Source organism: Bombina bombina, chromosome 6, assembly GCF_027579735.1.
Source record: "Bombina bombina isolate aBomBom1 chromosome 6, aBomBom1.pri, whole genome shotgun sequence".
Lineage (NCBI taxonomy): Eukaryota > Metazoa > Chordata > Amphibia > Anura > Bombinatoridae > Bombina > Bombina bombina.
In genome coordinates, this window is record NC_069504.1 from 755,301,211 (window position 1) to 755,445,389 (window position 144,179).

The 144,179-nt window shown below is 39.6% G+C and overlaps 1 protein-coding gene across 1 annotated transcript; it reads left to right on the plus strand.

The window, feature by feature from the left end:
- Positions 1-19,210: 19,210 nt before the first annotated feature.
- Positions 19,211-119,765, plus strand: RDH8 (retinol dehydrogenase 8). Its single transcript, XM_053716075.1, has 6 exons — positions 19,211-19,316; positions 31,476-31,637; positions 56,826-57,005; positions 60,229-60,322; positions 104,827-105,010; positions 119,525-119,765. The coding sequence occupies exons 1-6, from the start codon at positions 19,211-19,213 to the stop codon at positions 119,747-119,749; spliced, it is 951 nt and encodes a 316-aa protein (XP_053572050.1). The 3' UTR covers positions 119,750-119,765.
- Positions 119,766-144,179: the final 24,414 nt, after the last annotated feature.

Sequence of the window (144,179 nt, forward strand, 5' to 3'; positions counted from 1 at the left end):
CTTGAAAAAGGTAAAGAGCTCCAGCAACTGTCAAGAAAATTTCTTTGTAATAACCAGTTGATCTGAAACTCCTGCAAACCACTTTAAGGTAAACAGTTTCACTATAGATCAACTACCAGCAACTGAAACTCCAGCAAACCCTGGGAGGGTAAATAGTTTCAGCAACAACAGACGCCTACAAAAAGAATTGTTCAAACGGTTCTAAACAACAATACAGAGAACACCCCACGCAACTAGACAACTAGAAACTCCAGCAAACCAATACAAGGTAAACAGTTTCTATAACCAAGTTATACCAACAACTGAAACTCCTGCAAACCCAGTATAGGTAAACATCTTTACCATCAAGTATTTGTTATCCTCATCTACAATCTTGATCTACAAGTTTTAAAGAATTTTAGTCAAAAGGCTTGTCTGTTCCAACCAATCAGACACCTTGGAAAAATATTCATGCAAACTGTGAGTAATTACTTTTCCACTTAAAGGGACAGTTTACTCAAAGATTTTCTCCCCTTTAATTTGTTCCCAATGATCCACTTTACCTGCTGGAGTGTATTAAATTGTTTACAAGTAGCTCCTTTACCCTTATATTGGCATTTGAAATTGTTAATTTAGCATGTGGTATCCCCACCTATTCTGAAAGTTTGTGGCCGCGCGTACCAGCTATAGATAAGCTTTGTAAACACAGCCAGCAGAAGAAATTACACTCCTAGTGTGATAAAGCAGAGAAGGTAATAAAATGTTGATTCTCCATTGTTCTCTCAAAGTATTGGTGATTGTTTTAAGGACAGATATACGATAAAGAAGCAGTTATATGTGCACAATGTGATACAGTAATGAGATCTGATTATACCTACAAGCTCAACCTATTTTATTAGGCTGTGGCTTCAAAACACAAAATCAGAGCTTTAATATACAGAAATAAACCTTAAAAAGCTAATTTTCATACATTTTTTACTCTGTAGTTGGTAAAAAAGCAATTGTAAACACATTAAGGGAAAAACTATTTTACAGTATACTGTCCCTTTAAAGTCACATCAAAAGCTACAATCTTGATCTACAAGTTTTAAAGAATTTTAGCCAAACTCACAGCGGAATATATTATCTTATTCACATAAAGGCTTGTCTGTTCCAACCAATCAGACACCTTGGAAAAATTGTCATGCAAACTGTGAGTAATTACTTTTCCACTTAAAGTCACATCAAAAGATACATGCAAATCATCAGATGAACATTTATTTCAACCTTCCACGATAATTATTTTTACCTTTATTTTTGTTCTTATCAAATGCTTTGAATACTATAGTATTAATGTAATGTCATTTTAACTTTAAGAAATTTTAACTATACTATTTTCCTCAAGGTAATAGAGCTCTTTACCACTAACTTAATCAAGTCAGAACTTATAATCCAGTCAAATATTGTGTTTTTTATTGCAACAATTAAATATTCTGTTTTTTAACCTCTTGTAGTCATACCTCCATTATTTTTCACCTATTTGTTCACCCATTTCTTAGTGCAATATATATTGCAGAAAAATAAAAAATTAACACGAGAAGCTCATCTATAGGTCACGATTACACACATATATACAGGGAGTGCAGAATTATTAGGCAAGTTGTATTTTTGAGGATTAATTTTATTATTGAACAACAACCATGTTCTCAATGAACCCAAAAAACTCATTAATATCAAAGCTGAATAGTTTTGGAAGTAGTTTTTAGTTTGTTTTTAGTTATAGCTATTTTAGGGGGATATCTGTGTGTGCAGGTGACTATTACTGTGCATAATTATTAGGCAACTTAACAAAAAACAAATATATACCCATTTCAATTATTTATTTTTACCAGTGAAACCAATATAACATCTCAACATTCACAAATATACATTTCTGACATTCAAAAACAAAACAAAAACAAATCAGTGACCAATATAGCCACCTTTCTTTGCAAGGACACTCAAAAGCCTGCCATCCATGGATTCTGTCAGTGTTTTGATCTGTTCACCATCAACATTGCGTGCAGCAGCAACCACAGCCTCCCAGACACTGTTCAGAGAGGTGTACTGTTTTCCCTCCTTGTAAATCTCACATTTGATGATGGACCACAGGTTCTCAATTGGGTTCAGATCAGGTGAACAAGGAGGCCATGTCATTAGATTTTCTTCTTTTTTATGTGATGGAGCATTGTCCTGCATGAAAATCATGTTTTTCTTGAAGGATGCAGACTTCTTCCTGTACCACTGCTTGAAGAAGGTGTCTTCCAGAAACTGGCAGTAGGACTGGGAGTTGAGCTTGACTCCATCCTCAACCCGAAAAGGCCCCACAAGCTCATCTTTGATGATACCAGCCCAAACCAGTACTCCACCTCCACCTTGCTGGCGTCTGAGTTGGACTGGAGCTCTCTGCCCTTTACCAATCCAGCCACGGGCCCATCCATCTGGCCCATCAAGACTCACTCTCATTTAATCAGTCCATAAAACCTTAGAAAAATCAGTCTTGAGATATTTCTTGGCCCAGTCTTGACGTTTCAGCTTGTGTGTCTTGTTCAGTGGTGGTCGTCTTTCAGCCTTTCTTACCTTGGCCATGTCTCTGAGTATTGCACACCTTGTGCTTTTGGGCACTCCAGTGATTTTGCAGCTCTGAAATATGGCCAAACTGGTGGCAAGTGACATCTTGGCAGCTGCACGCTTGACTTTTCTCAGTTCATGGGCAGTTATTTTGCGCCTTGGTTTTTCCACACGCTTCTTACGACCCTGTTGACTATTTTGAATGAAATCCTTGATTGTTCGATGATCACGCTTCAGAAGCTTTGCAATTTTAAGAGTGCTGCATCCCTCTGCAAGATATCTCACTATTTTTGACTTTTCTGAGCCTGTCAAGTCCTTCTTTTGACCCATTTTGCCAAAGGAAAGGAAGTTGCCTAATAATTATGCACACCTGATATAGGGTGTTGATGTCATTAGACCACACCCCTTCTCATTACAGAGATGCACATCACCTAATATGCTTAATTGGTAGTAGGCTTTCGAGCCTATACAGCTTGGAGTAAGACAACATGTATAAAGAGGATGATGTGGTCAAAATACTCATTTGCCTAATAATTCTGCACTCCCTGTATGTATTGAAATACACACAGCTCCCCTCAGGTTTTTTTTCATGGGGTAAAAAAAACAGGTAACACCTGCAAAAAAGCAGCGTTCAGCTCCTAACGCAGCCCCATTGTTTCCTATGGGGAAACACTTTCTAAGTCTACACCTAACACCCTAACATGAACCCCGAGTCTAAACACCCCTAACCTTACACTCATTAACCCCTAATCTGCTGCCCCCGCTATCGCTGACACCTACATTATATTATTAACCCCTAATCTGCCACTCTGGACACCGCCGCAACCTACATTATAGCTAAGAACCCCTAATCTGCTGTCCCTAACATCGCTGACACCTATATTATATTTATTAACCCCTAATCTGTCCCCTCCCAACGTCGCCACCACCTACCTACACTTATTAACCCCTAATCTGCCGACCAGACTTCGCAGCCACTATAATAAATGTATTAACCCCTAAACCGCCGCACTCCCGCCTCGCAAACACTATAATACATTTTATTAACCCCTAATCTGCCCTCCCTAACATCGCCGCCACCTACCTACAATTATTAACCCCTAATCACCCCATCCCCAATATCGCCGCTACTATAATAAAGTTATTAAACCCTAGCCCTAAGTCTAACCCTAACACCCTCTAACTTAAATATAATTTAAATAAAACGAACTAAAATTACTATAAATAAATAAATTATTTGTATTTAAAACTAAATACTTACCTATAAAATAAACCCTAATATAGCTACAATATAACTTATAGTTACATTGTAGCTATTTTAGGATTTAAATTTATTTTAAAGGCAACTTTGTATTTATTTTAACTAGGTACAATAGCTATTAAATAGTTAATAACTATTTAATAGCTACCTAGTTAAAATAATTACAAAATTACCTGTAAAATAAATCCTAACCTAAGTTACAAATACACCTAAAACTACACTATCAATAAATTATTTAAATAAATTAACTACAATTATCTAAACTAAAATACAATTAAATAAACTAAACTATAATACAACCCCCCCCCACTAAATTACAAAAAATCAAAAAATATTACAAGAATTTTAATCTAATTACACTTAATCTAAGACCCCCTAATAAAATAAAAAATCCCCCCAAAATAATAAAATTCCCTACCCTAAACTAAATTACATGTAATCAGCTCTTTTACCAGCCCTTAAAAGGGCTTTTTGTGGGGCATTGCTCCAAAGTAATCAGCTCTTTTACCTGTAAAAAAAATAAAATCCCCCCCCAACATTACAACCCACCACCCACACACCCCTACTTTAAAATCCACCCCATCCCCCCTTAAAAAAACCTAACACTACCCCATTGAAGATCACCCTACCTTGAGCCGTGTTCAGCCAGCCTGCCACCGATCCGGGCAGAAGAGGACATCCGGACCGGCAGACATCTTCATCCAGGCGGCATCTTCTATCTTCATCCTTCCGAAGTGGAGCCATCTTCTATCCAGCCGACGCGGAGCCATCCTCTTCTTCCAATGGACTAATGACGAATGAAGGTTCCTTTAAATGGCGTCATCCAAGATGGCGTCCCTCGAATTCCGATTGGTTGATAGGATTCTATCAGTCAATCGGAATTAAGGTCGGAAAAATCTGATTGGTTGATTTAATCAGCCAATCGGATTGAAGTTCAATCCGATTGGCTGATTGGATCAGCCAATAGAATGCAAGGTCAATTATTTTAGAACCGGACAGATCTATTATTTTAGGGGGGCCTCCGTTTAGGGGTTCATAGGTAGTTTATGGGTGTTAGTGTACTTTGTAGCACTGTAGTTAAGAGCTTTATGTTCCAGCGTTAGCCCATAAAACTCTTAACTACTGACTTTTTTAGGCGGTAGGAGTCTTGGCGTTAGAGGCTGTACCGCTCACTTCTTCCAAGACTCATAATACCGGTGTTAGGCAAATCCCAAAGAAAAGATAGGATACGCAATTGAGGTAAGGGGATTTGCGGTAGCCAAAAGTCGCTGAAGAAAAGTGAGCGGTACACCTGTACCTGCCTGACTCGTAATACCAGCGGGCATTAAAAAGCAGCATTAGGACCCCTTAACGCTGCTTTTTAAGGCTAACGCAGAACTCTAAATCTAGGTGTAAAGAATTAATTTTTCAGCCCAATATTTAATTAATTTTTCAAATTTTTTATTCTATTTTTCTAACATTTTCTATTCCTTTAAGTACAATATATTTTCATTGTATGTAACACGCTACTTGATTTCACATAATAATTTTATCACTACACGATACTAGCAAATTATTCATGGGAGATAGTTTTTTTTATCCCTATAGACCTTTCTCATCAGTAAACTGATATTTTCTTCACATTTGAATATTATACCCTTTTTCACCCATTGTTGTTTTACCCACCCACCTCATTGTATCCTTTTGCTACTCAATATACTATTTGATACACAGTCTTTTAACACTAACTGTATTTTACACTATCTATATGTAACAGATAACCTCTATGTTATACTATTGACAATCTCCACCTTTCCATATGTTATACACTAAACTCCACTTTTCCACAGGTTATATACTATCTAAAGTATTCTAAATATAAACAATGATATATACATTAACCTATCTAAATATTGGCTGTATAGGCTATATTTATCCTTAAAGATACTCCATACAATATCTATCTCTCATTCAACTACACTTAACAACTTTTTTCTTCTTCAGAATTACTCTAATTTTTACCTCTCTTTAGGCTAGGATATTCCATTTTTAATTTCTACCTGTCCTGCTAGTGATAATAACAGCAAGTGTGACATCGTCATCAAGTGTGTCTTTATTCTTTCATTCCTACTTCCTCAGTATACTTAAGCCTCCCCTGGGGCGCTCCTTCATACTCTCACTATTTCTCATATGATTTAAAAAGGGCATGTAAAATCCATGATTTCTTGGAAAGTAATGATAATGGTCTCACTGACGAGTCTATTCTTTGGGCATCACTAAAAGCTTTTTTTAAATTGAAATGATTTTTATTGAATTTCTTTTGATAACATTACAAGTCATACAAAATGAATAAAAAAAATAAATAGGATAAACAGACATGTCGGAAAGGCAGATAATGACAATCATTTGTACCCCTGTCAGCAATGTGACCTTGTCTCAACTCACAAATGCAGATTCGCCCACCTCTTGTTCCCATAAACCTCACAGAAGATGGGATTCTCCAATCCGTATTAATGTTGCAATGCTCCAGCAGGAACAATAGTGAGTAGCAAGGGTCTGACCCTCCCCAGGAACCAACAATACAAAGGTACAACCCAATTCAGTTCTAAATACCCTTCACCCTGATTAAACAAGTAGTAAATAAAACACACATAACTGAGAACCGTACCCCCCCCCCCACCAGGTATTTCCTAAAACTCCAACTAATATCAGGTGTAATTAATGACCATGTGTCAAAAAGTTGCTAAAGAGATTGTCTTTGCCCAGGTAAATAGATATTGAGTGTTTGAGGGCTTCCACAGTACCTGCCCTACCTACCCGACCTTTCCCCCTAAAAGCTTTTTTTTTAAAAAAAGGCTCTTTATTAAAGAAATGTCAAAGAGAAATAGAAACAGAGGAGCTTCTCTTGCAAGTTTACAAAGTAATCTGCGCCAAATTCTCTACATCCACAAACTAATCTAGATGAAGCAATTCTTGCTAAAATCTCTTAAATCAAAGCCCAAATTAAAAATCTTGAAACCCTCAAGATACAAAGAACCTTATTATGCTTCAAACAAGTTCTATCATAAGGTAATAAAGCAAATTGTCTGCTTGCTCAAAGAACAAAATTTTGGTTCCCAGAATAACACATACACAGTAAAGGGGCAAAAAGTTATAGATGCATATGTATCATAGTTAAGCCTTTGCTAATTATTGCCCGGTTTCCAGACACACACCTTGCCAATCATGTAAGCTAACATAAGCAGTGCAACACTGCAAATCCTGTCCAAAAGCTGACTGTTCACAAATACAGCTCCGCTAACCAATCATCCATTTGAATTTGTGATCCGTCCGGTCCTAAGATACTCTGAAGCTCCCCCGAGATCTGTCCCACTTCCTATTCCTCTGCCTCTCTGTTGGATGGAGTTGTCAGGCAGGGTGGGCTCAGCCCTTCCGGAACTCATATCCTCCATCAGACATCACTCGAGCGGAGCTGTAATAGGTTGTGCAAGGTGTCAATCACGATCTGGCAGCCACCCACGAGTGCTTTGCCGGTTCCTTAGAACTTGGATTGGTGTACTCTGCTGTGCTCACTCGGTCAAATGTTTTTACAAAGAAGAGTGGACAAATCTTGCCAAGTCAAAATGTGCCATGCTGATAGACTCATACCCCAAAAGACTGAGTGCTGTAATAAAATCAAAAGGTGCTTCAACAAAGTATTAGTTTAAGGGTGTGCACACATGCAACCATATTATTTTATTTTTATATTGTTTCTTCCCTCTACCTAAAAGATTTCAGTTTGTTTTTCATTTGAGTTGTACAGTTTATAGGTCACATTAAAGGTGCAAAAAAGTTCTGAAATTATTTATCTTTGTCTCATTATTTTACATCACAGAAACCTGACATTTATCATGTATATATATATATATATATATATATATATATATATATATATATATATATATATACACAAAACACGGAAGGGGACTGCACTCTCAAACTATACTGGGTATACATCCTATGACCCTGAAACATGCACAGCCCTGGGTGCTCAATAGCACTCACAGGCAGCTGTGCTGTCCCCAGAGTCCCAGGCAGTTAACCCAAGACAAGTCTGGGTGCAAGGGCCATAAGGAAAATTACAAAACAAGTTAATACAACACACATAGGAAGTCCAGCACTCACTTGCAAGCTCTAAGCTAAGATTAAAAGCAAACCTTGAAGGGTTAGTTACAGCATCTGGTCAAATGGGACAAGCCCAGGTACCATGTCAAGGTCTCTCCCAAAACCTGGGTCCCTAATACAGCTATACAATGCAAGCTCTCAATCAAACAAACTGGCTTGTCCCATTTAGCCAGATGCCTGTGAGTGCTATTGAGCACCTAGGGCTGTGCATGTTGTAGGGTCATAGGATGTGTACCCAGTCCAGTCTGAGAGTACAGTCCCCTTCCTTGTTTTATATATGTCTAGGGTGATTACATAAGTCTGTGAACCCTTGACTTGTTCTAGTTTGTTTGATAGAGAGCTTGCATTGTATGGCTGTATTAGGGACCCAGGTTTTTGGGAGAGACCTTGACGTGGTACCTTGGCTTGTCCCATTTGACCAGATGCGGTAACTAACTCTTCCAGTTTTGCTTTCAATCTTAGCTGAGATCTTGCAAGTAAGTGCTGGACTTCCTTTCTGAGTTATATATAAATAAATGAGTGTAATGGTTTATTTTAACATGTTATACATGTGTTTTGTTATACTTCTATTCTCGCTCTAATACTTTACGTAAGGTTACTTCAGTCCTGCTAACTTATCTAGCGACATTTTCGGTTGTGCTCAAGCACAACACATAACTTTCAACTTGTAATATAAAATGTTTTAGTGTGGCTGTGACATCCATTGAAGATATAGGGTGCGCTTAAGTGATGTTGGCCGCACTAAACATTCTCTAGTTATTCTGTTTTACCATGGACTTGTAATACCATTGTATAGCTGAATTAGGGACCAGGGTTTTGGGAGAGACCTTGACGTGGTACCTGGGATTGCACGCTAATCTTAGCACCTTGTGTTTTCAATAGTGCTTAACTTGTAATCTAGGCCTATATGTTTAAATTCTGCAAAGGAGTAAAACACATAGGTAAAGTGCCACTTGGAAATTGCAAGCTATGCATTTCCTAAGCATTGGTGGTCAGCCAATAAGTAAAACAGTTGCACAACTCTATCCCCTTAACGACACATGTCGTACAGGGTACATCATACACAAACTGGTCTTTAAAGACCAACAACATACCCTGTACGTCATTAGGGATTTAAAGTGTCTGGAAGCGATCCTGATCGCTTCCAGATGCTTTCAAGGTATTGCCGTGATGCCTCAATATTAAAGCATCACTGCAATACCTTATTTGGCACACCAATGCAGCCCTCTCTGCATCGACCAGCGATGGTGCCAATCGTTGGTGGGTGGAAGCAGCTGCAGGGAGGCAGGTGGGCGGCCCATCGCTGGACAAATTCCGGTGACGACACCGGCCACTGTTCCGGGAAGGTGGGAGTTCACGAGGGGGGAGCGCGGAGAGAAGGAGGAGGGAGAGGGGAAATGTTGTTGGGAATGGGATCCGGGAAGGGGAGGGGGTAGGATATTGAGGGGGGCAGCTACACTATGGAAAAATGGCGGAAAATAAATTAAAAAAAGCAAATTTGTTAAGAAATTGGGTACTGACAGGCAGCTGCCAGTACCTAAAATGGCCACAAATAGGAAGCTGGGGGAGGTTAAGAGAGCTATTTGGGGGGGGGGGGGGATTGTGGAAGTTTAGGGCGTAACCTATACTGCAAAAACTATTTATTTATTTTAGAAAAAAAACTTTAAAAAAAGGGCTTTTATTTTAGTACTGGCAGACTTTCTGCCAGTACTTAAGATGGCGGTGACAAATTTGGGATGGGGGAGGGAATAGAGCTGTTTGGGAGGGATCGGGGGTGCGATGCGTTAGGTGGGAGAATGATCTTTACGCTAAATCTAAAATTAACCCTACAAGCTTCCTACAAGCTACCTAATTAACCCCTTCACTGCTGGGCATAATACAAGTGTGATGCACAGCGACATTTAGCTGCCTTCTAATTATCAAAAAGCAACGCCAAAGCCATATATTTCTGCTATTTCTGAACAAAGGGGATCCCAGAGAAGCATTTACAACCATTTGTACCATAATTGCACAAGCTAATTGTAAATAATTTCAGTGAGAAACCTAAAGTTTGTGAAAAAAAATTGTGAAAATGTAGAGATTTTTTTAATTTGATCGTCTTTGGCGGTGAAATGGTTGCATGAAATATACCAAAATGGGTTTAGATCAATACTTTGGGTTGTCTACTAAAAAAATATATACATGTAAAGGGATATTCAGGGATTCCTGACAGCTATCAGTGTTACAACCTAACTATCGCTAATTTTGAAAAAAAAAAAGGTTTGGAAATAGCAAAGTGCTACTTGTATTTATTGCCCTATAACTTGCAAAAAAGGCAAAGAACATGTAATCATTGGGTATTTCTAAACTCAGGACAAAATTTAGAAACAAAAAGTCCATTTAATGGCGAGAAAAACAGTATATAATATGTGTGGGTACAGTAAATGAGTAAGAACATTACAGCTAAACACAAACACCACAGAAATGTAAACATAGCCCTGGTCCTTAAAGTGCCAGTAAACCTAGAAAATAATGTTATATAATTCTGCACATGGGAGGTGGCGAAGTAAGTTTGTGCTATGGTTTTGGCACTTTATGCATTTATATAAAGTTCTAAATATATGTATGTAAATATATGTATTGTACTTATATTTGCCATGAGTCAGGTTCATGTATTTCCTTTTGCAGATTGTCAGTTTCATATTTGGGGAAAGTTAATATTAAGAAATATTTTTTTCTTACATGGGGTTTAGTCTTTTTTCCAATTGACTATTTTGTTTCAAATTGCGGGCTTACTTAGGCTCGCGGGTGCGCCAAATGCTACACTTTATTGCGTCATTCTTGGCGCGAGAAATTTTTGGCGTGAAAGGCATGTCCGTTGACGCAAGTTCGTAATTTCCGGCATCGTAATTGACAAAGAGGTTTCACATAGGGTTGCGTCGTTAGTGACGCAAGTGTGTAATTTCCAGACATGGTTAGCGCCAAAAAAATTTAAATTACGTTGTGCGTCATACTTGGCGCCAAACTTTTCATTATTTATTTGCCCCATTGCTGTTTGCCTCTTGCCTTTTTCTATGTCAGAGGGCTATGCTATTTGCATTTTTTCCCATTCCTGAAACTGTCATATAAGGAAATTGATCATTTTGCTTTATATGTTGTTTTTTCTTTTACATTCTGCAAGATATCTCAATCTGATCCTGCCTCAGAAGTATCTGTTGGAACTTTGCTGCCTGACATCGGTTCTACCAAAGCTAAGTGCATTTGTTTAAAATTGTGGAGATTATATCTCCTAATGTCATTTGTATTAGTTGCCATGATAAACTTTTACATGCAGATAGTGTGTCCATCAATAATAGTACATTGCCGGTTGCAGTTCCTTCAACTTCTTATGTACATGATATACCTATGAATTTTAAAGAATTTGTTACTGATTCTATTCAGAAGGCTCTGTCTGCATTTCCACCTTCTAATAAGTGGAGAGGTCTTTTAAAACTTCTCATAAAGTTGATGAAATTTCAAATGACCGACAACATAATGAATTATCCACCTCTGATGAGGATCTATCTGATTCAGAAGATCCTTCCTCAGATATTGACACTGACAAATCTACTTATTAATTTAAAATGGAGTATATGTGTTCTTTGTTAAAAGAAGTGTTAATTACTTTGGATATTGAGGAAGCTAGTCCTCTTGATATTAAAACCAGTAAATTCTGTTTTAAACCTCCTGTGGTTACTCCAGAGGTTTTTCCTATTCCTGATGCTATTTCTGATATGATTTCTAAGGAATGGAATAAGCCGGGTACTCCTTTTAATCCTTCTGCAAGGTTTAAAAAATTGTATCCTTTACCAGCAATTTCAATAGAGTTTTGGGAAAAGATCCCCAAAGTTGATGGGGCTATTTCCACTCTTGCTAAATGAACCACTATTCCTATGGAAGATAGTACTTCCTTTAAAGATCCTTTAGATAGGAAGCTTGAATCTTATCTAAGGAAAGCCTATTTATATTCAGGTCATCTTCTCAGGTATGCAATTTCTTTGGCTGATGTTGCAGCTACTTCAACTTTTTGGTTGGAGAACTTTGCGCAACAAGAATTGGATTCTGACTTATATTGTTCGTTTACTACAACATGCTAATCATTTTATTTGTGATGCAATTTTTGATATTATCAAAATTGATGTTAGATCCATGTCTTTAGCTATTTTAGCTAGAAGAGCTTTGTGGCTTAAATCTTGGAATGCTGATATGACATCTAAGTCTAGATTACTATCTCTTTCTTTCCAAGGTAATAATTTATTTGGCTCTCAGTTGGATTCTATTATTTCATCTCTTACTGGGGGAAGGGAGTTTTTTTGCCTCAGGATAAAAAACCTAAGGGTAAATCTAAGGCTTCTAATCGTTTTCGTTCCTTTTGTCAAAATAAGGAACAAAAACCTAATCCTTCCCCCAAGGAATCTGTTTCCAATTGAAAGCCTTCCTCAAATTGGAATAAATCCAAGCCTTTTAAGAAACCAAAGTCAGCCCCTAAGTCCACATGAAGGTGCAGCCCTCATTCCAGCTCAGCTGGTAGGGGGCAGATTAAGGTTTTTCAAGGATGTTTGGGCAAATTCTGTCCAAAATCAATGGATGCAGAGCATTGTCTCTCAGGGGTACCGAATAGGATTCAGAGTAAGACCTCCTGTGAGAAGATTATTTCTCTCACGCATCCCAGTAAATCCAGTATAAGCTCAGGCTTTCCTGAAGTGTGTTTCAGACCTGGAGGTTTCAGGGGTAATCATGCCGGTTCCTTTTCAGGAACAAGGTCTGGGGTTTTATTCAAATCTATTCATTGTCCCAAAGAAAGAAAATTAATTCAGACCAGTTCTGGATCTGAAAATTTTGAATTGTTATGTAAGAGTACCAACTTTCAAGATGGTGACTATAAGGACTATTCTGCCTTTTGTTCAGCAAGGACATTATATGTCTACAATAGGCTTGCAGGATGCTTACCTTCATATTCCGATTCATCCAGAACATTATCAGTTCCTGAGATTCTCTTTTCTAGCAAGCATTACCAATTTGTTGCTCTTCCATTTGGCCTAGCAACAGCTCCAAGAATCTTTTCAAAGGTTCTGGATGCCCTACTCTCTGTAATCAGAAAACAGGGTATTGCAGTGTTTCCTTATTTGGATGATATCTTGGTAGTAGCTCAGTCTTTACGTTTTGCATAATCTCACACGAATCAACTAGTGTTGTTTCTTCTAAAACATGGTTGGAGGATCAATTTACCAAAAAGTTTCTTGATTCCTCAGACAAGGGTCACCTTTTTAGGTTTCCAGATAGATTCAGTGTCTATGACTCTGTCTCTAACAGACAAGAGACGTTTGAAATTGGTTGCAGCATGTCGGCACCTTCAGTCTCAATCATTCCCTTCAGTGGCTATACATGGAAGTTTTAGGCCTCATGACTGCAGCATTGGATGCAATTCATTTTGCTTGTTTTCACATGAGGCCTCTCCAGCTTTGTATGCTGAATCAATGGTGCCGGGATTATACAAAGATATCACAATTAATATCCTTAAATCCCAATGTTCGACACTCTCTGACGTGGTGGTTAAATCACCAGCGTTTAGTTCAAGGGGCCTCTTTTGTTCGGCAAACCTGGACTGTGATCACAACAGATGCAAGTCTTTCAGGTTGGGGAGCTGTCTGGGGATCTCTGACAGCACAAGGGGTTTGGAAATCTCAAGATTACCAATCAATATTTTAGAACTTTTCTCAGAGATCTTCAGTTTTGGCCTCTGTTGAAGAGAGAACTATTCATTTGTTTTCAGACAGACAATATTACAATGGTGGCATATGTCAATCATCAGGACTCACAGTCCCCAAGCTATGAAAGAAGTATCTTGGATACTTGTTTGGGTGGAATCCAGCTCCTGTCTAATTTCTGTGGTTCATATCCCAGGTGTAGAAAATTGGGAGGCGGATTATCTCAGTTGTCAGACTTTACATCCAGGGGAGTGGTCTCTCCATCCGGATGTGTTTTCTCAGATTGTTCAGGTGTGGGATCTTCCAGAAATAGATCTGATGGCTTCTCATCTAAACAAGAAACTTCCCAGATACCTGTCCAGGTCTAGGGATTCTCAGTCGGAAGCAGTGGATGCGCTGACACTTCCTTGGTGTTATCAACCTGCTTATATCTTCCCGCCTCTAGTTCTTCTTCCAAGAGTGATCTCCAAAATCATCATGGAACAATCATTTGTGTTGCTGGTGGCTCCAGCATGGTCCCACAGGTTTTGGTATGCGGATCTTGTTCGGATGTCCAGTTGCCAACCTTGGCCACTTCCGTTACGGCCGGACCTACTGTCACAAGGTCCGTTTTTCCATCAGGATCTCAAATCATTAAATTTGAAGGTATGGAAATTGAACGCTTAGTGCTAAGTCATAGAGGTTTCTCTGACTCAGTAATTAATACTATGTTACAAGCTCGTAAATCTGTTTCTAGGAAGATTTATTATCGAGTTTGGAAGACTTACATTTCATGGTGTTCTTCTCATAAATTCTCTTGGCATTCTTTTAGAATTCCTAGAATTTTACAGTTTCTTCAGGATGGTTTGGATAAAGGTTTGTCTGCAAGTACTTTGAAGGGACAAATCTCTGCTCTTTCTGTTTTATTTCACAGAAAGATTGCTACTCTTCCTGATATTCACTGTTTTGTACAGGCTTTAGTTCGTATTAAGCCTGTCATTAAATCAATTTCTCCTCCTTGGAGTCTTAATTTGGTTTTGAGGGCGTTACAGGCTCCACCATTGGAGCCTATGAACTCTTTGGACATTAAACTACTTTCTTGGAAAGTGTTGTTCCTTTTGGCCATCTCTTCTGCTGGAAGAGTTTACGAGTTTTCTGCTATTTCTTGTGAATCTCCTTTTCTGATTTTTCATCAGGATAAGGCGGTTTTGCGGACTTCATTTAAGTTCTTACCTAAGGTTGTGAATTCTAACAACATTAGTAGAGAACTTGTTGTCCCTTCCTTGTGTCCTAATCCTAAGAATTCTTTGGAAAAATCCTTACATTCTTTGGATGTGGTGAGAGCTTTGAAATATTATGTTGAATCTACTAAAGATTTCAGAAAGACTTCAAGTCTATTTGTTATATTCTCTGGTTCTAGAATGGTCAGAAGGCTTCTGCTATTTCCTTGGCTTCTTGGTTAAAGATTTTGATTAATCAAGCTTATTTACAGTCGGGTCAGGCCCCGCCTCAGAGAATTACAGCTCATTCTACTAGATCAGTCTCCACTTCGTGGGCTTTTAAGAATGAAGCTTCAGTTGATCAGATTTGCAAAGCGGCAACTTGGTCCTCTTTGCATACATTTACTAAATTCTACCGTTTTGATGTATTTGCTTCTTCAGAAGCAGTTTTTGGTAGAAAGGTTCTTCAGGCAGCTGTTTCAGTTTGATTCTTCTGCTGATGTTTTAAGTTTTTCTTTTCTTCATGAGAATAACTTATATTTTGGGTTGTGGATTAATTTTTCAGCATATGGCTGTTGTTTATTTGTATCCCTCCCTCTCTAGTGACCTTTCTGTGGAGTTCCACAACTTGGGTATTACTATCCCATACATCACTAGCTCATGGACTCTTGCCAATTACATGAAAGAAAACATAATTTATGTAAGAACTTACCTGATAAATTCATTTCTTTCATATTGGCAAGAGTCCATGAGGCCCACCCTTTTCTTATGGTGGTTATGATTTTTTTGTATAAAGCACAATTATTTCCAGATTCCTTTGTTGATGCTTTTTACTCCTTTCTTTATCACCCCACTACTTGGCTATTCGTTAAACTGAATTGTGGGTGTGTTGAGGGGTGTATTTATAGGCATTTTGAGGTTTGGGAAACTTTGCCCCTCCTGGTAGGATTGTATATCCCATACGTCACTAGCTCATGGACTTTTGCCAATATGAAAGAAATGAATTTATCAGGTAAGTTCTTACATAAATTATGTGTTTCTAGGTTTACTGGCCCTTTAAGGGTAAGAAATTGAAAAATAGCCTTGTCCTTAAGGGACTATTAAACACCAAGATAAATAGTTATCTAGAGTTAGTAATGCAAAAATTATATAAAATATTAACTATAGTATGTATTTTGTGCATTAGAATACTCCTTTAAAGAGACTTTATGACTTTGACATTATACTATAAAATATTTATTTATTTAAGTGAAAAAACTTTTCAATTCACTTTCATTTTTTATTTGTTTACCTTTTTCTGTAGCATAAAATAGTAGACTGTCCACTTCTTGTTAAAATAGAAGTGCAAACTCCAGACTTAAAGGGACATAATACTCATATGCTAAATCACTTGAAACTGATGCAGTATAACTATAAAAAGCTGAAAGGAAGGTATCACCTGAGCATCTCTATGTAAAAAAGAAAGATATTTTACCTCAAAATTTCCTCAGCTAAGCAGAGTAAGATCTGTGTAAAACAATATACTTCAGCTGTTGCCCAGCTGCAGGAAAAAAAAATATGAAGAAATGAACAGCAGCCAATCAGCATCAACAGTGCTGAGGTCAAGAACTCTTTTACTGTGATCTCATGAGATTTGACTTAACTCTCATGAGATTTCATAGTAAAATCCCTTAAACTGAATAGGGAAGTAAGATGAGTGTGCACGAAAGCTCACTCCCTTAGCTGTCCCGGGACAGACATATTGATTTGTTGATTAGAAGTCCTTTACAATGGGATGTGGCTACTGAGGAATTTTTGAGGTAAAATATCTTTCTTTTTTACATAGAGATGTTCAGGTGATATTTTCTAGTGAGCTTTTTACAGCTATGCTGCATCACTTTCAAGTATTTCAACATTTGGGTATCAAGGCCCTTTAATACTTCTACATTAAAGGGACAGTATACAGAAATTTTCATATACTGTAACGGCATGTAATAGATAATACTTATAAAACATAATATGCACAGATACTGATCTAAAATCCAGTATAAAACTTTTTAAAAACTTACTTAGAAGCTCCCAATTTAGCATTGTTGAAAAGTTTTGACTGGGACACCCACTGAAATGAGCTGGAAAACAAAAAGAGCAGGTTAGGAGTCTGAAAATCAGCATAATGTTATTTAAAAATAAGAAAAACTACAGATTTAAAAAAAACACAACAACCTGTATGTATATAGATCATGTACACACCATTTATGCAAAGAAAAATCTAGTGTACAATGTCTAGTAGTGACCCATTAATAACTTGTCAGTATTGCAAGGGCCCTTAAATAATTTTAGAAAGGCAAATCTTAGAGCTTATGGGTGTCCACAGAGGGGTACAAACTGCAGGGGAAAAAAAGACAATTAAATGTGTGGGTTTTTTCTTTTAATTCCCCTGAATGAACTGAGTTTTAGAGGAAGACGCACAGTATTCTGGGAGTTACATAGCACTGTCGAATTTGTAGATCACTATTTCCCTCTCAGAATTGTGCAACGACAGTTCTGTACTCTAATTCCCAGCATGCATGGTACAGTGTTGGGGGATTGAACTTCCTGGAAGGCAGAAAGTTTTGCATGAGGTTACGCCCCTGTTCTGTCGATAACTCCAATTCATTGATAACTCCAATATGACGTCACTTCCGGCTGCAGATTACACTAATTGCCTCCATTGCGCATGCAAGCACGCACCCGAGATTATTCATCTGAAAGAGGCGTACCCTTGGGGAGAACTCATCGAATTCTCCAATAAAAGCCATTGCGCAAAAAAACAGACCCTTGAGAAGAACTTATCGAGTGCTACAAGAACTGCTGTTGTGCATGCGCCCATTACGTGTAAACACCGGACCCGTATGTGTTCAATAGCTTTACCCTCAGGCCAAGATAAGTTTTAAGAAATAAACAATAACTGATAATAAATATTATGTGCGCTCAGCGGTTTCAAAGCTGAATATCGTGACAAGCGAAAACTTATCACAGCCTGAGGGTAAAGCTATTGAGCAACAGATGGGCACAGTGTTTACACGTAATGCGCGCATGCACAACAGCAAGTAGCACTGTTATGAGGCTGGTTTTTTGCCTCATAAAAAAATACACATGCGCAATGGCTTTTATTGGAGAATTTGACGAGTTCTCCCCAAGGGTACGCCTCTTTTCAGATGAATAATCTCTGCGCAATGGAGGCAATTAGTATAATCTGCAGCCGGAAGTGACGTCATATTGGAGTTATCGATGAATTGGAGTTATCAACAGAACACCCCCTTCTCCATGCTGTGTGTATGTACTAGGAGCCATGTAGGATTCCCACTGGCACCACATTTTTAACAGCAGCAATGAAAAAAGTATCTTGTTAATCTGCGGATACCCATGTGAGAGCTGTTTGTCTAGATATAGAGGGTACTAGGTATGAGGGAGAAACACATACACTGCAATATAAAGCTAAAAAAAAAAGCCCTCAAAGATTTTGTGTGATTTCCCTCCATGCCAGCGAGTTTTTGATTATCAACAAAACTTTACACTTATTTTTTAATATTTTAAAGGGATATGAAACCCAAAATGTTTCTTTCAAGATTCATATAGAAAATAAAATTTTAAGCAACATTCCAATTTACTTCTATTATCTAATTTGTCTCATTCTTTAGATATCCTTTGTTGAAGAAATAACAATGCACATGGGTGAGCCAATCATGCAAGGCATCTTTGTGCTGCCATCAATCAGCAGCTACTGGGCCTATTTATATATGCTTTTGAACAAAGGATATCAAGACAATGAAGCAAATTAGATAATAGAAGTAAATTGGAAAGTTGATTCAAATTGCATGCTCTTTCTAAATCATGAAAGAAAAACATTTGGTTTCATGTCCCTTTAAGTAACTAATACATATGCATATTATTCTCAGGCTAAACTTTGAATACAATATTCTTTATGTCATTTATTTAGTGTCTACTGTTATCTCATGGCATTGCAAGGAGATATAAAACTAACATTGGTTCGTGAGAGGTCCTACTAAGTACATCCAGTAAAGTATGTAAAGATGTATTTTAATGGTGTACACTGCCATTAGTTCTGGGAGACATAGGATAATACTGCAGTTAGTGAGATTCAGTTTAATGAAAGATAGCTCAGAAAACTAGCAGAAATAGCTCCACTGTATTCTTCATCAAAGCTGCCCCTTCATCGCAGCAGTGAAAGAGTTAAATTGAATAGCCATTTGTAATGAAGGGTGTCACATGATATTACAGTAATCTGTGATCCTGTACAGCAGAGGGCTGAGGTTCAGTCTGAACAAGAGACTATGGCTAGTGGCAGCAAGAAGACTGTTCTCATAACAGGATGCTCATCAGGAATCGGTCTAAAGATTGCAGCACAACTGGCAAAGGACCCACAGCAGCGGTACCACGGTATGAATATATGTAGTGCAGTTACATGGAAAAAATAAAACAAGTTGTAGTTAAACAATATAAAGAAACATGAGTTAAAGGGGACAACTGCATAGGGTACTGGTATAATTTATAATAAAATGTTATAGGGAGTGACACTTGACATTTTAGGTAGAAATTGGATTTAAAGGAATAAATATAAAGAATATGGGATTTTATAAGATAAATTGTTTATGTTTATAGGGCAAGCACATGCAGTAATACACATTATAGGCATCAAATATTTGACACAAAAAGAATAATTAATGATAAAGTAGTTTGAAGACAGTGGTATGGGAAAATAATAGTGCATTCAAGTGGTTGCATGCGCACAGGTGCTGATTGGTATATATGCTTTGTTCATAGTACTTGCCAGGCATCTCAGCATTAAAAAAAGGAAAGAAAAAGAAAAGGATACAAAAAATAGACAGCTCTCTTATTTTATGTTGCTCATTCACACAAGTATAGTATGCTGGGGCTGTTCCTTTAAAAAAAAAAGAAAGAAAAAAAGAAAATATAATTACTAATTAAAGAGGATTAATGAGAAATTACAAAAAGCCAAGGGGATTTAAGAAAGAATATTTGGGCATATAATAATATAGATGTTGTTATATAAATATAAATAATACTTATACACATCCCTCTTACAAAATAAAACAAATACATTGTCAGTCTCTGACCTTTTGCTCTGAGACAATCTTCTTATCTTTAAGGCGATTAAAATCTTACAAGTGTAAATCTCCGCACTTAACTCTCCTACGTCTGAGAATGGCTTCTGTTGTATGGAGTTTGTTATTAAACAAAAGTTCTACAGTGACAAATGCCTTAGAAAAAGAAAGTTACTGTATTTAAGGGACATAAAAGTGAAAAATATTGGGTTGCTCAAAATCTTTTAGAATTTAAAAAAAAAAAAAACAGAATTTATGTTTACCTGATAAATTACTTTCTCCAACGGTGTGTCCGGTCCACGGCGTCATCCTTACTTGTGGGATATTCTCTTCCCCAACAGGAAATGGCAAAGAGCCCAGCAAAGCTGGTCACATGATCCCTCCTAGGCTCCGCCTACCCCAGTCATTCGACCGACGTTAAGGAGGAATATTTGCATAGGAGAAACCATATGTTACCGTGGTGACTGTAGTTAAAGAAAATAAATTATCAGACCTGATTAAAAAAACCAGGGCGGGCCGTGGACCGGACACACCGTTGGAGAAAGTAATTTATCAGGTAAACATAAATTCTGTTTTCTCCAACATAGGTGTGTCCGGTCCACGGCGTCATCCTTACTTGTGGGAACCAATACCAAAGCTTTAGGACACGGATGAAGGGAGGGAGCAAATCAGGTCACCTAAATGGAAGGCACCACGGCTTGCAAAACCTTTCTCCCAAAAATAGCCTCAGAAGAAGCAAAAGTATCAAATTTGTAAAATTTGGTAAAAGTGTGCAGTGAAGACCAAGTCGCTGCCTTACATATCTGATCAACAGAAGCCTCGTTCTTGAAGGCCCATGTGGAAGCCACAGCCCTAGTGGAGTGAGCTGTGATTCTTTCAGGAGGCTGCCGTCCGGCAGTCTCATAAGCCAATCGGATAATGCTTTTAATCCAGAAGGAGAGAGAGGTAGAAGTTGCTTTTTGACCTCTCCGTTTACCAGAATAAACAACAAACAAAGACAAAGTTTGTCTGAAATCCTTAGTAGCTGCTAAGTAAAATTTGAGAGCACGAACTACATCCAAGTTGTGCAACAAACGTTCCTTCTTTGAAACTGGATTAGGACACAAAGAAGGCACAACTATCTCCTGGTTAATGTTTTTGTTAGAAACAACTTTTGGAAGAAAACCAGGTTTAGTACGCAAAACCACCTTATCTGCATGGAACACCAGATAAGGAGAAGAACACTGCAGAGCAGATAATTCTGAAACTCTTCTAGCAGAAGAAATTGCAACCAAAAACAAAACTTTCCAAGATAATAACTTAATATCAACGGAATGTAAGGGTTCAAACGGAACCCCCTGAAGAACTGAAAGAACTAGGTTGAGACTCCAAGGAGGAGTCAAAATTTTGTAAACAGGCTTGATTCTAACCAGAGCCTGAACAAAGGCTAGAACATCTGGCACAGCTGCCAGCTTTTTGTGAAGTAACACAGACAAGGCAGAAATCTGTCCCATCAAGGAACTTGCAGATAATCCTTTTTCCAATCCTTCTCGAAGGAAGGATAGACTCTTAGGAATCTTAACCTTGTCCCAAGGGAATCCTGCAGATTCACACCAACAGATATACCAATTATGTGGTAATTTTTCTGGTTACAGGCTTTCAGGCCTGAACAAGAGTATTAATAACAGAATCTGAGAACCCTCGCTTTGATAAGATCAAGCGTTCAATCTCCAAGCAGTCAGCTGGAGTGGGTCGAACGGACCTAGAACAAGAAGGTCTCTCAAAGGTAGCTTCCATGGTGGAGCCGATGACATATTCACCAGATCTGCATACCAAGTCCTGCGTGGCCACGCAGGAGCTATCAAAATCACCGACGCCCTCTCCTGATGGATCCTGGCTACCAGCCTGGGGATGAGAGGAAACGGCGGGAACACATAAGCTAGTTTGAAGGTCCAAGGTGCTACTAGTGCATCCACTAGAGCCGCCTTGGGATCCCTGGATCTGTACCCGTAGTAAGGAACTCTGAAGTTCTGACGAGAGGCCATCAGATCCATGTCTGGAATGCCCCACGGTTGAGTGACTTGGGCAAAGATTTCCGGATGGAGTTCCCACTCCCCCGGATGCAATGTCTGACGACTCAGAAAATCCGCTTCCCAATTTTCCACTCCTGGGATGTGGATAGCAGACAGGTGGCAGGAGTGAGACTCCGCCCATAGAATGATTTTGGTCACTTCTTCCATCGCTAGGGAACTCCTTGTTCCCCCCTGATGGTTGATGTATGAACTTGGCCCTCTCTAGCTGAGGCCAAGCTTTGAGAGCATTGAATATCGCTCTCAGTTCCAGAATATTTATCGGTAGAAGAGATTCTACCCGAGACCAAAGACCCTGAGCTTTCAGGGATCCCCAGACCGCGCCCCAGCCCATCAGACTGGCGTCGGTCGTGACAATGACCCACTCTGGTCTGCGGAAGGTCATCCCTTGTGACAGGTTGTCCAGGGACAGCCACCAACGGAATGAGTCTCTGGTCCTCTGATTTACTTGTATCTTCGGAGACAAGTCTGAATAGTCCCCATTCCACTGACTGAGCATGAACAGTTGTAATGGTCTTAGATGAATGCGCACAAAAGGAACTATGTCCATTGCCGCTACCATCAAACCTATCACTTCCATGCACTGCGCTATGGAAGGAAGAGGAACGGAATGAAGTATCCGACAAGAGTCTAGAAGTTTTGTTTTTCTGGCTTCTGTCAGAAAAATCCTCATTTCTAAGGAGTCTATTATAGTTCCCAAGAAGGGAACCCTCGTTGACGGAGATAGAGAACTCTTTTCCACGTTCACTTTCCATCCGTGAGATCTGAGAAAGGCCAGGACAATGTCCGTGTGAGCCTTTACTTGAAGAAGGGACGACGCTCGAATCAGAATGTCGTCCAAGTAAGGTACTACAGCAATGCCCCTTGGTCTTAGCACCGCCAGAAGGGACCCTAGTACCTATGAGAAAATCCTAGGAGCAGTGGCTAATCCGAAAGAAAATGCCACGAACTGGAAATGCTTGTCCAGGAATGCAAACCTTAGGAACCGATGATGTTCCTTGTGGATAGGAATATGTAGATACGCATCCTTGAAATCCACCTTGGTCATGAATTGACCTTCCTGGATGGAAGGAAGAAGTGTTCGAATGGTTTCCATCTTGAACGATGGAACCTTGAGAAACTTGTTCAAGATCTTGAGATCTAAGATTGGTCTGAACGTTCCCTCTTTTTTGGGAACTATGAACAGATTGGAGTAGAACCCCATCCCTTGTTCTCCTAATGGAACAGGATGAATCACTCCCATTTTTAGCAGGTCTTCTACCCAATGTAAGAATGCCTGTCTTCTTATGTGGTCTGAAGACAACTGAGACCTGTGGAACCTCCCCCTTGGAGGAAGCCCCTTGAACTCCAGAGAATAACCTTGGGAGACTATTTCTAGCGCCCAAGGATCCAGAACATCTCTTTCCCAAGCCTGAGCGAAGAGAGAGAGTCTGCCCCCCACCAGATCCGGTCCCGGATCGGGGGCCCGCATTTCATGCTGTCTTGGTAGCAGTGGCAGGTTTCCTGGCCTGCTTTCCTTTGCTCCAGCCTTGCATAGGTCTCCAGGCTGGATTGGCTTGAGAAGTATTACCTTCCTGCTTAGAGGACGTAGCCCTTGGGGCTGATCCGTTTCTGCGAAAGGGACGAAACTTAGGTTTATTTTTGGTCTTGAAAAGACCTATCCTGAGGAAGGGCGTGGCCCTTGCCCCCAGTGATATCAGAGATAATCTCTTTCAAGTCAGGGCCAAAGAGTGTTTTCCCCTTGAAAGGAATGTCAAGCAATTTGTTCTTGGAAGACGCATCCGCTGCCCAAGATTTTAACCAAAGCGCTCTGCGCCACAATAGCAAACCCAGAATTTTTTCGCCGCTAACCTAGCCAATTGCAAGGTGGCGTCTAGGGTGAAAGAATTAGCCAATTTAAGAGCACGAATTCTGTCCATAATCTCCTCATAAGAAGAAGAATTACTAATAATCGCCTTTCCTAGCTCATCAAACTAGAAACACGCGGCTGCAGTGACAGGGACAATGCATGCAATTGGTTGTAGAAGGGAACCTTGCTGAACAAACATCTTTAGCAGACCTTCTAATTTTTTATCCATAGGATCTTGGAAAGCACAACTATCTTCTATGGGTATAGTGGCGCGCTTGTGTAGAGTAGAAACCGCCCCCTCGACCTTGGGGACTGTCTGCCATCAGTCCTTTCTGGGGTCGACTATAGGAAAACAATTTTATAAATATGGGGGGAGGTACTAAAGGTATACCGGGCCTGTCCCATTCTTTACTAACAATGTACGCCACCCGCTTGGATATAGGAAAAGCTTCGGGGGGCCCCGGGGCCTCTAAGAACTTTTCCATTTTACATAGTGGTTCTGGAATGACCAGATAATCACAATCATCCAAATTGGATAACACCTCCTTAAGCAGAGCGCGGAGATGTTCCAACTTAAATTTAAAAGTAATCACATCAGGTTCAGCTTGTTGAGAAATGTTTCCTGAATCTGAAATTTCTCCCTCAGACAAAACCTCCCTGGCCCCCTCAGACTGGTGTAGGGGCCCTTCAGAAACCCTATCATCAGCGTTCTCATGCTCTACAGAATTTTCTAAAACAGAGCAGTCGCGCTTTCGCTGATAAGTGGGCATATTGGCTAAAATGTTTTTGATAGAATTATCCATTACAGCCGTTAAATGTTGCATAGTAAGGAGTATTGGCGCACTAGATGTACTAGGGGCCTCCTGTATGGGCAAGACTGGTGTAGACGAAGGAGGGGATGATGCAGTACCATGCTTACTCCCCTCACTTGAGGAATCATCTTGGGCATCATTTTTACTAAAATTTTTTATGACATAAAATACATATAGTTAAATGAGAAGGAACCTTGGTTTCCCCACAGTCAGAACACAATCTATCTGGTAGTTCAGACATGTTAAACAGGCATAAACTTGATAACAAAGCACAAAAAACGTTTTAAAATAAAACCGTTACTGTCACTTTAAATTTTAAACTAAACACACTTTATTATTGCAATTGCGAAAAAGTATGAAGGAATTGTTCAAAATTCACCAAAATTTCACCACAGTGTCTTAAAGCCTTAAAAGTATTGCACACCAAATTTGGAAGCTTTAACCCTTAAAATAACGGAACCGGAGCCGTTTTTATATTTAACCCCTTTACAGTCCCTGGAATCTGCTTTGCTGAGACCCAACCAAGCCCAAAGGGGAATACGATACCAAATGATGCCTTCAGAAAGACTTTTCTATGTATCAGAGCTCCACACACATGCAGCTGCATGCCATGCTGTCCTCAAAAACAAGTGCGCCATACCGGCGCGAAAATGAGGCTCTGACTATGATTAGGGAAAGCCCCTAAAGAATAAGGTGTCAAAAACAGTGCCTGCCGATATAATCATATCAAAATACCCAGAATAAATGATTCCTCAAGGCTAAATATGTGTTAATAATGAATCGATTTAGCCCAGAAAAAGTCTACAGTCTTAATAAGCCCTTGTGAAGCCCTTATTTACTATCTTAATAAACATGGCTTACCGGATCCCATAGGGAAAATGACAGCTTCCAGCATTACATCGTCTTGTTAGAATGTGTCATACCTCAAGCAGTAAGAGACTGCACACTGTTCCCCCAACTGAAGTTAATTGCTCTCAACAGTCCTGTGTGGAACAGCCATGGATTTTAGTTACGGTGCTAAAATCATTTTCCTCATACAAACAGAAATCTTCATCTCTTTTCTGTTTCTGAGTAAATAGTACATACCAGCACTATTTTAAAATAACAAACTCTTGATTGAATAATAAAAACTACAGTTAAACACTAAAAAACTCTAAGCCATCTCCGTGGAGATGTTGCCTGTACAACGGCAAAGAGAATGACTGGGGTAGGCGGAGCCTAGGAGGGATCATGTGACCAGCTTTGCTGGGCTCTTTGCCATTTCCTGTTGGGGAAGAGAATATCCCACAAGTAAGGATGACGCCGTGGACCGGACACACCTATGTTGGAGAAAATTAATTTGCAACAAAAACAAACAAACAAAAAACACACCATTAAAGTCTATGGGATTTTTTGTATATAAATTGTTTGGTACATTTTTCTAAAGGCTTGTAATAAACCCCTATGTGTTTAGCACCTGTAGTTTAAAGGAACATACAATCCAACATTTTTCTTTGATAATTCAAATAAAGCATTCAATTTTAAATAACTTTCCAATTTTACGTCTGTTACGTCAAATTTCTTTCATTCTCTTGGTATCCTTTGTTGAAGAAGCAGCAATACACTACTGGGAGATAGCTGAAAACAATGGGTAATCCAATGACAGACGGCATACATATATACTGTGTATATATATATATATATATATATATATATATATATATATATGCAGCAACCAATCATCAGCTAGCTCCCATGGGTGCACTTCTCCTTAGCCTACCTAGGTATGCTTTTAAACAAAGGAAACCAAAAGAATTAAGCAAATTATATAAGAGAAGTACATTGGAAGGTTGTTTAAAATTGCATACTCAGCTTGAATGTTTTATTTAGTTTTTACTGTTCCTTTAAAGTCAGCTCCAGAGCAGAAATGCCTAAATAGTAGTTAGCTAAACACACCTGGGGAGCCAAAAACATATGTTTGCAGCCACCAATCCTCATCTAGCTACCAGTAGTGGGTTGATGCTCCTGTGACTACCTAGGTAAGCTTTTCAATAAAGGATACCAAAGGAATATAGTAAAAGCATTAGCAGAAGTCAAATAAAAAGTGTCATAAAATCACATTCTATATCTTAACCATGAAGTTTTAATTTTGACTTTCATGTCCCTTTAAGAATTCTTCAGAAATTAAAGTTTAGATCTATTAAATTTATTTTTACACAAATTCACTTATTTTATTTATTTAGCCCTTCAGTTGGCTCTTCAGAGGAGTATAAAGCTGGCAAACAAATAATAAGCAGTGTATGCTTGAATCACTGGCCGTATCCTCACCTAGAAGACATATTTAAGCCTTTAAGAAGAAATTAGACACAAAGTAAAAATATAAATTTGTTTAGCTAAAAACATAATTTAGGGCCAGATTACAAGTGGAGTGCTATCTATATATATAAAACGCTCCAGCTCAAGCGTTAACTGCGCTAGAAGTAAGCTTTTGAGTGCATCGGGTCGCTCTTATTACAAGTTAAAAGTAAAAAGTTATTGCTCGCACGCTAACCCAACACGCTTAAAATCCGAACTTATAATATTGCGTATTCCCCCATAGAAGTCAATGGAGCAAAAAAAGTGTGGGGGGGAAACACCCTACTTGCGCGCAAACCTGATCCCATATTCTCAAGTGCTCTAACTTGACATGAAAAATATGAATATTTCAGATTACAATGTTCTTCACATAGCAGAACATGTTCTATTTATTCACAAATACATATTTCTGTGTATTTCTGATGGGTTTTTTTTTTTTTTGCATCGGGCCACACAGAAAGCGCATCGGTGGCACAGCCAACCAGCTGCCACACCACCAACCCCACTGGCTACACCAGTATCGGACCTACTCAACAGAGTATACCTGGCCCTGGTGCAACCAGACGTGAACTCCTTGCTCAGTGTGCTTAGAGGAATATGGCTGCACCTCATTGACGAGGCCCAACAAAGGCCGAAACGATTGTCTGGGGTTGCTGTGTTCCTTATTCAGAGAGGAATTGCCTGGTATTTCGGCACTGGAATGAACGTAATAGGTGGGATCAGACTGATATACTACAGGAAAGTTCTTCTCTGTGAAAAGCATTACTGGGCTAAAAGAAGCTGCACCCAGGTGGTAAATCACCATAGAACAGGCTAACAATGGTATTGAGCCAGTTGTTCGTTCCTGTGAGTGCACTTCTTTATATATATATATATATATATATATATATATATATATATATATATATATATATATATATATATATACACACATATTATTATATATAGGTACAGATATATACAGATATCTATAGGAATATCTATTTAAAAATACTAAGAACATATTCCTCTATGTGTAGAACATTGAAATTTGAAATATTTACAGTAAATACATAGCTAAAACCTTTATTAAATATGTTTCTCATATATATGTATATGTCTGTAAATACATATATGCACATATAAATACATATGTACACACATATAAACATATATATATATATATATATATATATATATATATATATATATATATATATATACTTTGAAAAATATTTTTTTATGTGTTTTGTGACACCTCTTTGTTTCACAAAACAGTTAACCAGAGCTGGGAGGTCGCTCTAACCCGACACGCTTTAACTTCAATTGGACTCAAGCGATCGCTTTACTTTCAACTTGTAATAGTGAAAAACCTGACGCTTGCTAAAAGCCGCAATAAATCCCTTTTCACTCGTGCTTAACTGTTAGTGCGCCACTTGTAATCTAGCTCTTTATTTTTAATCTGCGATACCCTTTAATCAACATTTTTTGTTTTTTTCTATTAGTACCAACATTAGAGAGAAAAGTTATTAATCTTTTATTTTTAAATTATAAAAAACAAATATTTTTAAAGGGATATAAAAGTGCACAAAGAAAAAGCTCCCGTAGTCTTTGCTGCTCCTATTCCTTCCTAGGTATACAGGTAGCCCTCCAGAAGGAATGGTTGTAAATCGAAACCATTGTAAATTGAAACCCAGTTTATGTAAGTCAATTGGAAGTGAGGGAGTTAGGTTCCAGGCTCCTCTCAAAATTATTATAAGTAACACCTAATACATTATTTTTAAAGCTTTGAAATGAAGACTTTAAATGCTAAACAGCATAATAAACCTAATAAAATAATCACACAACACAGAATATATAATTAAACTAATTTAAATGAACAAAAACATTTGCTAAACAGCATTATAAACTTAATAAAATAATCACACAACACAGACTTTACTTGCAGTTTTCGGCAAACAGTTCTTTCTATGCATTCCAATCTGGACTGATTTATAGACAGGAAGATCTTGTTCCTTTGCAAACTGCTCGATAGCTCAGGTCTGGTTAAAAAAGAAAATTATTGAGTTACCAAACTCCTATTAAAAGTGTATTCCACACAGTCATGGATTGCCATTTATAACTGTCCCTAATTGGCCTTAGCAGAAAAAAAACTAAGTTACAATATGGTGAAGCTTACTGCTTTATATACATTAAAATGTTACCCTTATTTTTTTCTATACTTAAACAACTAATAGCATTTTAAAAAATATATTCATATATTATTCTCAAGCTAATATTTGCTCTGAATACATAATTCTATTTATAATTTATTTACTGTTTCATTCCCTTTAATTCTTTTGGTATCCTTTGTTGAAGAAGCAGCAATGCACTACTGGGAGCCGATAACATGAGGCATATATGTGCAGCCACCAATCAGCAGCTCCTAAGTAGGGATGGGCGAATGTGTTTATATCCGAATTTGAATGTTAGAACGAATGTTATTGTAGAAATTCGATTTACATAATAGAATGGTGATAAGAACGAATATTCTTAAAAATTCGATTTTGGAATGTTATTTACAGTTTTCGAATGTCACATTCGAATTCAAATATTGGGTTTATAAAACACAATTGTAGACTAGAAACACTACTTCGAATATCACATTTGAATCGAATATCACATTCAAATTCGAATATTACATTTATTAAACACAGTTGTATTTATTTTGTTCCTTGTTCCCTATTTCAAATTTGAATGTCACGTTCGAATTCGAATGTCACATTCGAATTCGAATATTACATTTCGAAATTGAATGAATACATAGCTAAACATTCTTTTATTCGAACGAATATTTTCGAATTTTATTGAAAAATTTGAAAACAAAAATTCGTAAATAGAACGTTAGAATGTTATATAAACATTCGAAATTCGATTCAAACAAACGAATGTATCAAAATTCGTTTTAAATTTCGAATTTTTAGAAACATTTGCCCATCCCTACTCCTAAGCCTACCTAAGTATCCTATTAAACAAAGGATACCAAGAGAACAAAACAAATTAAATAATAAAAGTAATTTGTAAAGTTGTTTAAAATCACATACTCCATTGGAATCATGAAAGAATCAAAATAAGATCTCTAAAGTTTGTGCACAGATTATAATTGCAGTTAACTAACATTTGCAATTATGGCTGTGCTTTCTGCCGTATTTATTTGCAATTTTGTTTGCAATGTTTGTGCATGCTTTTATTTCCTGCAGGTCAGTTTCACTTTTGCTCCTGCATTAATACAGGTACCAGCTATTGACCATATGTGCAAAGAAATTATACACTGCACAATCATGCAGGAGCATGCCATTAATGGTTAAAAGGGCAGGCAAACTTTCATAATTCAGATAGGGCATGCAATTTTAAACAACTTTCCAATTCACTTTAATCATGAAATTTGCTTTTTTCTCTTGGTATTAGTTGAAAGCTACATTTCTAAGCCCTTGAAGGCCGCCTCATATCTGAATGCATTTGACAGTTTTTACAGCTAGAGGGTGTTAGTTCATGTGTGCCATATAAATAACATTGTGCTCACGCTCATAGAGTTACTTATAAGAGGGCACTGATTGGCTAAAATGCATGTGTGTCAAAAGAACTGAAATAAGGGGGCAGTCTGCAGAGGCTTAGATACAAGGTAATCACAGAAGTAAAAAGATATTAATATAACAGTGTTTGGTATGCAAAATAAAGGGATTATCTATCTTTTTGAACAATAAAAAATTCTGGAGCAGACTGTCCCTTTAATATGTCATAAATTTGTTTAAATATCTAATACATTTGACGAATATGTTATGAGGAGGGCAAGTGTTACTGAGAGGGCAGTCATTAGAATGGTGGAAAAGAGAAAGATATTAAAGATTTATTTAATTAAGTGTAATTTGTTTGCTATGGTTTCATGACCCTTTAAGTATAAAAGGGATTGAAAGGGATAGTAAAGTCAAAATTAAACTTTCATGATGCAAAGAGAACTTGCAATTTTAACCAACTTCCCAGTTTACTTCTATTATGAAATTTGCCTTGTTCTTTTTGTATCCTTTGTTGAAAAGCATACTTGGGAAGGCTCAGGAGTAGAAATTCACTATTGGGAGCTAGTTGCTTAATGGTGGCTGCACATGTATTCCTCTTGGCATTGGCTTACCAGATGTTTTTGCCTAGATCCCAGTAGTGAATTGTTGCTCCTTCATCAAAGGATACCAAGAGAATTAAGCCAAATTAACAACAGAAGTAAATTGGAAAGTTCTTTAAAATCATATGCTCTGTCTGAATCATGAATACAAACGTTTTGGTTTTACATCCCTTTAATGAAAAGCATGAGTGTGTAAATAATACAGTGAAAATACAAAATAGCTAAGCCTTATCCACACGTCACTGTGCATTAGGTATGTCATTATTTATACCCACAGTAATTGCCACAATGAGAGACCTGAAAAAGAGTGGGAAGCTGGAAGAAGAGGTTGGACAGTTTTTAAATAAGACCCTGGTGATCAGCCAGCTTGATGTGACCAATGAGGACTCTATTAAGAAATGTCTGGCGTCATTACCCGGTCAAACAGTAGATGTCCTGGGTAAGTATTCTGGCTGAGTCTAGATCAATCACTTAGTAAACTAATATTATTTTTTATTATAATCTAACTATAATCAGGTATTTTAGAAAATAGCAGAAGAAAGGAAATTATAAACTTAATAATTAAAACTTGATTTAAAAAATAGACAGGGAATAGAGCACACCTTGTTTTTTTAATATTTCACAGAATAGTGCACACAGGAGTAAGTCTCACACACATAAAAAACACACACATTTAATAATATTGCAGCAATGGAATCGAATCAGGTAACGTTTGCAAACAACTAGATACTCTCTATAAATGTCCCAGTATTGCAACAGAATGTGGAGGGCCTAACTTCGTTCCAGATACAGTCCAAGTTATGGTAAGTAAAGGTTAGTTCATGCATGAAAAAGTTAGCAAGCTTTGTTATATACACTGCAGTGTTAGCAAGGTTGGGATTTGGAAAGAACAGCCAGTAATACACTATGAATGCATTTGCAGCTGTTGTATATAGAGCAGTCAGTGAAATACGTATGTATACGTGCAGGCAAGTTTAGAATGTATCAAGTCAAGTTGTCACATAGAGGCCGAATTATCAAGCCATCAACTATGCTGCATTCAACTGCGCCAATACGCTCGCCTAACATCGTGGACACGGACCTGAATACGATCTCCTTATTTATAAAAAAAGCCGTCAAAAAGCCGCGCACCAAGTACGGGGCAATGAGCAGCAGACTATTGTTAACTAACAGTCAGCGATCTCGCTGCTATTCGGCTTTTTCCCAACTTTATTTATACCCTGCTACTAAACACTGCCACTATACTAAAATGTTTAACCCCTATCCCGCCGCTCCCGGACCCTGCCACAACTAAATAAAGTTATTAACCCCCATCCCACTGCTCCCGGAGCCCACCGCAACTCTGATATTGTATTAACCCCTAAACCCCTGGTTTCCCACATCACTACCACTTACTAAACCTATTAACCTCTAAACCGCCAGCCCCCCACATTGCCATAAACTAAATTAAGCTATTAACCCCTAAACCTAACAACCCGCTAACTTTACATTAAATATTAACTCATCCCCATCGTATATAATAAATTTAAACATACCTTTAGAATTAAACTATATTAAACTACTAATTAACCTACCCTAACTATTATACTAAAATTACATTAAACTAACAATTAAAATAACTATATTACATATTTAAAAACGTAACCCTACTCAAGGTATTTAAATCTACTATTAAAAATTACTAAGTTACAAAAAAAATAACAACTAAGTTACACAAAAAATAAAACACTAAGTTACACAAAATAAAAAATAAATTATCAAATATTTAAACTAATTACACCTATTCTAATAGCCATATCAAAATAAAAAAGCCTCCCAAAATAAAAATAAAAAACCTAGCCTACACTAAACTACCAACGGCCCTTAAAAGGGCCTTTTGCAGGGCATTGCTCCAAAGAAATCAGCTCTTTTACCTGTTACAAAAAAATACAAACAACCCCCAACAGTAAAATCCACCACCCACACAACCAACACCCCCAAATAAAAATCTATCTAAGTAACCCAAGCTCCCCATTGCCCTGAAAAGGGCATTTGTATGGGCATTGCCCTTAAAAGGGCATTCAGCTCTTTTACTGCTGAAGATCCACTTACAGTTTTCGAAGACCGGACATCCATCCTCATCCAAGTGGCAGAAGTCTTCATCCAAGTGGGCCGAAGTCTTCATCCAAGCGGGCAGAAGTCTTCATCCAGACGGCATCTTCTATCTTCATTCATCCGGCACCGAGCGGCTCCATCTTCAAGACATCCGGCACGGAGCATCCTCTTCTTACGATGTCTCTTAAAGAATGAAGTTTCCTTTAAATGACGTCATCCAAGATGGCGTCCCTTACATTCCAATTGGCTTTGGCCCGCTTGGATGAAGACTTCTGCCGGCTTTGCTGAGGACTTCTGCCGCTTGGATGAGGATGGATGTCCGGTCTTTCAAAAACTGTAAGTGGATCTTCGGGGGTTAGTGTTAGTTTTTTTTAAGGGTTTATTGGGTGGGTTTTAATTTTAGGTTAGGGACTTTGGGCAGTAAAAGAGCTGAATGCCCTTTTAAGGGCAATGCCCATACAAATGCCCTTTTTAAGGGCAATGGGGAGCTTACGTTTTTTAGATAGGTTTTTATTTGGGGGTGTTGGTTGTGTGGGTGGTGGGTTTTACTGTTGGGGGGGTATTTGTATTTTTTTAACAGAAAAAAAGAGCTGATTTCTTTGAGGCAATGCCCCGCAAAAGGCCCTTTTAAGGGCCATTGGTAGTTTAGTGTAGGCTAGGTTTTTTTTTATTTTGGGGGGCTTTTTTATTTTGATAGGGCTATTAGATTAGGTGTAATTAGTTTAAATATTTATTTTTTATTTTGTGTAACTTAGTGTTTTTTATTTTGTGTAACTTAGTTGCTATTTTTTTATAACTTAGTAATTTTAATAGTAGATTTAAATAACTTGAGTAGGGTTAGGTTTTTAAATATGTAATATAGTTATTTTAATTGTTAGTTTAATGTAATTTTAGTATAATAGTTAGGATAGGTTAATTAATAGTTTAATATAGTTTATTTTAATTCTAAAGGTAAGTTTAATTTTATTATAAGATAGGGATGAGTTAATATTTAACATAAGCTTTCGCTGCTTTCAGACTCCCATTGATTCCTAAGGCATCCGCGGCCTCCAGGGTGGCGGATTGAAAACCATGTACGCTGTGCTGGAATAGTGGCGAGTGTACCTGTTAGAAGTTTGATAACTTGCAAAAGTTGGCAGATAGTGCCGAATTTGTATTCACAACATCTGTAATGACGTAAGCATCGATCTGTGTCAGATTGAGACGGGCGGATCGTATGTTACGTAAAAAATTTCAACTTTTGATGGTCTGTAGGCCGAATAAATGGGTCGAATCAAGCTCGCCACAATTACGCTGTGGAATTCCAGCATATTTGCGGTTGACTGCTTGATAAATATCCCTCATTGTATAATTTCCAAACTAATATATAGATCAACAGGAATTCAAGATATAGAGACTTACTTTATTCTCCATCTGATACACAGAAGACTTTTGTTTATCCCATGTACCTCCAAAACAGCACAGCTTCGACCGCGGCTCTCGCCGCACTTTAGGTCAGGTACCTTCTCAGCTGTTGTCTCACGGTTCCTGCCGTATTTCCTGTACTTACGATCTTTTCATCAGGGGTAGAATACTTTCAACTTTTTGATGTATGACGACTTATACTCTGCTACAGCCTTGTCCCGGGTGCCTTTAAACAGGCATAGTGGCCATAGTGCTCACTGCTCACCCGGAAAGATGAAGGAGCTTTTTGTAGCAAGCCTACTTACACGGCTACCAGAGGATCTATTGCTGGTCAACACATTTGCGTGTTTCACCCATAATGCTCTTCGTAGGTTTGGGCTTCGTCAGGGCTGCAAACCTTTTAGATTTGCCATCTTTTATTGCACTTTTTTGAGGCTCCTCCCATCACTTTACGTATTTTATTAGAAAAGATGCCAAGAAGGAGGAGACTGCTGGACCTCTCATCCTCCAGTGGGACATGCAATCAACTTATATATTTGTTTCGCTCTGAGTGGGTCTGCTGTATTGATTATCTGTTAAAGTAAGATTGTCTGTTTAAGTATAGCAGTTAGCAAACCAACTTAATTTTTAAATTGTTTGCTTTGCAAGGGTTGCATTTAAAAAAAAAGAAAAATAATTTTTTATTTCTACCATTCCAATTTTTTTTTCTTTTGTTTCCTGTGTGGGTAATTAGGGGTAAGATTATTTTCACCTGTGTGGGCCTAGCAAGCCTATAAATTTAGCACAGTAACTCTGTGAGCCTGCTCTGAGTGGGTCTGCTGTGTTGATTACCTGTTAAAGTAAGATTGTCTGTTTAAGTATATCAGTTAGCTAACCAAGGTAGTTAGGAAAACAAGGGTTTGGAGTAACCAAGGGGAAATATAATTATTTAATATTTTTAAGTTAAACCTTTTAGTAAGTATGTGTTAGAATCTCATTCAGCGTACAGCCTGCCACGTGTTTGCATCACTGGAGCAGTCTCTTCAGGGATTATATGTTTGTGGCAAGTGTGAGCATATTGTCTCTTTAGAAACTCGTATTGGAGTTCTGGAGGAACGAATTGCAACACTGCACGAAATTCAGACACTTGAAAGGGAAATGGATAGGACTGTGCTAGTTGTTAATGGTTCTAGCAGTGAGAATGGGGAGGATTCAGATGAGGAGACTCCAGGATGTAGCTGGGTCACAGTTAGAGAGTGAAGTAAAGTAAGCGGAAGAGACGGGCCAGCTCTGAGCTGGTACACCCCAACAGATTTGCCAGATTAAGTGAAGATGTTGGGGATATCAGTTTAGGGGTGGCAGTGTCAGAGAGGGCTGTGTTGCCTAGTATAGTGAACAGTCCTTTAGTCGTGGAAGAGGAGCATACTATGGTGGGCAGTCCTTCAGACATGGTAGAGGGGCATACTATAGTTAACATTCCTTCAGTCATGGAAGAGGGGCATACAAGTCAGGGCCTGAAGCAGATGTTGGTGGTAGGAGACTCTATTATTAGGAAGGCTGATTAGGTAGGGTAATTTGTCATCCAGACCCTTTAAATAGAACTGTTTGCTGTCTTCCAGGGGCTCGTGTTAGGCATATTGTGGAGCGCATTGATAGATTGTTAGAGGGATGTGGGTCTGATCCTGCAGTCATGGTACATATTGGTACTAATGAAGGGGGAGATGGAGAGTCTTAAAAAATTACTTCAGGGAATTAGGTAGCAAGATTAAAGCAAGGACCTCGAAAGTAATATTTTCTTAGACATTAATTTACCAGTGCTGTGTGCTAACTTAGTAAGGCAGAACAAGCTAAGGTCTGTTAATTCATGGTTAAAAACCTGGTGTAAAAATGAGGGGTTTGACTTTTTAGAGCACTGGGCTGACTTTTCACTTGGGTACAATTTGTACAGTAAGGATGGATTGCACCTCAATGACATGGGTGCAGGTGTGCTGGGGAAAAGGATGGTAGCACATTTAGAGAATCTTTCAAACTAGGCAAAGGGGGGAGGGTCAGTTAGAACACAATAGAGAGACATATCTGTGAATATATCACTCCCTTAATATCTCAAGGAAGAGATGACTTAAGAAATGTCACATTAGAAAGTATAGGGGAAAGCACACCAAGTAGCAGCAGAAAGCACATGAAAATTAAATGTATGACAACAAATGCAAGAAGCATGAAAGGTAAAATGGGGGAGCTGGAGCTCTAAGTTGCAGAAGAGGACTATGATGTTATTAGTATAACTGAAACTTGGTGGGATGATTCACATGACTGGGCAGTTAACTTAGAGGGGTATACTTTATTTAGGAGGGACAGGAATAATAAAAGTGGTGGAGGAATCTGCATGTATATTAAACCTAACATTAAACCTACAATTAGGGAAGATATTTATGATACAAGTGACCCTGTGGATTTAAATAAAGAGTGGAGGGAAAAATCCTAAAAATATACATGCTACAAGCCCCCCAACATTAGTGACCCGGAGGAAACTCAACTACTAATCCAAATATGTAAGGCTGCTAATAACAGTGCTGTAATTATGGGAGATTTTAACAACCCTGACATAAACTGGGCCAATGAAACTAGTAATTCAGCTGGGGGGGGTATATTTTTAAATGTTCTCAGGGATAACTTCTTGTCACAACTAATAGAGGAGCCAACTAGGAGTAAAGCTATATTGGATTTAGTGCTATCAAACAATACAGATATAATATCAAACCTAGAAGTCAAAGAACATTTGGGTAACAGTGATCATAACATGGTTACATTTGAAATCTCTTTTTATATGCAGTGTCTTAAAGGTTTAATGAAGACTGTTAAATTTAAGAAAGCAAAATTCAATGAAATAATATAAATTGGGACAAGGTATTCTCTAGTAAGAATACAGAGGATATATGGATAATATTTAAAACTTTGTTAAATAAATATACATATCAACAAATACCATATGGTTATAAAAATCAAAAATCAAAGCCAATGTGGCTAAATAAAAATGTGTTAAGAGAAATTAGGAAAAAACTTAGGGCATTTAAATTATTCAAAGAAAATAGTACAGACTCAACATTCCATATTTATAAGGAATGTAACAAAGCATGCAAAAAAGCTATCAAATTAACCAAAATTGAAAATGAAAAATTAATTGCAAAGAATTCTAACGCCTAGATTTAGAGTTCTGCGTTAGTCGTCCAAACCAGCGTTAAGGGGTCCTAACGCTGGTTTTTACCGCCCTCTGGTATTTAGAGTCAGTCAGGAAAGGGTCTAACGCTCACTTTCCAGCCGCGACTTTTCCATACCGCAGATCCCCTTACGTCAATTGCGTATCCTATCTTTTCAATGGGATCTTTCTAACGCTGGTATTTAGAGTCTTGGCTGAAGTGAGCATTAGAACTCTAACGACAAAACTCCAGCCGCAGAAAAAAGTCCGGAGTTAAGAGCTTTCTGGGCTAACGCCGGTTCATAAAGCTCTTAACTACTGTGCTCTAAAGTACACTAACACCCATAAACTACCTATGTACCCCTAAACCGAGGTCCCCCCACATCGCTGCCACTCTAATAAAAAATTTTAACCCCTAATCTGCCGACCGCACACCGCCGCAACCTACATTATCCCTATGTACCCCTAATCTGCTGCCTCTAACATCGCCGACCCCTATATTATATTTATTACCCCCTAATCTGCCCCCCCAACGTTGCCGCTACCTTAACTACACTTATTAACCCCTAATCTGCCGACCGGACCTCGCCGCCACTATAATAAATGTATTAACCCCTAAACCGCCTCACTCCCGCCTCAAAAACCATATAATAAATATTATTAACCCCTAATCTGCCCTCCCTAACATCGCCGACACCTAACTTCAAGTATTAACCCCTAATCTGCCGACCGGACCTCGTCGCTACTATAATAAATTTATTAACCCCTAAAACTAAGTCTAACCGTAACCCTAACACCCCCCTAAGTTAAATATAATTTTTATCTAACGAAATAAATTAACTATTATTAAATAAATTAATCCTATTTAAAGCTAAATACTGAAATAAAGAAAATTCTTAGAAAATACTGGCCGATATTAGAACAGGATAAACTCCTCAAAAATAGTATAGGACCAACCCCTAAGAATACCTTTAGAAAAAACACCTTCTTAAAACAAATCTTGGCACCCACAAGACTCAAGGATACCACCTCTAAATCCGACTGGCTCACGTAAAAAACAAAAGGTTTCTTTAAGTGTAATAGGGCCAATTGTAAAGGGTGTGAGCATGCATATAATAATAAGCCTACCAAACAAATATATTCCAATACATTCCCACAAAAAAGTGTACAATTAATGCCCTTACTAACTGTAAAAGCACCTTTGTAGTTTACCTGTTGGAATGCCCGTGCCACCTTCAATATATAGGCCGCACAAAACGCCCATATAAGATCAGGTTACTAGAACACCTGAAAAACATTGAATTGGGATACAAGGGACATAATTTATCTAAACACTACAGAAAAGTACATAATATGGACCCCAAAACAATCAAAGGTACAATTCTAGAACAGGTCTCAGTCCCCAAGAGAGGGGGCGATAGATTTCAATTATTGAGACAACGAGAGACCTACTGGATCCATTATATGGGTACGATGAGTCCAGAGGGTCTGAATGCAGACATTGACCTGGCAGCCTTCTTATAACCTTGACAAACAATAAAAATATTTTGTTTTTAATGAAACAAAAAGTACAGACAATAAAATGATCAGTACTCATTAATCTTTATGAATTTTTACAAACATTTAATAGAACTTTTTTATTTTTTTTAAAAAATTCTGTTATCTATCCCCTACCCTTATTAGTATTAAATTTACATCTACAGTTCCATAAAGTTTAATAATAAAAATCTTTTAAAGTCCCTATTCTCATAAAATGAGATGTTTATATTTATTAACTAATTTTTATTATTCCCTCTTTTAATATCAACTTTTACCACAAAACATATATCGAAAATATGATTAGCCAAATTGATTCTTATGTATCAAAATACCAATGGCACTCTCACACTACCGCATTTTAACTAAGTAGTCTAATTCAGAAACATTCCTTATAACATTCAGCTAAGGTTTATTTTTTATTTATATTTATAAGAGGTTCACATACATTCGCAAGCGATGGAGCATAGAAATGAAAAGAAGTATTTGCCAAATGCTTGTGTACAAATTAGCCTTGTTACCATAACAACCAAATAACAAAAGACAGGCTAGACGCTACTCACGTCTATAACGTTATGACGTCACCTAAATTTACGTTCGAGAGTTACACAAACGCCACGCTGCGCACACACACGCAGGCCCCCAGAAAATAACGCCCACTCTACGGACCTTAAATAATGAGCTCTATACACCTGTCCACTCACTTTACCTCTGAAGAAGAAGTCACACTAGACTTCGAAATGCGTAAGGTTTTCTATAGTGGGCGGACAGGACCTAACTTATTTTCACTACATTTATATTTTATCATGTTTATTTTAAATCTTTGTGCTTTTTTATTGTGCTCATTATTGTGAATTGACTTTGCACAAGTTGTAGCAGGCACATTTATAATTCTCTGCCGCACTACTCTATCATCAAAGCGGGCAGACATTATTATCTCCAATATTATAACACAGCTGTTTTAAAGCAGCTTTTAACGCCATACATCTGACTGGGATTTTACAGCTGCCACATTTTTGCAGCATTTTTTTCAGCTGACTACATAACATTGTATAGAGAAATTGAGTGCAAAGTACACGCTGCCTTAACAGGACTTAGACACTCCTTTCTCTTGTTTTAAAGGCCACAGGTCGCAACTTATAACAGCAGTTTTTTTATAACAGTGTAATCTGTGTATATTGCTGGCCCACTCTAATGGCCCTATCACCTATATTCTTATGTATTGTTTTTGACATCACACAGTACATTAAGTTTTGTATATACCATCTTTTAATATTCCACCATATATAAACCCTTGGAGTTTATAACTGAGTGACTTTCATTAACACCGCCCACTATCCAAGGACGTGTGTACAACTACCAAGTATCCGGACCCTCATACTACTGCCATTTTTACTACAATCCTGGACACAGCTTTCTGTGCTGTATATATGTCTCTAACTTACCTCATACTGATTGAGGGTTTTTAATGCAAGCGCATATTATTATTGAAAAATTCTTTTATTGTGTCAAAACAATATTATGCTATGTGCTTCTTTTTTCTTCTATGAACAACATCTCGACTACATCCTGAGGAGACGGAGATTCTCACCACCCAAGGGCACATCTTCCTAAGGATCGTGCAAAAAGGATAAAGTATTCCTACTACCATTGAAGAGAGATATAACAGACGGGTTACAGTCTACATCCCTCTACCTAAAGAGAGTCCAGGATCTTCATTCATATAAGATCAAGAACCCTAACGGAGGGACCGATTTCAACAACAATTTTCCAGGAACAACACCAGGACACAGAAGGTCCATTACAGTGAATCACCTTTAAAACTGGGCGCATTCCTTACCTCATATGATTAAGGTAACAGCTGGTAAGCAGAAATGTCTTACTTGATTCAACAACTGTGAAGAATTTCACCAAAAAGACTACTAAAAAACATTTTATGTACTCATATTCACAGTGTATATTATATAGCTGAGCGCCTCTACCTTCATATTGAATATTCTCTTACTATACACAAAGCTAAATACTTACCTGTAAAATAAACTCTAATATAGCTACAATATAACGAATAATTATATTGTAGCTATTTTAGGATTTATATTTATTTTACAGGCAACTTTGTATTTATTTTAACTAGGTACAATAGCCATTAAATAGTTAATAACTATTTAATAGCTACCTAGTTAAAATAATTACAAAATTACCTGTAAAATAAATGCTTACCTAAGTTACAATTAAACCTAACACTACACTATCAATAAATTAATTAACTAAACTATCTACAATTATCTACAATTAAATCAACAAAACTAAATTACAAAAAAAAACAAACACTAAATTACAAAAAATAAAAAAAGATTACAAGAATTTTAAACTAATTACACCTACTCTAAGCCCCCTAAAAAAAATAACAAAGCCCCCCAAAATAAAAAAATGCCCTACCCTATTCTAAAATAAAAAGTTAACAGCTCTTTTACCTTACCAGCCCTTAAAAGGGCCTTTTGCGGGGCATGCCCCAAAGTAAACAGCTCTTTTGCCTGTAAAAAAACATACAATACCCCCCCCAACATTACAACCCACCACCCACATACCCCTAATCTAACCCAAACCCCCCTTAAAAAACCTAACACTAAGCCCCTGAAGATCTCCCTACCTTATCTTCACCATGCCGGGTATCACCGATCCGTCCAGAAGATCCTCCGAAGAAGGATCGGAACAGCCAATAGAATACGAGCTCAATCTGATTGGCTGATTCAATCAGCCAATCAGATTTTTCCTACCTTAATTCCGATTGGCTGATAGAATCCTATCAGCCAATCGGAATTCGAGGGATGCCATCTTGGATGACGTCCCTTAAAGGAACCTTCATTCGTCGGGAGTCGCCGGAAGAAGAGGATGGATCCACGTTGGCTGCTTCAAGATGGTCCCGCTCCGCGCTGGAAGGATGAAGATAGAAGACACCGCCTGGATGAAGATGTCTACCGGTCCAGATGTCCTATTCTTCGGAGCCTCTTCTGGACCTCTTCTTGCCGGATAGGATGAAGACTTTGGAGCCTTTTCTGGACGGATCGGTGATACCCGGCATGGTGAAGATAAGGTAGGGAGATCTTTAGGGGCTTAGTGTTAGGTTTTTTAAGGGGGGTTTGGGTTAGATTAGGGGTATGTGGGTGGTGGGTTGTAATGTTGGGGGGGTATTGTATGTTTTTTTACAGGCAAAAGAGCTGAATTCTTTGGGGCATGCCCCGCAAAAGGCCCTTTTTTTAGGGGGCTTAGAGTAGGTGTAATTAGTTTAAAATTCTTGTAATCTTTTTTTATTTTTTGTAATTTAGTGTTTGTTTTTTTTTGTAATTTAGTTTAGTTGATTTAATTGTAGATAATTGTAGGTAGTTTAGTTAATTAATTTATTGATAGTGTAGTGTTAGGTTTATTTGCCTGTAAAATAAATATAAATCCTTAAATAGCTACAATGTAATTATTATTTATATTGTAGCTATATTAGGGTTTATTTTACAGGTAAGTATTTAGCTTTAAATAGGATTAATTTATTTAATAAGATTTATTTTATTTCATTAGATTTAAATTATATTTAATTTAGGGGGATGTTAGGGTTAGACTTAGCTTTAGGGGTTAATACATTTATTAGAGCAGCGGCGAGGTCCGGTCGGCAGATTAGGGGTTAATAAGTGTAGGTAAGGTAGTTGCGATGTTAGGGGCAGCAGATTAGGGGTACATAGCTATAATGTAGGTTGCGGCGGTGTCCGAAGCAGCAGATTAGGGGTTAAAAGTGTAATGCAGGGGTCAGCGATAGCAGGGGCGGCAGATTAGGGGTTAATAAGTGTAAGGTTAGGGTTGTTTAGACTCGGGGGGTTCATGTTAGGTTGTTAGGTGCAGACTTAGGAAGTGTTTCCCCATAGGAAACAATGGGGCTGCGTTAGGAGTAGTGATGTCGCGAACTTAAAAATTTCAGTTCGCGAAAGGCGGACTCGAACTTCCGCGACTGTTCGCGAACCGGCAAACCGTCATAGACTTCAATAGGCAGGCGAACTTTAAAACCCACAAGGACTCTTTCTGGCCACAATAGTGATGGAAAAGTTGTTTCAAGGGTACTAACAACTGGACTGTGGAATGCTGGAGGGGGATCCATGGCAAAACTCCCATCGAAAATTACATAGTTGAAGCAGAGTCTGCTCTTAACCCATAAAGGGCCTAAATCACCTAACATTCCTAAATAGTTTGGAATAACGTGCTTTAAAACATCAGTTATGATGTTGTATCGATCAGGTAGTGTAAGGGGTACGCCCGCTTCACAGTGACAGCCCAAACTCCAAGTGTAACGCACCGCAAACAACCGCAAACAGTCCATTTGCACAACCACGAGATAGATAGATTTGATAGATACATAGATTACATAGCTCAATAGAAGCAATATACATATGATCGATACAAATTACATAGATCAATAGATGCAATATACATTTGATAGATACGAATTACATAGATCAATAGATGCAATATCCATTTGATAGATATGAATTATATAGATCAAAAGATGCAATGTACATTTGATAGATACGAATTACATAGATCAAAAGATGCAATATACATTTTATAGATACGAATTACATCGATCAATAGATGCAATATACATTTGATAGATACGATTGATAGTTAGATAGATTTGATAGATAAATAGATAGATTTGAAAGATATATAATTTCCCTGACAGAGTATAACAATAAGACATGCGGTCTGGGACCCGTGGTGTGTTAAGTAGTACTATTCTTAGCAGTTTACTACTACCTGTTACTCCCCCTATCGGGGGAGGTCTATATGACCTGCATTTTTGGAACAGGGAGATGGATGAAGATGATTGGTCTGTCCTCCTACTTCAAATTTGTCCTAAACACAAGTGGCTGTCTCAAAACAGTCCGGCTATGAGATAGATTTGATAGATAGATATACATAGATTGATAGTTAGATAGAATCGATAGAAGATAAATAGATAGATTTGATAGATATATAATTACCCTGAAAAAGTATAATAATAAAACACGCGGTCTGGGACCCATGGTAACTAGGTTGTGTTAAGTAGTACTGTTCTTAGCAGTTTAATCCCTCTTACACCCCCTATCGGGGGAGGTCTATATGGCCTGCATGATTACCCTGACAAAGTATAACAACAAAACATGCGGTCTGGGACCCATGTTAACTAGGTTGTGTTAAGTAGTACTATTCTTAGCACTTTAATCCCTGTTACTCCCCCTATCAGGGCAGGTGTTGATGGTCTGCATGATTACCCTGACAAAATATAATAATAAAACATGCGGTCTGGGACCCATGGTAACTAGGTTGTGTTAAGTAGTACTGTTCTTAGCAGTTTAATCCCTCTTACTCCCCCTATCGGGGGAGGTCTATATGGCCTGCATAATTACCCTGACAAAGTATAACAACAAAACATGCGGTCTGGGACCCATGGTAACTAGGTTGTGTTAAGTAGTACTATTCTTGGCACTTTAATCCCTGTTACACCCCCTATTGGGGGAGGTGTATATGGCCTGCATGATTATCCTGACAAAATATAATAATAAGTCATGCGGTCTGTGACCCATGGTAACTAGGTTGTGTTAAGTAGTACTGTTCTTAGCAGTTTAATCCCTCTTACTCCCCCTATCGGGGGAGGTCTATATGGCCTGCATGATTACCCTGACAAAGTATAACAACAAAACATGCAGTCTGGGACCCATGGTAACTAGGTTGTGTTAAGTAGTACTATTCTTAGCACTTTAATCCCTGTTACTCCCCCTATCGGGGGAGTTGTATATGGCCTGCATGATTATCCTGACAAAATATAATAATAAGACATGCAGTCTGGGACCCATGGTAACTAGGTTGTGTTAAGTAGTATTATTCTTAGCACTTTAATCCCTGTTACTCCCCCTATCGGGGGAGGTGTATATGGCCTGCATGATTACCCTGACAAAGTATAATAACAAAACAACAAATATGATTGGTGTAACTAGTTGGCAAGTGGGCCTGGCACACACGCTGGCAGGCAGGCAGGCAACTGCAATTCAATGGCACTAGCAGACTGATGATTCACAGTCAAAAAAGTTTTGATTTAAAATATTTTCAAAACTGTTATAACAAATATGATTGGTGGCAATAGTTGGCAGCAAGTGGGCCTGGCACACACGCTGGCAGGCAGGCAACTTCAATTAGATTACACTAGCAGACTGATCTTTCACAGTCAAAAAATATTTTTTTAAAATATTTACACTACTGTTATAACAAATATGATTGGTGGCACTAGTTGGCAAGTGGGCCTGGCACACACGCTGGGAGGAAGGCAACTGCAATTAGATTACACTAGATGACTGATGTTTCTCAGTCAAAAAAGTTTTTATTTTAAATATTTACAATACTGTTATAACAAATAGGATTGGTGGCACTAGTCGGCAAGTGGGCCTGGCACACACACTGGCAGGCAGGCAAATGCAATTCAATTGCACTAGCAGACTGATGATTCACAGTCAAAAAAGTTTTTATTTTAAATATTTACACTACTGTTATAACAAATATGATTCGTGGCACTAGTTGAAAAGTGGGCCTGGCACACACGCTGGCAGACAGGCAACTGCAATTAAATAACAATAGCAGACTGATGTAACAGTTTGTTTTTAAAAAAGTTACACTAATGTTACAACAGATGGGAGTGATGGCACTCAGGATAGAAGTAGGCACAGGTGGCACTAGTGGCAGGCTGGCCTGGAAACTAAAATTAAATAACACTAGAAGACTGATGTAAAAGTTTTTTTTTACAAAATGTAAACTAATGTTACACCAGATAGGAGTGGTGGACTGGCACTGAGGATGGAAGTAGGCACAGTATATGCTGGCAGCCTGACACACAGGCTGGCACTAATGGCAGCCAGGCTGGTCTGGCAACTAATATTAAATAACACTAGAAGAGGACTGATGTAAAAAATATTTTTTTTAAAAATTTACACTAATGTTACACCAGATATAAGTGGTGGAAAAAAGAGCTATTAATCACACTGTATGATGTGGGCCTGACACACAGGCCTGATGGAGAATGAAATTAGATTACACTAGCAAAATTATTTCATTTTTTTTTATTTATTTACAATAATGTTTATGAGTGGTGGCTGTAGTGGTGGCGAGCACAGCAATTAACCACAGTATGCTGTGTAAGCCAGAAACACACAGGCCTGATAGAAAATGAAATTAGATTACACTAGCAAAATTATTTAAAAGTTTTTTTTTAAATTTTAAATAATGTTAAGCTGATATGAGTGGTGGCCGCTGGCACAGCAATTAAACAACGTTGTATGCTGTGTAAGCCTGTCACACAGGCCTGATAGAAAATGAAATTAGATTACACTAGCAAAATGATTTAAAAGTTTTTTTTTAAATTTAAAATAATGTTAAGCAGATATGAGTGGTGGCTGCTAGCGCACAGCAATTAACCACAGTATGCTCTGTAAGCCAGAAACACACAGGCCTGATAGAAAATTTAATTAGATTACACTAGCAAAATGATTTAAAAGTTTTTTTTTTTATTTAAAATAATGTTAAGCAGATATGAGTGGTGGCTGCTAGCACAGCAATTAACCACATTATGCTATGTAAGCCAGAAACACACAGGCCTGATAGAAAATGAAATTAGATTACACTAGCAAAATGATTTAAAAGTTTTTTTTTAAAATTTAAAATAATGTTAAGCAGATATGTCAGCAGCAACACTAAAGCTCCTCTCACTAAGAAAGCAAGATAGTAATGAATCTAAAATGGCTGCTGCCAAGGAGCTGGGAGGGTCTGTGAGGGAGTGTCTGCTGCTGATTGGCTCAAATGTGTCAGAAGGATGTGAGATACAGGGTCAAAGTTTCCTCAATGATGACACATAGGGGGCGGATCAAACATCGCATATGTTTGCCCGTAGCGGCGAACGCAAACAAGCTATGTTCGCCGGGAATGGTTCTCCGGTGAACAGTGCGCGACATCACTAGTTAGGAGCAGAACGCTGCATTTTGCAGGTGTTAGGTTTTTTTTCAGCTCAAACTGCCCCATTGTTTCCTATGGGGGAATCGTGCACGAGCACGTTTTTTAAGCTGGCTGCGTCCGTAAGCAATGCTGGTATTGAGAGTTGAAGTGGCGGTAAATATGCCTGTACGCTCCCTTTTTGAAGCCTAACGCAGCCATTCAGAGAACTCTAAATACCAGCGTTGTTTAAAAGGTGCGGGGGGAAAAAACACGCGTAGCTAACGCACCCCTTCTAACGCAAAACTCTAAATCTAGGTGTAAGTCTAGCCCTAAAAGGTTCTATAAGTACATAAATAGCAAAAAATGTAAGAAGGACAATATAGGTACATTAAAATGTGTGGAGGGTAGCATGATAAATAATGACAGGAAGAAGGCTGAGGTACTAAACCAGTTTTTTTCTTCAGTATACACAAGAGAGGAACCATTGGATGATACTTTGGAACAAAATAGAACCCATTAACTGGGTTATGTTTAGAGGATATCAGGAAAAAAATGAATAATATTAAGGTAAATAAAACTCCAGGCCCAGATGGAATACACCCAAGGGGAATTTAGCACTGTTATAGACAAACCTCTACTCTTAATTTTTCAACACTCATTATCATCAGGCATGGTACCCCAGGATTGGCGTAAAGCTGATGTGGTGCCACTCTTCAAAATGGGAAGCAGGGATGATCCAGGAAGCTATAGACCAGTTAGTCTGACATCAATAGTGGGGAAGATATTTGAAGGGATTATACGGGATTATATTGATGAGCATATTTGTGTAAACAAGGTTATGAGTTCTAATCAGCATGGTTTTAGGAGAAATAGATCATGTCAAACTAATCTAATAAGATTCTATGAGGAAGTGTGTAAAAATATAGATAAAGGGGAATAATTTGATGTGATATACTTAGATTTTGCAAAGGCATTTGATACAGTGCCACATGAGAGATTAATGCACAAAATTAAGGGACTGGGAATAGCTGAAAATGTTAGCTCATGGTTAAATAACTGGATAAAAGATAGAGAGCAACGAGTAGTAGTAAATGCATAATACTCAGATTGGACAAAGGTAATCAGTGGAGTCCCCCAGGGATTAGTACTGGGCCCTGTTCTTTTTAATATTTTTTATAAAGGACTTGGAGCAAGGATTAAATAGTGACATCTCTATTTTTGCAGATGATACTAAGTTAAGTAAGGTCATTAGGTCAGAGCAGGATGAACTTTCATTACAAAGGGATCTGCAAAAATTAGAAGTATGGGCAAGTAAATGGAAAATGAGATTTAATACAGGAAAATGCAAGGTTCTACATTTTGGAAGTAAAAATAAGCAGGCAACGTATTTTTTAAATGGTACAAGACTTAGCCAAACAGAGGATGAAGGGATTTGGGAGTAGTAATAGATAACAAGCTAAAGATGGGTGCACAATGCAGGGCAGCTGCTTCAAAGGCTAATAAGATACTAGCATGTATTAAAAGAGGCATTGATTCAAGGGAGGAAATCATTATTCTGTCACTATATAAAGCCCTGGTAAGACCTTACCTTGAGTATGGAGTGCAGTTCTGGGGACCGATCTCAAAAAAAGATATTGTAGAACTAGAAAAAGTTCAGAGAAGGGCCACAAAGCTAATACGGGGATTTGAGAATTTAACTTATGAGGAGAGGCTAGCCAAACTGGGTCTGTTTTCTTTAGAAAAAAGGCGCTTGAGAGGTGACATGATTACTTTATATAAATATTTTCAAGGGCCATATACAGAGATGGCAGAAGCTCTGTTTATTCCAAGAAAATTGTTTCTGACAAGAGGTCACAATTTAAGGTTGGAGGAAAGGAAATTTGATCTCCTGCAACGGAAACGATTTTTCACTGTAAGAGCAATAAAATTGTGGAACTCATTACCAAAGAAGGTAGTGAATGCCAAAACCTTAGATATATTTAAAAATAGTCTGGATACATTTCTGTATATAAACAAAATTCATGGATATGATTGCTAGTATTAAATGGGTCACCTTTTAGTGGGGTTAATTAAGCTTAACTGGAGCTTTTTGTAAGTATTCTCTTAGTTTTAAATCAAATAAAAACTGTTTGTTTTTTAAAATTGATTTTTGGTGTTATTTTTGGTAACACCTCATAATTATATCCACTGTATTTAATACAGTGGATATAATTATGAGGTGTTACCAAAAATATTTGTCAATTGTTAATTACTTTTCATTTCAGCATAGCATCTAGACAACCTGTTAATAGTAATCAAATTCAAAACTTTATACATGTATTTATTTCATGATGTTAGAATATACTTTTGATTAATCTTGTTTTTTTTCAACGTTACATCAAGTGTTTATTTGATTTAAAACTAAAAGAGTGATTGTGACATAATACTACTACATTTTCCTGAAGGCTTCCTTTAGATATGTTCCCCCTGTACTCTATTTTTCGTCATAGAGATGCCAGGGAAAATAAATTTTATCCCTAAATGGTTGCAGATCTATATACTATCCTAAAAAAGACTCAGCAGTTACAGATAGCTCCCAAATTCTAATTTTTTATTTAGCCCTCTAGGGTATAAGGTCTGGAGGGTGAACATTCACCTTGCTTCTTTTTGTAAGAGGTATTTGTCTTGGTCTCCTCCTCTCCCTGACGTTATATCTCTATTAATTCCTACTATTCTTAGACAGTCAGGATTTTCTTCATGGAACTCAGAGAAGTGACGAGCCACACTTGTATCTCGTTTATACTGTATATCGTCACAATGTTCTCTTACTCTGTCCTTTATCTGTCTTTTGTTTTCCCTACATAGAACTTCGGGCATGAACAGGATAATAGGTAAACTACCCCAAAAGTGTCACAGTTAATGAAATGTTTTATGTAGTACTTTTTTTCCCCCTGTATTGAAACATTTTGTTCTATACATAAACGGGCAGTTTACACATTTCCCGCATGGATGGCTCCCTACAGTGCTATGTGCTGTAAGCCAAGTCTCTGTTTTTTTAGATTTAGGGGCCTATGTATCAAAGGTCTTGCGGACCTGATCCGACAGTGCGGATCAGGTCTGCAAGACCTCACTGAATGCGGAGAGCAATACGCTCTCCATATTCAGCATTGCACCAGCAGCTCACAAGAGCTTCTAGTGCAACACTACCCCCTGCAGACTCGCGGCCACTGGGCCGCCAATAGGTAGGTGTCAATCAACCCGATCGTACTTGATCGGGTTGAATTGTGGCGATTCCTGTTTCTGGGCCCACAAGCTCACATGCAGCTTGATAAATGGGCCTCTTAGTGTAGTTACTTCTTACCAGGGAGTCTCTCAGAGTAGGTGGTCGCCTAACTGTTAGGGATGGACATTCTCCCACTATTGCTGCAATATTTTTAAATTTGTTTTTTTTTTATGTGTGTGAGATGTATTTCACTGACTGCTTTATATACCACAGCTGCAAATGCATTCATAGTGGATAACAGGCTATTCTTTCCAAATCCCAACCTTGCTAACACTGCAGTGTATATCACAAAGCTTGATAACTTTTTCATGCATGAACTAACCTTTACTTACCATTACCTGGACTGCAATATTTTTAAATGTATGTGGTTTTTACATGTGTAGACCTACTCCTGTGTGCACTATTCTGTGAAATATTAAAAAACCAAGGTATGGTTTTATGTGAACTTAAGTGTGCTGTATTCCCGGTCTATTTTTTAAATCAAGTTTCAATTAATACGTTTATTGATTTCCTTTCTTCTGCTATTTTCTAAAATACGATTTGATAAAGGGTCTGCACCTCTTTATATAAGAAGGATAAAATTTAAATAAAAATAATATAGCAGCCTGGTAGTACCGGTTCCAATTTTCAAACTATAAACAGGACTGGAAAAAATCAGTTTACCAATCAGGGAAAAAAATACTAAACAGGACAAAAAAATACTAACCAGGACAAAATAACAAAACTTTAGAACATGTAATTTTATCGCTGGCATCCCTGCAAATGTATGTGTTGAGCCCCACGAAGGGGTAAACACAAAGGTAAATTACTGTTTGGGAGCCACAGAAAACTTTTGGTCACAAGCGTAAAATACCGCTGAGCTAATTAGCAGCACTAGTCACATAACCAAGCTGTCTAATTAAAGCTGCTGATTGGCTCAAAGGCAGTTTGTCTTTGGGACCAGCAGTTCTATTCCCCCCGCCTGGAGCAGTACATTACCTTTGTCTTTAACCCCTTTTTGCGTGTTAGACACATAGATTTGTAAATGAGAGCGTGTCATTTTCTTTCAATATATGGCCCTTTAAATACAAGAAAAAGCTTAAAGTGATTGTAAATCCTAGCATTTTTGAAACGCTAGGATTTACCAGTGGAATAAATAAACAGGCTTTCAGTCATGAAGTATAAAATACTTCATGTTGAAAGTTCCTGTATTTGTCGGAAGCGTTCGCCACACTGAACTCCTCAGGCAGCTCACGGCAGAATGCTATTTTGCTGTGAAGTGACAAACTCTTAGCCATTAGCTGTGCGTGCTATCCGGCATGGTGCCAGCTTGGTCACATGGCTGACAGTCCCCTTTATTTGTTCAACTGGTAAATCCTAGCGTTTCACAAATGCTAGGATTTACCATCACTTTAAAAGGACAGTCTTTCCAATTTATTTTAATCATCAAATTTGCTTTGTTCTCTTGGTTTCTTTGTTGAAAGCTAAACCTAGGTAGGCTCATATGCTAATTTCTAAGCCCTTGAACAAGTAACTGTTAGAATGGATAAAATGGGGTAGATAAGAGCGGTAGGAGGGAGAGAGAAGGGAAAATAGAGAGTAAAATAATTGGTCTATTGGAGAGGAGTGAGAATTCACAAAATTGTACAACTTATTAAGGATGTGAATCTACCTGTGTAGTATTTATATATTGTTCCCAATAATTTTGATATCTAGGAAGTAGGCAAGCTTATTATATTTTAGAAAACCATATGCTTCCAACAACAGTAGTTCAGTTATTCTTGATAGCCACATTCATTTAGTTGGGGCAATGGAGTGTTTTAAAATGACACACTATGGGGCTGATTTACTAAAGTGCGGACAGACATGATACAATGTAGCGTATCATGTCCGCCGCACATCGATAAATGTCTACAGCATACGCTGTTGGCATTTATCATTGCACAAGCAGTTCTGGTGCAATGCCGTCCCCTGCAGATTTGCGGCCGCTAACAGGGGGTGTCAATCAGCCCGATGGAATAGGATCGGGTGGATTGAAGACTGCAACCTCTGAGGCAGCGGACAAGTTATGGAGCAGCGGTCTTTAGACCACTGCTTCATAACTACTGTTTCCGCGGAAACAGGGGCATCAAACTCCATTTGAAGCTTGATAATTTGGCCCCTTGTAGTGAATTGGCCCTATTTCAACTAATTTGTAGAAGGTGTAACTGTAATGTACAAGGAAACCTAGGTATATCATTTAAAAAAGACAATCTGATGTGTTAGTGTGACAACATTGTTAAAGATCTTCTGGAAATGTGCTTCAATCCTGTGCCATAATGGTTTAATGAATTTGCTGTGCCACCAGATGTGTATTAAACTACCACTCTCCTTGCAGCCCCTTCAACACCCCCTGGAAGAACCACGGTATATTGCAGTCAAAAGTATTGGGTTCAGATACCACCTTCTTAGCAATTCATAATTCAAAGGCAGAATATGACGAGAGACTGATGATCTATGAGAGTTTGCATAAACCCTGGTCTAAGGTCCCTTTACAATCTTTGGGTATTGGTTTGGAGATTTAGATTCTTGCTAGCCTGTAGGAATTTACTAGATATAGACAAAGGACATTTAATAACTGCACCCACAGGCATAATATTTAAAAATGAGTTAGGGATCTCATGAGGTCTTGCTTATATGGTGAGGTATTCAGAAAGTGCTGTAATTGAGCATATTTGATCTATGAGGCATATGCTCCATCCACAGTGTCTTTAAATGTATCATATTCTAGCTAGTCTCCTTTTACTAACTTGGATAATGGAATCAAAAATCTCATTCACCCTTTGCTCAAATCCATGATTTAATACACCAATCATCTCTGTAATTTAGGGAATAGAGAACATAAGGGAACTCTGAGAAAATATAAAGATAGAGAAAAATATAACAAGGTGATGGCGAATATCAAGAGTTGAGCTTCAGGAATGGTTAGGATTTCTTTGTGTAACCAGCATAGTACACCAACATTTAGAACCTTCAGGATATGGCCTCCTCATATTAGTTTCTAACATTCAGAAGACCCAGAAAATCAAACCGAGAATTGCAAGAATACATCTCTATAGGCCCTAGTAGGCCTATAGATATTAATTCTTGCAATTCTCAGTTTGCTTTTTCATCATATAAATGCATTGATGGAACCCTGTAATTGGTAAGGTAACCATGAAAGAAGTGAAAAGAAAGGGCTTGAATGAGATAAAGTATTCTGGGAAGGTGGTCATTTTGACTGACTGAAAGGGACAATAAATAAAAAACGAAATAAAAATAAAATATTTTTCAGGAGCCGAGCAACAAACAAAGATGGCCACAAAGACCAGAGCTCCGAAGCCCGGAGACACCTAAGAGCTTCTTAAACAGCTCCAACCATTTGCTCAGCTCAATCCCTGGGCCACATGCAGTACTAAGTTGATTGCGGTTCTCCCAGCCACATTTTATGCACCCTTAGAGCTGTCTTTATCAGCCTAGGACACAGAGTAGTGGCTGCTGCCTAGGAAACCTCTAGGCAGCCGCATGGTGGGTCAGGAGTGATGCTGGATAATTTACAATGCTCTGTTAAGCTCTGCTGAATCTAGTCCTACTTAATATTTAATATGAGAAAAGTGGGAACTTTCTCATATACACTTGGTTTTATTACTTTTTATGAATCAGTCTTCTGTTATCAGTGTTCTTGCATTTAGAGCTTATTATTTCTTGAAGCTGGCTATCTCCTTTCTACTATCAGTCTGGCCATGGATTTTGGGAACTTGCTGTATTAATAATATTTAATAGCTGTGGGCACTTATTTGAGAGTACACTACCTGAAGAACCCTTTTGCTTTGTAAAGGGAAAGATACACTTTTAATTTCTCCCCTACCATTTTCCAGACCTAAAAGTGTTTTTAATCTTTTATTCAACCACCGGGGGGGAGCATTGTTCCTTTCTGAAAGAAACTCCTTAAATAAATAAAAAAATATTTTTATTTTTCCTAACAATAACAAGATTCATTTAAAGATTATCTGCTTTAGTCATTATCAATATGTAGCTACTTGTTATGGCCTATATGGACACTAATAGCTACCTTATCATATATAATATTTTATAACCATGGCCTCAAAGAAACAATCCAGGCCTGAAAAAAACTCCAAAAAGCTTTCCTCACATGAATACTTTCTTCAGATCATCTCTGTCTGCAGTACCTCAAAGGGTTAAACTGACACTGCTCTTTCTCCAGCGGTCATACTGAAGGAGTATTGATGGACTGTTCTGTAGTCCTTACTAAGGCTGACCTGTTGGTCCTATCTGCCAAAGTTAACATGAAATACATGATTTCCAGAGTTGTTTAAGGCTTCAATGAAGAATTTGCTAACTTTAAGCATGACATTAATGAACTGGTCTTTAGGGAAGAGGCGTTGAAAGAGACTCCTTTGCTAAAGATATAGACTCCATTGTTAATGTGGTAGAAAAACCAAAACAAAATCATCCTGGAACTGAAAGATGATTTAGAAAATTGAAGCAGGCGCAATAATCCCTGAATCCATTCCATCATAATCATTACACCTACATCCTGAATGTCTTTAGAGCTGATGAGGACATTGACAACATTCGTATAGAGAGAATTCTTAGAGCTCTTCATCCCAGACCTAGAAACATAGATGTTATAGCCCACTTTTTTGTGCTTTTCTGATAAAGAAAATATCATTTCTATGGCCAGAAATAAACCAGACTTTTATTTTCAAAACAACCAAATTGCAAATCTTTGCAGACCTCTCCTCCTTCACTCTCCAACATCGAAACACTCTCCATCTCTTCTTTAAAATTCATTATCGCTGGAGTTTTCCCTTTGCTTTTTTGTTTTCCATATAGGGAAAAGGCTCATATCCAAATCTCCCTCAGACATTTCCACTTTATGCTCCACATTGGGAATTATGCCACCGGATCCGCATTACTCAAACCCTCCCTTCTCAGTTGAATGACTCATTGCCATCCTGGGCATAGCATTTAGCCGCACCGCCTTTTATGCCTGGAAGCGCCCATCTTCTAGTGAAAGTACCGCCAAGTGTTTTGTATAATTTTAAAGCTGTCTTTCATGTTTCACATTCTGGGAATGTTTGGTGCATTCCGGTCACGGGAGTACGGGAGTGACAAGTTTTTTGTATTTACTGGGTGCTCACAATGTAGCCTAGCCAGGATCAGTAGGGGGTACCGTGGGTACAATAAAATACATCCTGGCGGCTAGAAAAATGTCCGGAAAGTGGTGCTTTTGTAAAAGGATGGGGTACAGAGTTTAAAAAGGCAGAAAAAATAAAAATAAAGGGACTTGTGGCTTGGACCATCTTGTTAACCCCTGACTGGTTGGGATGAAAAAGAAGCAATTGGCTTTGTGTCACAAAGGCCATCATCTCGGACACACCCAAAACAATGGGCTGAGCCTGCAAGTAAAGCCGTCTTGCTAATGTTATCTACAGAGAAAATGTTTGTTACTCATATTTTCAGCATAGGAGGGGATAACACAGACAAAACTAGCTATTTCAAATAACAAATAAAAGTAAAGGAGCTATTTTAAATACACCGGAACAACTGAAATGGACCATTGGGAACAAAATAAAGGGGAGAAAAGTATAGTATACAATGTCCCTTTAAAGTTTAATTTCATGTCCCTTAAAACATGAGCAAGAAATCCTAATAAACATTGCCAGGAAGTACCTAGGATGTAATAAGTGTGTGGCTAGAGAATGTTTAATTTTCTTTTCTTTTTTTTAAGATTTTCTTTAATTATCAAGGGTGCCATGGACTAGTCCTGCTTTCGCACAATTGGTTCCATAAAAGCAAGGGGGGGGGGGCTGCACAAACACTTGCTTGTGCAATGTGAAAGGTAAAGGCTGCCTTGCAAGTTCTGAAAGTAGACAGGTTCCCCTCAATTTGATAAATAGGGAACTTACCCTTCAATAGCCACTTCTTTTTAGATGTATGTCCTGATTATTGACTACATAGAGTATTAGTTGCATATATATCTTTTCAGCTCCCATGAGACTCAGGAGTAGTCACACTGTAAAGGGTCAATACCAATTTGGAACACTTTAAAACAATTTAAATTGCATTTAGTAACTCCATTAATGATAGTGTCACATGTACATTTTCTAATAACTGTAACATTATGTGCTTTTTTTTAGTGAACAACGCTGGTGTTGGGCAGGTTGGTCCCATTGAGAGTTTATCAATGAATGACATGAGGAAGGTGTTTGAGACTAACTTTTTTGGGGTTGTGCATCTCATTAAGGAGGTTCTGCCTAGTATGAAAAAACGTAGAAGTGGCCATATTGTTGTAATAAGCAGCGTCGTAGGATTACAAGGTGAGAAACGTATTATGTAAACCATGGAATGATATTTAAATGCAAGTTCATTAATGGTCGATGTTAACCATGGCTTGGACCAGATTGGCTGTCCTTGTTCTATAGCACAGAGCCTTTACTCAGAAAGGCACTATACATGACAAAACAATCCCTCTAAATAACATAAGCTTAATAAAACAGATCATTATATGTATTATGTTGTATTTATAGGTTAGATAACTTTTTTTATTTAAAGGGACAGAAAACACCTTGTAATTACAAGACTTGTATGTTGTGTTGCTACAGAATAACATATCAGCCTAATCTAAATATTTTTAAAATAAATAAAAGTATGTATTTTTTAATTTTCAATATCTAGGGTCACAACTTATTTGGAGTGCACTGTTTTGCAGTTATCTGTTAACGCCATTAGGTAAAGATACATAGCAAGGTTTGCCTTGATATGTCTGCACAGTGCTTTTGCAGCTCTGAAAATCAGAAAAGCCAAAAATGTCAGCACTTAATTAGATGAAAAGGGGACAAAATAAATAAAGTATAATGCAAAGTTACTATACATAACTAAACATTTTATTTTAAATCTCAAGGCATTTACTGTCCCTTTAATAGAGTTAACATGTATTGTTAAATTTACTGTCCCTTTAATGCAATACAGCTCACCCATATAATCTCTCACATTCCCTACTTTAATTCCATGATACAAATCTCTTATGGATACAAATTATTAAAAATGTAATTAAGACCCAAGCAGAAGTGTAGTAAGGTGTGCAGTTAAAGTTAGCATTAGCACTTTCCCATATGGTAACAACAGTATGAACTATATGAATCATGAAAAACAAGATGGTTTCACAGAATCTTCCAAAATTTAGTGAAACTAACTATTTATCCCATTATAACATAACATAGTAACATAGTAGATAAGGTTGAAAAAAGACCGAAGTCCATCGAGTTCAACCTACACAAAAATACTTACAAAAAGCTCCAGTTAAGCTTAAATAACCCCACTAAAAGGTGATCCATTTAATACTAGCAATCATATCCATGAATTTTGTTTATATACAGAAATGTATCCAGGCTATTTTTAAATGTATCTAGGGTATTGGCATTCACTACCTCCTTTGGCAATGAGTTCCACAATTGCATTGCTCTTACAGTGAAAAAACATTTCTGTTGCAGGAGATTAAATCTCCTTTCCTCCAACCTTAAATTCTGACCTCTTGTCACAAACAATTTTCTTGGAATAAACAGATCTTCGGCCATCTCTGTATATGGGCCTTGAATATATTTATATAAAGTAATCAAGTCACCTCTCAAGCACCTTTTTTCTAATGAAAACAGACCCAGTTTGGCTAGCCTCTCCCTCATAGGTTAAATTCTCAAATCCCCTTATTAGCTTTGTGGCCCTTCTCTGAGCTTTTTCTAGTTCTACAATATCTTTTTTTGAGATCGGTCCCCAGAACTGCACTCCATACTCAAGGTGAGGTCCTACCAGTGCTTTATATAGTGACAGAATTATGATTTCCTCCCTTGAATCAATGCCTCTTTTAATACATGCTAGTATCTTATTAGCCTTTGAAGCCGCTGCCCTGCATTGTGCACCCATCTTTAGCTTGTTATCTATTACTACTCCCAAATCCCTTTCCTCCTCTGTTTGATTAAATCTTGTCCCATTTAAAAAATACGTTGCCTGCTTATTTTTACTTCCAAAATGTAGAACCTTGCATTTTCTCAAATTAAATCTCATTTTCCATTTACTTGCCCATACTTCTAATTTTTGCAGATCCCTTTGTAATGAAGGTTCATCCTGCTCTGACCTAATGACCTTACTTAACTTGGTATCATCTGCAAAAATAGAGCTGTCGCTATTTAATCCTTGCTCCAAGTCATTTATAAAAATATTAAAAAGAACAGGGCCGAGTACTGATCCCAGGGGGACTCCACTGATTACCTTTGTCCAATCTGAGTATGATCCATTTACTACTACTCATTGCTCCCTATATTTTATCCAGTTATTTATCCATGAGCTAAGATTTTCAGCTATCCCCAGTCCCTTAATTTTGTGCATTATTCTCTCATGTGGCATTGTATCAAATGCCTTTGCAAAATCTAAGTATATCACATCAACTGATTCCCCTTTATCTATATTTTTACTTACTTCCTCATAGAATCTAATTAGATTAGTTTCACATGATCTATTTCTCCTAAAACCATGCTGATTAGAACTCATAATCTTGTTTACACGAATATGCTCATCAATATAATCCCTTATAATCTCTTCAAATATCTTCCCCACTATTGATGTCAGTCAGACTAACTGGTCTATACGCCAATCCTGGGGTACCATGCCTGAGGATAATAAATGTGTTGAAAAATTAAGAGTAGTGGTTTGTCTATAACAGTGCTAAATTCCCTTAACACCCTTGGGTGTATTCCATCTGGACCTGGAGTTTAATTTACCTTAATATTATCCATTTTTTTCCTGATATTCTCTTAACATAACCCAGTTAATGGTATGGACTGGCATGTTCTATTTTGTTCCAAAGTATCATCCAATGGTTCCTCTCTTGTGTATACTGAAGAAAAAACTGGTTTAGTACCTCAGCCTTCTCCCTGTTAGACAAATGTAATCTCATTAAGAGAAGCAGATTCTCCAGTTCAGACTCTTGAAAAGATTCCTAAGAATGTGCACTGCACCCTACAATACAGGAGTCCACATGAGTCTTTTAAAGAGTAACAACCTCCCTTCCCTTCTATTTATGATGACTGACTTCTTATCAAAGCCTAACCCCATTCTACAACTACAACAATGTACACTTAGCTAGAACTTCTCAAGATACAATGGTGAGGGGAACAGCACCAGCAGGAGGCCTCTGAGCAGGCTTTGCCTGCAACACATATAACATGGAGGTCATTTATTATTCCAATGTTGTTAACACATTTTAGAAAATGTATATGTTAACAATTGTTAATTTTACATTTCACTCATTTTTGTTGTTGTCTGCATTTCTCTTTACCTGTTTTTTGTATCACTATGCTCATCACCAAAACAATCAACACCCATTTCATTTTATTTTCCTCTTCTGATGTGTCTTCTGATGTGTCTTGTGTTTTTTTTTCCCCCTTTCCTCTCCATTACCTGCCTAGTTCATACGCTTTTTGTTTTTCATTCTACTCCACTGTCTGCATGACATTATTATTTACTCCCCTTGTCATGTATATTTTTCAGGACTTGTATTTAACGATGTTTATGCAGCATCAAAATTTGCAATTGAAGGTTTCTGTGAAAGTTTAGCAGTACAGCTTCTGAACTTTAATATATTGTAAGTATTTTCTTTAAAGTAACCCTTAATCCAAGTATTTCTCATCTTTAAGAAAATGAAAATAATTTCATAAATATATTTGTAATATATAAGGTTTGGATCAATATAGGGGTTTGCCACCTTTTCCGTAAAATAATACCAGCAATGCTCATTAGCATACATTTGCATAAATAATTATACAGCATAAATCATAAACTAAAGTTGCTAGGAATTATTTTAAATGACCATTTCTTTATAATATATTCCAATACATTTAGAAGAAGTTTGAACATGATAGCATCATTATTATATGTAATCTTTATTTTTAACTGTAACCTGCCAAATCTGTTACAACTATTGTCATTACAGCTTAAACTGATATTTATTTATTGATTTATGGAACATTTTAGATTCTTAATGTATAGCACTGGATTCAGTATCTTTGTATTGTTATTTCTATTAAAAAATCTAAAAAAAAATAAAAAAAAATTGACTGGGTGGCAACCCTAATAAAGAATTCATGTAAAAATAAAGGTACCATTATGATACATCTTCTACATGTGTGTCTGAATCTAATCTTAAATAAATTATCTTTTATAATCAACTTTAGTTTTTTTTATCATGCTGCATAATTGCGTATACTATTTTTTGGTAATTAGCACTGCTGGATTTTTTTTTTGCCAAAAAAGGTGGAAACCCTGATAGAACACTTTTTATTTTAAAGAATACATTTTCTTTATGCTAATTTTATTTTAATTTATCTCTTTAAAAACATGACTAACTTTGTCGCGTGCAAGTGATATTGGGTTTTTATCAGCTTTTTGCACGTAACAGAAAAAGCGTGCATATTACAAGTTGAAAGTAAATGCGTTCGCTTAAGTGCAATCAAGATTTACGCTTGTCAGGTTAGCGGGACTTGCTTGCATTAAGGGTAGGGGAAGAAAATAAAGTTGCATTAAACACAACATAAATACACTTAAAAGTACAGTTACACTCACAGAAACACTCGGCTAGATTACGAGTTTTTCATTTTGAGCTGTGCGGTGCTAACGAGCAGTTTTGTCTCACTGCTCACTTACATGCAGCGCTGGTATTATGAGTTTTTACAAACCCGTCGTTAAAAGACAAGAAGTGAGCGTTGAGCAAAATTTTGCTCCTTACCGCACTCCAATACCAGCGCTGCTTAAGTCAGCGGTGAGCTGGTCGTACGTGCTCGTGCACGATTTCCCCATAGGAATCAATGGGGAGAGCCGGCTGAGAAAAAGTCTAACACCTGCAAAAAAGCAGCATAAAGCTCCTTAACGCAGCCCCATTGATTCCAACGGTGAAATAAAATTTATGTCTACAACTAACACCCTAACATGAACTCCCAGTCTAAACACCCCTAATCTTACACTTATTAACCCCTAATCTGCCGCCCCCGACATTGCCGACACCTACATTATACTTATGAACCCCTAATCTGCTGCCCCCAACATCGCCACCACCTACATTATATAATCTGCCACCCCCATGTCGCCGCCACCTACCTACACTTATTAACCCCTAATCTGCCGCCCCCAACATTGCTGCCACTATAATAAACATATTAAACCGCCGCACTCCTGCCTCGCAAACATTAGTTAAATATTATTAACCCCTAATCTGCCACCCCTAACATCGACACCACCTACCTACATTTATTAACCCCTAATTTGCCGCCCCAAACGTCGCCACCACTATACTAAATATATTAACCCCTAACCTAAGTCTAACCCTAACACCCCCTAACTTAAATAGAATTTAAATACATCTAAAGAAAATTACTATCATTAACTACATTATTCCTATTTAAAACTAAATACTTACCTATAAAATAAACCCTAAGATAGCTACAATATAACTAATAGTTACATTGTAGCTATCTTAGGGTTTATTTTTATTCTACAGGCAAGTTTGTATTTATTTTAACTAGGTAGAATAGTTACTAAATAGTTATTAACTATTTAATAACTATCTAGCTAAAAAAATACAAAAGTACCTGTAAAATAAAACCTAACCTAAGTTACTATAACACCTAACCTAAACCTACAATTAAATAAGTCAACTAAATTAACAATAAATAAATCAATTAAATTAAATTAGCTAAAGTACAAAAACAAACAAACACTAAATTACAGAAAATAATAAACAAATTACAAGATATTTAAACTAATTACACCTAATCTAATAGCCCTATCAAAATAAAAAAAAAGCCCATCCCAAAATTAAAAAAAACCCTAGCCTAAACTAAACTACCAATAGCCCTTAAAAGGGCCTTTTGCGGGGCATTGCCCCAAAGTAATCAACTCTTTTACCTGTAAAAAAAAATACAACCCTGTTCAAATCAGCCAATAGAATGCGAGCTCAATCCTATTGGCTGATTGGATCAGCCAATAGGATTGAACTTCAATCTTATTGGCTCATTGCATCAGCCAATAGGAATTTTACTACCTTAATTCCGATTGGCTGATAGAATTCTATTAGCCAATCGGAATCTAAGGGACGCCATCTTGGATGACGTCACTTAAAGGAACCTTCATTCATCGGGTAGTCGTCGGAAGAAGAGGATGCTCCACATCGGATGTCTTGAAGATGGACCCGCTCCTCGCCGGATGGATGAAGATAGAAGATGCCGTGTGGATGAAGACTTCTGCCCGTTTGGAGGACCACTTCCCTCGGCTTGGATGAAGACTTCTCCTGGCTTCATTGAGGACTTTGGACCGGCTTGGATGAAGACGTCTCCCTGTAAGTCGATCTTCAGGGGGTTAGTGTTAGGTTTTTTTAGGGGTGTATTGGGTGGGTTTTATTTTTAGGTTAGGGACTTTGGGCCTGCAAAAGAGCTAACTGCCCTTTTAAGGGCAATGCCCATCCAAATGCCCTTTTCAGGGCAATGGGGAGCTTAGGGTTTTTTAGATAGTATTTTATTTGGGGGTTGGTTGTGTGGGTGGTGGGTTTTACTGTTGGGGGGTTGTTTGTATTTTTTTTTTTCAGGTAAAAGAGCTGATTACTTTGGGGCAATGCCCCACAAAAGGCCCTTTTAAGGGCTATTGGTAGTTTAGATTAGGCTAGGGTTTTTTTTTATTTATTTGGGGGGGGGCTTTATTTTGATAGGGCTATTAGATTTGGTGTAATTAGTTTAAATATCTTGTAATTTGTTTATTATTTTCTGTAATTACGTGTTTTGTTTTTTTTGTACTTTAGCTAATTTAATTGTTGTTAATTTAGTTAATTTATTTATTTATTTATAAAATATTTTACCAGGAAGGATACATTGAGATTTAATTATAGTGTAGTGTTAGGTGTTATTGTAACTTAGGTTAGGTTTTATTTTACAGGTACATTTGTCTTTATTTTAACTAGGTAATTATTAAATAGTTAAAAACTATTTAATAACTATTCTAGCTAGTTAAAATAAATACAAACGGGGGGCAGGTCCGAGCACCGACCAAGATGGCTACTTTTATCTTAGGCTGAATTTTGGAGCTGAGGGATCTGTTGTCTATCGCTTCACAAGCATATAACTCAAGCCCTAAATTGCAATTGATTTGTAGTTTAATGTCTAAAGAACGGACTCACATGTTTTTTGATTTTGAATTCCAGCCAAGCAGAACGGAATAAGTGAGGTACGCAGCAGAGCCCTAGTAATAGACCTGACTCCTTATTTGCCCTCCCTAAATCCTGATATCTCAGGAGTAACAGCCTTATGAGCTGTCTTGCTATATGGAAACGCAGCGTATGAAATTACATGGAAAATAGCTTCTTCCTATTATTGTTCTAAAGAGAGCAGCAAAACTGAATCCAGCTATGGAAGAGATATACCAAGCGCTACAGACTTTGCTGGATCAGTTTGAATTTCAGATGCGCAACACTATAAAGGAGGCAATGAAACCCCTAACCCAGGGAAAATCTACCAGTGAGTTGTTTTGTCAAGATCCTAAAGGAGACCACAAACTTGGAGCGGTTGCGAGTTGGCAGGGTTTGGAGAGGAGCAGCAACATGGCGGCTCAGGTCTCTGGTGTGTGTAGCCCATTACTCATGCACCAATTTTCACCTACCATGGCTGCTCATATCCCAGACCTCGCAGAGAACCTAGTGGAGACGCAGAGAGCAGACAGTACGGAGTGGCAAATGTGGAGGCCACAGAATTTTACAATGCTCATACTGACCGACTCCATGCCCAAATTTGTTTGTGACCACGTATGGTCCTATGTGGGGAGTGATGCGGTCAATCACATAGGACCATTTAAAAAGCCTGTTAAGTTTGCGGGGATCCGCAGCCAATTTTGGATGGCTCATAATCGGATGCTAATTCAGTTCTGTAGATCGCCTAGTTGGGCTAACAGCCCCAGGGACAAACTAACTTTGAGACTGTCATCTGAGTGGATACACATTATACAGGACAGACTTGGGCTATGGTCCTTGGAGTTCATAGTCATGAGGCATGCCATCTGGTATGCAGCCAACGATAGCCGGCTAGCATGGAGACTAGGAGTTGGTTGAATTTCACACTCCATGGTGTATGTGCACTTTGTGGGTCATAGCCACGATGGATCTCAGATATGCATAATATATGATTGTAAGTGGACATTATGAAGGTTGTTCTCTTATATGCTTGTCTAGTTATGTACTTTTATACCTCTTATCACCAGTAACATCGAAATACGCTGCAATAGTTTATTTAACGTTTTGGGAATAGGTAACATGTAAAATGTACTTTTTGGGGTAAATGTAAGTACATATTATTATATTTATGTTTGTCTACGAACCCTATATTTCATCCATAGAACTTTCCAGACTAATATCATTACACTTAGTTACGGTTCTTGTATTTAATTTATGTATCACTACCTTGTGACATACTCAATCTGCCCCTACATGCCCTCATGGTAGAGGTTGACTTTACTAATTCTCCTGGCCATGAAAAGAAGATCACAAAATAGTTTTAGACTTTGAACTCCATATAGTTTTCCTTATGCTTTTACTACCATTACTTCGTTGTGTAATAGTGTTTACAGGTTTCTATATATAGGACTCTATTATAAAATTTTTTTATTGGGTGACAAACTGTAGATTCTCAGTTTCACCACTAGAGGGGAGGCAAGGACAGGATTGGTTGAAATCAGTCCTCTACAGCAGACGTAATTCTGGTATGTATGTTTATGAGCTGTATATACCAAGCCACCAATTCTACCCTAGGTTTGCAAGCTATTTCATATATGTGGAGGAAATATTTCTGTTTAATTGTTACAGTTAGTTAAATTGCTCATATCCATCTAGAGATTAGAGAAAACTCTAGTTTATTGACCCTTATTTTCATTGGTTTTACCCTTCTGTATTTGTGGCTCCTTTATATTTGGCTCCACCCCCCTTAAATCTTTGTATTTTCTTTATAAGTTGTATATATCATAGTTATAATTAATATGTTTCAATAGCACTTATAAGGTCCAAAAGGGCCCTTATATTAAAGTAACCTCCCTCTTATTTTGTATTATAGACATGTTGGAGGTCCAAAAGTGGCCTTGCTTGTGGTATGGAGGTAGAAAACTGAGGATTAGCATTTGATATTTCTTCCTTTTATTCTATTTTGCAAGTATCATTCAGACAGTTGGTTGCAATATTGTTTTTTATATTAGATATATGTACGTATCTGCTTATATGTCATGTCATTCCATTGCTATGGAACTTGCGGTCTGTTTATCTCACAAAGAAATTGCTGTATGTCTATTTTTTAATCCTCAAAAATTATTTGAAAAAATAAATAAATACAAATTTGCCTGTAAAATAAAAATAAACCCTAAGATAGCTACAATGTAACTATTTGTTATATTATAGCTAGCTTAGGGTTTATTTTATAGGTAAGAATTTAGTTTTAAATAGGAATTATTTAGTTAATGATAGTAATTTTCTTTAGATTTATTGTAATTATATTTAAGTTAGGGGGTGTTAGGGTTAGACTTAGGTTTAGGGGTTAATAATTTTAATATAGTGGCGGCGATGTTGGGGACGGCAGATTAGGGGTTAATAAATGTAGGTAGGTTGCGGCAACATTGGGGGCTGCAGATTAGGGGTTAATACATATAATGTAGGTGTCGGCAATATCTGGGGCGGCAGATTAGGGGTTAATAAGTGTAAGATTAGGGGTGTTTAGACTCAGGGTTCATGTTTAGGGTGTTAGGTGTAAACATAAAAAGTATTTCCCCACAGGAATCAATGGGGCTGTGTTACTGAGATTTACAGTACGCTGCTTTTTTGCAGGTGTTAGACTATTTCTCAGCCGGCTCTCCCTGTTGATTCCTATAGGGAAATCGTGCACGAGCACGTACGACCAGCTCAACGCTGACTTAAGCAGCGCTGGTATTGGAGTGCGGTAATGAGCAAAATTTTGCTCTACGCTCACTTCTTGTCTTTTAACAACGGGTTTCTGAAAACTCGGAATACCAGCGCTGCATGTAAGTGAGCGGTGAGACAAAACTGCTCGTTAGCACCGCATAGCCTCTAGTGCAAAACTCGTAATCTGGGCCTTAGTATGCAGAACTACCTTATCAGAATGAAAAATAAGACAAGGGGAAGCACACTGCAACGCCGAGAGTTCTGAGACTCTGCGGACAGAAGAAATTGCAACAAGAAACAAAACTTTCCAAGATAATAACTTAATATCTAAGGAATGTATAGGCTCAAATGGAGCCTGTTGAAGAACTTTAAGAACAAGGTTAAGACTCTAGGGAGGAGTAACAGGTTTGAACACAGTAGTGATTCTGACTAAGGCCTGACAAAAAGATTGCATGTCTGGTACATCCGCCAGACATTTATGCAACAAAATAGACAAGGCAGATATTTGACCCTTCAAAGTACTCACAGATAAACCCTTCTCAAGACCCTCCTGGAGAAAGGACAAAATTCTAGGAATCCAAACTCTACTCCAAGAGTAGCCTCTGGATTCATACCAATGCAGATATTTACGCCATATCTTATGGTAAATCTTTCTAGTCACAGGCTTACGAGCCTGAATCATGGTCTCAATGACGACTCAGAAAAACTAAGCTTCGATAAAATCAAGCGTTCAATCTCCAAGCAGTCAGCTTCAGAGAAACTAGATTTAGGTAAAGGAAGGGCCCTTGAAGTAGAAGGTCCTTCCTCAATGGAAGTCTCCAAGGTGGAAGAGATGACATCTCCACTAGGTCTGCATACCAGATCCTGTGAGGCCATACCAATGCAATGAGGATCAGCAATGCCCTCTCCTGTTTGATTCAAGCAATGACCTGAGGAAGGAGAGTGAACGGAGGAAATAGGTATGCTAGACTGAAATTCCAAGGGACCGCCAGAGCATCTATCAGTACAGCCTGAGGATACTTCGACCCATTCCTCGGGAGCTTGGCATTCTGACGAGGTGCCATGAGATCCAGTTCCAGCTGTCCCCATTTGAGAATCAAGCTGGAAAACACTTCAGGATGGAGTTCCCACTCCCCTGGGTAAAAGGTTTGTCTGCTCAGAACATGTCAGGGTGCCAGGAATCAGACTGAGACGAGAAGTACAAAAATAATCACACCTTTATTAATAGCAAAATATAATAAAAAGTCCACAAGTCAAATAACAAGCCAGGAGTCAAAACCAGAGCTGGTAGTCAGACGAGCCGAGTCAGGAGCCAAAGCAAACAGTCAGACGAGCCGGAATCAGGAACAAGGAAAACAGCAGAGTCAGGAACAAGCCAGGGATCAGGAACCAGGAAGGACGTCAGGCAGCCAGGTAATACACAGGAACTCTCACAAACAGGTCTGAGACAACGCAAAGGCAAAGCATACTGAACAGAGGCCCTTTAAATAATAAGTGATGATATCACAATTCTGAGACTGCATCCTGTCTCACATGGATGATGCACACCAGTCTGGCCATAAAAAGGAAGTGCAGAAAATGAGCAGCATCCCCCACAATGCACCAAGTCAGGAAGAAAGGTGAGTAAAATGGCTGCCAGCAGCACATGGCAAACACAACAGGGAAAAAACCCTTACAGCACCCTCCCCTCAATGACCTCTCCCCCGCGGGAGGACAAAAGGCTTATTGGGGAAACGGGCATGGAAGGCACGGAGCAGGGCGGGAGCATGAACATCAGAGAAGGGAACCCAAGAATGCTCCTCTGGACCGTAGCCCCTCCAGTGAACCAAATACTGTACACGGCCCCTGGACATACGAGAGTCAATAATGCTGCTGACCTCATACTCCTCATGGTTGTCAACAAAGATAGGACCAGACGAGGAAACACAGTGGTAAACCAATTACAAACCAATGGTTTCAAGAGGGAGACATGAAAAACATTGGAGATGCGCATAGCAGGAGGAAGGTCAAGAGCGTAGGTCACAGGATTAACCCGTCGGAGTATTTGAAAAGGACCAACATATCGGGGAGCCAATTTATTGGAAGGCACACAAAGGTTCAAGTTGCGGGAGGACAGCCAAACTCTCTCACCAACCTGGTAGGAAGGTGCGGGCAGATGCCTACGATCAGCCTGGAACTTTTGGCGCTGCATAGAACGATGAAGGCAATCCTGAATCTGCACCCACGTGGAACGGAGTTGCCGGAGATGCTCCTCCAAAGCCGGGATACCCTGAGACATGAATGAATCGGGTAACAAGGATGGTTGAAACCCATAATTCGCCATGAACGGGGATAACTTGGAGGAAGCATTAATAGCACTATTACTAGCAAACTCTGCCCAAGGTAACAGTTCAAACCAATTATTGTGGTGATCTGAGACAAAGCAACGGAGGAACTGTTCCAGAGCTTGATTAGACCGTTCCGCAGCCCCATTGGATTGAGGGTGATATGCAGAGGAGAAGGAAAGCTGGATCCCCATTTGAGCACAAAAGGAACGCCAAAATCTGGAGACAAACTGGCTACCCCGGTCCGACACTATCTCCTTGGGTAACCCATGTAAATGGAAGACTTCCCGGGCAAAAATTGAAGCAAGCTCCTGAGCAGTAGGCAGCTTCATTAAGGGAATGCAATGTGACATTTTAGAAAAACAGTCAACCACCATAAGAATAACAGTATTGCCATTGGAAACAGGGAGCTCGACAATGAAGTCCATGGAAAGATGTGTCCAAGGACGCTCACCATTAGCAATAGGTTGACGAAGACCCACAGGAAGACGTTGAGGAGTCTTATTCTGTGCACAAACTGAGCAGGAGGCAACATACGCAGCAACATCAGAACGAAGACCTGGCCACCAGAATTGTCGAGTGATAGACCAAATCATTTGGTTCTTGCCTGGGTGACCTGCAGCTTTAGGATAGTGGTAAGTGTGCAAAAGTTTAGTTCAAAGATTCTCAGGAACAAAACACTTACCACTAGGTTACTCAGGAGGTGCATTGGTTTGTGCAGCCAGGATCTCCTCCCCCAAGGGAGAAGCCAAATTAGTATGTATGGTAGCCAAAATATGGTCAGGAGGTATAACAGGAGTAGATACAGACTCCTCCTTGGAGAGAGGCGAAAATTGTCGAGAGAGGGCATCAGCCCTAACATTCTTACTACCAGGCAGGTAGGAGACCACATAATTAAACCAAGACAAAAATAGCACCCATCTGGCCTGTCGGGGTGACAAACGTTTTGCTTCAGATAGATAAGTTAAATTCTTGTGGTCAGTATGAATGAGCACTGGCACGCTAGTACCCTCGAGAAGATGCCTCCATTCCTTGAGTGCCAAAATAATGGCCAGTAATTCCCTGTCACCAATTTCATAATTGCACTCCGCTGGAGACAATTTCTTAGAGAAGAAACCACACGGATGCAAGGAAACGTCAGGCGTAGGGCGTTGAGACAAGAAGGCACCTACTCCAGTCTCAGACGCATCAACCTCAAGAACGAAAGGTAGGACAGGATTAGGATGAGCCAGAACTGGAGCGGCAGCAAAGGCAGTCTTAAGACTATCAAAGGCCTTTATGGCAGTAGATGACCAATGGAGTGGATCATTCTCTTTACGGGTCATGTCTGTGATAGATTTGACCAAGAAAGAAAAGTTTTTAATAAACTTTCTATAGTAATTGGCGAACCCCAAAAAACATTGAATAGACCGAAGACCAACTGGGCAAGGCCACTGCAGAACTGCAGATAACTTGTCAGGATCCATGAAGAACCCTGCAACAGAGATAACATAACCTAGGAAGGTTACTGGAGTCTGATGGAATTCACATTTTTCAAGTTTACAAAACAGGCCATTCTCACGAAGTCTCTGAAGAACCCGTGTAACATAAGAACGATGAGCCTCAAGTGTGGGTGAGTGTATGAGGATGTCGTCTAAGTACACCACAACACACTGTTGCAACATATCTCGTAGGACATCATTAATAAATTCCTGAAAAACAGCAGGAGCATTACATAGGCCAAAGGGCATTACAAGATACTCATACCCGCTCCTGGTGTTAAATGCTGTTTTCCATTCGTGGCCCTCCTTAATCCTAACGAGATTGTACGCTCTCTTAAATAAAGTTTAGTAAAGACTGTAGCTCCCTTGAGGTGGTCAAAGAGTTCCGTAATGAGCGGAATAGGGTAAGCATTCTTAATGGTAAGATGATTAAGACCCCTATAATCGATACATGGTCTTAACTCGCCACCCTTTTTCTTCACAAAGAAGAAGCCAGCCCCTGCAGGAGAGCAGGATTTGCGGATGATTCCCTGCGACAGAGCATCGGCAACATACTCCTCCATAGCACAATTCTCTGCAACAGAGGGTACACCCGGCCTCGAGGAGGAATGGCTCTGGGTTGCAGGTCTATGGCACAATCGTAAGACCGGTGAGGAGGCAACGTACCGGCACGCACCTTGTCAAACACGTCTAGGAACTCTCGGTACTCCTCTGGCAATTGAGATACCGAAGAAGTGCACAAGACTTTAACTGGTTTCCGAAGACAAGTAGAAATACATTGCGAGGACCATGACAAAATTTCGGACCTGCACCAGTCGAGACTGGGATTGTGCTTTTGGAGCCAGGGATAACCCAGAACAACTGGAAAATGCGGAGAGTTTATCACCTGGAACTGGAGGGTTTCAAAATGGAGAGCCCCAACAGCCATGGACAACGGAGCAGTTTAGTGAGTAACGAGTGCGGGCTGAAGGGGCCTGCCATCAATGGCCTCAATAGCAAGCGGAATGGAACGAGGCAAAACAGGAATGGAGTGCTTTGATACAAAAGCACTGTCAATGAAATAGCCCGCAGCAGCGGAGTCAACAAGAGCCTGAGTGACTATGGAGGAGTCCACCCAGGAAAGGACAACCGTGACCAAAGGTTTCTCCTTAAGTGGTACAGGGGACGAGGAAAAACCACCCAAGGTCTGCCCCCGACAGGACCTTTGGTGTACATCCATCCTGGAAATGATGGCAGGTAAAGGTGGATAATTAGCAGCATCAGGATTCATGGCCTTTGCGTAATGTCAGGGTGCCAGGAATCAGACTGATACGAGAAGTGCAAAAATAATCACACCTTTATTAATAGCAAAAAATAATAAAAAGTCCACAAGTCAAATAACAAGCCAGGAGTTAAAACCAGAGCTGGTAGTCAGATGAGCCGAGTCAGGAGCCAAAGCGAATAGTCAGACGAGCCGGGATCGGGAACAAGGAAAACAGCAGAGTCAAGAACAAGCAAGGGATCAGGAACCAGGAAGGATGTCAGGCAGCCAGGTAATACACAGGAACTCTCACAAACCGGTCTGAGACAACGCAAAGGCAAAGCATACTGAACAGAGGTCCTTTAAATAATAAGTGATGGTATCACAATTCTGAGACTGCATCCTGTCTCATATGGATGATGTACACCAGTCTGGCCATAAAAGGAAGTGCAGTAAATCAGCAGCATCCCCCATAATGCACCAAGTCAGGAAGAAAGGTGAGTAAAATGTCTGCCAGCAGCACTTGGAAAACACAACAGGGAAAAAACCCTGACAGAACATTTGCTTCCCAATTGTCCACTCCTGGAATGTGGATCGCAGATAGACAGCAGTTGTGGGTATCCGCCCACTGAATAATCATGGCTACCTCTATCATGGCCAAGGAACTCTGAGTACCTCCCTGATGGTTGATGTAAGCCATTGAAGTTATGTTGTCCGAATGGAACCTAATAAACTGGGCTGAAGTTAACTGAGGCCAGACCAGAAGAGCATTAAAGATTGCCCTCAGCTCTAGAATGTTTATGGGGAGAACAGACTCCTCCCGAGTCTATGTCCCCATATCCTTTAGAGAGCCCCAGACTGCTCCACATCCCAGCAGGCTGGCGTCCGTTGTCACAATCACCCTGGTGGGTCTGTGGAAGCAGGTTCCCTGGGAGAGATGTTCCTGAGATAACCACCAAAGAAGAGAATCGCGGAGACAGATCCGCATAATCCCTGTTACATTGTCTGAGCATGCATAACTGCAGAGGTCTGAGGTGGAAACGGGCAAACGGAATGATGTCCATGGCAGCTACCATCAGACCGATTACCTCCATACGTTGAGCCACTGACGGCCAAGGAGAGGACTGAAGCACCCAACAAGAACTGAAGATCTTTGATTTTCTGACCTCTGTCAGAAAATTTTTTTTTATCGAAAGGGAATCTATTATGGTTCCAAAGAACACTACCCTTGTAGCTGGAATTAAGGAACTCTTTCCCAAATTCACCTTCCATCCGTGAGAGCGTAAGAAGGATAACAACATGTCCGTGTGGGAGTTCGCTTGTTGAAAGGATTGCGTCTGAAGCAGAATGTAGTCCAGATAAGGTGTCACTGCAATGCCCCGTAACCGAAGCACTGCCAACAGAGATCCCAGGACCTTTGAAAAAATTCTGGGAGCTGTGGCAAGGCCGAATGGAAGAGCCACAAACTGGAAGTGTTTGTCTAGAAATGCGAACCTCAGAAACCTGTGATGATCCCTGTGGATGATGTCATGAATTGACCCTCTTGAACCAAGGGAAGAATGGAACAAATAGTTTCCATCTTGAGGGACGGTACTCTGAGGAACTTTAGACTTTTGAGGTCTAGAATTGGTCTGAAAGTTCCCTCTTTTTTGGGAACCACGAACAGATTGGAGTAAAATCTCAGACCCTGTTCCTGCATTGGAACAGGAACTATCACTCCCAGGTCGGAAAGGTCTCGAACACAGTGTAAGAACACCTCTCTTTTTATCTGGTCTACAGATAATCTTGAGAGCAGAAAACTGCCCCTGGGAGGAAAGGTCTTGAACTCTAGTTTGTATCCCTGGGACACGAGGTCCACCGCCCAGGAATCCTGAACATCCCGAACCCAAGCCTGAGCAAAGAAGGAAAGTCTGCCTCCCACAAGATCCGGTCCCGGATGGGGGCAGACCCTTCATGCTGACTTTGAATCATTAGCGGGCTTCTTAGATTGCTTTCCCTTGTTACATGACTTGTTGGACCTCCAAGAAGGCTTGGACTGTTCTTGCTTTGTAGAAGGAGAGGAAGGCTTACCCTTAAAGTTTTGAAAGGAACGAAAATTACTCTGACATCCCTTCTGCTTATTCCTCTTATCCTGAGGGAGGAAATTACCCTTTCCTCCCGAAATGTACAAAATAATTTCAGCAAAGCCCGGCCCAAACAAGGTCTTACCCTTTTAAGGAATCGCCAAAAGCTTCGATTTAGACGACACATCCGCAGACCAGGATTTCAACCATAAGGCTCTGCGGGCCAGTACAGCAAACCCTGTAGGGAAGCATCCGTAATAAAAGAATTGGCCAACTTAAGGGCCTTGATCCTATCCTGGATCTCTTCAAGGGGAGTGTCTGTCTGAATTGAATCAGACAATGCATCAAACCAGTATGCCGCCGCACTAGTGACGTTAGCAATACACACCGCAGGTTGCCATTGTAAACCCTGGTGTACATACATCTGTTTGAGCAACCCCTCCAACTTCTTATCCATAGGAACAACTATCCTCTATAGGAGTAGTGGTTCTCTTAGCCAAAGTGGAAATTGCCCCTTCCACCTTGGGGATCGTCTGCCAAGACTCCTTGATAGTCAGCAATAGGAAACATCTTCTTAAAAATAGGGGATGGAGAAAAAGGGATAACTGGTCTCTCCCATTCCCTAGCAATAATCTCTGTGGCCCGATCTGGTACCGGGAAAAACTCCACCATGGAAGGTACATCAAAATACTTGTTAAATTTACTAGACTTCTTAGGACTGACTACGACAGTAGTGTCAGGGTCGTTCAAGGTAGCCAAAACCTCCTTAAGTAACAAATGGAGGTGCTCCAGCTTAAATCTAAATGATACCACTTCATCATCAGAAGAAGAAATTACACTGTCTGAGATTTCACCCTCAGATGCCACCGAAGTATCTTCCTCCTCAGATTTCTGGGAAGGAACATTCTGGACAGCCACAACTGTGTCAGACACCTTACTCCCTAAATCCTTAGATTTCCTCTTGCGCTTTCCCTGCAGCATGGGAAAAGCAGAACACATATCAGTTACTGCAGAAGACATCAAGGTAGCAATGTCTTGCAATGAAACTCCAACCGGAGCTTGCGAGGAAGCGCAGGGCACTGCATGTGTGGACAACAAATTTTGGGACATTTAAGGAGAAAGCTGTGGTATATCTTGAACATTTGCAGGAGACACCTGAACAGCATTCTCTTTAGACAATGCTGGCTCAGATTCAAACAGCTTATCCCTGTAATTCAATGTTCTCTCAATACATGAGGAACAGAAAGGGATTGGTGGTTCCACATTAGCATCAAAACATAAAGTACATGTAACATTCTTCAGGGCCTCTTGGTCCATCTTTACCCAAGAATTAACCAAATGAAAAATACAATGTAACTAGGTGAGTGAGTAGAGCGCTGGAGATAGTGATTCCAAACACCTCACTTAGAAAAAAAGTCCTTCTAACTTTTTATATAGAAAAGTAAAAATTGTTTGTGTGTAGTGAGGGCGCTAACAAGAGCTTAAGGAATTTCAATCCTATAAAATTAAATTAACTGTTCTAAGTGACAAATTTACTTCAAAAGGTAAAAGTAGTGAGAAAATATATTTTTAAAGGTAGAGGATCAGTGATATTAAAGATGTGCGTTTCTATCTTATATAAATGATTTTAAAGTGCAACGTGCTGAGTACTCTGAATTCCTAATATGAAACAACCTAAATTTTTATATTAATCAGAGAGATGTGCATTGAATATTATCCTTGTCTTATATAATAGTTTGTGTTTCTTGAAGCGATATGAAGATGTAATTTGGATATTTAAATCTAATATTCTTCCAAATGAAAGTAGTATATATGTTGTATAAGTCTATATACAAAACATAATACAATCTCTTAGGGGTACGATGTAAAACAGAATTTATGCTTACCTGATAAATTACTCTCTCCAACGGTGTGTCCGGTCCACGGCGTCATCCTTACTTTTGGGATATTCTCTTCCCCAACAGGAAATGGCAAAGAGTCCCAGCAAAGCTGGTCACATGATCCCTCCTAGGCTCCGCCCACCCCAGTCATTCGACCGACGGACAGGAGGAAATATATATAGGAGAAATCATATGATACCGTGGTGACTGTAGTTAGAGAAAATAATTCATCAGACCTGATTAAAAAAACCAGGGCGGGCCGTGGACCGGACACACCGTTGGAGAAAGTAATTTATCAGGTAAGCATAAATTCTGTTTTCTCCAACATTGGTGTGTCCGGTCCATGGCGTCATCCTTACTTGTGGGAACCAATACCAAAGCTTTAGGACACGGATGAAGGGAGGGAGCAAATCAGGTCACCTAAACGGAAGGCACCACAGCTTGCAAAACCTTTCTCCCAAAAATAGCCTCCGAAGAAGCAAAAGTATCAAATTTGTAAAATTTGGCAAAAGTGTGCAGTGAAGACCAAGTCGCTGCCTTACATATCTGATCAACAGAAGCCTCGTTCTTGAAGGCCCATGTGGAAGCCATAGCCCTAGTGGAGTGAGCTGTGATTCGTTCAGGAGGCTGCCATCCGGCAGTCTCATAAGCCAAACGGATAATGTTTTTCAGCCAAAAGGAAAGAGAGGTGGAAGTCGCTTTTTGACCTCTCCTTTTACCAGAATAAACAACAAACAAGGATGATGTTTGTCTGAAATCTTTAGTAGCCTCTAAATAGAATTTTAGAGCACGGACAACGTCCAAATTGTGTAACAAACGCTCCTTCTTTGAAACTGGATTCGGACACAAAGAAGGTACAACTATCTCCTGGTTAATATTTTTGTTAGAAACAACTTTAGGAAGAAAACCAGGCTTAGTACGCAAAACCACCTTATCTGCATGGAACACCAGATAAGGAGGAGAACACTGCAGAGCAGATAACTCTGAAACTCTTCTAGCAGAAGAGATTGCAACCAAAAACAAAACTTTCCAAGATAGTAACTTAATATCTACGGAATGTAAGGGTTCAAACGGAACCCCTTGAAGAACTGAAAGAACTAGATTTAAACTCCAGGGAGGAGTCAAAGGTCTGTAAACAGGCTTGATCCTAACCAGAGCCTGAACAAATGCTTGAACATCTGGCATAGCTGCCAGTCGTTTGTGTAGTAAGACAGATAAAGCAGAAATCTGTCCCTTTAGAGAACTTGCAGATAATCCTTTCTCCAAACCTTCTTGTAGAAAGGATAGAATCTTAGGAATCTTTATCTTGTTCCATGGCAATCCTTTGGATTCACACCAACAGATATATTTTTTCCATATTTTATGGTAAATTTTTCTAGTTACAGGCTTTCTAGCCTGAATCAGAGTATCTATTACAGAATCTGAAAACCCACGCTTTGATAAAATCAAGCGTTCAATCTCCAAGCCGTCAGCTGGAGAGAAATCAGATTCGGATGTTCGAATGGACCTTGAACAAGAAGGTCCTGTCTCAAAGGTAGCTTCCATGGTGGAGCCGATGACATATTCACCAGGTCTGCATACCAAGTCCTGCGTGGCCACGCAGGAGCTATCAAGATCACCGAAGCCCTCTCCTGATTGATCCTGGCTACCAGCCTGGGAATGAGAGGAAACGGTGGGAATACATAAGCTAGGTTGAAGGTCCAAGGTGCTACTAGTGCATCTACTAGAGTCGCCTTGGGATCCCTGGATCTGGACCCGTAGCAAGGAACCTTGAAGTTCTGACGAGACGCCATCAGATCCATGTCTGGAATGCCCCATAATTGAGTTATTTGGGCAAAGATTTCCGGATGGAGTTCCCACTCCCCCGGATGGAATGTCTGACGACTCAGAAAATCCGCTTCCCAATTTTCCACTCCTGGGATGTGGATCGCAGACAAGTGGCAGGAGTGATCCTCCGCCCATTGAATTATTTTGGTCACTTCTTCCATCGCCAGGGAACTCCTTGTTCCCCCCTGATGATTGATATATGCAACAGTCGTCATGTTGTCTGATTGAAACCTTATGAATTTGGCCTTTGCTAGTTGAGGCCAAGCTTTGAGAGCATTGAATATCGCTCTCAGTTCCAGAATGTTTATCGGGAGAAGAGATTCTTCCCGAGACCATAGACCCTGAGCTTTCAGGGATTCCCAGACCGCGCCCCAGCCCACCAGGCTGGCGTCGGTCGTGACAATGACCCACTCTGGTCTGCGGAAGCTCATTCCCTGTGACAGATTGTCCAGGGTCAGCCATCAACGGAGTGAATCTCTGGTCTTTTGATCTACTTGAATCGTCGGAGACAAGTCTGTATAATCCCCATTCCACTGCATGCACAGTTGTAATGGTCTTAGATGAATTCGTGCAAAAGGAACTATGTCCATTGTTGCAACCATCAATCCTATTACTTCCATGCACTGCGCTATGGAAGGACGAAGAACAGAATGAAGTACTTGACAAGAGCTTAGAATTTTTGATTTTCTGACCTCTGTCAGAAAAATCCTCATTTCTAAGGAATCTATTATTGTTCCCAAGAAGGGAACTCTTGTTGACGGGGACAGAGAACTTTTTTCTTTGTTCACCTTCCATCCATGAGATCTGAGAAAGGCTAGGACGATGTCCGTATGAGCCTTTGCTTTTGACAGAGACGACGCTTGAATCAGGATGTCGTCCAAGTAAGGTACTACTGCAATGCCCTTTGGTCTTAGAACCGCTAGAAGGGACCCTAGTACCTTTGTGAAAATCCTTGGAGCAGTGGCTAATCCGAATGGAAGTGCCACAAACTGGTAATGCTTGTCCAGAAAAGCGAACCTTAGGAACTGATGATGTTCCTTGTGGATAGGAATATGTAGGTACGCATCCTTTAAATCCACGGTAGTCATAAATTGATTTTCCTGGATAGTAGGTAGGATCGTTCGAATAGTTTCCATTTTGAACGATGGTACCCTGAGAAATTTGTTTAGGATCTTGAGATCCAAAATTGGTCTGAATGTTCCCTCTTTTTTGGGAACTATGAACAGGTTGGAATAAAAACCCATCCCTTGTTCTCTTATTGGAACTGGATGAATCGCTCCCATCTTTAACAGGTCTTCTACACAATGTAAGAATGCCTGTCTTTTTATTTGGTTTGAAGATAATTGAGACCTGTGGAACCTTCCCCTTGGGGGTAGTTCCTTGAATTCCAGGAGATAACCTTGAGAAACTATTTCTAGCGCCCAAGGATCCTGAACATCTCTTGCCCAAGCCTGAGCAAAGAGAGAAAGTCTGCCCCCCACCAGATCCGGTCCCGGATCGGGGGCTATCCCTTCATGCTGTTTTGGTAGCAGTGGTAGGCTTCTTGGCCTGCTTACCCTTGTTCCAGCCTTGCATTGGTTTCCAGGCTGGTTTGGGTTGTGAAGTATTACCCTCTTGCTTAGAGGATGTAGAATTAGAGGCTGGTCCGTTTCTGCGAAAGGGACGAAAATTAGGCTTATTTTTAGCCTTAAAAGACCTATCCTGTGGGAGGGCGTGGCCCTTTACCCCAGTGATGTCTGAAATAATCTCTTTCAAATCAGGTCCAAATAATGTTTTACCCTTGAAAGGAATGTTAAGCAATTTTGTCTTGGAAGACACATCCGCTGACCAAGACTTTAGCCAAAGCGCTCTGCGCGCCACGATAGCAAACCCTGAATTTTTCGCCGCTAATCTAGCTAATTGCAAAGCGGCATCTAAAATAAAAGAGTTAGCCAATTTAAGTGCTTGAACTCTGTCCATAACCTCCTCATACGAAGATTCTTTATTGAGCGACTTTTCTAGTTCCTCGAACCAGAAACACGCTGCCGTAGTGACAGGAACAATGCATGAAATTGGTTGTAGAAGGTAACCTTGCTGAACAAAAATCTTTTTAAGCAAACCCTCTAATTTTTTATCCATAGGATCTTTGAAAGCACAACTATCTTCGATAGGAATAGTAGTGCGTTTGTTTAGAGTAGAAACCGCCCCCTCGACCTTGGGGACTGTCTGCCATAAGTCCTTTCTGGGGTCGACTATAGGAAACAATTTCTTAAATATAGGGGGGGGGGACAAAAGATATGCCGGGCCTTTCCCACTCTTTATTTACTATGTCCGCCACCCGCTTGGGTATAGGAAAAGCGTCGGGGGGCACCGGAACCTCTAGGAACTTGTCCATCTTACATAACTTCTCTGGAATGACCAAATTGTCACAATCATCCAGAGTAGATAATACCTCCTTAAGCAGTGCGCGGAGATGTTCTAATTTAAATTTAAATGTCACAACATCAGGTTCAGCTTGATGAGAAATCTTTCCTGAATCTGAAATTTCTCCCTCAGACAAAACCTCCCTCATGGCCCCTTCAGATTGGTGTGAGGGTATGACAGAACAATTATCATCAGCGTCCTCTTGCTCTTCAGTGTTTAAAACAGAGCAATCGCGCTTTCTCTGATAAGTAGGCATTTTGGATAAAAGATTTGCTATAGAGTTATCCATTACAGCCGTTAATTGTTGCATGGTAATAAGTATTGGCGCACTAGATGTACTAGGGGCCTCCTGTGTGGGCATAACTGGTGTAGACACAGTAGGGGATGATGTAGTATTATGTTTACTCCCCTCATTTGAGGAATCATCTTGGGCAATATCATTATCTGTGGCATTACTGTCCTTACTTTGTTTGGACACTATGGCACAATTATCACATAAATTTAAATGGGGAGACACATTGGCTTTCATACATATAGAACATAGCTTATTTGATGGTACAGACATGTTAAACAGGCTTAAACTTGTCAACAAAGCACAAAAAACGTTTTAAAATAAAACCGTTACTGTCACTTTAAATTTCAAACTGAAAACACTTTATTACTGAATATGTGAAAAAGTATGAAGGAATTGTTCAAAATTCACCACAGTGTCTTAAAGCATTAAAAGTATTGCACACCAAATTTCAGAGCTTTAACCCTTAAAATAATGGAACCGGAGCCGTTTTTACATTTAACCCCTATACAGTCCCAGCTATATCTTTGCTGAGACCCAACCAAGCCCAGAGGGGAATACGATACCAAATGATGCCTTCTATAAGCTTTTACAGTGATTCTTAGCTCCTCACACATGCATCTGCATGCCTTGCTCTCCAAAAACAACTGCGCATTAGTGGCACGAAAATGAGGCTCTGTCTATAACTAGAAAAGGCCCCCATCTGAAAAAGGTGTCCAACACAGTGCCTGCCGTTTTTCTAAACAATCCCCAAGATTATAATAACCATTATTAGTTAGAATCTGCATAATATGCCTAGTAAAGCAATCGTTTTAGCCCAGAAAAATGTCTACCAGTTTTTGAAGCCCTTTATTCTTTTATGTTTAACTAAGAAAATGGCTTACCGGTCCCCATGAGGGGAAATGACAGCCTTCCAGCATTACATGGTCTTGTTAGAAATATGGCTAGTCATACCTTGAGCAGAAAGGTCTGCTAACTGTTTCCCCCAACTGAAGTTACTTCATCTCAACAGTCCTGTGTGGAAACAGCAATCGATTTTAGTAACTGTCTGCTAAAATCATCTTCCTCTTACAAACAGAAATCTTCATCCTTTTTCTGTTTCAGAGTAAATAGTATATACCAGCACTATTTTAAAATAACAAACACTTGATAAAAGAATAAAAACTACATTTAAACACCAAAAAAACTCTTAACCATCTCCGTGGAGATGTTGCCTGTGCAACGGCAAAGAGAATGACTGGGGTGGGCGGAGCCTAGGAGGGATCATGTGACCAGCTTTGCTGGGACTCTTTGCCATTTCCTGTTGGGGAAGAGAATATCCCACAAGTAAGGATGATGCCGTGGACCGGACACACCAATGTTGGAGAAAATATATTTATTACAATACAAAACAGAACAAACTTTTGTATTGTCATTTATATAAGATAGAAACGCACATATTTAATATCACTGATCCTCTACCTTTAAAAATATATTTTCTCACTACTTTTACCTTTTGAAGTAAATTTGTCACTTAGAACAGTTAATTTAATTTTATAGGATTGAAAAATACAATGCTTTTATTTGACTTTTAATTTATATCACAAAAAAAGGTACTGTCCCTTTAAATTTCATTTTTTTTTTTTTTTTTTTATGTTGTGTCACCAAAAAACTTATTATAACACCCGAGACTGCCTGTCATGTCTTATAACCCACGATAGGATAAATGAGTCCCAACAGATTAACTGTTAAAGTGCCAATATTTTTCTGCATGTCTCCCTAGAAAAATAAACTTAGCACTTCTATTAAATCTGCCTGGCAGCAGGGTAGCTCACTAAGTTTGAGAGGCATCCTCCCTCACATGGACCTGTGGAAAAAGGAACCACTGCTCTACTGAAGAGACTGACATGGACTACGGCTAAACCCCAGGAAAAAGCATATCAAACTTGCACTGCTGAAAAATAATAAAATCTTGATTGAAGAATCTTCTTCCAAACACCTAAACTTTACCACCTCCTTGCTCTTAACATAGGCAAAGAGAATGACTGGGGTTGGAGGGAAGGGAGGTGATATTTAACAGCTTTGCTGTGGTGCTCTTTGCCTCCTCCTAATGGCCAGGAGTGATGTTCCCAATAGTAATTAGATGATCCGTGGACTTACCGAGTATTTATGAATAAATATAACTTACTCTTCTATGCAAAGAACATTGGAATGTGAAATATTAATATTTTCAATATAGGGTTGAGAATATGCGATCGGGTTTGCACGCCAGTAGGGTGTTAGGTTTTTCCCTTTTTTTTTTTTTTTTTGCTCCATTGACTTCTATGGGGGAATACGTTATCCTGCACACAATATTCTAAGTTCGGCTTTTTATGCGCATCGGGGCCTTGATCCGATATGCAGCGTCGACCGCAAAAGCTGGCGACGCCAAATTTTGCGCTGGTTTGGTATCACATATACAGCGTAACCTAGAAGTTACGCTTGTATATTTCTGCCTTCAGCCGTAGTTTTTTGGCCCATAGACAGGTATACCAAACCAGCGCAGTTTGGTATCCAATATACAGCGTAAGGACTTACGTGGCGAAAATGAAGAAATCTTACTCCATTTTCATCTCGCCACAAATTGCAGGCGTAGTAAGCCTTACGCTGTGTATTGGAGCCCCGTAACTCCCTAAACTACCTGCAAAATAAAACCTAACACCTAACGCATGCGCAATGTCTATCTACCTGTCAACCGCGATCCCCCGCTGCAATCCCTAATAAAGTGTTTAACCCCTAAACCACCGCTCCCGGACCCCGCCGCCAGCTACATTATCTATATCACCCCCTAATCTGAGCCCCCTACACCACCGCTAGCTACATTAAATGTTTTACCCCCTAATGTTTACCCCCTACCCTGCCGCCACCTACATTAACTATGTTACCCCCTAATATGATCCCTCTACACCGCCGCCACTTATTTAAACTATATTAACCCCTAATGTGAGCCCCCTACACCGCCACCACCTATTTAAACTATATTAACCCCTAATGTGAGCCCCCTACACCGCTGCCACCTATATTAAATTATTAACCCCTAATCTAATCCCCCTATACCGCCGCCACCTATATTAAATTAACCCCTAATATAATCCCCCTATACCGCCGCCACCTATATTAAATTAATTAACCCCTAAAATACTAAAATATCCCTACCACTAAACCTAAGTCTAACCCTACAAATAGCCCTGAAAAGGGCTTTTTGCGTGGCATTACCCCAAAGTAAACAGCTCTATTGTCAGCCCTTAAAAGGGCTTTTTGCAGGGCTTTACCCCAAAGTAATCAGCTCTTTTACCAGCCCTTAAAAGGGCTTTTTGCAGGGCATTGTCACAAAGTAATCAGCTCTTTTACCAGCCCTTAAAAGGGCTTTTTGCAGGGCATTGTCACAAAGTAATCAGCTCTTTTGCCTCAAATCTAAATCTCCCTACACCGCCGCCACCTATAATAAATGTATTACCCCCTAATCAAATCCCCCTACACCGCCGCCACCTATATTAACTATATTAACCCTAATTATATTAGGGTTAATATAGTTAATATAGTTATTATATTATATATATATATATATTTAACTATATTAACCCTAATTATATTAGGGTTAATATAGTTAATATAGTTATTATATTATATATATTAACTATATTAACCCTAATATCTAACTCTAACACCCCTAACTAAAATCTGATTAAAATAAATCTAATTAATATTAATATTATTAATTAAAATATTCCTATTTAAATCTAAATACTTACCTATAAAATAAACCCTAAGGTAGCTACAATATAATTAATAATTACATTGTAGCTATTTTAGGGTTTATATTTATTTTACAGGTAACTTGGTATTTATTTTAACTAGGTACAATAGCTATTAAATAGTTAATAACTATTTAATAGCTACCTTGTTAAAATAATTACCAATTTACCTGTAAAATAAATCCTAACCTAAGTTACAAATACACCTACACTATCAATAAATTAAATAAACTACAAATATCTAAACTAAAATACAATTAAATACACTAAACTAAATTACAAAAACAAACAAACACTAAATTACAAAAAATAAAAAAAAGATTACAAGAATTTTAAGCTAATTACACCTATTCTAAGCCCCCTAATACAATAACAAAGCCCCCCAAAATAAAAAAAATTCCCTACCATAAACTAAATTACAAAAGTTATTGGAAACGAGTTTGAGCAATGGCACTACACTCAGACACACTCCCCAGTATTTCTATAGTGGTCAATAATTTTCCGTTAATATGAAATTAATCTATGCTGTTAGAGGGAGGGGTGCTACCGCACAACAATAGCATACAAACAAAAAGTGGAGGTGATAGAGTCACTTCCACAAAAGAATGCGGTTTTAGCACTCACTGTCTTAACCTCATGTGCGGCGTTTACTTCCAGAGTCTAAAACTTAACTTTTATTAGTTTAGTTAAAATAATTGGAGAAGGGGGAAAAAGAAGGGGGAAACATAAACGATTAAAAACCTAGGGTAAAGTAGTCTTGTATAGATTGTGTTATGTGCAATAATCTATGTAAATAGGCCTTTGGGGTATGATAGCCCAGATAATTATATTACAGTATAATCTATACAGAAATCTCTGCGGTACACCGGTTCAATTCTATAAGACTGAGTTGATGTAGTGTAGGTTATTATAACGATACCTAGTAGAGAGTTTACTTAAGCTCAGCTTGATAGCACGGATGTCTTGTACAAAAAGAAATCAGTTAAATACTGATACAATATGTTTATGTATAAATATTGTTGTCATCCATCCTCTGAGACTTTAATTTATTTGAAATGATCTCTTACATATAGGATAATCTACACATAAAATGCTGGTTTGTCTAGTGTAGGAAACGTTAAATGTATTAGAGTACAGGGCTACTAGAATTCTCTAGAATATCTGAGATAAGATAGTTGCTGGTATTATTCTTCAGTTGTTTGTTATTGTATCAATATAAGTCACTTAACAGGGGCTGTATTGTTGCTACTGCTATTTTTCCTTGCACTCTCTTTTGTGTTTACTTATCATAGGGTTAATGTCAAGTAAATTGATTTGTATGTATTATAGTATCCCAATGCCTCATATGTAGTTGCGTTTGACCCTCTGGTCTAAAGTGATTTTGTATTGAGAATAAGCTAGGATATAGTGTAATCAAGCTATTATTCTTTCAAGTTTACATATATCTTACTCAATTCTATTTCGTAATAGCTAAGTGTATATTAGAGAAGCCCTAGCTATTCTGTATTTTCACGTCAACTAGTGATGTGATATTCAGCATACAAGGTAACTTTATTTTTGTAAGGCAGGGATTTAGTTACTATTCCTGTGCAAATCCCAATACACTGTTAAATAGTGTTATTGGTTATTGGTATCATTAAATCAGAATATTGTGGTGTAATAGTACCACTACACAGTGTAGAATATACAGGTCTTATTTGTGCATAAGTTGTGATTTCTGAACTTCATTAAAGTTTTAACAGTGCTGCTTACAATGTTGTGCAGCACCTGAAGTGATTGTTATAGTGAGTTATACTTTACTGAGTTCGAATACCCTTAGCATAGATACTATCACTTTAATGCATTCACAGTTAACATTTCATAACATTAAACATAAAAGGTCACTTTATTTTTGTGAAGCAGAGATTTAGTTACTATTCTTGTGCAAATCCCAATACACTGTTAAATAGTGTTATTGGTTATTGGTATGATTAAATCAGAATATTGTGGTGTAATAGTACCACTGCACAGTGTGAAATATATAGTTTTGACAGTACTGCTTATAATGTTATGCAGCGCCTGAAGTGATTGTTATAGTGAGTTATACTTTACTGAGTTCGAGTTCTCTGAGTATAGATAGTGTCACTTTAATGTATTCACAGTTAACATTTCAGATGTAAAATTCTGTTCCCCAAACGAACCGTAATGTGGTTAATTTTAATTTATTTAGGCAGCAATCGTGTGCCTGCAGGGAGCTCGCTATATGTAACTCAATACTCTGTTACTATTTGCGCTTTAGCACACTTATGTAATATAATAGGTCTTGTTGTAACTATAATTTTATTGTACACAAAATAGTATCACGCTACCAGCGTGTAGTTTGTTATGTTGGTCTGTTATTGTGAATCTATCTCATAATTCTTAGTCTGAATTAGCAGTTATCTATGCTGTTATTGGCTATGTTTGTAGTCTAAATTAGCCCAGTTACCCATATAGATACCCCATATCAACTTTAGCCTTCTTGTAACCGTTAGTCGTCAATATGTTACTAGTAAGCTATAAAAAGTTATGACTTTAGGTTACTGGTATAGACGTTATTAGTTAATGAGTATCCCTTTCAAAAGTTTCCTAAGTAGCGTGCCACGCTGACAACCTATTGGTACCGGTGGACCCCAATAATCGTAACCGACTACTTCTTCCTAATTTTTAAAACAAGAGCTTAACAATGCTCTATCTCTACACCTAACGCGTTTCGCCCGTATAGGGCTTTATCAAAGAATCCTATCAGAATCCTATCATAGAATCCTATCAGCCAATCGGAATTCGAGGGACGCCATCTTGGATGACGTCATTTAAAGGAAACTTCATTCGTCTTTCAGCTGGATGTTCCGCGTCGGAGGTCGGAAGAAAGAAGATTGAAGATGCCGCTTGGAGGAAAACTTCGCCCCAATGGAGGACCTCTTCTTTGTTGCTTGGATGAAGACATCGCCGGGATGGAAGACTTCTTCTTTGCCGCTTGGATGAGGACATCCCCCAGATGGAAGACTTCTTCTTTGCCGCTTGGATGAAGATATCGCCCGGATTGGATGAAGAGTTCAGCCCGGCTGGGTGAAGACGACTCAAGGTAGGGAGATCTTCTGGGGCTTAGTGTTTTTTTAAGGGGGGTTTGGGTGTGTTTAGAGTAGGGGTATGTGGGTGGTGGGTTGTAATGTTGGGGGGTGGTATTGTGTTTTTTTTTACAGGCAAAAGAGCTGATTACTTTGAGGCATGCCCCGCAAAAAGCCCTTTTAAGGGCTGGTAATAGAGCTGTTAACTTTTGTAATTTAGATTAGGGTAGGGGAATTTTTTTTATTTTGGGGGGCTTTGTTATTTTATTAGGGGGCTTAGAATAGGTGTAATTAGCTTAACATTTTTGTAATCTTTTTTATTTTTTGTAATTTAGTGTTTGTTTTTTTTGTAATTTAGTTTAGTGTATTTAATTGTATTTTAGTTTAGATATTTGTAGTTTATTTAATTTATTGATAGTGTAGGTGTATTTGTAACTTAGGCTAGGATTTATTTTAAAGGTAAATTGGTAATTATTTTAACAAGGTAGCTATTAAATAGTTTTTAACTATTTAATAGCTATTGTACCTAGTTAAAATAAATACCAAGTTGGGGGCGGAGCTTGGCCACGAACAGAGATGGCAGCTTGCTAGCGCAGCTCCTAGGCCCTTGTCCTCAGATCAGTTAAAATAAATATAGCTAGCAGCCTAAAATAAGCATTACACAGCAGATTCAATGCTCTAACAGCTTTTGTGGGGAAGACTGGAGACTCTAGGTGCAACAACTTATTCTTACGGCACCATATGGCCAGAGGCGCACCACAGAAAAACCCAGGCGAGTAACCCCCATGACCGCGAGCAGGAAGAAAACTGGGAAATATCAATCGGTGCCGATGAGAGACACACAGCTGGAGGGACCTGCACTAACCTCTCCGATAACGGAACAGTGAGACCCTACGATCGCAGCACACGCGGTCACAAATAGGAGGTGAGGGGATACACAGGCCGCATCACCAGAGAAAGTGCTTGCAAGAGAAGTATCGGCACATGTCACACCACGCAGGAGACTCACCCGGTACAACTAGAACGGCAGAGAAAGGCTAGTGGGGCTAGAGAGTGGGTGGCATCGCCCAGCAGACACAGCGGACAGAGACATCAGGGCGGATAGTATGACCGCGCCACGTGGAGGGTAAGCAACGGTAATCTACGCATCACGGATGCTACACAGCAACTAACATAAATACACAGCCAAATAACAGAGTATCATACACAGCACACCTAGCATTGGCTATAGTGTACAAGAAGTAACTCCCGCTGTGACACTAAAGGGACATAACGACGAACACAACTATATAGCAGGCAAAAAATACTGAGTATAGAGACATTAATAATAACACCACAAGTGGCAGGCCGTGCGACAGAAAAGGACATAAGACAGCTAAAAACAGTTGCTAACAGCGCAGATCGAGGCCTAATACACTGAGGGCCAAACCCTGGTGGCACAAGCAATAGCACCCAAATAGAGCCTAAGTAATTAGTTAACAATAAGATCTGCCCCAACAATAAGCCCTGGGGTCACATAGCAGGGTAATGCCGGCCAAAAAAACGCTAAAAGCGGACACTAACCCCAAGACCAAGATGATGGATCATTACTTAAAGTCAGCAGAGGAGACTGCACAACCCCTTTTAGAAATCACACAAAAGCCATCGCCATCAGTGGAACCAAATGAAACAGGCTTAACAACTCATACCAAACATAACAAACACATAGAAATCACAAGGGACGATCTGAAACTGTTGGCCTCTAAAGAGGATATTAATTCTGCTATGGCGGACATGAAGAACATGTTCCAGGAGATGAAAAGGGATATTAAAAGAATAGATAATAGAGTGGTAAACCTTGAAGAAAGCCATGACATTGTCACCCAGGACTTGAACCATCTATCACAACTTCTGTACAACCAAGAGGAAACTATACAAAACCTCCAAGAGAAGGTAGAAGATCTGGATAACAGAGGGCGCAGAAACAATCTGAGGATTAGGGGCATCCCGGAAAGTGTACAAACAACAGCCCTCCCAGGGTATCTACAAGATCTATTCCGAACCCTTAAAGGCTCCAGCAATGCAGCAGAAGTGGTAATGGAAAGAGCACACAGGGCCCTAAGGGCCAAACCCTCCCCGAAAGCTCCACCAAGGGATGTGATTATAAAATTCCTTAATTACCAAGACAAAGAAGAAATACTACGGCACGCAAGGCAAAAACCACAGTTCACACACGCAGGAATATCTATACAAGTATTTACAGATCTGAGTCCAGCGACCCTACAGAAGAGGAGGGAGCTCAATTTTATTACATCAGTTCTGAGAGAAAAAGGTATACAATACAGATGGGGCTTCCCGGTCTGCATATACGCTTCAAAAGGAGACAAGTCGGCTATGTATAGAGGCCTGGATGACCTGGAACGATTTTGTGAAGTCCTTCAAGTTAACATTGTTCCACCTAAAGACCAGTCAACTTGGGATAGAAACATCCCGTCAGTACCACGGATACAGAAAGATGGAACTCAGAAAGACCTGTAGATCTCGGAGAAAGGAAAGTGTTACAGGACTTATATATCTTATGGACAGACTGCTTCTCAACAAGAACTGCTCTTATCAAGAGGGGTAACGTTTTCAAAGTTATAAAGTTATAAGTTTATGTGCCTTATCTGTTAAAATGTTAGTTTTATAATGCCATCGCTAAAATTATTGCTACTCATATGCACTAGTAAGTAGATGTAGGATGACACACTGCTGGAATGCCATGCACTGCTCTTAGTAAAATAAGATATACATATGGATGGGAAGGAATGTTGCATATGGTTAGTTCATATACAATTAAAGGTAGAACATTAAGTGACATTCTATGTTCCCTGCACATGCTCTAGCGACTGAGATCAGCATGAGAACACCACCAAAGCGCTCTCTTATAAATCATCTAAAGAAATGTAGGCATGCTCAAAAAGATTTTGTGTGTGAGAACATTATACAGCCTTGATGGAGGCTGGACTTTAGGCTGATGCATAGTAAATGTTGAAATGTTGGAGATAGATGTGTTTATGTTGAATTTAATGCAAAACTAAACTCTCTTACAGGAGTACCTTGGACAATAGTAAAATGTAATGTACAATAGTATGTGAAGTGATAATGCCCATATGTATTTCCAAAAAAGCTTAGATCCCAATTATGAGAAGCCGATGTCTTGATCTGGCAAATAGACACATGTTTTATGCTGTGCGGTTGTTTTTGTCAATTTACCTAGCAACACCTTTGCACACACCATCGCTAGAAGAGAGACACAACTAGTGGGAGTAGAGAGGTTACAACACGCCCATGCATCATTTGAAGTAGGGACACAGACGACATAAAGAGTAGAGCATGATGGGACACATACATATGAGTCTACTAAGGAAACAAGACACATATTGTACTTTGGGCGACTGTGATGGTGTTGTGAAATAGGGCATGGGGACACGCTTAACATTCCATGACCGCCAGCCTGAGGATAACACTAGATCATTGCACACTTTAGGACTTAAAGCAGACGTGCAACGTAGCTGGGACCACCCTAAACATCTAGAAACTAATAACAAATTAGATGGAGCAAGATAAGGCTGTTAAGCTTAGTAAATATGAGATTATTGCATATCAGACGACTGGTCTGGGGACAAGGGATAACATCCCCCAATTTAACGTAGACATCTAAGACACTACGTGATACACAGCATACAAGTAGCACAAACTTATTATTGGAAACACTGTGTTACGGTTACCCTTAGTCTCGCTGAGAGATGGACCGCTTAGTAGCCTGGATTCCTATTGCTGAAGAGGGGAGAAACTGCTTTCCATAGTATTCTATATGAGTCTCGCAAATGTAGAATAATCCCCCTTAGCTGTAGTACAGCTAGGATACCCTTCTGCCCACAAAAACGAGTCAACGCTGCGATTGAGGGACAACCAAGAACTGAGGACTGGGATGCCCAGCCTGCTTTTTATTTAGGTTACATGCACACAGGGCACTCCCAGGGGGGGAAGCTTAAAATCCCCCATCTCACATTTAGACAAAGCCCTTGGACAGGCCACCGCAGATAACAAGTACACACAAGAAAACAATTGAGTCCTTCTTATCACCTAGCAGTGAATGCTTATCACAAACTTAATTACAGTACACAATATGCTAGGAAACCTGCCTCAGAAAATAGTTTTCTCAAAACTGAACAGAGTTAACCCTTTATGAAATGATACTTGTTACAGTTTTCTTGGAGCCCTTCTTAGGCGCTGGCTTGGCTGGTTCAGGCATTGCTGCTGGGAAATAAGTTTCTTCACAACAAAATAACTAATGCTTCTGTAACAGTGCTCCCTTTCTGTGGAACACTCTGGCAGACACGGTCTGACCCCTTTTCGGGGCAGACTAAGGCTGTCCAGACCGCTGGTTATGCGGGGCTGAGGTCGGTTTGTCTGGACAACCCGTCGGCGTTGCCATTCTGTTTCCCAGGTCTGTAAGTAATGGTGAAATTGAAGGGTTGCAACGATAAACTCCAACGTAATAGCCTGCCATTATCTCCAGAGACCCGGTTCAGCCACACCAACGGGTTATGGTCGGTGACCAGAGTGAACTCCTGCCCATATAAATAGGGAGTCAATTTCTTTAATGCCCACACCAAAGCCAAACACTCCTTTTCGACCGCTGCATAGCTGACTTCGCGGGGCAGGAGCTTCCGGCTGATGTAGGCAACTGGATGCTCCCCTCCATCTTCGCCTACTTGGCTGAGGACGGCTCCCAGCCCGAACATGGAAGCATCTGTATGGACGATAAAACGTTTGTTAAGGGCTGGAGCCGCCAAGACAGGAGCGTTAATTAGAGCATTTTTGAGAGCCTGGAAAGCCGTTTCACAGTGGGGAGACCACAGGACCTGTCGAGGTAAGTTCTTCTTGGTCAAGTCAGTCAGGGGTTTGGCAAGTGTGCTGTAGTCTGGTACGAACCGTCTATAGTACCCTGCCGTGCCCAGGAAGGCTAGGACCTGAGTCTTAGTGATGGGGGTGGGCCAATTGGCGACAGCTTCTATCTTGGCCGGCTCTGGTCGCTGCTTTCCACACCCCACCCGGTGACCCAGGTACTGTACCTCGGCCATCCCAAAGTGGCATTTTTCTGGCTTCAGAGTCAGGCCAGCAGCCCGGATCTGATCCAGAACCATTCCTATGTGAGCTAAGTGGTCCTCCCATGACTCACTGTGGATCGCTATGTCGTCCAGGTAGGCGCAAGCAAAACTCTGGAAGCCATCCAGGAGCCTATCCACCAAGCGCTGGAATGTAGCTGGGGCATTCTTCATCCCAAACGGCATTACCCTAAACTGATATAAGCCGAATGGGGTGACGAATGCCGACTTGGGGATAGCCTCCGGGGCCAGGGGAATCTGCCAGTAACCTTTGCAGAGGTCAATAGTGGTCAGGTAATTTCCCCTGGCTATACGATCGAGTAGCTCGTCTACCCTGGGCATAGGGTAAGCGTCCGTCACGGTCTTTTCATTGAGCCTCCGATAGTCTACGCAGAACCGGGTGGTCCCATCTTTCTTGGGCACCAAGACAACTGGGGAGGCCCAGGGACTATCGGAGGGCTCAATTACCCTGAGTTGGAGCATCTCATCGATCTCCTTCTTCATTCCTATCCTAACTGCTTCGGGGATTCGGTACGGAGCCTGGCGCAAGGGAGCTTGTCCCGGAGTATCTACTTGGTGGGTGGTTAAAGTAGTGTACCCTGGCTTCGGGGAGAAGGTGAGGTGTTTGGACTGTAGGAGTTGGTTGAGCTGCTCCCTTTCAGTGGGGCTAATTCGGTCTCCTATCTGAACCTGAGCCACTATACCTGTGGGGAGACTCTTTTCTAATAGGTCTGGAATGGGTAGACTGTCGGGGCCTTCCTGAGGGGAACAACATACGGCCGTCACGTTCTCTGGTCGCTCAAAATATTCCTTGAGCATGTTTACATGGAATGTCTTTCTAAGATTGTTGTTGTGGCAGCTAGCTATCACATAAGTGGTGTCTCCCCTTTTCTCTACGATCTGGTAGGGGCCCTGCCAGGACGCCTGCAATTTGTCTGTCTTCACCGGCTTAAGTACTAACACCTTTTGTCCTATGGTAAAGATTCTCTTTCGGGCCCCCCGATCGTACCATACTTTCTGTCTTCTCTGGGCCGACTGGAGATTAGCCCGCACGGATTTGGCTAATTGCTCCATTCGGTCCCTGAGTTCCAGCACGTATGGCACAATGGGGACACCGTCAGTCTCCATCTCTCCCTCCCAGTGCTCCCGGATCAGGTTTAGGGGTCCCCGTACCTTTCTTCCGTAGAGCAACTCGAAGGGAGAGAACCCTGTCATTTCCTGGGGCACCTCCCGATAAGCAAAAAGGAGGTGCGGCAGGAAGCGTTCCCAGTCTCGGTATTCCTGAGTGAACGTCTTGAGCATTTGCTTGAGGGTCCCATTGAACCTCTCACACAGCCCGTTCGTCTGGGGGTGGTATGGGGAGCTCAGGAGGGACTTAATTTTGCAAACCTGCCAGAGTTGTTGGGTCAATTCAGCCGTAAATTGGGTGCCTCGGTCGGATAGGATTTCTTTTGGAAATCCTACCCGGGAGAACACCTGTACTAGTGCATTCGCTACCGTATCCGCTTGTATGTTGGATAGGGCGACAGCCTCTGGGTACCTGGTAGCGTAGTCCACTACGGTAAGAATGTAGCGCTTACCGGAGGGACTAGGGGTAGCCAGTGGTCCCACTAGGTCAATAGCAACCCGGCTGAAGGGTTCCTCTACAATGGGTATATTTACTAGATGGGCTTTAGGGTGATCGCCTCGCCTTCCTACTCGTTGACACACATCGCAGGTGTTACAGTAAGTTCTAACGTCAGCGTGTACCCCTGGCCAAAAGAACGTGTGAGTAATGCGGTGTAGGGTACGGGTTACAGCTAGGTGGCCTGCTAAGGGGATGTCGTGGCCTATCTTGAGGATTTCTTGACGGTATTTGTGGGGCACTACCAGCTGTCGCCTACGCTGTCCCCTTTTCTCTGTCCAGCGGTATAGTTTCCCTTTTTCCCATAAGAATGTTTCATTATCTGCCCCGCCCCCTCCGGTCTCTGCTCGTTCCCGGTACTTTTGTAAGGTCGGGTCAGTCTTAGACTCTGTCTCGAAAGCATCTGGGGTGTCCCAGGGTATGGGGCCTAACATGTCAGGCAAGGTCGGGGTAGGTCTTACCTGTGTCTCCCGCACTGGTGAGAGTTCTCGCTCCGTCCGGGCTTGGGCCCGTGTAGTCACTGGGTCCGCCTCGTTGTTGCATACTGGAGCATAGGCAGAAGTCATGGGGCCCAAATCATTGCCCAGTAGTACTTCGGCAGGTAAATTATCCATTATGCCCACGTTCACAGCCCCCTTTCCCGCTCCCCAATCAAGATGCACTTTAGCTGTTGGAATTTTGTACACATCCCCCCCCGCCACTCTAACGGCCACAGTCTGTCCAGATCGCTTGTGCTCCGGCACCAAATGACTCTGTACCAGCGTGATAGTAGCCCCTGTGTCTCTCAATCCCTCGGTAGATCGCCCCTCGAGCCATACCTTCTGCCGATGGTGCTGGCGGTTATCTGAGGCAGCATATACAGGGTCCGCCTCGTGAAGCGGCCCCAAATATTCCTCCATAGGGGCCTCTTGGTTAACACAGAGGGTCCAGGCCGGACGATATGCCCCAGAGGGGTAATTGTAATTCCTGGGTGTCTGGTGCGTATTAAGGGGGCAGCTAGTCATGAAATGCCCTGGTTGCTTGCATCGGTGGCAAGTCGGTCTGGGACGCTCAGAGCTGTTATTGGGTGGTCCTGAGTGTCGGGCGGGCCCTGCGGGCACCGGGGCTCGGAATTCAGCACGAGGGGGTGCACGGTAAACCTCTCTGGGTTCGTGAAGACGGGAGTCATAATGTTCATCGGCCAATTTGGCTGCTTCTTCTAAGGTAGAGGGTCGCCTGTCTCGCAGCCATTCCTTCCCTTGCTGTTCCATGCCATTATAAAAATGTTCTAAGAGAAACAATTGTAAAATTTCCTCACCAGTCACAGCTTTACTTCCGCTCATCCAGTGATTTGCCGCTCTCCGCATTCGGTGCGCCCATTCCATATGGGTATCGTTAGGCTTCTTTTTCGTGCCCCGAAACTGTCGGCGATACGCGTCCGGAGTTACTGCGTACCGTCGCAACAGTGTCTCCTTAACTAGCTCATACTGTGTCACTTCCTCAGCACCCAGAGTACGAAAGGCTTCCAGGGCTCGCCCGGATAGTTTCCCAGACAATATCGTGGGCCACTCCCTGTTGGGAATCTGGTGCAGGGCACATTGCCTTTCGAAGTCCGCCAAATATTCATCAATCCCTGTCTCGCTCTCTAGGAAGGGTCGAAATGCCGCATAGGGTATCTTGGGCCTCCCAGCATTTTCGACAGGGATGATTACCTGCGGGGCTTCAGCATTGCGGTGTGCGTTCGCTAGGTTGAGTTCGTGGGCTCGAGTCTCTCGTATATCCTTGTCCGCTTCCGCCATCAACTGCTGTACCAATTCCATGGAGGGGTTCGGCCCGTACAGTGAGAGCCTCTCCCGAACAATCCTGGTTTTTTCGTCACTAATCGTGCTCGGTGTTTCCGCCATTGTGAAGCTCTGATCCAGTTCGGTCAATTCTGCGATCAGCTCTCTCCTCGGCCGGTTGCTGGCGTACCCCCCTCTGCTTTCAAGTAAATCCTTTAGGGTTGTACGCTTCAATTTTTCGTAAGCGCTCTCCATCCGTTCTGTACCTCTCCTAGGAAATCCAGGAAAAATCCCACCGCTGCCGCCAAATGTTACGGTTACCCTTAGTCTCGCTGAGAGATGGACCGCTTAGTAGCCTGGATTCCTATTGCTGAAGAGGGGAGAAACTGCTTTCCATAGTATTCTATATGAGTCTCGCAAATGTAGAATAATCCCCCTTAGCTGTAGTACAGCTAGGATACCCTTCTGCCCACAAAAACGAGTCAACGCTGCGATTGAGGGACAACCAAGAACTGAGGACTGGGATGCCCAGCCTGCTTTTTATTTAGGTTACATGCACACAGGGCACTCCCAGGGGGGGAAGCATAAAATCCCCCATCACACATTTAGACAAAGCCCTTGGACAGGCCACCGCAGATAACAAGTACACACAAGAAAACAATTGAGTCCTTCTTATCACCTAGCAGTGAATGCTTATCACAAACTTAATTACAGTACACAATATGCTAGGAAACCTGCCTCAGAAAATAGTTTTCTCAAAACTGAACAGAGTTAACCCTTTATGAAATGATACTTGTTACAGTTTTCTTGGAGCCCTTCTTAGGCGCTGGCTTGGCTGGTTCAGGCATTGCTGCTGGGAAATAAGTTTCTTCACAACAAAATAACTAATGCTTCTGTAACACACTGCACTCACGGTACAGGGATTGTCAACTCCTACCATAAACTAAAACAAGGCCATGCCTATCACCTCAGCAATACGAACGCTCCCTACCACGGGTCACGAAATACCTAACACAGTGGGCGGGGAGATAGGGGAGGAACATTATAAAACACAAAAACTACGGCTCATCACTATCAATGCTAAAGGCCTCAACAGCCCGGAAAAAAGATCCATCGCTTTTAATGATTTGCGGAAACAAAAAGGTGATATATTATTCATACAGGAGACCCACTTTAAGAGGGGGAGGGAACCAAAGGTATTAAGCCCCAGATATCAAACAAAGTTTTTAGCTTCGGGCCCTACAAAGACAGGGGGGGTGGGAATTCTTATCAACAACAATGTGCAATTCCAGGCAACCCATGTAGAAAAAGATAAAGGAGGACGATATATCATAGTTGTGGGTCTTCTGTATAACAGATACATTACATTAGCAAATATATACCTACCCAACCAGCAGCAACATGAAGGAGGTGATCCAAAAACTCTTGGAAATAGTCAAAGGGGAACTGATAGTAGGAGGGGATCTTAACACACCCTTAGACCCGAAAATAGACACCTCTAGCGGTAACTCTAATATCCCAAAAAAAGTTCTGAAATCAATAACTGCGCAAATACAACAATTACAGCTACGCGACACATGGCGGGTGATGCACCCAAGGACAAGGAATTACACATTCTTTTCACATCCGCACCATCTGTACTCTAGAATTGATAACATATTAACAGACCCTGCTATGCTTTCGCAAATCACTTACTCAGATATAATGCCTATCACATGGTCAGACCACGCTCCTGTGGTCTGCGATTTTGAATGGCAGGAAAGACCATTTCTCCCGCATATATGGCGGTTAGATGAGTCGTTATTGAACGATCCTATAATAGCTCTGGAAATAACAAAGGAATTAGAGGAATATTTCAAAATTAATAAAACAGATCAAAGCAAACCCTCCATGATATGGGAGGCGCACAAAGCAGTGATAAGAGGAGTACTGATTAAAATCAAAACACAACAGACTAAGCAGTCCAGACAATACTATAACTCATTGCAAGCACAACTCGCATACTGGGAGAGGGTACATAAACAAGACACGACAGATACAAATGTATTCACTTCCCTGAAAAAAGTCAAAACTGAGCTGCAATTTTACAAATTAAAGAAGCCCAAACGAAAGCCCTTTATTTAAGACAGCACTATTTTGAATACAGTAACAAACCAGGGACTTCTCTAGCAAAGGCACTCAAGAGAAAACAATATAGGGCATATGTTACCGGAATTGTAGATAAACAGGGGAAGAAACATGATGACAGCAGAGGTATTACAGAGACGTTAAGACACTATTATTCGACATTATATAACCTAAAAGATAACACAAGACATACTGACATAAATCCCGAAAACGGGAACATCAATCATGAGTTAGAATCATATATAGATAATATAAAAATCCCCCAAATTAGTGCGGAAGAGGCGGAAAAATTAGAGGCATGTATAACCCCTGCAGAAATCCTAAAGGCAATAAAAGACACACCCACGGGAAAAAGCCCGGGGCCAGACGGCCTGGGAATAGCATACTATAAAAAATTTGGGCAGATACTGGCCCCTCACCTTGCTAACACCTATAACACCCTACAAGCCGATGGAGGGTTCACAAGGAACCTACTGGAGGCACATATTACAGTCCTTCCCAAGCCAGGAAAGACCCCAGACAGGCCCGAAAATTTCCGCACCATTTCCTTACTTAACTCTGATGTAAAAATCTACGCGAAGATACTGGCCACAAGAATAAATAGGGTTCTCCCAGGATTAATAAATTCGGATCAAGTGGGTTTCGTCCCAGGGAGGGAGGCTAGGGACAATACCCTGAAGGTCCTGCAGTTATTACAATATGCTAAATTAGAACACATCCCAATGACACTGACATCTATGGACGCAGAGAAAGCCTTTGACAGGGTGAACTGGACATTCCTACGGTTCGCTCTGTCAAAGATGGGCTTTAGCACACATTTCATCGAAATGATATTCTCACTATACTCCGCCCCCTCAGCCAAGATCAAAGTCAATGGGCTCCTGGGCTTTGAGATCACAAACGGAACCCGACAGGGCTGCCCCCTCTCCCCAATACTATTCGTAATATCTATAGAAATCCTGGCCCTAAAGATCCGCGCAGACCCCCAAGTGTCGGGAATTAAATTAGATGACACAGAACACAAGATAGCCATGTATGCAGACGACATCCTGTTAACCCTAACAAATTCAGAAGAATCACTGCCGCAGGCCCTAAAGATAATCCAGGAGTACAGCAAATACTCCAATTTTCTATTAAACATAAATAAATCAGAGGTGTTAAACATAAACCTTTCAGAGGATAAAATGTCCCTATTGATGTCCCAATGCCCACTACGTAGGCAGCCAGTCACAATGAAATACTTAGGTATACAGCTATCTGCAGATCCAGAGGCTATTTTTGAAGCTAATTACAAACAATTAGAAAAGACGATAATAGAAGACTTATCCAATTGGAAAAACAAAAAATTGTCATGGCTGGGCAGAATCAGTGTCATAAAAATGAATGTGCTTCCCAGACTACTTTATGTTATGCAGGCTCTGCCAATACCCCTCCCAAAAGGTTTCATGACCAGACTCTAGGGCTCTCTGGAGTCATACATTTGGGGAGACGTGCGACCCAGAATAAATAAGCAAACTATGTACTTGGCAAAAGAGGAGGGCGGCTTGGGAGTCCCGAATATACTGACATATAGACAGGCTTTGATGTTACAAAGAATAGTGGAATGGTGCTCAAACAATAATTCAAAACACTGGATACAGATAGATAGAGCAATACTACATACTAATAACCCGGGATACCTAGCTTGGACACTAGAGAAGGACAGACCACGAACTGTAGATAGATATCCTCTCTTTAAGGAACTATTCAGGGTGTGGGACAAAATTCTCCACACATCCACACGGATATCCTCACCGACCTCCCCCATGACCCCATACATGGATAACCCAGTCCTTGCACTAGGGATAGCGAGGAAGTATACAATTCAGGGACAGCAGGCAGGACAGAACACAATTAATAGACTGATCCAACAACATAAAATTAAAAAGTGGGAAGAAGTCCGAGATGCAGAACCACACTTGAACTGGCTATCTTATGCTCAGATCTCCCACTTTATATCAACGCACAAAGACAAAACCACTCTGACCCGTGAGCTGACAGAATTTGAACAACTTTGCTACGACGGCAGGACACGCCCACACCTGATATCCATTATATACAAAAAATTGCAACAAAATGACTTAGGTAACCTACCAGCGTATACTAAAACCTGGGAGAGGGAGCTAGGTGGGGAAATAGCTGTGAAGACATGGAAAAACGCATTTCTCAATAATAAGACTGCTTCCATATCAGCACAGATACAAGAGACTAATTATAAGTTCCTCGCCAGGTGGTATCTCACCCCAAGCAGGTTAAAGAGAATATTCCCGAACACCTCAGGCAGATGCTGGAGGGGCTGTGCGACGGAGGGTACCGTCCTGCACGTGTGGTGGGAGTGTCCCGAACTCCAGCAATTCTGGACGGACATCCTTGCACACACTTGCAAAGTCTTGGAGGTCATAATCCCCAGAGACCCCAAAATAATACTTCTGTACGCTGGTTTGCCCAAAATTAAATGCATGGCGAGAAGGAAACTACTTCTAACCCTGCTGAACAGCGCAAAAGCTCTAATCCCCCGCAGGTGGAAGACTGCCACCCCCCCACTCACCAGGAGTGGGTGAAACAAGTAGATTTGTTACTGCAATTAGAAAGATATCATCACATTAGGAATGGCTCAGCGGAGACACATGAAATAATGTTACAAATATGGAACAAGCAATAATGAAGAACCACCCTACCCCCCCCCCCCGCCCTCCCCCCCACCTACCCTCCCCGCTCATAGATATACACTACTCTAGGCTAGGGCATAAAGATAATGGATGGGACTTCACCTATCGAAATGGACAGAGATACATATAATAGTCACCCCAGAGCTTACACGAATACTAAAATGGAGGGAGAAGGGGGGACAATACAACTAACACAGGGGTCATAGCCTTAGACGAGGGCACAGGGCAGAGACGGACAATACTACAACGGACAGAGTCCCGACCACTGAAAGACGCAGAGAAGCAACTAGACCGGTGAATGGGGAGAGAAGTGTGAAAGGTGTAGGAACATCCAGAAACTGGCCTAGACATGCCGTGAGTGTAGGACAGAAAGATTTTATACAGCTTTGTAAGATATGTAAGAGAATACTGTATTGTACTGAATATTGATGTCATATTTTGCTAAGATGATTTTGCTGTAAAAATTGTAATTTTGAATTATATAATAAAGCTTATTTGAAAAAAAAAATAAATAAATAAATAAATACCAAGTTACCTGTAAAATAAATATGAACCCTAAAATAGCTACAATGTAATTATTAATTATATTGTAGCTATCTTAGGGTTTATTTTATAGGTAAGTATTTAGATTTAAATAGGAATATTTTAATTAATAATATTAATATGAATTAGATTTATTTTAATAAGAATTTAGTTAGGGGTGTTAGAGTTAGATAGGGTTATTATACTTAATATATATATAATATAATAACTATATTAACCCTAATATAATTAGGGTTAATATAGTTAATATATATAATATAACTATATTAACCCTAATATAATTAGGGTTAATATAGTTAATATAGGTGGCGGCGTTGTAGGGGGATTAGATTAGGGGGTAATAAATTTATCATAGGTGGCGGCAGTGTAGGGGGATTAGATTAGGGGTTAATACATTTAATATAGGTGGTGGCAGTGTAGGGGGATTAGATTAGGGTTAATACATTTAATATAGGTGGCGGCGGTGTAGGGGGATTTAGATTAGAGGCAAAAGAGCTGATTACTTTGTGACAATGCCCCGCAAAAAGCCCTTTTAATGGCTGGCAATAGAGCTGTTACTTTGGGGCAATGCCACGCAAAAGGCCCTTTTAAGGGCTGGTAATAGAGCTGATTACTTTAGGGGGATTAGATTAGGGGTTAATGTATTTAATATAGCTGGTGGAGGTGTAGGGGGATTAAATTAGGGGTTAATAATTTTAATATAGCTGGCGGCAGTGTAGGGGGATTAAATTAGGGGTTAATAATTTTAATATAGCTGGCGGCGGGCTAGGGGGATTAGATTAGGGGTTAATAATTTTAATATAGCTGGCGGCAGGGTAGGAGCTCACATTAGGGGGTAGGTAATGTAGGTGGCGGCGGTGTAAGGGGCTCACATTAGGGGGTAGTTAATGTAGGTGGTGGTGTGGTCTGGGAGCGGCGGTTTAGGGGTTAATAACTTTATTAGGTGCGACGGGGTCCGGGAGCAGCGGTTTTTGGAGTTAATACATTTATTATTAGGAGAGTGAGGTGGGATAGCGGATAGAGGGGTATACGTGTCGGGCTATGTTTGGGGGATTAGATTAGGGGGTAATAAATTTATCATAGGTGGCGGCAGTGTAGGGGGATTAGATTAGGGGTTAATACATTTAATATAGGTGGTGGCAGTGTAGGGGGATTAGATTAGGGTTAATACATTTAAAATAGGTGGCGGCGGTGTAGGGGGATTTAGATTAGAGGCAAAAGAGCTGATTACTTTGTGACAATGCCCCGCAAAAAGCCCTTTTAATGGCTGGCAATAGAGCTGTTACTTTGGGGCAATGCCACGCAAAAGGCCCTTTTAAGGGCTGGTAATAGAGCTGATTACTTTAGGGGGATTAGATTAGGGGTTAATGTATTTAATATAGCTGGCGGCGGTGTAGGGGGATTAAATTAGGGGTTAATAATTTTAATATAGCTGGCGGCAGTGTAGGGGGATTAAATTAGGGGTTAATAATTTTAATATAGCTGGCGGCGGGCTAGGGGGATTAGATTAGGGGTTAATAATTTTAATATAGCTGGCGGCAGGGTAGGAGCTCACATTAGGGGGTAGGTAATGTAGGTGGCGGCGGTGTAAGGGGCTCACATTAGGGGGTAGTTAATGTAGGTGGTGGTGTGGTCTGGGAGCGGCGGTTTAGGGGTTAATAACTTTATTAGGTGCGACGGGGTCCGGGAGCAGCGGTTTTTGGAGTTAATACATTTATTATTAGGAGAGTGAGGTGGGATAGCGGATAGAGGGGTATACGTGTCGGGCTATGTTTGGGAGGCGTGTTAGAAAGTATGGGAGATTTAATAACTTAGTCAGGTTTTGTAGGTGCCGGCAGTTTCTAAAGTGCCGTAAATCACTGGCGACTCCAGAAATTTGTATTTACGCAGATTTCTGGACATCGCTAGTTTATCCGACTTACGGCACTTTAGCAATTGCCGGTGGGGTATATTGAATAGCTCGAGTTGCGAGCTGAAACTACGGGCGGCGGGGGTTCCCTCGCTTGCGTCGCAAACTACGATGTATATCGGATCGCACCCCGGGTTAGCATGCAAGCAAAAACAGTTTACTTTCAGTTTATTGTCAACATTAAATACTGTTCCAATTGTAATCTGGCCCTAAATGTATAAATCATCAAAACCTATGTGAATGTGGAATGTTGCAACACTGTACAAATAAATGATGATGATAATAATAATATATTTATGCATAGTAAACCACTTCTTACAACAGTTTAAATAATACATATGTAATCACTGTACATTTAATAGATTTCTTAGAATTAAAAATCTCGCCACTGAAAGGCTGACAAGACATGTATAGGTTAAAAGGTGCAGATAAGATGGAGGATATCCTTTTAAAGTTAAAAACCCCCAGCAATGTTTCCTCATTAAAATACAGGTTACTCCCATGGAACGTCCATGAAACTCCCATGAAACGCTTATATATTTATGTATGCGGTCAGCCAATGTTAATAAATAAAAAAACCCACCATAATAACAAACCTGTGAGACCTGAGGGAATGTAGGTATATTATACATGTGTATGCAGTTTATTATATGTACAGGTAGCCCTTAGTTTATGCCGGGGTTAGGTTCCAGAAGGAATGGTTGTTAATCGAAACCGTTGTAAATTGAAATCCAGTTTATAATGTAAGTCAATGGGAAGTGAGGGAGTTAGGTTCCAAACCCCTCTCAAAATTGTCATAAGTAACAGCTAATACATTATTTTTAAAGCTTTGAAATGAAGACTTTAAATGCTAAACAGCATTATAAACAGTATCAAATAATCACACAACACAGAATATATAATTAAACTAAGTTAAATGAACAAAAACATTTGCTAAACTGCATTATAAACCTTATAAAATAATCACACAACATAGACTTTACTTGCATTTTTCTGCAAACAGTTCTTTCTATGCATTCCAATCTGGACTGATTTATAGACAGGAAGATCTTGTTCCTATGAAAGCTGCTTGATAGCTCATGTCTAGCTAGACTAATTAATTCCAGCCTGTTTGTGTGCTTGGCTTTGCATATCTTTGCTGCAACACAAGAGGACAGCTCCACCTAGTGGCTATTTTAATCAATGCAATGCTTCTCAATGCTTTTCAATAGCAGTCACGTGACTGAAAAAAAAGGTTGTTATTCTGAAACGGCGTAAATTGAGGGTCACCTGTACGTGTTTTACTTCTAATATTTCGGCTGCACTGTAACAATCGTATTATTAATGTCGAACACGTTTGGTGCAGAGCAGTCTCATTAGAAGTAAAACATGTTCAGTACACTGTGCTTCATGGAGCTTAGAGGTTGAGTTTGGTTGATACATGTACATTGTATTGACATGCAATACTGTCTGAAGGTATCATTTACATCAGTGTTTTTCAACCGTGGTCCTCAAGTCCAGGTTTTCATTATAGCTGAACTGGAGCACAGGTATAATAATAAGCTGATGTGTGAGAGCAGGTTGGAGACTGATCAGCTGATTATTTCACCTGTGCTCAAGTTCAGCTGTAATGAAAACCTTGACTGTTAGGGGTACTTGAGGACCGCGGTTGAGAAACACTGATTTACATTACACCTTCAATGCAGGTGGTGATGCTATTTAAAAAAATGCAGCCAGTGTTAGAGTATCGCCTCCCACAGAGAAGTAAAGTAAAATGCCTCTTTGCCTTCAAACACTGATTTCAGCCCTTTATAAATTTCACAGCTAATCTTGTTCATAAGAAAGATCCCTCTTTAAAATATCACTAATACCACAAATCTTTTAACATTAGGGATATGGAAAGAATAAAAAATAATCATTTATTTATTGTTACAACATAAATAATTACATTGCAATTAGTATCTACATACCCTGAAGACTTTGTGTCATGTACTTTAATAACAATCTTTGTGTATTTATCTAGTGTGTCCATGATAGAACCAGGTCCTGTTAATACAGAGTTTGAGATGAAGCTGATGGAAGAGGTGTCTCGATCAGACTTCCCCGGTACTGATGCTGATACTCTACATTATTTCAAAGATGTCTATCTACCTGCAGCGCATGACATATTTGTCACCATGGGGCAGTCACCAGATGTAGTGGCTAAGGTTGGTGACTGATATTAGCATTTTTATCTTTTGGAGAAGATTAAATTATTGTAAGCAGTGAAATATGAATAACATTTGAATTATATAAGAATGATTGGATGCAGGACATTTGCAGCATAGTATCACAATTAATAAAATATACTTATTTATCATTTATTATAACTAAAATAGATTTTTTTCTGGTGAAAGATTTCCAAGGTGTACATAAAAAAAATAATCTTAAAGGGATACTAAACCCAAACATTTTCTTTAATGATTCAGATAGAGCATGCAATTTTAAGCAACTTTCTAATTTACTCCAATGATCAAATTTTAATTGTTCTCTTGCTATCTTTATTTGAAAAGCAGGTATGTAAAGCTATGGAGTCAGCTAATTTTTGGTTTAGCACCTGGGTAGTGCTTGCTGATTGGTGACTAAATGTTTTTTTATTTTATCAAAATAGCAATTATGTTGCTAATTATCAATCTCCTTTGCATTAAGTAATATACTTAATAATATGAAGATACTAAATATAAAAATTAATAAATAATTAGGCAGTAATGATGTAGTATTGGTTGATTACATAAGAAATGTATTTAAATAATTTATTTAGTTACTGCATTAGCACCTAAGGTAATCAGCCTATGGAACTTATATATTTCAAGCTGCCCCAGTCCATCATTTTTCTTATTTATTTATTTATTTATTTATTTATTTATTTATTTATTTATCTATCTAACCATCCTCAAAATCATTACTATCTATCTATCTATCTATCTATCATCAAAATCATTATATAGAGCAGCATATATAATATTATTACTACTACTGAGTTATCTTTGGGGGCCCAAAAATGTTTTCTTGCACCAGGCAGGGCCAGATTGGCCAGTCGGGATACCGGGAAAAATCCCGGTGGGCCGCCGGCCGGCAACTCAGCTGGGGCTGGGCTGAGGGCTCAGCCTCAGGCTGGCTGCTGCTGTATATGATGTATTGCGAATGCGATTAATATTTATAGTATTATTGCTTGTGATAATAATTTTGGCCGTTAATCTTATCTAAATTGTTTCACTTACTCTCACTGTCTGTGACTGGCCTGCACTGTCTAGTAACCACCTCCGCAAGTTAACTTTACCGGTTACCGCAACTACTTTTAGCCAAATAGCGAATCACTCACTCTGAGACAGTGACTGAGTCTGTGTCTGTTTGTTATTCACATTCAGTCACAGGCTCAGTCTGTCACAGATGTTACTGGATGAGGGTGGCGGCGGGCTGGGGAGGAATGATTACGTGGGCCGGGTGGGCCGGGCCAGCGGCTTACATCACTGAGGTGAGTTGACTGACTCTGATTATGGACTCCCGCCTCTTTTCAGTTGAAGCATAGGGAATGCTGACGTTGTGAATATGCGCTCTAAATTCAATCACGTCCTTTCCAAGCTCCTCTAAAGTGCAACCTGCACCTAGGACCTGCCTGTAACCTCAGTCAGCCACAAACAAGGATCATGTTACGTTACTACAAAGCCAGCAAGAATAATATCGGCACTCCAACACAGCCAGAAAGTAGCGGAACTGTGACAATGACATCCCACACAAACAGGAGTTAAAAAAAATAATGGCTTTGAATAAAAGGTTTTTTATTTTTATATTTTTACATTGGAATATTATCATTTAAATGAGAATTGTAGCATTTTTTTATTTGTTGAATATAAAAGAGGGTATTTTAAATGGATTACATTTTTTTTGTTACTCTTGTGAAAACTTTTTGCCATCTGCCCATAAAACCATGGGCATTGTCCTTATCAACCAATGAGTGGTTTATATTTATGAACACTGCATTATCATAGGCTTAAGGCCTATGATAATCCCCCATACAAGATCAGTCAGGGTCAGGATAATATACTTACTACTGTTTATTTTAGGGGAAAGCAAATGAGAAGGGACACAGCCAGAGCCAGTGGTAGTATATATGTAGCCACGTGGGGTCAGAATGAAGGTAGTGTGATGGGCATTGTTTAGTAGAGGCTATATTTAGTTTTTTTCAAACAAACGAGTTGGGTAATACACCCCCAAATTAACAAATTCATATGGTAAATAGATTAGTAACAAAATACAGGATTTGAGTTTATATAATATTTAACAACAGTTCATTGTTTGTATAAAAGTTAAAATATATGTGTTTAACATTACCCTTAAAATTAGATAGCTCATTTTAGTTATGTAAAGTTAATATCACTGGGTTGCCTTAACAATAAACTGGAGATTTATATTATAAAAATATTTTTTTTTAATGTTGATAGTCACATTTTTTTCCCATAAAGATAATCAGAACTCTGTATTTTGTTTTATAATTCTCGCTGGAGGGGGCGTGGCCGGGGAGGGGGCATGGCTGGGCCGGTCTATACAAATTTCCAGGGCCGGTCTGATTTCCTAGTCCGGCCCTGTCTAAAACCCACCCAATCCCCCCTTTAAAAAACCTAACACTACCCCCTTGAAGATCACCCTACCTTGAGCCGTCTTCACCCAGCCGGGCACAAGTGGTCCTCTAGAGGGTCCGAAGTCTTCATCCTATCCAGCCAGAAGAGGACATCCAGACCTGCAGAAGGCTTCATCCAGGCGGCATCATCTTTATCCTTCCGGAGCGGGTCCATCTTCAAGACATCCGACGCGGAGCATCCTCTTCATCCGACGGCCGACGACTGAATGACTGGTCCTTTAAGTGACGTCATCCAAGATGGCATCCCTTGAATTCCGATTGGCTGCAAGAATTGGCTTACAAGAATTTTAAACTAATTAAGGCTAACGAAAGACTCGTAATCTAGCCGATTATTTGCTAGAAAAGAATTTGCACTCCAGATTTAGAAGTCAGTTTTATTATTGTAAACTCTCTTAGAACTGTACATAAATTGGTTATTGTAGTTAAACCTCTCTGGTGCTTATTAAGTTATTTGTAGCTATTGTGATATATTTAAAAATGTGCTTTATTGTGGCTAAACAAGAGGTTATTTCAGCTCAGATTAATTGGCATATAAATTGGCTGCTAAAGTATCTTGTTATATTGTTTAACTATGCACTCTTAAGTTAACGGTCCATATTCTGGTATTTTATTGTGGTATTTTAATGTGATTCATTGTAAGGTTAATTTTAAAGATATATTTTTATGATCTGTTATATAGAATATTGTAACAGTATAAATGTGTATAATTGATTCATATTCTAGTTTCTACATAAATATAATTCAATGTGTCTATAAGGATAACTAGTCTAGAAATAAGGAATAAATATTTTTTATTGTTACGTATATATATTTTATTGGTTGGCATTTGCTGAAATAAGTACACCAACATTTTCATGGAGGTTGCTGCTAAGATAATAATAATTTTGTAACCTCGTATATACCGACACTTTAATATTTAATAATAATTTTCTTTGTCTTTAAAGGGATAGGAAACCCAAATTTTTTATTTCACAATTCAGAAAGAGCATGCAATTTTAAGCAACTTTCTAATTTACTCCTATTATCAATTTTCTTCATTCTCTTGGTATTTTTATTTGAATATAGCCACCAATAAGCAAGCATTACCCAGGGTGCTGAATAAAAAATGGCCTGGCTCCTAAGCTTACATTTTTGCTTTTTCAAATAAAGATACCAAGAGAATGAAGAAAAAGTAATATAAGGAGTAAATTAGAAAGTTGCTTAAAATTGCATGAAACAAAAAATTTGGGTTTTATATCCCTTTAATTATAAATATTTTGTAAACATCTCTACAGGGTTTACCCCTCATATTACAATTTGAAAGTAAACACGATTGCACTCAAGCTAAAATGATAATTGCGTCTTCACTGTTTTGTGAAACAAAAAAGTGTCACAAAACACATAAAAAAACATAAATTATGCTTACCTGATAATTTAATTTCCATCTGTGGGAGGACAGTCCACTACTTCATTCATTACTTGTTAGGTTTATTTAAGGGGGGTTTGGGTTAGAGTAGGGGTATGTGGGTGGTGGGTTGTAATGTTGGGGGTGGTATTGTGGGTTTTTTACAGGCAAAAGAGCTGATTACTTTGGGGCATGCCCCGCAAAAAGACCTTTTAAGAGCTGGTAATAGAGCTGTTAACTTTTGTAATTTAGTTTAGGGTAGGGAAAGTTTTTAATTTGTTATTTTATTAGGGGGCTTTGTTATTTTATTAGGGGGCTTAGAATAGGTGTAATTAGCTTAAAATTCTTGTAATCTTTTTTTATTTTTTGTAATTTAGTGTTTGTTTTAGTAATTTAGTTTAGTTTATTTAATTGTAGGTAATTGTAGGTAATTTATTTAATTAATTTATTGATAGTGTAGTGATAGGTTTAATTGTAACTTAGGTTAGGATTTATTTTACAGGTAATTTTGTAATTATTTTAACTAGGTAGCTATTAAATAGTAAATAACTATTTAATAGCTATTGTACCTAGTTAAAATAAATACAAAGTTGCCTGTAAAATAAATATAAATCCTAAAATAGCTACAATATAATTATTCATTATATTGTAGCTATATTAGGGTTTATTTTACAGGTAAGTATTTAGTTTTAAATATGAATACTTTAGTTAATAAGATTAAATTTATTTAGTTAGATTAAAATTATATTTAATTTAGGGGGGTGTTAGGGTTAGACTTAGCTTTAGGGGTTAATACATTTATTAGAGTAGCGGCGAGGTCCGGTCGGCAGATTAGGGTTTAATACTATTTATTATAGGGTTTGCGAGGCGGGATTGCGGCGGTTTAGGAGTTAATAACTTTATTAGAGTTCCGGTCGGCAGATTAGGGGTTAATAAGTGTAGGTAAGGTAGCGGCGACGTTGGGGGGGGCAGATTAGGGGTTAATAAATATAATATAGGTGTTGGCGATGTTAGGGGCAGCAGATTAGGGGTACATAGGTATAATGTAGGTTGCGGCAGTGTCCGGAGCGGAAGATTAGGGGTTAATTGTGTAATGCAGGTGTCAGCGATAGCAGGGGTGGCAGATTAGGGGTTAATAAGTGTAAGGTTAGGGGTGTTTAGACTAGGGGTACATGTTAGGGTGTTATGTGCAGACTTAGAAACTGTTTCCCCATACGAAACAATGGGGCTGCGTTGGGAGCGTAACACTGCTTTTTTGCAGGTGTTAGGTTTTTTTCCTCCCAAACTGCCCCATTGTTTCCTATGGGGGAATCGTGCACGAGCACGTTTTTCAAGCTAGCCGCTACTGTAAGCAACATTGGTATTGAGGGCCGCAAAATATGCCTTTACGCTCCCTTTTGGAGCCTAACGCAGCCCTTCAAAGAACTCTAAATACCAGCGTTGTTTAGAAGCAGCGCTAGAAAAAAAACACGCGTAGCTAACGCACCCCTTCAGCTGCAAAACTCTAAATCTAGGCGTTAGTGTGTAGAAAAGCCTTATTAGCATAGAAAGCCAGATAAGGAGGGACGCATTGCAAGGCAGTAATCACAGATACTCTGCACGCAGAAGCAATAGCCCATAGAAAAGGAACCTTCCAAGACAATAATTTAATGTCTACTTCATGCATAGGCTCCAACGGAGCCCGTGCAAAACCTAAAGAACAAGATTTAAACTCCAAGGAGGAGCAATAGATCTAAACACAGGTCTGATCCTAGCAGAGCCTTAACAAGTGACTGCACATCAGGAAGCTCAGCGAACCTCTTGTGCAGTAACACAGGACAGAAATCTGTCCCCTCAGGGGACTTGCAGAAAGCCCTTCTCCAGTTCATCCTGGAGAACAGAATAAGTAGGTCCTCCACACCTTATGATAGATGCGACGAGCAACCAGTTTTCTTTATTTTTTTTTTTAGCTCTAGACATAGATGAACAAAGAGACCTTGGTCAGCAGGTCCCTGCGACAAGGTAACTTCCACGGAGGAGATAACTACACTAGTCCACCAACTATATCCTTCGCGGCCAAGAAGGAGCAATATGTATCACTGACGCCTGCTTGATTCGAGCAACGACACTAGGAAGTAGTGGTAACAGCCGTAAAAGAAAAAATAGATTAAACCTCCAAGGCCCTGCTAATGCATCTGTTAGCTCCATCTGAGGATCCCTGTACCTCGACCCATATCTGGATAACTTGGTAATGATACATCATAAGATCTTCCTCTTGCAAATTTCTGCAAACACTCGGGATGGAGAGACCAATCGCCCAGATTAAATATTGTCTGCTGAGGAATCCACTTACCAGTTGTCCACACCTGGAGTGAGGATCGCTGAAAGGGACAAATGTGGGTCTCCGCCCACTCCAGAACCAGAAATGCTTCCCTCATAGCTAGGGAGCTTCTCGTTCCCCCCCAGATGGTTGATGTAAGCCACCGAGGATATATTGTCTGATTGGAATCTGATAAACTGGGACGAACCCAGCAGAGGCCTTCAGAGCATTGTATATTGCCCGAAGATCCAAAATGCTATTGGGAAGGAGCACCCCAAACAGCTCCCCTTCCTGGCAGACTCGCTACCATAGTCACAATCACCCAGGATGGTCTTGAGATGGACATCCCCTGGGACAAGTGATCTGGACAAAAACCCCAGAGAGCGAGTCTCTCGATCTGTTGTCCAGAGAAATCTGTTGAGACACATCAGAAGGATGTTGTTCCACTGCTTCAGCATGCACAGTTGCAACAGTCTGAGGTGAAATCTGGCAAGGAAATGATGTCCATGCTGGACACCATGACCACCAATCACCTCCATACACCGAACCACAGATGGGACTTAAGGAAGTCTGGAGGGCAAGACATGTTGAAGCTAGCCTGCAACGTCTGTGTCTGTTAGAAAAATTCTCATGTCTATGGAGACTATTATAGTACCCGGGAATTCCACCCTGGTACTCGATACAAGAAAACTCTCTCTAGATTTATTTTTCATCCATGGGATCAAAGAAGACAGAGGAGAAATTCTGAATGGTCCACTCTCCCCGAAAAACTTCTTGGAGAATGCCATGTTGGCCGGGATCAAACCCGGGTCAACTACTTGGAAGGCAGTTATGATCACCACTATACCAGCTAGACCAAACAGAAGATCAACAGGAAGTGCTGGTCCAGGAACGCAAACCCTAGGAACTGAAAGTGGTCCTTGAGGATTGGTACGTGAAGGGAGCATCCTTCAGATCTATCGTGGTCATGAACTGCCCTTCTCGAACAAGGGTAAGAATGGACCTATTGTCTCCCTCTTGAGGGGACATTTAAAAACTTGTTTAAGCACATCCGGTCCAAATCGGATGGAAAGTTCCCTCCTTCTTTGGAACCACAAAAAGGTTTAAATAGTATCCCAAACCTCTCACTGCTATAGGCACTGTGACAATAACTCCTAAGAGAACAGATCCCGTACGCATCCCAGAAAGGCTTCCCTCCTTTCTGGTCAGGAAGACAGGAGAGAGGAGGAACTGCCCTTGGATGGGTGAGACTTGAAACCTATCTTGTGACCCTGAGCTATGACCTCCAGGACCCATGGATCCTGCTCCTCCCAGAACCAAGCGTCTGAAAAGAGCGACAGTTTGCCCCCTACACGATCCAGAAGAGGACCGGAGTCCACCCGTTCATGCTGACTTAGACTCGGTGGGCTTCTTGCTCTGCTTGGATTTATTACAGGACTGAGCTGGCTTCCAAGAGCTCTTGATTTGCTCAGGCTTAGCGGAGGACTGCTGACATGGGCTTTATCAAAACGAAAAGAACGAAAATTGTCCCTTAGACTTGTTCATATTCTCTTGCGGTAGAAGGGCACCCTTGCCACCTGTGACCGTGGAGATAACTGAGTCCAGGCCTGGACCAAACAAACCCTTAAAGGGGAGGGAAAGAAGTCTAGACTTAGAAGTCATATCCACAAACCATATCTTCAGCCAGAGCCCAACAGGCCTGAACAGAAAAGGCTGAAGCCTTAGCATTTAGGCAAATAATCTGCCTAATAGCATCACAGATAAAAGAATTAGCAACACTCAAGGCCGTAAATCTTTCCTGAGTAACATCGAGGGGACCTCTCCACCCCAATCAATTCTATAAGGAGTCCCACCAGAAGGTAGTTTCTCCAGCAACCGCGGCAACGGCCGGCTCCGGTTGAAACAAATATCCCGTATGTTGAAAACAACTGTCTTAACAGAGTTTCCATTCTTTATCCATGAGCTCTTAAAACAAAGAGCTATCCTCAACCGGGATAGTAATACGTTTAGCAAGGGTGAAGATAGCGCCGTCCCTTTTAGGGACGGAACTTCACAACTCCATTGAGAGTCCAGGGCCGGGAACGATTTGTTAAAGGGAGAAGAGGAGAGGAACAATCCAGTCCCATTCACTGTTAATATGTTCGCCATCTAACAGGAGCAGGGAAGTATAAGCTACCATCCTGTCCTCAATCTTTATCCAATTTAGGAATTAAAGGTTCCTCAGGCAATTTGACCTCTGGAACCACTGAATTCAACAAAAAACTTCCTTTAGAAGAAAGCGCAAATTCCTAAAACTAAAGTCTGATTCCTCCGCAGCCGGTGGTTTAGAGACAGCAGTCTCCGACCCATAATGTTAATATTCTAAAGTCTCAGAAAGAATTTCATCTTCTGATAACCCTATCAGTTAAATCCAATAAATTATCTGATGTACTCTGGGAAGGAGTGCAATATGTAACCTTTCACTTGCGCTTAGCAGAGCGAGGTAAAGCATTAAAGGCCACAGACACCGCCGTCTGAGCTGCGCAGTAACGTTTGGTGAAAAATGGCCCCCTCCAGATGGAGGATCAGCAATGCTACGGGAAACTGCATGTGTAGAGAGGTAAGCATGTAGGGTACGCACCTCACTGGATGACAACTCCTTAGAGGTGGACGGCTCAGTGGTATCAAACATGTTCAATATTTTCACATTATGAAGGCATATAGAACATAATTGAGGGGGCGGTAAGGCCTCCTCACATTATAAACAGGAATAACTCTTTAGGAATAGAGGGCGTTCCCTCTAAGTAACAGAATCCTCCATCGCTAGTGCAATAACTGGAGAACTATAAAAATAAAACATTATTTTATTTAAAAAAACTGCACATTTATATCCCAATGGCTGTGGCACTCACCAACTCCCATGACCCAGACAGTACAGAGCATTATGACTCCTCTCTGATAGACACCCGGTCAGGAAAGAGGGAAGAATCATATGGTGCCCAATGCAGGACTGAGAGAGCGCACCAAGCTTGTAAGCTGCATGGCTCTCAAAGTGAAACATGTATATTCCATAACAGCCTATGAGCCCATAACATCTCACACATAAAAGCAGCATAAAATCAAATAAACATATAAGATTATTCCCCCATGTTCAATAATCCAATAATCCCCCTGAGGAGATATTAACCCTTGATTCTATACTGATAAAAGGAGTCACACTGTGACCCTGTCTTCTAGCGTTATCATACATGTATAAAAAAATGAAACAATCTTACCAGAATCTATGCCGTGGAACAGGAGCGCAGCCTTTCAAGTGTGACAGGTTAGTATTATCGCTCCTGGCATAGACTTGAGAGCAGAAAGCAGGCAGTGAAACTCGTCAACGCTGATTGCTTATGGAGCTGTTAATCTGAGTCGGGATGGTTTCACAGAGACGACACTCCCTGCATCTCCGGACTCTAACTTTCACCCATGCTCTCACTGAGAGGCTGTAAGAACTACTTAAAACTCCAGTCCCATTGCGAAGAGTACTACCCTCCATAAGAGACTACTCCGAATCTTCTGACACTTCTCTGCCAACCTCCTGAGACGAAAGGCAAAGAATGACTGGGGGATGAGGGGAGTGAGGGAGGTATTTAAGCCTTTTTGCTGCTGTATCTTTGCCTCCTCCTGGTGGCCAGGTTCTTAATTCCCACAAGTAATTAATGAAGCAGTGGACTCTCCTCCCATTAAGATGAAAATACATTACAGTTACACCATCTAATAAAAATTATCAAAAAAATATTGCACACAAAAGTTATAAGGGTTCAAAGATATGAGGTCTCAGGTGTTAGAAAAAAAAAGGCAGGCAAAGGGCTTTTAACTGAGAGATACATAAATATACATGTCAAGAGGTTTGTGAATTGGCGCAAAGTATAGTGTGTAGACAATTCAATATTAATAAGATTAAACAATAAATACTGCAAAGTAAACAATATGTGTTGTAAAATTATTAGAATCACACAATAGTGATTTGCAAATACAGTAAAAGATATATCAATCTATAAATCTTATACGAATCTATAAAAATCTATAAAAATATATCTGCATAGTAAAAACAAGGATTCATACAGTTCATAAAATTTCCTTGAAAATCCCAGCAGTTAATATTACATTCAATGGTGCTTTGTAGCAGAGTTAATCCATAATAGGTCGAGCCTTCTCTGTCCCATATATTGTTTTCAAAAATTAAAAGAAGGAAAAATCTGAAGTTGCAGTGCAATTTCAGGATTGTATTGGTTTTCTAGGATTCTCTGTCAGGCCTGACAACATTTCTAGGAGAAAGATACGCATGGTGTCAGTGATCAGACTCTACCTTTACTGTGCGGCCCTTACCTCATATTGATTGAGGTAGAAGAGTAAGTAGAGACCCGAAATAAATTAATTGTTTAACCCTTAAACCGCCGCACCAGAGCCTCCGCCACCTGCATTACATTTATTAACCCCTATCCTGCCCCCCCTACACTGCCGCCACCTACATTACATTGATTAACCCCTAATCTACCCCCCCACACCGCCGCCACTATATTAAATTAATTAACCCCTAAACCTAAGTCTAACCCTAACACCCCCTAACTTAAATATTATTTAAATTAATCTAAATAAATATTCCTATAATTAAATAAATTAATCCTATTTAAAACTAAATACTTACCTATAAAATAAACCCTAAGATAGCTACAATATAATTAATAATTACATTATAGCTATTTTAGGGTTTATTTTTATTTTACATGCAACTTTGTATTTATTTTAACTAGGTACAATAGCTATTAAATAGTTATTAATTATTTAATAGCTACCTAGCTAAAATAACTACAAAATTACCTGTAAAATAAATCCTAACCTAAGTTTCAATTACACCTAACACTACACTATCATTAAATAAATTAAATTAATTAACTACAATTACCTAACATTAAATAAAATTAACTAAAAATAACTAAAGTACAAAAAAACCCCTCTAAATTACAAATAAAATAAAAAAGCCCCCCAAAATAATAAAATTCCCTACCCCAAAGTAATAATAATATTAAAATTCCCTTGCCCCAATGTAATCAGCTCTTTTACCTGTAAAAAAAAGAAATACAACTCCCCCAAACATTAAAACCCACCACCCACACACCCCTACTCTAAAACCCACCCAATCCCCCCTTAAAAAACCTAACACTACCCCCTTAAAGATCAGCCTACCTTGAGCCGTCTTCACCCAGCACAAGCGGTCATCCGATCCGTCCAGAAGTCTTCATCGAATCTGGGCAGAAGAGGTCCTCCAAGCGGCAGATATCTTCATCCAAGCGGCATCTTCTATCTTCAATCAACCGGAGCGGAGCCATATTGAATCCAGCCGACGCGGAGCCATCCTCTTCTTCCGATGTCCTAACACTGAATGAAGGTTCCTTTAAATGACGTCATCCAAGATGGTGTCCCTCAAATTCCGATTGGCTGATAGGATTCTATCAGCCAATCGGAATTAAGGTAGGAAAAATCAGATTGGCTGATTTAATCAGCCAATCGGATTGAAGTTCAAGCCGATTGGCTGATTGGATCAACAAATAGAATTGACCTCGCATTCTATTGGCTGATCCAATCAGCCAATCGGATTAAACTTCAATGGTGTTATCAAAAATAAAAGTAAATATAATAGGTAATAGGTCCAAATATAATACATCCAAGGGTTCCAAGGGAACTTCAATTTGTGATAGCTACTCCATTACCTGATTTATTTAATCAGTCATTATTAACAGTAGTAGAGGACTGGAAAATTGCTAATGTAGTCCCTCTTTATAAAAATGGTAGTAGGGGAGACTCTGATAACTATAGGCCTCAATTCAAGGGAAATTAATGGAAACTCTTGCAAAGAACAGCATGGTTTTACTGCTGGAAGATCATGTAATGCTATTCTAATTTATTTCTATGACCATGTAACTATATTAATAGACTAGAGAGGAGCTCTAGATGTATGTATCTAGACTTTAGCAAAGCATTTGACACTGTCCCATGTAACAAACTTATTTACAAAATGTCTTAGAGTTGATGCTAAGATTGTTAAGTGAGTAGAAAGTTGGCTTAAGGATAGAAGGCAGGAGGTTTCAGTTAACAGCATACATTTAAATAAGGGGCCAGTTACTAGTGGTGTTCCCCAAGCGTCAGTTCTTTGTCTTGTTTTGTTTAACATGTTTATCAGTAATATTGGAAGAGGGATCCAGGGGAACGTGTAATTGTTTGTTGATGATACAAACATTTGTAACAGAGTAGGTGTTCCAGGAAGGGTTGGACCAAATGAGCAGTGAAATTATGAAACTCGAGAAGTGGGCAAATAAATGCATCTATAATGTAATATTACCAAGAGCAAAACTATGCATATAGGTACCAAAAGACAAAAGGCAGATTACAGTCTTAATGGTACATTGCTGACTGTAACTAAAGAGGAATGGAACTTGGGACTTATTATTTCAATTTATTTAACATTTGGTAGACAATGCAGCAGTGCAACCAATAAGGCAAGTAGAATATACTTGGTTGCACTGGGAGAGGTATTAGCAACAAAAATAGCAAAATTATGCCATTTTACAGATCACTAGTTAGGCCTCATCTGTAATATTGTGTACAGTTTTGGAGACCATATCTCCAAAAAGGATATAAACTGAAAACTGTCCAAAGGAGGACTACTAAAATGGTACATGGTCTAAAATAAACAAAGAAAGACTCTAGTAATTTAAATATGTATAGTTTAGAGAAGAGAAGGGAAAGAGGTGACAAGATAGAAATCATCAAATGTTTGAAGGGACTTAAAGTGGAAGCTGAAAGCATTTTCCACAAAAAATAAATACCAAAACAAGGGGTCACAATCTTAAAGGGGCAGTCTAGTCAAAATTAAAATTTCATGGTTCAGATAGAACATGCAATTTTAAACAACTTTCCACTTTACTTTTATCATCAAATTTGCTTTGCTCTCTTGGTATTCTTTGCTGAAAGTTAAACTAGGTATGCTCATATGCTACTTTCTAAGTCCTTGAAGGTCGCCTTATTTCTCAGTGCATTTTGAAAGTTTTTCACAGCTAAACAGCGCTAGTTCATGGGCACCATATAGATAACATAGTGCTCACTCCTTGGAGTTATTTATGATTTGCACGGATTGGCTAAAATGCAAGTCTGTCAAAAGAACTGAAATAAGGGGGCAGTCTGCAGAGGCTTGGATACAGAGGTAAAAAGTATATAAGTATAAATGTGTTGGTTATGAAAAACTGTGGAATGGGTAATATTATCTATCTTTTTAAACAATAAAAATTTGGAAGCAGACTGTCCCTTTAAGTTAGAGGGTAGCAGATTCAGGAGGAAGCAATTTTTTACAGAAAGGATGGCAGATTCATGAAATAAACTTCTAATAGAGGTGGTAAACACAAGGGGGTAGATATAACAAGCAGCGAATGGTGCTTTCTACGCCCTTTGCTGCTTTCTATGCCGGAAACGTAAGTTAAGAAGCAGAGGTTGTAAGACCGCTGCTCCTTAACTTGCCCGCCGCTGAGCAGGGGGCGGCATTGCACAACCTTTTCACTAGAAATGCTTGTGCAATACTAAATCGCTGTTGGCATTTAGCAATGTCGGGTGGACATGATTAAATCCAGGGTCAGCTCCAAGGGCCCTTGAAAAATATTAATATGATCATACGCTTATTTGGAATTGGAAGTTAATTAGAGACTTTTTGGTCCTGTCTTTAACCCTGAAAGACATGATTGAGATTTGAGAATGAGTTTAAGGGTTTTGGATCATGGTTATTAAGGGGTTAATTGTTTTTAAGGCGCTATTGCACTGGGGGTCTCAAGTTTAATGGCTCTGTTTTAGTGCAATGCATAGGATTAAGACTTTTACCTAGTGATTAAGCACATATTCTCCAAATGTTAATAGTGGGGAATAAGCCATCCAGAAGCTACACTTTTTTTGCAGAATATTATTTTGACTCTTATACATGCTCTGTAAATGCGTCCCCCCTCATGAAAAAAAAATGCCCCCCCCCCCCCCTATTTCATTCGTTCTGGAGCCAACCCTGATTAAATCTACCCCATGGACTCTAAAGGAGTTAAAAAATGCACGGGACAAGCATAAGGCTATCCTAAGAAAAAAGTAACATGTAATATGGGTAGACTTGATGGTCCTTTTTGGTTCTTATCTACCGTCAAATTCTATGTTAAGATGCTTTGGTTAAAATATTTAACCATCCACTTGTAATACAAGATTGTGTGTTAGTCTTTGTGCAAGGTCTCGCAAAAGATGTCTTATTATTAACCACAGTTTTGTGTTATGTGCTCCAGCTGATAATTTGTCTTTCTAACCTCACACAGGAAACAGTGAAAGTGATTGGAATGAATCGACCTGTATTCCGTCATCAAACAAACCTTCTTTATACTCCTCTTACAGCCTTGAAATATACAGATAATACTGGAAACCTCTCAGTCAGAACCTTTTACAATATGCTATTCAACTATGGCTCGCTTTTTCATTTCAGTCTTCATTTCTTGAGGTGTATCACCTGCAACTGTTTTCGCAGAAGAGTGATGCCTGTCTGAGATAGAACAGTGACATGTTGAGCCCACTACACCACACAGTGTGTACATGTGCATTTCAATAACTCACATGTGGCAAAGGCCTCACTTAGTGGTAATGTCACTTTTAATCACTGTGGTTTAATTCTACAGAATATAACCTCTTAGGGGTATCTAACTTTGAGATACACATAAATGGTATCAGTTGAAATGTATTCTTAATCAATAAATAACTTTTTATAGTCTACTAAACTAGATTGGTCTATACTATAGAATCTGCTATAAAACAAGTTTCCATAATACTGATATTTATAATCTCTTCACTGATTACCAAAATTAGATTGTAAGAAAGTTGTGTATGATGCACGTCATAATATATTTATCAAATACATGTTTTATGTCTTTTAAAACATTTTGATTTGTTTTAAATTGCACACTGCAAACAAATCATTTGAATAGTTCACTCTGTCTGAATATTTACTTTACCATCCATTTAACCCCTTAAGGACCAAGGCCATTTTTCAATTTCGTTCCCTTAAAGACCAGGGCTATTTTTACATTTCTGCGGTGTTTGTGTTTAGCTGTAATTTTCCTCTTACTCATTTACTGTACCCACACATATTATATACCGTTTTTCTCACCACTAAATGGACTTTCTAAAGATAACATTATTTTCATTATATCTTATAATTTATTATTAAAAAAATTATAACATATGAGGAAAAAATGGAAAAAAACACAATTTTTCTAACTTTGACCCCCAAAATCTGTTACACATCTACAACCACCAAAACACAACAATGCTAAATAGTTTTTAAATTTTGTCCTGAGTTTATAAATACCCAATGTTTACATGTTATTTGCTTTTTTTGCAAGTTATAGGGCAATAAATGCAAGTAGCACTTTGCTATTTCAAAACCACTTTTTTTCAAAATGAGCGCTAGTTACATTGGAACCCTGATATCTGTCAGGAATACCTGAATATCCCTTGACATGTATATATATTTTTTTTAGAAGACATTCCAAAGTATTGATCTAGGCCCATTTTGGTATATTTCATGCCACGATTTCACCGCCAAATGCGATCAAATAAAAAAATTGTTAAATTTTTCACAAATTTTTTCACAAACTTTAGGTTTCTCACAGAAATTATTTACAAACAACTTGTGCAATTATGGCATAAATGGTTGTAAATGCTTCTCTGGGATTCCCTTTTTTCAGAAATAGCAGACTTATATGGCTTTGGTGTTGCTTTTTGGTAATTAGAAGGCTGCTAAATGCCACTGCGCACCACACGTGTTTTATGCCCAGCAGTGAAGGGGTTAATTAGGGAGCATGTAGGGAGCTTGTAGAGTTAATTTTAGCTTTAGTGTAGTAGACAATCCAAAGTATTGATCTAGGCCCATTTTGGTATATTTAATGCCACCATTTCATCGCCAAATGCGATCAAATTTAAAAAAAACTTAAATTTTTTCGCAATTTTAGGTTTCTCACTGAAATTATTTACAAACAGCTTGTGCAATTATGGCACAAATGGTTGTAAATGCTTCTCTGGAATCCCCTTTGTTCAGAAATAGCAGACATATATGGTTTTGGCGATGCTTTTTGGTAATTAGAAGGCTGCTAAATGCCGCTGCACATGACACGTATATTATGTCTAGCAGTGAAGGGGTTAATTAGGGATCTTGTAGGGAACTTGCAGGGTTAATGATAGCTTTAGTGTAGAGATCAGCCTCCCACCTAACACATCAGACCCCCTGATCCCTCCCAAACAGCTCTCTTCCCTCCCCCACCCCACAATTGTCCCCGCCATCTTAAGTACTGGAAGAAAGTCTGCCAGTACTAAAATAAAAGGTATCTTTTTTTATTATTTTTTTAGCATATTTACATATGCTGCTGTGTAGGATCCCCCTTAGCCCCAAACCTCCCTGATCCCCCCCCAAACAGCTCTCTAACCCTCCCCCTCTACATTATTGGGAGCCATCTTGGGTACTGGCAGCTGTCTGCCAGTACCCAGTTTACAAAAAAAAATATTTTTTATTTTTCTCCCCACTTTTCTGTAGTATAGCTTCCCCCCCAAGACTAAACCCCCACCCCCTCCCAGATCACTTCGATTATCTATATTAAATTTTATATACTCCCCTCTCTCCCTCTAAATTTAAACAAAATCTGTTCCATAGTGTAATTGTTCCCACCCGCTCCCTCCCCGTGCACGCACCTGCCCGCCTCCCCCATGCGCGCGCGTCCGTGTGCGCCCCCAGCGATCCCGCCCACCTCTGCACTACGTTATCCACCGATGGCCGCCCACCCGCCTCCCACGTCGGCTCCCACCCACCGATTGCGGCCATCGATGTCCGGTGCAGAGAGGGCCACAGAGTGGCTCTCTCTGCATCGGATGGGGTAAAATGTTATTGCAGTGATGCATCGATATCGAGGCATCACTGCAATAACCGGAAAGCGTCTGGAAGCGATCAGGATCGCTTCCAGACGCTTTCAACCCCAATGTCGTACAGGGTATGTCGCTGGTCTTTAAAGACCAGGTTGTGTGTGACGTACCCTGTACGACGCATGTCGTTAAGGGGTTAAAGGGACACTAAACCCAATATTTTTTCATTCATGATTCAGATAGAGTATGCAATTTTAAGCAACATTCTAATTTACTCCTATTATCAATTTTTCTTAATTCTCTTGCTATCTTTATTTAAAAAGCAGGGATGTGATGCATAGTAGCCGGCCCATTTTTGGTTGAGAACCTGGGTTATGTTTGCTTATTGGTGGGTAAATGTAAGCCTCCAATAAGCAAGCGCTATCCATGGTGCTGAACCGCAAATGGGCTGGCTGCTAAGATTTAAAATAAAGATAGCAAGAGAACAAAGAACATTTGATAATAGGAGTAAATTAGAAAGTTGCTTAAAATGTCATGCTCTATCTGAATCATGAAAGTAAAAAATTGTTTCATTGTCCCTTTAAGGATTACATGGCTGTGTTTTTTTAATTTATGAAATGTATTCTATTGAGGGGGGGATATTAGTGATTCATAATAAGGATCATTATAATTTTGGCTTTCCTAAACCTCAGCTGAGGGTGTTACCAAAAATTAAGATGTCTGGGAAAAGATTCACAGCTACTCATGGCATATTTTCTTGAGCATGAGTTTGGTGAACTATTTCTCAGCCTGCAATATTCTACAAAGTGATTGATTAGATCAGAACACAAGCTCGTTTACATTTGCCTCTAATTGGCTACAAAAAGGAGACAAAGAAAATGGATTCCACCAGAGGTTTATTACTTAATTACTCTTAATTTAAAAACTTTGTAAAATTTGCTTAAATGTGTAATGTTTTTAAAACATTTATTTTGTATAAAAATATTTTGCAATACAATGTGTATTTGTTTAAATATAATATGTACATATTAAATAAATCACTTTAATGTCTCTTTATTTCTGAAAGTAGGTTTTTTTAATAACACACATAGCATTACCTGTATTAGAGATGTGCATTTGTTTTGTTACAAATGCAAATTTTATAATGAAAAATAGATATTTGTTTTGTTTTCCTAAAGTGAATACCCCAATGCATTCACCAACGAAATTTAACGAAAACAAACAAAAAAAATACTGAAAAAATTAATCAGTATTCATTCGTTTTCTTAATTTACCTTAATTAACAGGGTTACATAATTAAAGGGACATGAAACCCAATTTTTATTCTTTCACAATTTAGGTAGAACATACAATTTCAAACAACTTTCCAGCATCTATTATCAAATTTGTTTCATTAACTTGATATCATTTGTTGAAGGTGCAGCAATGCACTACTGGTTTCTAACTGAACACATATGTGAGCCAATGTCAATCTGTATATATATACAGCTACCAATCAGCAGCTAGAACCTAGGTTCTTTGCTGCCCTAAACTTCCTAGATAAACCTTTCAGCAAAGGAAAACAAGAGAAGGAAGCAAATTAAATAATAGAAGTAAATTGGAAAGTGTTATGTTCTGTCTATATCATGAATGTCTAATTATTACTTTACTGTCTCTTTAACTCTAGCTGGCTGGAGAGCCACACTAATCTGGTCTTAATAGGAAGCTTAATGCAGCAGAAAACCATGGGCCTGCGCTAAAGGAGAAGATCCTTTAGTGCAGGCCCTAGGAGACGCCACGCTAAAGCTTCTATTAGCATTGCCAGGGCTCTGTGAAGAAGAGGAGCGGATTAGTGCGCCTCCTCAGCACAAAAAAGGTAAGTATAAAATACAGGTGAAGTTTTTCACCTGTAGCTTTGGAACATTTACGTTTATTTAACAAAAACAAATGTAAATGTTCGACGAATATTCAGTATTCATTTTGTTTAATAGTGCAGCAGACAAATATTCTGGAAAACTAATTTCTGTAAAAATTCTTTCTGAAAGATTTGGACAAACCGAATTTTTCGTAACATTGCAAAAGTCTGACCTGTATCTACCTTATATTTCTTAGATTACATTATTTTTATTACTGTAGGACATGAAAACTATTACATAGCACATAAACCTCAGATATATAAAGTAAGAAATATGGGTAATCCTAGGATTACTCGGGTAAAACGGATATTACCCAAACGGCTGTGGGTAAAGTCTGATGTACTGTAATTCCCCCATCTACACTATTTCTTTTGCCTCCACCTACAGGGTTCAAGGAAGGCGCCCCGCTGGTCCTCTGGCATCCACCCCAAGTGAATCTTCACCCCCCTGAACCCCTCAGGCAGAGGCAAAAAAGATAGTGAAGATGGGGGAATTACAGTGCATGCTATATATGTTTGATGCAGTGACTCCGCACTCTGAGGGGATTTATGATCATACATCAGGCATTACCCATAGCCGCTTGGGTAATGTCTGTTTTACCCAGGTAATCCTAGGATTACTCAATATCTGACTTTACCCATAACATATATATATATATATATATATATATATATATATATATATATATATTTACAGACAAGATCAGCACTCACCAATGTAAAAACCACTCAGATGCACGGCCCAAAGATGAATGTAGAGAAATAGCATAAAGACAGGACCTGGTGATGATCCCTGCGGTCCCACGCCAAAAAAGCCAGCACACGAGATTTAGCAACACACCTTTTAATGCCAACAATGCATAACGTTTCAGCTCCCACTGGAGCTTTGATCACATGCGGTAGTTCATAGGAATAAATCAGGCATGATTTATTCCTATGAACTACCGCATGTGATCAAAGCTCCAGTGGGAGCTGAAACGTTATGCATTGTTGGCATTAAAAGGTGTGTTGCTAAATCTCGTGTGCTGGCTTTTTTGGCGTGGGACCGCAGGGATCATCACCAGGTCCTGTCTTTATGCTATTTCTCTCTCTCTCTCTCTCTCTCTCTCTCTCTCTCTCTCTATATATATATATATATATATATATATATATAAAATCAGGGCTCAAAATTTCAAGCCCTAAGCTACTAGCCAGCCCAAAATGTTACTTGCCACTTTTGATCCCACCCACTGCCTGCCCATACCACACCCACTAATCCCCCCCTTTGCATATGTTTAGCTAATGTGAAACACCTTATTGTGCAGCAATTTTTTAATAATCTTTTTATTTTACCATACATTAAATAATGCTACATACAGAAATAAATTAACAACAATAAGTGCCTAGCAGTTAGCAACATCAACAAGGGTTCTAAGAAAGACAACAGCTGGACAGAAAAATAAAGTTGTTGAACTGAGAGAAAGCTGAGAGTGTTGACATTAATGTGAGGTCATCGCAGACCAGGAATTTTTTTTATAATTATCTTCTTTAGTCTCTTCAATATCACTTTTGACCCCCTCCTTTCTCAGGCCATATCTTCTCTTTACACTCTTTCTCTCTCTTCTCTCATATCTCTTCACGCTTTTTTTCCCACTTCCTTTTTCTCCACTTTCATTTTTCCTCTCCAATCTCTCTCTGCCCCTGTTTATCCTCTCAGAAGTAACAGTCTAAGCATGAATGGGGTCCTTATAGCCCTAGAGGAATAATATATCCTTTCCCTTTCATGGATATATAATATCCCTTTAGATAATTTTTGTAGACATTCACTCACTAACTTTCACTCACCACTGTTAAATTTCCACTCACCAATGGCTAAACTGCTAGTGGAAATTTTGAGCAATTATGCTACACAATACCCTTATTCCTTCTGCCGTAGAGGCTTGGGACATTTTGTGAAAAATGTTCTGCATTTTTATTCCATTAAAAATATAGCAGTGGGTCTGGTGTGCATAGAGAATAAGCTTCTGTCTCTTTTAATGAGACAGAAGTACTGATTTACATGAACCAGACAAGTGTGAAACACTCAGCAGCCATATTGGATAAGGAAAAGGTGCCTTTTTCTTATTAAAGGAACATGAAACCCAATTTTTTTATGATTCATATAGATCATACAATTTTAAGCAACTTTCCAATTTACCTCTATTAAAGGTATCAATTAACACACAGACCCTTCAATGTGTAATGTAATCACTAATCAGATGAAATCGATTTATGAAATTCTTAATCCTGCAAATTTCGTTTTGGATTACAAAACTGGGAGATTAATAACCAAGATAACAGTTTTGTGTTTTTGTCAGAAGGTAAAAAATACCAGCCAAGAGGTACTAATGTCCGGTTCTAATGACACTGAGCTCTACCACTTCATTTCAATTTGGTTAATTGGTCAGTAGAGGTGGAGGGTTAATAGGATGGGGCTTCCATAGAAACACAGATGATATTGACGGCAGATAAGAGCCATAGGCCCAGCAAGTCTGCCTGATATTACCTAACAGTATAAACTTATCTAGTTTGTAGGATAGCCTTATGCTTGTCCCATGCATTTTTAAAGTTCCCCACAGTGTTTGTCGCTACTACCTCTTGAGGAAGTTTATTCCATAAACCAATCACTCTTTCTGTAAAGAAGTGTTTCCTCAAATTACTCCTGAATCTACTACCCTTTAGCTTGAGCTCATGACCCCTTGTTCTTGAATTTTCCATTTTATGTAAAATACCCACAGCCTCAGTTTTACTAAGCCCTTTAACATACTTGAAAGTTGCTATCATATCACCTCTTTCCCTTCTCTCCTCTAAGCTATACATATTTAGATCATTGAGCCTATCCTGGTAAGTTTTATTTTTTAGACCATGTACCATTTTGGTAGCCCTCCTTTGCACAGATTCAAGTTTGTTAATATCCTTCTGAAGATATGGCCTCCAAAACTGCACACAATACTTAAGATGAGGCCTAACTAATGATCTATAAAGTGGCATAAGAACCTTACTATTTCTGCTGCAAATACCTCTACCAATACATCCAAGCATTCTGCTAGCCTTACTCTCTGCATTACTACATTGTTTACTAAGTTTTAAATCATCTGAAATAATAATTCCCAAGTCCTGTTCCTCATCTGTAACAGTCAGTAAAGTGTCATTGAGTCTGTAATTAACATTTGGATTTTTCTTCCCTAAATGCATTATTTTACACTTTGCTGTGTTAAACTTTAGATCCCAGTCATTTGTCCAATCCTCCAATTGTTGTATATCAATTTTTGAATCTAGACCAAGAAGATACAGTTTGTGAATTAGTTTATTGTGTGGAACGGTGTCAAATGCTTTGCTGAAATCTAGATATGCTACATCAACTGCTCCACCCTTGTCTAATACTTTTGTTACATAATCAAAGAAGTCAATTAGATTAGTGGTTGAGGGGGTCCAGTACAGTAAGGGTTAAAGGGATAGTCTAGTCAAAATTCAACTTTAATTATTCAGATAGAACATGCAATTTTAAGCAACTTTCTAATTTACTAATATTATCAATATTGTTCTTTGTTCTCCTGGTATCTTTATTTGAAAAAGCTGGAATGTAAGCTTAGGAGCCGGGCCATTTTTGGTTCAGAACCCTGGTAGCACTTGCTGATTGGTGACTACATTTAGACACCAATCAGCAAGCGTTTTTTGAAAAAAAAGATACCAAGAAAACTAAGAAAAATTAATAATAGGAGTAAATTAGAAAGTAGCTTAAAATTGCATGCTCTGAGGATCCGGTGGAGGAGGAGCTACACAGTTGCAGCTGAGCTCGTTTCTCCAGTCTCCTGGACTTTGGCGGTACTTTCTTCGCGCCAGCCCCTGGTTGGGAACTTCCCTCTGGACAGTTACAAGATCCACTCCGGACCCATAGACAGTGGCACACCATCCCACTCTTAGACCCTTGTTGACTAGCTACCTGGTTCTTAAAACTATCCCTCAACATACCGTAGCTAAACACAAGCTAAGAAGGCTCCTTTCGTAACAGTTAGCGCCACTGCTTTGAACTGCTTCTTTCATTAATAAGCCCAATTCCCCCCTGCTGCCCTTTCCCTACACTTCAACGGAACTCAGACGCGGGCTACTCTTTTTTGACCACCCCCTCCGTCTGCACCCGCCATCTCAGATTCCTAAGCGTCAAGGCTGACTCTTCAAACTACCTGTTTGCGGCTGCTTTCCTTCCCGGTCCTGTCGGCTGGGACCTGTCTCTCTCCCTCCCCCACCGGTGCTGCGTGGGGGGGAGCTGGATCCGGCTTGGAAGTGTGGACCGGAAGTGCAGCTTGTCTCTCCGCTCTACAGCCGCCCAACGCGGTACTGCCCACTCCCCCCCCACCGGTGCTGCGTGGGGGGAGTTGAGCGTGGTCTTTGACAGGAGAGCCGGATCAGAAGTGCCTGGCTGGAGAATGATCTGCGGACTATCTACAGGACCGGCTGCAGGCTGGATTCGCAGGAGGGGGTGAGTTCTCTAGCCAGGCTGGATGATACAATGCTTATGGGACTGGTTGCTTAGTGCAGCAGGGGGCTAGACAACAGTGGAGGAAGTATCATGATGTATGTGTTCTTATAAATTTTACGGAGGCTAGCAGTGGCCTGAATCTGGAAAGTGGACAAAGAAAGTTTAACTTAGGCTCCACCAGACATCAGAGTGCTTTGCTGAACCTCTCGGCGAGCTAGCAAAAACCTATCTTGAACTTCACACTCTAATCTGAAGAGCCTTGTAACTATTAACTCATTCTAATAAGATTAATATATCCCAACTCACAAAAGGACGCTCTCCTGACACTGGTAAAACCTAACCCTGCACAGTGGGTGTTTTGTATCAGATTTGTGCAATATCTATGTTATAATCACACTGCCAATCTGTACATTTTTTATCATATATATTTGAGGAATCTTTTCGTGGGTTGGGAAACAGAAGAAGGCACCATGGAGCCCTGGATGACTTCTGCTTTCTGATTACAGGCTGGACTCTTAATAGTTAACTGTAGAAGCAGCTACTGTACATACAACTGCGACTATTTTTGATTATGTGTCTTACCTAAGTACTATTAATACTTCCTAAAATATATCCAAAGCTGCATGTTGAGTGCCTAGTAGAGTCGGCGGCAGATTTGTTTTTGATATTGTATATTGCAATAAGCCATGCCTGTACTCATATGTTTTATTTAAATACATAACGCCTAGGATATAATTTCTAAACTTGGCACAAGATTGAAGGCTGAGTTATCAGCTACAGTAAGAGTAAGCAAAATTCATTTTCCAACAGGGAGGAAGGGGGATAGAAAGGGAAAAGAAAAAGATATAACACAGAAAAATCAATCTGTTGCAAGTACATAGTATCTATTTTCCCTGTGCTTAATAGTATTAAAACCCTGAAAGGCAATTGCTAAAAACCAGCCTTAGTATAGCATAACTTAACTTATGCTGGACTACACAAGTTAACTATAAAGTATCTATTGCCCTTTTCTAAACTGACCTGAAGGCGAAAAACTACTGTGTCAAGCTATATCTATATCAGGGGATCATACAGTGATTCTGTTAAAATTTATTATTGATTTACAGATATTGCATATGTATACATAACCTATACATTCTGAAAATATAGGACCCTATAGATATAACCTTGGCTGAGTACAAGGAACTGTAAACAGTTATTGCCTCATTCTGTATAGTTTTGCTTAGTAGAAGGGAAAAGGCTCAAAATTGCTATTTAATTTCAATTCCCTCCCCTCTTCTTTACATTGTTTCAAACATACATAAATAAGAAGAAGGAGATCGCCATCTTAGATACTGGGTCTACAGATTCCCTGAGAAATCTTCTATAAAGGGAGAGAGGAAACAGAAAGAAAAGGGAAAAATATCTTAAATCTTTATCTTAAAGGAAGGAGAGGAAAGGAAAGAGAGAAAAAGAGCTAACCTCAATAAACAGAACTGCATAACCACAATAGGTGGGTAAAAGCTCACCAAAAATTACTTTAGTCTTTAAAAAGGCACTTAGCTCATAACTTCTATAAAATATACTACATGCTCTAGAAACAACATTACACAAGTAGAATCACCAATTCTAATTCTTGTATTTCCTTTTTTCTTTCACTTTGATTCCCAATCCCCCAGATTAAGAGATAACTCCGACAAAGGGGCTGATTACCATTGATAATTAAATTCCTACTTAGGTACCGGGGATTTGGAGAGAAATACTCCTTGATACCACCATAATTTTTTCCACTGTTCACTATAAATTATAATAAACAAATTAATCCCGCTTTTCTTTTTTTTCTCGAGTTGCACATATAACACTCCCCCCACTCCTCACTCTCCCCCCACTGGTATAGCACCACCTTCCCTCACATTTAATTCATTACCCCCAATTCACTCCCCCCTTTTTTTTTTTTCTTCTCTCTCCCCTGTGTGGCACTTAATTTCCACTCACACCAACGTGGTACATGGACAAATTCCTTTCTAACTCCCCTAAAATTCCTTCCCCAAACATGACAGGAAGACATAAAGACAGGAAACTTAAGTGTGTGCTGGATTCAGCCACTGAACAAATAAACCCTAGTAATGTGACAGTATTACCAGAAAATCTTAATATGCAGGCATTGGTGTCCAATATCACAGAGGCTCTTGCCCCTAAATTTGAATTACTTAAAACTGATATTAAGCTAGATATTTCCTCTTTAATCCAAGAAGTGAGGCAGTTCTCGGGAAGACTGCAAGAAGTAGAACAGAGGGTCTCAGATCTAGAAGATCAAGCAACCATACATAGCACCAAAATAGAGACCTCAGTTAAAACAATACAAAAATTAATGGACAGGGTTGAGGACCTCGAAAACCATTCTAGACGGAACAACTTGAGAATAATAGGTCTCCCTGAAAATAAAAAAATTGAAAACCTTGATACCTTTGTATCTCATACACTTACTAGAGCTCTTAAAATCCCCTCTACACATCCACCTATTATAGTAGAAAGAGCCCACAGAATGGGACCTCCACGCTCTGACAGTAACAATAGCAGCAGAACGCGACCTATAATCGCTAGATTACTGAACTACAAAGATAAAGATCTTCTACTGCAGTATTTCCGGAAGAATCAACCGATCACAATAGAAGATAGTAGAATTTTGATTTTTCAGGATTTTGCGGCAGATACAGCCTTAAAGAGAAGAGAGTTGGCCCCAATTTGTTCTAAGTTTATTCAACAAGGGTGTAGGGCGGCCCTTATCTATCCCTCAAAATTGAAAGTAGTAATAAAAGGGACAACGCACATTACTGAAGATCTTCAAATGGCGGAGAATCTTCTTAAGACACTAGATACATAAATATAGCTTACAAATTAGCAGTTTAGGTAGGCAGAGTATGATGAAGGCGATTATAAACACGGGGAATTGGACCCCTCCCCCCCTTCATTCCCTCCCCCCTTCCCATTTTTGGTTCCGGGGGTTTTGTGTTTTTTTTTTTTTTTCTTCTTCTCTCTTTTCTTCTTCCCTTCCTCCCGCCCGGCTCTCTCATCCCTTTCATTCCACCAATGCTACTTACTCCTTCCCTCTATATTTAGAGAAACATGACGTATAATCCTGATAATTTTAAAATTGTATCCTGGAATGTAGGAGGAATTTCCTCCCCCATCAAACGTAAAGCAATCTTATCACATTTGCGGAAAGTTCAGACGAATATTGGTTTAATACAGGAAACTCATTTAGGTCTAGAGGAGTCATTAAAATTAAAATCATCCTGGGTAAAAGAAGTCTATGTAGCACTGAGTCAAGGTAAGAAAAGGGGAGTTGCAATACTTATAGGCAAAAAAATCCAAGCAGAGATTCTACACTCTGAGGCCGATCCCGGGGGGAGATATGTAGTAGTCAAAGTAAAAATAGGCCAGGCAAAATATACAATCTGTAATGTCTATGGCCCGAATAAAACTGACCCTGAATTCTGGGACTTTTTACAAACTAAACTCCTTTCCTGTGTGGAAGGCCATTTAATTTTGGGGGGGGACTTTAATATGGCCCCCCAATGTCCTATAGATAGACTCAGAAAAGACTCTAAGCATTTGAAACAGAAGAAGGATAATCTTGATTTTAAATTGATCAAAAAGATTAAACGGATTCTTTCCCTGCGAGATATTTGGAGATACCAGAATCCTGACACCCAAGATTTTACTTGCCTATCTAAGGCTCACAAAACTTTATCTAGGATCGACCTATTCTTAATTAGTGATCACTTGAGTTCCTCAAAGATTAAATCTCAGATAATGCCAATTTTTTTATCGGACCATGGGCCCATTTCCCTTGAATTTAACCTGGCACAATCTAAACCAAAGACCTTGCGATTCTTCTTTCCTTATTTTCTTTTTACCGATCTGAAGTTTAAACAGTGGCTCAGGAATAGATTCACGGAATATGCGCAATTTAATATCAATTATGTGGACCGTACAGATATCTTCTGGGAAACTGCTAAGGCAGTCCTAAGAGGAGAAATTATAGCATATTCCATTACTCAAAAGAAAAAGAAAAAAGCAAGAGAAAAGGAAGTCTATAATTCTTTGGTTAAAGCCTATAACACTTATTTATTGGAAAGAACTCCCCTAAACTGGGCAAGGTACATACGAACTAAAGCTGCGAGAGATACCTTTTTTTTAGCTCAGGAAACATACAACGAGATTAGATTGCAAGCTAAATTACATAAATTTGGTAATAAGTCTGGTAAAATGTTATCCAAACTAATTAAAAGTGAGAAGAAAAAATCCAATATTGATAAAATCCAACATAATGAGAAATATCTCTCTAACTCTGATGAAATTACAAATACGTTCCACCAGTACTACCAACAACTTTATACTAATACAGACTTCGACATAGACAAAGCGACCGAATTTTACAGTAATACTATCTTTCCTAGGATTACCTCTGAGGAGGCCGCTAGACTTAACGCCCCCATTACGCGGGAAGAAATTGGAAAAATAATCTCTAAACTTTCCTTGAACAAGGCAGCTGGACCGGATGGATTGCCCAATGAATTTTATAAAATCTTATCATCGGAGATAGTTTCTTACTTAGCTAACCTTTACAATGATATCTTTATCTATCACAAACAACCCACGTCCTCTTTCGCGTCCTCTCTAACCACTCTGATTTTAAAGGAGGGGAAGGACCCTACATGTAAGGAGTCCTATAGACCAATTGCATTGTTAAACTCAGATTATAAAATACTCTCCTCCATTTTAGCAACTAGACTTCAGTCTATTCTATCTACAGTAATCCATCCGGACCAAGCTGGTTTTCTTAATAATCGTAACTCGTCTGCAAAGATTAGGGAATTACTTGTGACTATGGAATATGTTCAGGGAGAGACCCCACATGGGGCGGGGGGAGAGGACTCCCCGGACCTGGCCATTTTGTCAATTGATGCGGAAAAAGCATTTGACTTGGTAGTTCATAAACATCTAATTTTTTCATTAGCAAGGTTCGGGATTGAAGGGAATTTCCCTAAATTCGTGGAGAGCCTCTATAGTCACTCTTCCACAAGTCTGATTATTAACGATGATATCTCCCCACCAATTGCATTAAAGAGGGGCACTCGTCAGGGCTGTCCTCTCTCCCCGCTCCTTTTTGACTTGGCTATAGAACCCTTAGCAATTAGGATCAGGAGCTCACTGGAGGGCATAAAAATTAGGAGTCATGAAATGAAAGTCGGACTATATGCGGATGACTTACTTATATACATATTTAATACAGCGCAAAATATTCCAAAACTCCTGCAGATTACTGACCATTTTGGGGTATTCTCAGGATACAAAGTAAATGCGACAAAATCGGAACTAATATGGCTCAGGAAAAATAAGACCAGCAAGACAGATTTACCCTTCAGAGTAGTTGAACCTGACGTAAAGAAATTTTTTGTTAAATGGGCACCATTTATTAAGAGTTTCCCTGAGAGAGAAATCGATTACTTAATTTCTCCATTTAAGAATTCGGAGTTAATATTATTGGGTATTTGGTGACTTACGGCTAGATTTGGAGTTTGGCGGTAAAAGGGCTGTTAACGCTCCGCGGGTTTTTTTCTGGCCGCACCATAAATTTAACTCTGGTATCGAGAGTTCAAACAAATGCTGCGTTAGGCTCCAAAAAAGGAGCGTAGAGCATATTTAGCGCAAATGCAACTCTCGATACCAGAGTTGCTTACGGACGCGGCCGGCCTCAAAAACGTGCTCGTGCACGATTCTCCCATAGGAAACAATGGGGCTGTTTGAGCTGAAAAAAAACCTAACACCTGCAAAAAAGCAGCGTTCAGCTCCTAACGCAGCCCCATTGTTTCCTATGGGGAAACACTTCCTACGTCTGCACCTAACACTCTAACATGTACCCCGAGTCTAAACACCCCTAGCCTTACACTTATTAACCCCTAATCTGCCGCCCCCGCTATCGCTGACCCCTGCATTACACTTTTAACCCCTAATCTGCCGCTCCGTAAACCGCCGCCACCTACGTTATCCCTATGTACCCCTAATCTGCTGCCCTAACATCGCCGACCCCTATGTTATATTTATTAACCCCTAATCTGCCCCCCACAACGTCGCCGACACCTACCTACACTTATTAACCCCTAATCTGCCGAGCGGACCTGAGCGCTACTATAATAAAGTTATTAACCCCTAATCCGCCTCACTAACCCTATCATAAATAGTATTAACCCCTAATCTGCCCTCCCTAACATCGCCGACACCTACCTTCAATTATTAACCCCTAATCTGCCGACCGGAGCTCACCGCTATTCTAATAAATGTATTAACCCCTAAAGCTAAGTCTAACCCTAACACTAACACCCCCCTAAGTTAAATATAATTTTTATCTAACGAAATAAATTAACTCTTATTAAATAAATGATTCCTATTTAAAGCTAAATACTTACCTGTAAAATAAATCCTAATATAGCTACAATATAAATTACATTTATATTATAGCTATTTTAGGATTAATATTTATTTTACAGGTAACTTTGTATTTATTTTAACCAGGTACAATAGCTATTAAATAGTTAAGAACTATTTAATAGTTACCTAGTTAAAATAATTACAAATTTACCTGTAAAATAAATCCTAACCTAAGATATAATTAAACCTAACACTACCCTATCAATAAAATAATTAAATAAACTACCTACAATTACCTACAATTAACCTAACACTACACTATCAATAAATTAATTAAACACAATTGCTACAAATAAATACAATTAAATAAACTATCTAAAGTACAAAAAATAAAAAAGAACTAAGTTACAGAAAATAAAAAAATATTTACAAACATAAGAAAAATCTTACAACAATTTTAAACTAATTACACCTACTCTAAGCCCCCTAATAAAATAACAAAGACCCCCAAAATAAAAAATTCCCTACCCTATTCTAAAATACAAAAATTACAAGCTCTTTTACCTTACCAGCCCTGAACAGGGCCCTTTGCGGGGCATGCCCCAAGAATTTCAGCTCTTTTGCCTGTAAAAAAAAACATACAATACCCCCCCCCCAACATTACAACCCACCACCCACATACCCCTAATCTAACCCAAACCCCCTTAAATAAACCTAACACTAATCCCCTGAAGATCTACCTACCTTGTCTTCACCATCCAGGTATCACCGATCCGTCCTGGCTCCAAGATCTTCATCCAACCCAAGCGGGGGTTGGCGATCCATAATCCGGTGCTCCAAAGTCTTCCTCCTATCCGACAAGAAGAGGACATCCGGACCGGCAAACATCTTCTCCAAGCGGCATCTTCTATGTTCTTCCATCCGATGACGACCGGCTCCATCTTGAAGACCTCCAGCGCGGATCCATCCTCTTCTTCCGACGACTAGACGACGAATGACGGTTCCTTTAAGGGACGTCATCCAAGATGGCGTCCCTCGAATTCCGATTGGCTGATAGGATTCTATCAGCCAATCGGAATTAAGGTAGGAATTTTCTGATTGGCTGATGGAATCAGCCAATCAGAATCAAGTTCAATCCGATTGGCTGATCCAATCAGCCAATCAGATTGAGCTCGCATTCTATTGGCTGATCGGAACAGCCAATAGAATGCGAGCTCAATCTGATTGGCTGATTGGATCAGCCAATCGGATTGAACTTGATTCTGATTGGCTGATTCCATCAGCCAATCAGAAAATTCCTACCTTAATTCCGATTGGCTGATAGAATCCTATCAGCCAATCGGAATTCGAGGGACGCCATCTTGGATGACGTCCCTTAAAGGAACCGTCATTCGTCGTCTAGTCGTCGGAAGAAGAGGATGGATCCGCGCTGGAGGTCTTCAAGATGGAGCCGGTCGTCATCGGATGGAAGAACATAGAAGATGCCGCTTGGAGAAGATGTTTGCCGGTCCGGATGTCCTCTTCTTGCCGGATAGGAGGAAGACTTTGGAGCACCGGATTATGGATCGCCAACCCCCGCTTGGGTTGGATGAAGATCTTGGAGCCAGGACGGATCGGTGATACCTGGATGGTGAAGACAAGGTAGGAAGATCTTCAGGGGATTAGTGTTAGGTTTATTTAAGGGGGTTTGGGTTAGATTAGGGGTATGTGGGTGGTGGGTTGTAATGTTGGTGGGGGGGTATTGTATGTTTTTTTTTACAGGCAAAAGAGCTGAAATTCTTGGGGCATGCCCCGCAAAGGGCCCTGTTCAGGGCTGGTAAGGTAAAAGAGCTTGTAATTTTTGTATTTTAGAATAGGGTAGGGAATTTTTTATTTTGGGGGTCTTTGTTATTTTATTAGGGGGCTTAGAGTAGGTGTAATTAGTTTAAAATTGTTGTAAGATTTTTCTTATGTTTGTAAATATTTTTTTATTTTCTGTAACTTAGTTCTTTTTTATTTTTTGTACTTTAGATAGTTTATTTAATTGTATTTATTTGTAGCAATTGTGTTTAATTAATTTATTGATAGTGTAGTGTTAGGTTAATTGTAGGTAATTGTAGGTAGTTTATTTAATTATTTTATTGATAGGGTAGTGTTAGGTTTAATTATATCTTAGGTTAGGATTTATTTTACAGGTAAATTTGTAATTATTTTAACTAGGTAACTATTAAATAGTTCTTAACTATTTAATAGCTATTGTACCTGGTTAAAATAAATACAAAGTTACCTGTAAAATAAATATTAATCCTAAAATAGCTATAATATAAATGTAATTTATATTGTAGCTATATTAGGATTTATTTTACAGGTAAGTATTTAGCTTTAAATAGGAATCATTTATTTAATAAGAGTTAATTTATTTCGTTAGATAAAAATTATATTTAACTTAGGGGGGTGTTAGTGTTAGGGTTAGACTTAGCTTTAGGGGTTAATACATTTATTAGAATAGCGGTGAGCTCCGGTCGTCAGATTAGGGGTTAATAATTGAAGGTAGGTGTCGGCGATGTTAGGGAGGGCAGATTAGGGGTTAATACTATTTATGATAGGGTTAGTGAGGCGGATTAGGGGTTAATACATTTATTATAGTAGCGCTCAGGTCCGCTCGGCAGATTAGGGGTTAATAAGTGTAGGTAGGTGTCGGCGACGTTGTGGGGGGCAGATTAGGGGTTAATAAATATAACATAGGGGTCGGCGATGTTAGGGGCAGAAGATTAGGGGTACATAGGGATAACGTAGGTGGCGGCGCTTTGCGGTCGGAAGATTAGGGGTTAATTATTTTAAGTAGCTTGCGGCGACGTTGTGGGGGGCAAGTTAGGGGTTAATAAATATAATATAGGGGTCGGCGGGGTTAGGGGCAGCAGATAAGGGGTACATAAGTATAACGTAGGTGGCGGTCGGCAGATTAGGGGTTAAAATTTTTAATCGAGTGGCGGCGATGTGGGGGGACCTCGGTTTAGGGGTACATAGGTAGTTTATGGGTGTTAGTGTAGTTTAGGGTACAGTAGTTAAGAGCTTTATGAACCGGCGTTAGCCAGAAAGCTCTTAACTCCTGCTTTTTTCAGGCGGCTGGAATCTTGTCGTTAGAGCTCTAACGCTCACTGCAGAAACGACTCTAAATACCAGCGTTAGAAAGATCCCATTGAAAAGATAGGCTACGCAAATGGCGTAGGGGGATCTGCGGTATGGAAAAGTCGCGGCTGTAAAGTGAGCGTTAGACCCTTTAATCACTGACTCCAAATACCAGCGGGCGGCCAAAACCAGCGTTAGGAGCCTCTAACGCTGGTTTTGACGGCTACCGCCGAACTCTAAATCTAGGCCTTAGAGAAGTTGTGAGAGATCCGGGACTTTCTCTCCTTCCAATTCTTCCCCTTTTTTTTTTTTTTTTCTCTTCTTTTTGTTTTTTGTTTTGTTATGTTTTTTTTTTTTTTTTTTTATAATTAAGTCATCTCTTTTCTCTTTATTTTTTATAAATAAAACACTCCAACAATGAGTAATATGAAGAAAGGCAGATGGCTTAGGTTTTATCAATTAAGTATATGATGGGTAATATGCAATTTTGGTTGATAATCATTATTTTCTCTCCATTGTTTTTTTCTTGTTGTTTATGAACTCTAAAATCGTGGCTTCTTGTTTCCATGGAACTTGTATTCATTGTTGGACATAAATAAAAAAATTAAAAAAAATAAATTGCATGCTCTATCCGAATCATGAAAGTTTAATTTTTACTAGACTAACCATTTAATGTAGTGGGAAAGGTCATGTTTAGGGTTTATTACAGTGTGGCAAATTCATGATTAGGTATAGGCACCAGTTATGCGTTAGATCAATTAGAAATTACTAACAGATCAAAGATTCACAGTTACTCATGGCATCTTTTATTCAGCATGAGTTTGGTGAAATATTTCTCACTCTGCAGCATTCTACAAAGTGATTACTTAGATCAGAAAACAAGCGCATTTCCATGTGTCTTTAATTGGATGCAAAATAAGAAAATTTATACTTACCTGATAAAGTTATTTCTTTCTTGACACGATGAGTCCACGGATCATCTATTTACTATTGGGAATATCACTCCTGTCCAGCAGGAGGCGGCAAAGAGCACCACAGCAAAGCTGATAAATATCACCTCCCCTCCCTCCCACTCCAGTCATTCAACTGAAGTAATGGAGAGAAAGGAAGCAACAAGGTGCAGAGGTGTCTGAAGTTTATAACATACCAACAACCTGTCTTAAGAACAGGGCGGGCCGTGTCAAGAAAGAAAGAAATTTATCAGGTAAGCATAAATTTTCTTCTCTTTCTAATGATATGATGAGTCCATGGATCATCTAATTACTATTGGGAATCAATGATGATAAGGGAGGGACAAAACAGGGAACTTAAACGGAAGGCACCACTGCTTGAAGAATCTTTCTCCCAAAAGCGGCCTCAGTCGAGGCAAAAGTGTCAAATTTGTAGAATTTTGAAAAAGTGTGAAGAGAGGACCAAGTTGCAGCCTTGCAAATCTGTTCCACAGAAGGTTCATTTTTGAATACCCATGAGGAAGAAACAGCCCTCATGGAATGAGCCGTAACTCTCTCTGGAGGATGCTGTCTACCAGTCTCATAGGCAAAACGTATGATACTCTTCAGCCAAAAAGAAAAAAGTAGCCGTAGCTTTCTGTCCCTTAAGTTTTCCCAAGAAAACCACAAACAAAGCAGAAGACTGATGAAAATCCTTAGTCGCCTGTAAGTAAAATTTTAGAGCATGTACAACGTCTAAATTGTGCAGAAGCCATTCCTTCTTAGAAGAAGGATTAGGACACAAGGAAGGAACAACAATCTCCTGATTAATGTTCCGGACAGAAACTACTTTAGGGAGAAACCCTAACTTAGTACGTAAAACTACCTTTTCTGAATGAAAAATAAGGTAAGGAGACTCATACTGTAATGCCGAGAGCTCTGACACTCTACGAGCAGATGAAATAGCAACAAGAAACAAAACTTTCCAAGATAACAACTTAATATCTAAGGAATGCATATGCTCAAACAGAGCTCCTTGAAGAACCTTAAGAACTAAATTAAGACTCCATGGAGGAGTAACTGGTTTGAACACAGGCCTGATCCTGACCAAGGCCTGATAAAATGACTGCACGTCTGGAACGTCTGCCAGACATCTATTTAACAAAATAGACAAAGCAGATATTTGACCCTTTAGGGAACTCGCTGATAATCCTTTCTCAAGACCTTTTTGGAGAAATGATAATCTAAGAGTATCCAATATAAATGTTTACACCATATCCTGTGGTAAACCTTTCTCGTCACAGGTTTACAAGCCTGAATCAAGGTCTCTATGACCGAATCTGAAAATCCCCACTTGGATAAAATTAAGCGTTCAATCTCCAAGCAGTCAGCTTCAGAGAAACTAGATTTGGATGAAGGGAGGGCCCTTGAAGTAGAAGGTCCTTCCTTAACGGAAGTCTCCTAAGTGGAAGAGATGACATGTCCACCAGGTCTGCATACCAAATCCTGCGAGGCCAAGCTGGTGCAATCAGGATCGCCAATGCCCTCTCCTGCTTGACTCGAGCAATGACTCGAGGAAGAAGAGCGAACAGAAGAAAAAGGTATGCAAGACTGAAATTCCAAGGTACCGACAGGGCATCTATCAATACTGCCTGAGGGTCCCTTGACCTCGATCTGTACCTCGGAAGCTTGGCATTCTGTTGAGATGCCATGAGATCCAATTCCGGCTGACCCCATTTGAGAATCAGGCTGGAAAACACTTGCGGATGGAGATCCCACTTCCCCGGGTGAAAGGTCTGTCTGCTCAGGAAGTCCGCCTCCCAGTTGTCCACCCCTGGGATATGGATCGCCGAAAGACAGCAATTGTGGGTCTCCACCCACCGAATTATCTTGGCTACCTCTGTCATGGCTAAGGAACTCCACGTTCCTCCCTGATGATTGATGTAAGCCACTGAAGTTATGTTGTCCGACTGGAACCAGAATGTTTATGGGCAGAACAGACTCTGACTGAGTCCAAGTTCCCTGAGATTTTAGAGAGTCCCAGACTGCTCCCCATCCTAGAAGGCTGGCATCTGTTGTCACAATCACCCATGAGGGTTTGGGACAGCAGGTTAACTGGGAGAGATGATCCTGAGACAACCACCAAAAAAGAGAATCCCTTGTCTCCTGCTCCAATTGTATTCGCAGAGACAGATCCGCATAATCTCCGTTCCACTGGCTGAGCATGTCTATCAATCAGCCCGATTGCCTCCATGCACTGAGTCATTAATGGCCACGGAGCAGACTAAAGCTCTAGGCAAGAATCAAAAATCTTTGATTTCCTAACTTCTGTCAGAAAAATCTTCATTAATAGGGAATCTATTATGGTTCCCAAGAAAGTTACCATTGTATTTGGAACTAAGGAGCTCTTTTCCAAATGTACCTTCCATCCGTGAGATTGCAGGAAAGATAACAATATTTCCATGTAGGACCTTGCTTGTTAAAAGGATGGCATCTGGACCAGGATGTCGTCCAGATAGGGCACCACTGCAATGCCCCGTAATCAGAGCACCGCCAACAGGGATCCCAGAACCTTTGAGAAAATTCTGGGAGCTGTAGCAAGGCCGAAAGGAAGAGCCAAGAATTGGAAGTGTTTGTCTAGAAATGCAAACCTTAGAAACTTGTGATGATCCCTGTGAATGGGAACATGCAGGTACGCGTCCTTTAAATCCACCGTTGTCATAAATTGACCCTCTTGGACCAAAGGGAGAATGGAACAAATAGTTTCCATCTTGAAGGACGGTACTCTCAGAAATTTGTTTAGACTCTTGAGATCTAAAATTGGCCTGAAGGTTCCCTCTTTTTTGGGAACCACGAACAGATTGGAATAAAACCACAGACCCCGTTCCTGCATCGGAACAGGAACTATCACTCCCAGGTCAGAGAGGTCTCTTACACAGTGTAAGAACGCCTCTCTTTTTGTCTGGTCTACAGATAATCTTGAAAGCAGAAACCTGCCTCTGGGAGGAAAACTCTTGAACTCTAGTTTGTATCCCTGGGACACTATGTCTACTGCCCAGGGATCCTGAACATCTCAAACCCAAGCCTGAGCAAAGAAGGAAAGTCTGCCCCCTACAAGACCGGTCCCGGATAGGGGGCAGGCCCTTCATGCTGTCTTAGATTCAATAGCAGGCATCTTGGATTGTTGTCCCTTATTCCAAGACTGATTGGGTCTCCAGGAAGGTTTAGACTAATCTTGCTTGGAAGAGGAAGCGGAAGAATTTCCCTTTAAATTTTTGAAAGGAACAAAATTTACTCTGACGTCCCTTTTGCTTGTTTCTCTTATCCTGAGGGAGAAGATGACCCTTTCCTCCCATAATATCAGAGATTATTTCCGTCAAGCCCGGTCCAAACAAGGCCTTTCCCTCATAAGGAATCGCTAAAAGTTTAGACTTAGATGACACATCCGCAGATCAAGGTTTTAACCATAAGGCTCTGTGGGCTAAAACAGAAAAACCTGAGATCTTTGCTCCCAGTTTGATAACCTGTAGGGAAGCATCAGTAATAAAGGAATTAGCTAATTTAAGAGCTTTTATTCCATCCTGCATCTCATCAAGGGGAGTGTCTGTCCTAATGGCATAAGACAACGCATCAAACCAACCGCCGCACTAGTGATGGTAGCAATGCACACAGCAGGTTGCCATTGTGAACCTTGGTGTACATACATCTTTTTGAGTAACCCCTCTAACTTTTTGTCCATAGGATCTTTAAAAGGCACAGCTATCCCCTATAGGAATAGTAGTTCTCTTGGCCAGAGTGGAAACTGCTCCTTCAACCTTGGGTACTGTTTGCCAAGCCTCCTTGATAGAGTCAGCTATAGGAAACATCTTTTTAAATATAGGAGATGGTGAAAAAGGGATACCCTGTCTCTCCCATTCCTTAGCAATGATCTCAGAAGCTCTGTTTGGTACAGGAAAAACCTCTACTGAGGAAGGTACCTCAAAATATTTGTTTAGCTTACTGGATTTCTTTGGATTAACTACGACCATAGTGTCGTTCTCGTCCAATGTAGCTAAAAACTCCTTAAGTAACAGATGGAGGTGTTCAAGCTTAAACCTGAAGGATACGACTTCAGGTTCAGCAGGAGGAATTACACAGTCAGCTCCCTATGTTAAAGTTAAAGGTACATGAAACCCAAAAATTTTCTTTCATGATTTAGATAGAGAATACAATTTTAAACAACTTTATAATTTACTTCTATTATCTAATCTGTTTCATTCTCTTGGTATCATTTGTTGAAGGAGCAGCAATGCACTACTAGTTTCTAACTGAACGCATGGGTGAGCCAATCACATTCAATATATATATGCAGTCACCAATCAACAGCTAGAACCTAGTTTCTCTGCTGCTCATGAACTTGCCTAGATAAACCTTTCAGCAAAAGATAACAAGAGAAGGAAGCAAATTAAATAATAGAAGTAAATAGGAAAGTTGTTTAAAATCGTATTCTCTATCTGAATCGTGAAATAAAAAATTTGGGTTTCATGTGCCTTTAAGCCACCGTGAGAAGTGAAAAACCACCATACACAGAGCCTTCTATTCTAACTGCCCCAGTGCCTGCTTAAAAAAGTGCTGCCATAAAGTCACCTCCTTCGATCTATAGGAGGTATTTGTCCCAAGGAAATAAAGTGCTCCACTTCCTCTGAGATCCCATTACCCGAACCCAGAATAAAAGTAAGCACTTACCTCTTAAATCTGCCAGACAGCAAGGCAACTTCACCAGGTTTGAGAGGTCCTCTCCCTCACATAGCCCTGTGGATAAAAGATAAGGTCTGAGTAATGCTATTCAGACTATCAGGATTAGGGCAGCATAAATTACATGGGAGGCGCAGAGAGAATTATGTCCCACAAGTTCCCATTGTTCTAAAGCCACCACTGCTCTACTGAAGAGACTGATATGGACTACGGCTACACCCAAGAACAAAGCAGCACAAACTTGTACTACTTAAAAAAATAATAAACTCTTGGTTGAAGATCTTTTTACTAACACCTAACTTTACCACTTCCTTGCTCTAACATCGGCAAAGAGAATGACTGGAGTGGGAGGGAGGGGAGGTGATATTTATCTGCTTTGCTGTGGTGCTCTTTGCTGCCTCCTGCTGGGCAGGAGTGATATTCCTAATAGTAATTAGCTGATCCGTGGACTCATCATGTCATTAGAAAGAAAGGAGACCAATAACATATGG

Excerpts from the sequence above, each read along its gene's own strand:
- RDH8 (XM_053716075.1), top strand. The coding sequence starts at position 19,211 with ATGGCTAGTGGCAGCAAGAAGACTGTTCTCATAACAGGATGCTCATCA. Across the intron at positions 19,317-31,475 it reads CCCACAGCAGCGGTACCACG|TAATTGCCACAATGAGAGAC; the intron begins GTATGAATATAT and ends TTATACCCACAG. Across the intron at positions 60,323-104,826 it reads CTTCTGAACTTTAATATATT|TGTGTCCATGATAGAACCAG; the intron begins GTAAGTATTTTC and ends GTATTTATCTAG.